Source organism: Musa acuminata, chromosome BXJ2-8 (genome assembly GCF_036884655.1).
Source record: "Musa acuminata AAA Group cultivar baxijiao chromosome BXJ2-8, Cavendish_Baxijiao_AAA, whole genome shotgun sequence".
NCBI lineage: Eukaryota > Viridiplantae > Streptophyta > Magnoliopsida > Zingiberales > Musaceae > Musa > Musa acuminata.
In genome coordinates, this window is record NC_088345.1 from 9,297,202 (window position 1) to 9,437,729 (window position 140,528).

Sequence of the window (140,528 nt, forward strand, 5' to 3'; positions counted from 1 at the left end):
AGATCATCTCTCGGATAGGCCAAGCCTGCCAATCCTACGGCTTCTTCCAGGTCTACTAATTCCAATAACCTGCCTGTAACTGTTCCCTTGCTGCTCAACTGCGTCCCTCAAGCATCGTTTCTGGTTTTCTGTGCACAAATAGGTTGTGAACCATGGAATTGACACTGAACTGATGGTGAAGATGATGACTACTGGTCTGGAGTTCTTCCGTCTTCCTTCCGAGGAGAAGGCGAAGCTATATTCCGATGACCCGTCGAAGAAAATTAGACTTTCGACGAGCTTTAATGTAAAAAAGGAGTTGGTTCACAATTGGAGGGATTACCTCCGGCTTCACTGCTATCCTCTCGAGGAGTATGTTCCCGGTTGGCCTTCTAATCCCTCCTCATTTAAGTAAGTCTTTCGTGCTTCTCCTCCTCTTCATCCTCTTTAGTGGGAGAGGAGTCATGTGGTAGAATAACATCTAGTCAACGCCGTTCTCTAGGAAGTTCAAGAAAGCTCCAATAGATTTTAAAAGATTGGTTTGCAGCTAATCGATATATTCTATTCATGCATTATGTCGTGGCGTTTACATCCCTTGCACTTGCAGCATGCACGCATGAGAGAAGAACATCGGTTCTTTCAGTTGACCCTTCATAGGAATTGAGCAATCATGCATGCACGAGAGAAGAACATCGGTTCTTTGAGTCGACTCTTCACAGGAATCGAACCATCATGCATGCATGAGAGAAGACCATGGGTTCTGTTCTCTGAGTTGACCCTTCAACAGGAATCGAGCCATCATGCATGCATTAGAGAAGAACATCGGTTCTTTGAGTTGACCATTCACGGGAATTGAGCCAGTGAAGTCTGCTCGGGTAGGCCGGATAGAGTCTACCTCCGGCTTTTGAGCTTCCATATTGTTGAAACGCCGAAGGTAACATGGAAATCAACTTGGGGATGTCATCTGACACAGACTTGACCATGAAATTTCTTGACGTAAAAGAAACCCAAAATCTGAGTCAGTACGAGACTCTGATCAAAAGAATAGGAACGTAATTGTACTCAAAAAGACCTTCACATCCCGGGGAGAGAAGAGAAGCTTCTTTACTAACTATGGACTCATAGGCAATTAAACGTGAGGACAAAAACAACTCGAACCGAGCGTCAGAGCATGTGCTCGCACATGCTAAGGAACCAATCAGAGTTAGAGATAGGACAACGGAGCGACATTGGTAACATCTGAAACTATGCATTCAATAGTGGGATCTGCACTAAAACATTGCCTTAATTGAATAGTCTAATTTCTTGATGATCAAATTTGAAGAGCTTGTGCTTCTTCTTCTTCCTCGTCACAGGGAAGTGGTTAGCACTTACTGTCAGCAAGTTCGTGGACTGGGATTCCGACTCCTTGGAGCAATATCATTGAGCTTAGGTTTGGAGGAGGACTTCATCGAGAGGGCGCTGGGCGAGCAAGAGCAACATATGGCCATCAACTACTACCCGAAGTGCCCGGAACCTGAGCTCACATATGGCCTGCCGGCCCACACTGATCCAAATGCCCTCACTGTTCTTCTCCAGGATTCTGATGTGGCTGGCTTGCAGGTTCTTAGGGACGGCAAATGGATGGCAGTGGATCCCAAGCCAAGCGCGTTGGTCATCAACATCGGTGACCAGCTACAGGTGACAATGGATCACACACTCTTTTGTTGCACCGAAGTACCCCTGTTTCTCTTTTCATTGCTCTTTAGTCGAACTGTGTAGCATACTGTTTTGGAGGTGGCCGAAGTCGGCCATTGACAGTATGGCCTTAGGCGATCCTGCACTCAAGAAGCTAAAACACTAGCCTAAACTTTGGATTATGTACTCACAAAATGGGTTGGTCTTCGTTAATAATGAATACGTACTTGTAGTGCCATCCCATCTCATATCTGAGATCAGCAGTCGGCGTTGGAACTTTGACAAGTAGTAGCTGACAATTAAATCTGTTCATGCAGGCATTAAGCAACGGTAGGTACAACAGCGTTTGGCATCGAGCTGTCGTCAACTCGAACAAGGAAAGGATGTCTGTGGCATCCTTCCTCTGTCCTTGCAACAACGTGATCATTAGCCCTCCGGAGGAGCTCGTCAGCGAGGGATCTCCAGCCACTTATAGGCGCTACACATACGACGAGTACTACAAGAAGTTTTGGAGCAGAAACTTGGACGGCGAACACTGCCTGGAGCTTTTCAAAAGGGAGAAAGCATTTTAGGTGGACTGTGCCGCCTGCAACATCTCAACGTGACGTAGTCACCACTCATCAGGTGGCGCTGACGACGGTGTTCGTTGGCGACACAGTCTACCCAAATACCTGAGCGCTTTCGTTGTATCCATCATGTAGTCCACGAACGCGCTGTTTTAGTGGTGGGGGGTTTACTTTTGACTATGTTATCTGTTACACTGAACTGCTCACATCCCTTGTACCATTGTTTTCTCTTGAACTAGTCTTATCTATTTCACCGAATTTTCCTGTTCCAATCTGGTAGTGGCGTGGAGTAAGAGGATCTGAAATGATTTTGTTGTGATCGTTTGTGTGGGATGCACTTGATCGGCTTAGAATCCACCGAAGAGCAGAGGACTCTAGAATCCAGTCGAAGAGCACAAATAATTCTTAAGTCGATGGAAATTTTCCAAAGCGTAGCGTGTGGATATGGAAGGTGTGCTTCAATCATTATCTTCATCTGGACATAGTTCTCAAAGCTTCTGAAACATTACCAGCTTGGTCAATGGACCTTGGCATGGTAACAGCGAAACATACCATGTGGAATGCAGGCAACGAAAGAAGTGGAGACCGGGCGATTCTTTTGACGCAGAATTCGGCCATGGTGGTTCAACCTCGCTGGACGCTGCTGGAGATTGCTTGTGTGTCCTTTCGAGTTGAGGGGTGAGAAAAATCCTTTACCTTCAGTAGCAGAAAACACTGCTCTTCATCCACAGCTGCCGACTATGGACTTCCTACAAAATCACACCCAATTATGAGCCTCAACTTGGCGCATCATATTCCCCAATTATCCGACCACATCCTCTTGAGCCCATAAATGCTGACATGATATAAATCATGTACATATTCATGACATATTGAGATCAAAAAGAGGGCTCGAGAGGCATAGTACAATGGGCAGCTTCAGCGAAGCAGATACGATAACTGATACAAAACTCAATTGGCCGAGACGATGAAGGCATGGTTAAGATACTGCCATTGGAAAAGAGACATGGGTGAAGGTGAAAGTGAAGGAATTGAGAGTGAAAATGCGTGTGCAAATGCCGCATATGACATATATGAGCCAACGAAAAGTTGTACAATTCCCAGCCCAAGTGTAGGACAGGCTAAGCCAGGCTGCAGAGTTTCATAGGCCTCAGCCACCCATCTCTCTCTCTCTCTCTCTCTCACACACACACACGCAAATTTATCATGCATTCATACTCTAGAAGCATAAACTTTTAAATTGAATAAAAAAAACATATATATGTTAGGTTTATCATTGTCAAATTTGTGACTAAGAGAGAGTTCAACTCACTCCACCCCATTAAAGAAATAGAAAATTGGATAATATATATACATAGGTCACGATGTCGTAATATATATGCATAATGACTAATTAATACGCCTCCATGCTGTCATTATGCTGTAGGAATTGTATTACTTAATTTTGGTGCTCAAAATAGATAAAAAGTAGTCATCAAGTGTCATCCAACTGTAGCCAGAGAACGAGGATCTCGAGACAAAAAGTTGTTCTGACCCGCAGTCGACGTCTTTTCCTCATCAACCTTTCCAAACACGGTTTACGAGCCTTCTTCCTTTCCGCACGTAGCCTCAGCCTCTAAAGTTCCCCCAAATCCATTAAAATCGATGATAAGTCAATAACACTAGGCTCCGAGTCAATAGAGTCTGCCGAGACGCTCATTTCCTCGTCCGTAGTAGAATCCTCTTCGTCTTCGACAATTTGGGCTCGACCACCGCGGCAATTTGGGTTTGGCTTGCTCAACTCGAACAGTCGATTGATGGCGCGAGAGAACCGGCAAAAGCGGTCGAAAGAAACAGGCACGCGTTGGGTAAAAAGTGGAGTGCTCCGGAAATGGACGGTGTTACGTCTGCGGAAGACAGGGAGGGCCTATTGCAGCAGCACGAGAAGAGAAGATGGTGGCACCAATACTCGGAGAGAGAACAGAACGAGGGCTAACTATCTTAAAGTAGGTCCTTTCCACAATTAGATCAAGATAAATGTCTGGAATTTGAGATGCATGGCATATGCTGCTATACATGTCGAAGTAGAGGTGGCTTATTCAGCTCAAATGCATACGTGTGTGTGTGGTTCCTGAGACAAGAAGACTGCTCTCATGAGGAGGGTTGTCATCTTAATCTAAAACGCGGGCGGAATAGAATGCTACAGACATAAGAACAGCGACTAAGATACCAGGAAATGAATTGGGCTACAATCATGATTAGGAAAACTCGAAACGCTTTGCGAGCCCAAATATCAGCATCTCTTCCCGAAGACAAAAAAATAATTGAAAACGAACAGCGAAAAAGCTGGCAAAACCGCAACCCAAAGAGTACAAGCTCCCATCACTGCATATATTAGAAGAAAGGAAAGCTGCTCCTACTGCTACTGCTGCTGCTGCTGCTGCGCTCTTCCTCATAGTTCAAGAATTGTAGACGTGGTCCAGTCAAGCATCTCTTCGACCCTTTCCTGTCCCTTTCTCTTGCGTCTCGTACGTCCTGACAACTTCAGCGTCGTGTCAACAGCAGGCGTTGATGTAGCAGAAGATCTGGTGCACCGCCGTCGCAACCTCATCCGCTGACCCCAACTTGCACGCTTCCTCCATCTGCACTCCGAAGAAACAGTGAAGTCATCAGCTCGCGTTCGCGACGTCTAACATGGCAGACGAAACGGGGAGCAGATGGTGAACCGACCTTCAGGCTGAGGGAGTACAGGATGGAGGAGGGTTCGAGGGAGGCGACGTTGAGATGAAGCACAGAGAGACGGAGCTCCTCCATGGCCGCGATGGCCCGCGCCAGCTGCCCCCTCCGCCGCCGCGTGGCCACCTTCAAATTCACATGCCCCTGCACCACCGTCGCTTCCACATCCACCCCTGTTCCATCCTCCTGTTGTGCTTCTTCTCCGTTAGCGTATCGCCGTCGCTGCTGCGACCGCGAATAGCTTGTGTACTGCGGCGAGATGAAGAACCCGTCGTGCAGCACGGACGTGTGTCGCGGTTCGTCGTCGTTGGGCCTCAATCGGACGGCGGCCGACTCCAGCAGCCGCTTCTGGGTTCGAAGGGAGAGGAGGCGCTGTTCGAGCTCCTTGACGAAGTCGATGGCACCACCGATGATGGACGCCTGGTCTCCCTGTGTGCAGCAACGCAGACACATCAGGTCGAAGCTTGTCTGGGAAGGGTGGGATTGCGAATTATGAACTATAAGCGTACGCGGTGGACATAGGAAGACGGCATGAGGGAGCGGAGGGTAGCGAGGTGGTCGTTCATGAGGCGCCGGCGGTTGCGCTCCACGGCAATATGGGTCATCCTTTGGCTCTCCACCTCCTGCACACTCTTCGACGTCGAAGCCTGCCGCGGCCTCTTCCTCTTCCGCCGCTCGTTCGGCCCGACTCCCGCCGCGGATCTCGTTGGTCCGGTTGCGGCAACGGTCGCCGGCGTTTTATGGTGGACCACGCCTCTCGTCTCCGACTCGGACGCGTGGGTAATGCAGCTTTCCAGCTGCTCCACCACGCGGGACGTGTCCATCTCGGCCGTCCGCAGTTGCTTGAAGCAGTTCTGGCCCTGTAGCCGCAGGAGGAGCTGGAAGTTGGATTCTTGCGTGCAAGAAGTGAAGAAACTTTCGTGCTGATACTGATACTGTTGCAAATGGAGCTCGACTTCCTCTTCCCCTGCTTGCATGGCTCCTTGGAGTAGTTGAAGGAAAGGCATTTGGTGAGAGAACAGGTTCCCATAGATCATTTCAGGATGCTCAGAGAAGGTGGCGCTCGCTGCTCCTGCTTCCAAGCACCCTGCGCTCGGCTCCTCCCTAACCAACTGCTTTGGAAACAAAGAAAGAGGAGAAATGAAGGGATAGGCAAGTATGTTTAAGCTGAAGCAACAACATAAGAAAACATAAGCTTAGCCATATATAGATTGCATGTTCAGCGATCATTACTTGCATCGCATTGAATGGAATGTCCAAAAGTGGGATCCCATAACACAACGATGTTCTTCTACCCGCAAATAGGTCTTCTTCATGCAGATGTGACCAGGAGCGAAAGTGACAAGGAAAACAATAAACGAAAGCAAAGGTTGGGGATACTCGAGGGAGGGCTTACAAGGGCATCATTAATGGGTTCTCCTCGTAGCTGCTCCATCGGAGCAGCAGGCAATGCAGCAGCAACAGATGTGAATTTGACCACTTCCGCTGCTCTGCTCCTCCAGGCAGCAGATCGAACGACCTCTGACCGCTCCTCCTCTGCCTCTCCTCTTCACGATCGAAGCATAGTTCAGGCTTCTCTCTTAAATTCTGCTACTCACCACCCCCCCGGAGCAATAAATACATTCAGAACAAGCATCATCACCGGTTAGAAACCCAGCTGCTCCTCCGCCTTCCTTCCTGATCTCCCTACAGACGCAGGGATGCAACAACATAAATGCTGAGTTGAAAGAAGAAGCAGAGAGGTCAGGAGGGGTGATATGGAACGCAGAAGGCTAAGAGATAGCGAGGGGAAGCTGAAATGTGGACAAAGTGATACAGCGCACAACATAAGATGGCTACTAAAGCAAGCAACCAAACCACCATGGGGTGGTTAAAAGGGAAGCAAGCGGCGATTGCATCTTTACTAGCTAGCTACAGAAGAGCTGTGGGGGGATTGAGGACCTCTTCCTGTCGACTCCATCACAAGCCCCTCCCATGCATTATTGTTTGGTGGCAGCTTTGTCCAGCAACGAAGACAACACAGCCGTGGGCTCCTCTCTCTCTCTCTCTCTCTCTCTCTCGTTCCCTTGACTTTCTTCTATATTCAGCTATTTGAAGAAAGATATGTGCGTGTCTCAAAATACATAGAGCTGCCTATGGAGGAGTTAAATGAACTTTGTCGCGTAGCCTGCAACACGTGCTGTCGTTATCATGACCCAATCCGAACACACGTCATGGGAGTCAAATCCTTAAGATATATCACTTAAAATATTTCTCTTCCAACACAAATTACATCAATTCAAACAGCCACATTATCCACTAAAATTCAGAACCAATATATAATTCTTGGATCAAAGATACAATTCATGTTATAGGTAAATAGGAGGGTGACACGATGAAAGGTCAGTAAGTCCTCGGAGAGGGGTTTTTGGACTGTGGTTGGTCGTCGCCATGGGCACCATCTGCTTGTGCATGGAGTCACACAGCACGGATAAAGGACTGCTGACCTCCGCATCCGGTTTGATGAGCCCTTGCTGTCACGGCACCAACAATTCGAGTTTGTCGGTATGTGAAGAGACTTGGCCACTGGTAGGGAGGGAGAGAATAATTTTAAATCTAAAAAAGTAAAGATAAATAATAAAAAATATATTTATAAAAAAATAATATCATATTAACGTGATTTGATAAATTTTATCTATATTCATGTAAAATAAATAAATTATTTATTAGATCAATTATAAGAAATTATCAATTTTTTTACGCATGACGTAAATCTAAAAAAAAAATTATATTTTTATTATCTTTAAAAATCTTAGAGAGTATCTTATTTAAATATCATAAATATTATTCTATTTATATATCCTAGAGAAAAACTAAAGAATACCAAAAATATTTCTCACATCTTGTTTTTTTATCACAGAAATCTTAAAATATATAAAATATTTATAGAAGAATCAAGTCATAATTAACAGAATATAATTCATTCTCCAATTTTTTTTTATATTAGGATACCTTATCTTCAGGAATTCAAAATACTTATTAATTCCAGTAATATCTTTCTTGATAAGTATTTTATCTATTTTTTGCCTTTAAAAAAAAAAGTTTTGCTTTACACTCCTTACAATATTCGTCACTTATTTTTGTTAAATCTATGATAATTTTTTAAGCCCTGGCACCATGAAAATGAAAGAAGACTTTTAAAATCAAAATAATACTCGGAGATTAATAAACTAAAAAAATACTAGAAAGTCGACATAAGATTTAATATGATTAGACAAATTATATATATATATATATATATATATATATATATATATATATATATATATATATATATAATTAAAAATTTTAATACATAAAAATCAATTACATTACATTGAGTTATTCTCGCTTAGGCATAATTTTCTTATAAACCATATCATATAAATTTTTAAAAAATTATACCATTTTCTCTCATTTTTTAGAAATTCTAGAAACTATCCTTTCTACACACCCTAAACCCAATAACACCAAAAATATTTTTTTTCATTCTATTCTATTTATCAAAATTTAAGAATATATGATATATTTATACAACAATCATATCTTAATTACTGAAATTTTTTTCTTTCATAAAAAAAATTTATATTAAAATATTTTATCCCACTCAACTTTAAAAATATTAAAATACTTATCAATTTCAACAGCAATCTCATTCCGTTCGACTAAACGGGGGTGGGGTTAATGGTCGCACCACCTACAAGGGACTTGAACGGTAAAAGTTTCACAGGACGTTGATGATGCCATTAAATTTTCAAAGCTATCGTATGATTTCTATCTATTGCACGAAGTGACAAAAACATCCTTTTGTATACTTTTGTGAGCGTATCCTAATCTTTCTTCTCCCTCTTACTTTGCGTCGAGGGATAAATGGGATCGATAAACACGATTGCGATTCATGAAAACTCGCTTTAATAACTATTCTATCCTTGCCCATCTTTTAGATAGTAAACAATTTATATACTCCATCGATGGAGAGCTTCACTTCTATCCCATCCCTTCGAGTCTTGGTTATGGTGACTTACATCCTCACAAGGGATCTAAGATTCAAGTCCCTCAAGGTTTGAAGGGAATTAGATGGTATTAGGGAAAATATTGATGAAAATAATAGAATATAAGAATAATTATTAAAGAAGCTTTATTGAAGAAGTTTTAATGAAGAAGTGAAAATGCTTAAATATATTAACATGTCCCTCTCATATTTATATAGATTAGAAGGAACGATTTCTCTCGATGGAATATTTTCCTCAATAAAATAGAGAAATTTTCTTGGAAAAATATTATCTTCTCTCAAACACCTTTAAAAATAATTAAACAAAATTAAACTCTTTATTTCTTTTACTATCTTCTAACATTTTCTTTATATCTTTAACTTAAGTATTGATATGATACGAGAGCATCTAGTTATTGATATGACATCGATCTTATAATACAATTAAACTTATATCAGAATCAAATTAATTTCTTAAATCACATCAATATATCAGATAAAAAACTATCTAAGCGATTATGAAGGCCTATATTCTTTGTTACCATCCTTCATAAGTAACTTTTCATGAGTAAATTTTTTTAATATTTGAACCAATAAATATTCATGTAAGTATGGAGGTTCGACTGTTTAAAAATGAAAAAAACAATTACGAAAATATAAAACCTCAAATTATTTTACTTGGCCAATAATTATCAAGGCATGAGTTGGAAATACAGTAATTACAATCACAATATCAAAGTTATGGATGCCGTTCACTACACATAAGATATTCTAGGGGTATTAACAAGGTTTAGTTTTTGTTATCTAAATTTAAAAAGTATTAAAAATAATTATTAACATTTGATAAGAAAAAAGATACCATCTAATTCCTATAGAAAAGCGAGGTACACTAACTCGAAGCACAACTTGGTGTACTCTGTTGTCTAATCATTTTTTTCAGAATTAATTATAAATTATCTTTTATACTTTGATCTTATTAATATTATGGTCTATATACCTTAAAAATTTATATTGATATCTCTATAATTTTAAAAATAAAATAAATAATTTTATTTATTATAATACTATCAACATTGATAGAAAACATAACACATAATACAATGTACAGGATCGATGTAAAAATAATGGATAAAAAAAAATATTATTTTTTATTTTTTTTATAATTTATCAATAAATTCTAACATCATGCTAAAAACGATAGAGATATTAAAATTATTTTTTTCTCTATTACTTTTATATCGATCCAATATATTTTGTTTTTATATATAGCTGACGATGTTATGATAAATAAAATTATTATTTTTTAATTATAAAAAATTAATATAATTTTTATATAAAAAAATTATGATTAAATATAAAAAATATGTAAGTCCCACAGTGTTGGGGTGGGTGGTGGGGGGCGGTGGGGTGTGGGTGGCGGGGCCGGGGGCGTGGGGTGGAGGTTTGACCTGTAAGGAAATGTGGCAGATCCAATCAGGCACTTGACGGTGCTCGGCGTGATGACACCCGCCACAGTCGATACGCCCCCAAACTTTGTCTCATTAAGATGAAAGCATGCTTGTGGGAACTCCAATTATTTGCCCTTGCTGTCGAAACTCGCTCTTTAGAGTAAGCTCCCATGTGCTGAGATGAACCACAGACAGAGAAAGCTACAGCTACCACTGGTCATCATGACGAAGAAGCAGTTTGACCTCTGTTCCTCCGACGACCTCTCTGCAATCTGCCAACAATAATAATTCACGGCGCGGACGCGAAAAAGCCTTGCACCTCTGGCGCCGCACATGTTCTTCGCTGAGCCTCCATGCCTCCTCGTCGTCCATGAGCGGTACTTTCGAAGGACTGCGGCCTTCAGCGAGCAGTTGAAGCAGCAAGATCTCGTCGAAAAGACGCGGGCGTAAGCGCATCCGCTATGGGCGATACGCCGTGCAGTGCAGCAATAATGCACAGTGACGACCCTCCTGTCGATGATCCACATCACCTTGACCGGCTCAGCTAGTTAAAGTGAGGAATCGACCTCAGGACACGTATGACAACGTAAAGCCTCTCTTTGAGATCTCGGAATGATCGTTTCTGCTGCTTCATGCCATGTCTCTTCTAGCAAATAGGACAACAAGAAGATGAGATGGAATAGCAGATGAGTTCGTCTTAATTTTTAGGATGCATCGGCAATCATTCGATCGCATGTATCTTTTAGGAATGCAACGTTTTTACATCCACCAATCACTTCAAAAGATTTAACCTGTTCTTCCAAAAGGTTTACAGGCGGCTGTAAAATCTATCATGGAATTAACACCGAAAAGACAAGAACCTTTGTTGGGCAAAAAATAATAATTAAACCACCAAATGATACGTTCTCTCTCCTGCCTGCAATCTGCGCTCCGAGTTGTCTATCCTGTATCATTTTTTGTTGCTGCCATTCGATCCATACATTACTGCTGGTTGATACTTTGACACAACTACTGGGTACTGATAGTTCCACGAGCCCTTCTGGTCCACCACAAACACTACAGCGGTATAACAAGTGATTCACCGGTACTGGAGCTATAAATGCTAGTAATTTCCAAGACGCAGGCAATCTCGTTCCATCCTTTGGCTGTTCCAGTGACGGATGCCACAGAACACCTATCCTCCTTCCCATATATATTCTGTGCCATCCAATCGGCCCCCTCGGAACGAGTGGTGGACGTTCTGTCATCAACGATATCTGCTGCTCCCGAGTACCGTTTTAAGTGCAGCAAAGCCTGGTAACGAGGGAGGGAAGCCATCTCTGCGAGACGAGTACTGGTAGCTGAGCCATGGCTTCCACCACCAGCGTCACATGCGGCCTCACCTCCCCGGCTCTGGTCGACGCAAAGGTGACCCCACGTCAGTCCGCCCCGCACTCCATCTGCCTCCCGTCCCTGCCTCCTCCGCCCCACATCGCGTCGCCCAGCCGCCCGCAGGCCAGAGAGACATGGACCACTGCTGCTTACTGTAAGTCCTTCGGTTCCTCGATACCCTGCTGCTTTAAATAAGCCATTATACAGGCAATTCATCGTCCATGCGAAGCCTTCTATGGCGTTTGCTGGATTGCGTTATATAAAGCAATCGGATGGTCTCTATTTTCTGCTCAATCTTTGCTCTTAAGCTCATTCCGAGTCTCATATAAATATAGCCAAACAGAAAAATGGCATAGAGACGAACAGACTTAAAGAAGAGCAATTAAATGCTTTCCTCTGGATTTTTGGTGGTTCAGGTCGTAAAGTAGCAGGAAAATTTATCGTCAGGGCCGCAGGAGAATCATCAGCTGAAGTTGCAACCGAACTTCCAGAAATCGTGAGGAAGATACAAGATGCGGTCAGCTTTTCCTGTTCATACTCCCTATGTGCATTATTCTCGCCCTTGGAGATTTCAACTGACCTCTTTTAGGTAGGCAGTGGGACAAACTTGAAGACAAGTATGCAATCAGCGGCCTTGCACTTGTTGGAGCTATTGCTCTGTGGAGCACAGGCGGCATGATCTCGGTACACCTAATACTGAAACTAATCTCAGCATTCCATCTTTTGCCTTTGTAAATGTCAAATGTTGTCAGGTAATTCTCGTAGATTCTGATGTCCTCATGTTACCTAAATCTGTTCTCATTTCTGCAGGCTATCGATAGGCTTCCTGTAGTTCCTGGTGTTCTTGAAATTGTGGGAATTGGCTACACAGGGGTGAGTCTCATCCATTAAGTGTAGTCAATTACTGTATGCATCTACTTAGCAGGCATCCTCTTTGCATCAGACAGATTACGTTTCACATGACCTGAATAAGCTTATATATTATGCATATGCTGTTGCTAAGATCATTGGTAAACATTGATTTGCATTTCTTGATCTACAAGGGAAGGAAAGCAATTAATTGTAATTGAAACGCCAATACTAAACCCTGTTTAGTCTCTAACACTAATTGTTTCCGTAGACTAACTAATTCCTTTTCTCTTTTGCTCTCAAATCTTTGCAGTGGTTTGCATACCACAACCTGGTTTTCAAGCCTGACAGGTATCTTGTTTCCACTTTGTAGGATATTATGTTGTTCATCGTATCAATGCTATTACATAAATGAGCATTTTTCTTCGCCGCATATCATTTTTCTTCTTCCTCTTGTGAAATTTACTGCAATGTTGGAGATTTTTGATGTATTTCATAAACTGCTGTATGGCTTTAATCTGTCGAATCCTTATACCCATCTGCATCTCAGGGACGCACTGATAGCAAAAATCAAGGGCATATATGGTGAAATTATTGGGAGCAGCAGCTAAACTAAGCTACATGAGACAGAGACGGTATCAAAGAGATTTGAAGTGTTTCCACTGAGGCCATTTCTCATGCATCTAAAGATCTATCCATGAGAGTAAAGAAAGAATATATCCTTGCATGGTTTTGCTTTTGATTGAATTTTGACCTTAGTGAACGTGTCCATCAATCAAATTCTCTTGATAGTAAATATATATATATATTTTTCTCTTGATAGTAAATAGCTAAAATTGTGCACAGCAGTGAATGTTGATTGATGATATATGTGGCTTTAACAATATTAGATGAGAAGGTTTCCATTAGCTTATGTAGTAATGACTTAGACGTAAAGCATAGATGCTCTTATAGTAGGACAATGTGATACAAATCCATGTATAAACATGCACTGTGAGCCTTGCCAAACTAGCATAGAAAGCCCAGAATGGATATGGATTGGGTCATTACGTGAGAAGGTTTTATCTGATCCATTGATAGGCCGACCGGTGACGATGAGAAGCTTTTTCTGATAGATGATGCCTCTGAAAGTCCAAATCTCTCTGAACTAAATCACAAGTAAATACAAATCACTTGACCGTTATTGGCCAAAAAATTTCTCTATTAACACAGAATCATAATACCAACCATCATCAGGGATTCAAAATTTGAAGCATAGAAGAATCTGCTTCTATGGAAATTGTTCTCCTTGTGGCGTGTTCATGGGTAATCACTGCCTCTATACTTTTAGCCATTTTATTTTCACCTGTAAATCATTATGACCTCAGTCCACAGAAACCGCAGCATCATTATTTTGTACCATCACTCGTGAACAGGAGAAAGAATCTGCAATCTCCATTAAATGTAGGAATTTGATTGTGGAAGAACAGAATTATTTTACCTGTATTTGGATGATTGAAAAATGCAGGAGTCCATGTACCGCAAGAATCATCACCATCTTATCTTACCTGAGAGTCTTATCCATCTTGATCTATGATCAGGGGTCATGGACTTTGGAAAATGATGTTATCCTGTGGAGGGAATAGTGTTGAAGCATGCTTTGGGTCCCTCGCACATCGCTAGAAAACTGGGTCTGTGGACCCTTGTACAAGTCCTAGTGTTAAAAAAGGTATCGATCTAGTCAACCAGTACTCGTCCACTCTACTGCGGAAGCGCGAGGTTTCATAGTGGGGCGCTACTCGTTATAGTTTATTTCTCTGCCTGCCAACAGCGCCTCACAATCATGTATGATTCCATGGTGGTCTCTGATGCATCGCTTTGGCCTGTCAAGGCCTCCATGGTAAAGCAGTCAGTCGCCCGATGCCCGGGAAAACCCTAAACGCGGAGCAGTCGTCGGCCAACACTTTTGACCCGTCGCCGATTCTGGCCCTTCCATTACTCCTCACCAGCAAAAGAATGGCCGGGCCTCCTCCTCATCAACACTAGAGTCGTCGCGGCCACTGTAAGAGCACCCGTCGTTTCCGACAGACATCCTTAAATTTTCAACCACGGCCGCCTGCCGCAGGGGACACGCTCCCCGCAAAACCAAGTGACGCGGGGCCCACCCGGCCAGCCTCTCTTAGCTCGGGCGGGGCCTGCGCTTTTGCTGGTGACCCACGTTCTCTGCGCCCAGAAGCACACCCGGCCATGGTAGCTGCACATCCAGGGTAGCGGACACACGCAAGAAACAAGACATCCAGCGTCCGCGTCCCGACTCACAGCAGGCGTAGGGAAAAAGAAGCAATAAATGCCCTCGCCATTTAATGGCCATCAAATCACGGTACGTCGGAAACGCGACGTAGCCCGTAGCCTAGCCTGGTGAATCCCCGCACACCCTCCTCCCCCTTCTGATCTCTGCATTATTTTACGAAACGCTTCAAGGTGAAGGCAACGAGCAGAGCACAGCAGTGCAGTGTTGGGTGACGGTTCATGGAAAAGAAACCACGGGAGAAAAGGCTGCAACCCCTTCTTGTTGGCTTCTCGACGCGAGCATTTACACTGTCAGCTCCCAGCTGGCACCGCAGTGGACAGCTTGTAAGAAGTGCAAACTGCTGTTGGGCATCACTAATCTTTGATGGAGACCTCGCACAGCAATCTGCTTAACCGAGAGAGGGAGAGACAGAAACAGCTCTCGGATTTTGTACCAGACGCTGGATTTATGCCAGGGAGAGAAAGAAACGTGGGGTTATGAATCCAGATCGACTGTCGTGGAGAGATCAGCACCGTTGTGAACGACCGCCAAAAGTCGTCCGTGATCGACCCGTCCAAATCACTCTGCTGAGATACCTGCAATTGCATTGGTGAGTTTTATTGGGTCCATTGCGGGCCCCATCAGTCGGTGGGCGACAGGTGAAACGGGTAACGCGAGGGAAGTTTAGGTTGGCCAAACAGTTCCCACGATCCGAAGCAGTTGAACCGAACCCCACTACCCTCGCACGTGCCGGCCAAACCGCCTTAACTTTAAACCCGGTAATACCAGTAATATTAGTATTGTTGGTAATTCTCATAATATAGACAGACCTAAATCGGATCGAGGTTTCTCTCCCTCACTGGCGCATCTCTTCCCCGTCGTCCCCACTGTGCCACTCGCACCGCCAAATCATCGAAGCATATCTGCGCTCCGTCTCTCTCGCTCGCTGGTCTGAGGAGCCGGAGACGACCACGTACGTGTTAAGGTCTTTAAGAGTCAAAGAAAAAGGCAGGTCTTCACAAAAAGCCATATCGCTGAAAAGAAGAGGAGAATAGAGAGAAAGAAAGAGAGTCGCGTTGATACACCGCCGAATCCTTCCCAGAGAACAAAATCTCGTCGCCCGATTCCTTCCGCCCCCTTTGCGTGATTCGTACGGTTTATCACCGCCTTTCTCCTTCTCTCTCTCAGTCCATCTAGTTAATAGGGATTCTCTCCTCGCCCTACCCCTCCAGTGTTTGCTTCGAGGAGAAGTCTTCGGCGTTGAGGGGAGCTGGAGATGGGGGGCGAGCCCACATTGCCCGGGCCGGCGGGCGCAGCGGCCGCCCTCGCCAACGGCGGCGGCGATCCGGCCTCCTATTGGTTCGACGCCTGCGAGGACGACGGCCTCTGCGGCATCGACTTCGCCGACTTCGATCCCTCTGCCCTCCCCTCCTTGGACCACGTGGACGAGGATGGCTTCCTCGGCGAGATCGATCGCATCCTCGACAGCATCAACGGCGACCACAACGCCGCCCCGCTGCCGCCGCCGGTGGAGGTCATCATGGAAAGCACCATCACCGCGGGAGCCGCAGAGATCGTCGCCAAACCGGCGGCGGAGAACGGTTTTGGCGGCGATGAGGCTAAGGAGCGCCGGGAAACCGTGGATGAGAAGGTCGCTGAGAGGGACGGAAGCGTTGCGAATGGTGGGTGGAGGTACAATAGCAGAAAGGATAGGGTCTGTGAGCCGGGGGATGAGAGGGCTTATCGGCGTGACCGGTATAGGGAATCTCCGGGGCGGCGGCGTTCCCGCCACTGGGACGAGGTTGATCGGAGGAGGAGGGACGGGGAGTGGGGTAGAAAGAGGGAGCGGGATGCCGGTGGAGAGTGGAGGGAGAGCAGGGATAGAGAGTGGAGGGAGAGGGAGAGTAGAGGGTATTGGGAACGGGATAAGTCAGGGAAGGTTGTGTTCCGGGTTGGGTCATGGGAGGCGGAGACCAACAGGGAGGCAAAGAAGGCCAAGCTGGATATTACCGAGCAGGTTAGGAGCCCCGAAAAGAGACCTCAAGAGAAGAAGGAGAAGTCGACTGAAGAACAAGCACGCCAATACCAGCTTGATGTTCTTGAGCAAGCCAAGAAGAAAAACACGATAGCCTTTTTGGAGACGGGTGCAGGCAAGACGCTGATTGCGGTAATGCTCATCCAAAGTGTCTGCACCGAGATGCTCAAACATAATAAGAAAATGTTAGCTGTATTTCTGGTGCCAAAAGTTCCTCTCGTATATCAGGTACTGGGTTGAAGAGAAGTAACTTGCTTTGTATTTCGTTGATGTTCTATTGATATGCTATCATTTGGGATTTTCTTGTAGCAAGCTGAAGTTATTCGCGAAAGGACTGGGTATAAAGTTGGACATTACTGTGGAGAGACTGGTCAAGATTTCTGGGATGCAAGAAGGTGGCAGCGTGAATTTGAGTCTAAGCAGGCAAGGCACTTGTACTCTATGATGTTCTATCAAAAATTGTTTTCTGACTAACTTGTTTCATCATAATCCTGTTGCTGCCTCTATAAAAAAGGCTTGTTTTTCCATTTTCACTCTATAACTTTGAAACTAGATGACGCTTTGATTGTCTGATGTTCTGTGTTCCATCCTGAATTATGTGATATTCAAGCAAACTAATTTGTGGGTTTCACTTTCCACTTAATGCTTTGGTTTAATTTACCTAAGCCAAAAAAAAGGATTGTGGAGGTAAAATAGGTTTTTCGTGTATGTATTCTCTGTTTTCAGTGATTCCAACTTGTTGTTTACTGGGCGAAGCAATGCTGTTGAAGTCCTGAAAGTGATTTTATCTGGCAGTAGGGCCTTAGATGTGGCAAGGTGGAATAGACTAAAGGGGAATTGCTGATCAGTTTAAGTGAATCTGTATTGCTATCTGCATTTGAATGCTATATATGCTTGTGGAGGTGAATTTGATGCTATCGTAGGTTGGTTGTCATCAAAATGTTGATGCACATGCTTGTGTAGGCTATTAATGATCGATAAACTAACTGAAATCTTCATGGTATTGGTAATTATTTGATGTGAGTGAATCTTTCATTCAAGCATTTTCATTCCAGTTCCTTCATCTGAGGTCAAAATGAGATTATTCATTGTGTAATGAGTAATCAATACAATAAAAAAGTTGGTAAAACTCCTATTCATGGAATAAAAGGAAGAGTTGCCCCTTTATACATGCTCTGGGGAGTGGCAAATTTTTTTCTTTCCTGTTTTTGGTGGGTTTAGAAGGATAAGTTTTAGGTGATTCTTCATTGCAACAAATAGAGGTGTAATGCCATGCTGTTTTAGGCATTCCTGGGACTTATGTTGAATTAATGAGGAATGATAGGAAGAGTCTCCTTACCAGAAAATGAACACCAAAGTGGTGAGTCCATCACAACCATAAGTTGATAAGTTATGGGCCAACACCTGAGTTCATCTAACCCAACTGTTAATTTCTTAGCAATGTGAGACTATCATTTTTGCTATGCGATGCTCAATTAGGCCATGACTATTAGGCTAACCCGATGTTGGGTGATACAAGCTTTACCATCTTTTGCTAGTTGATATGTTATTCATATGCTTATTGCTCATGATATTGAAATTTTTATTTTTTTTAAATTAAAAAATCTTGTTGGTGCCATCATATGTTCCATTCTTTTTAAAAGTTGAGTAGAAAAGATGCACTAATCACTCACCACACTTCTTGCTGAAATATTAGGCCACTTCAATGTTCTATTAATCAGTAATTTATCTGGGAGCAATGTTCTAAAAGATGCCTCAGATATATGATATATGGTTGGGCTTGGGATATTTCATGTACCTTATTTTTCGATGACTATATGGTTTTATGTTTTACTTTGTATCTTGAAAAAAATTATATATGATAATATATAAAACATAAAAGCTTTACCATCTTTTGCTAGTTGATATGTTATTCATATGCTTATTGCTCATGATATTGAAATTTTTATTTTTTTTAAATTAAAAAATCTTGTTGGTGCCATCATATGTTCCATTCTTTTTAAAAGTTGAGTAGAAAAGATGCACTAATCACTCACCACACTTCTTGCTGAAATATTAGGCCACTTCAATGTTCTATTAATCAGTAATTTATCTGGGAGCAATGTTCTAAAAGATGCCTCAGATATATGATATATGGTTTGGCTTGGGATATTTCATGTACCTTATTTTTCGATGACTATATGGTTTTATGTTTTACTTTGTATCTTGAAAAAAATTATATATGATAATATATAAAACATGGTACCTTCATCTCTAGAGAAAAATTTGGTTAAGCAAATTTTTGCTATCGTTATTATATATATTGATTTCGTGAAATACACGTTAAAGATGGACCATTTTGTTGTCTTATAAATATCAATATGGTTGTCTACAACTACTACAATAAATTTTGTCCAACACACACTTTTTGTTGGACACTGATTGTTTGTTTTAGGATCCTGTTCTTCGATTATTCTTCATTGGAATGTATGCTATTGAGGTGTAATGCCAACTTTGGAACCCCTTCTGGTGATGCTTTTTTTATTTCAATAGATCAACTATGTAGATTTGATTGTACATTATAGCATCTCAATTCTCACGAACATTTTAAGTCAAGAGTAAGTAAAACCAACCTTCCTGTTACCTCAACAGTGTACTTTAGTTGTATTGAAAGCAAGTGGTTCCATTGCAGGTACTAGTTATGACAGCTCAAATTTTGTTGAACATTCTCAGGCACAGTATAATTAAAATGGAATCAATTCATCTTTTAATTTTGGATGAGTGCCATCATGCTGTGAAAAAACACCCGTATTCTTTGGTAATGTCTGAGTTCTATCATACAACTCTGAAGGATAAAAGACCAGCTGTTTTTGGTATGACGGCTTCTCCTGTCAACTTAAAGGGTATGGTGTACATTTGATTTTTTTTTTTTTTTCATTTTTCGATTATGGATACTTGGTTTCACTGTTTTTTAGCACTCTATTATTTTGTCATGAGTTTCATTTGTTGCAGTATTTCTTAAGCTTTTGCCATCTACTGTCCAGGAGTTTCTAGTCAGGAGGACTGTGCCATCAAGATTCGGAATCTTGAAAGCAAATTAGATTCCATTGTGTGTACAGTGAAGGACCGAAGAGAGTTGGAGAAACATGTTCCAATGCCCTTGGAAATCGTTGTGCAGTATGATAAAGCAGCTGTTTTATGGTCTCTTCATGAGCAAATAAAGCAAATGGAAGTTGAAGTTGAACAAGCTGCTCATTCTAGCTCTAGAAAAAGCAAATGGCAGTTTATGGGAGCCAGAGATGCTGGGTCCAAAGATGAACTGCGCTTGGTTTATGGTGTTTCTGAGAGAACAGAAAGTGATGGTGCTGCTAATTTGATTCAGAAGTTGCGGGCTATAAATTATGCTTTAGGTGAACTTGGACAGTGGTGTGCTTACAAGGTATCTGTTGTTGATTGTTGCTGTTTTCTCTATTTTTGGTCATTGATGTTGTGAAATTTGACAGCATACTTTTTCAGGTTGCACATTCCTTTTTGACAGCGTTGCAGAATGATGAAAGGGCAAATTATCAGCTTGATGTCAAATTTCAAGAATCATACCTGAAGAAAGTTGTCGCTCTACTGCAATGCCAGTTGTCTGAAGGGGCTGTCAATGATGGTGGTAAAAATGGTGCTGATGTGCACAGCTTTGATGCTCAAAGTGTAGAGGAAATTGAGGAGGGGGAGTTGCCTAACAGTCATGGTTGGTGGCATTAAACTTTAATATGAAGATGGGCATTATTATTAACTGAGTTGTTTAAAGTTTTAATCGCGTCTTCTATTTAGTAAGAAATTAGTGCTGTAATGGTTGATCATATGAATTGCTGCAGTGAATCTGATTTTTATAATTATATAAACCTTATTCTCGTTGATAGTCCTATATGTAGTTTTAATCTGTGGATATACATTCTTGAATGTAAATCTATATACTAGATTCAAATTGTCTATCAGTCTTTACTGCAGCAAATTCGGCATGTTAATTCTTCTTCTGATAAAGGAAATGCATCATTTCTTGTATTTTGAACAAGGTTGTTGATGCCAGCTGCTCTTGGAAATGATCCTGGGTGATTCACAAGATGGCATTTTTTAGCAAAAGCTATGGTTAGCTAGCCAAATTGTATTGTTTTGTGCTTCACCTTGATTTGGTCACTCATTTACCTTTTATGGGGTTTTGAAGGAGTCTGGCTCATTTTGTTTGAGACAGTCAAACCAATCTTTAGGCACTGAAATATTATTTAAGTAGCTTCTGTCTGAAACCAGTCTTTAGGCACTGAAATATTACTTAAGTAGCTTATTTTGATCCCTACTTTTTTCTTTTTTTTTTAATTAATGAATAGTTGTGATATGTGATTATATTTTAGTAAAGTTCATTTCAGCATTTGAATCTAAGCTTTTGAAAAGTTGCACATTGTTTGTTTTCGTTTGCCTCGGTCAGTTTATTGGGTTACCCATTCGGCTTCTTAGACTGTCACTACACTTCTTCAAGTTGAGCTAACTTTATTGCCTAATTTAATTTGTTTTTGTGGAATTTTTTGGCACAATATAATTTAGCATATGGTTTTAGTATTTAATTAATTGGTTGTTTGTTTCTCTTTATGGTGATGCACTTGAATTCAGTTTTGGCATGAAGTTTTTTTTCTTCTTCTTTTTGCACTCTGTTACGTTACAGAGTTTTGTATTTGAGTAACCAATGCTTTTCTTCTCTAATCATGATTTATATATGTCATAAGGATTTCTTGTAATAATTTTTCATTCATTTGATGCTTCACACTGGCATCTGTTAGCTGTCCATTTCATCGCCACTTCATGCAGCAATGGCCTTATCCTTACCTTTGCCCAGAGTGGGTTGCATCTGTTAATTATAGCTAAATATGATAAGAGAGAGCAAGCTTTGCTGGTAGCATAGTTAAGATTCACTGGTTCAACATTACAAAGGTGTAGTTGGTAAAAATTTTGATATTTCTTTTACAATTCGTCAAATGGCTATATTGCTATTTTCTGGCCATTGATCTTGTTTGTTTAGGTTACTTCATTGTCATTGTCCAACTAAAAGATTTTTTGCCCATAACACGTTTTATCACTGGTTGATTGTTGATATTCATTGTTCTCATGAAATTGTCAGCGTTTATCTGGTCATCGGTCATGTTTCATCTGTTATATGATGTTAAAAGTCTTTTCTCAGTTATGAAAGTTCATCTGTTTCATGCAACTGCCAGCATCTTTCAAGTTCATCTTGTTGAATTTGGAAAATCGCTATGTAATGCAATGTGCCAATTTAATTGACCTTAGGCTTGCATATTTACGTTTTGTTGGTTTGTTATAATTTTTGTAGATGGTCCATGCTGCAGCTTCCAATTTTTAGTCTGACGAGGTTGTTGTTCAACCAGTTTGAATCATTAGATTGGTTTGTTTAATTTTATTTTAACTGCTAAATTGTAAACATTCCCTTGACAGCTGCTGGTGCAACAGAGTTGTCCTCTTTCTTGTATACGTATCATTTCATATTTTTTTGCAGATGATATTTTGAAACATAAAATGAAAAAGGAACCTGCTAGTTCATTTTTATTCTCTAAACTGTCCTTTTATGGCGCTACATCTAATGAATTGTATGTCGTGGATTTTCTTTTCGGTTCCATGTCCTCACTCTTATTTTTTGTATTTCTTGATCAGCATTTTTCCTTAAATTTTAGTAATCTGGTTACGGTAATCTTTCATCTGCTAAAGTTAGGAGATTTTGGTGACATCTGACTTTACACGATTGTACTTGCATCTCAATGTCATCTGATTCTGTGTATCATTTTGTACTGTACATTGTCCAGCTGTCTCCGGTGGTGAGCACGTAGATGTCATAATAGGTGCTGCTGTGGCAGATGGAAAGGTTACTCCTAAGGTTCAGGCATTGATTAAGATACTTCTCAAGTATCAGCATACTGAGGACTTCCATGCGATCATTTTTGTTGAGCGTGTTGTTGCTGCCTTAGTTCTTCCGAAGGTCATTTGCTCATTGTGGCTTACTTTTTATTTCTGAGAACAGGATTATTTTTCTCTGTTTCTGAAAAAATGCTGATGTAAAATTGTGGCACATATGCAGGTCTTCTCAGAGCTCCCATCGCTAAGCTTCATTAAGTGTGCAAGTCTCATAGGACACAACAATAACCAGGAAATGCGTACAAGCCAAATGCAAGACACCATTGCTCAATTCCGTGATGGCCGGGTATGATCCTTTTTAGCATTGCACTGTTTTTAAGCTGATTTCAAGGAATATGGTTAAATTCTAAAAGCTGGAACAAGAAGGGTCAAAACAGCACTTTTGTCTGATTTTGAATTGAACTTGCAATACTTGCTGCAATTTCATGAGGATTTATGTTTTTATGTATTTGAGTAGGAATCTTCCAGGGGCTGCCAACTAAATGTAGCAGCAGCACAATCAAAGTGAAGCTGTTGTAGATTATTCTTCACCTAGCTACATTCCATTTTATGCTGTTGTGCTTTTTCTTTGCAGATTACTTTGTTAGTTGCCACAAGTGTTGCTGAGGAAGGACTTGATATCAGGCAGTGTAATGTTGTCATTCGTTTTGACCTTGCAAAAACAGTTTTAGCCTATATCCAATCTCGAGGTCGTGCCAGAAAGCCTGGATCTGACTACATTTTGATGCTTGAAAGGTATGTATTGTTTATGATGTTGATGTTAAGCCTACCAATTGCTTATGTGTAATTTTAAGTTGGTTGCTAACTTTTCTGAAGCCTTATTTATTTATTATAGAGGGAATCTGTCACACGAAACTTTCTTAAGAAATGCTCGGAATAGTGAGGAGACACTGAGAAAAGAAGCTATAGAGCGAACGGATCTTAGTCATCTCAAGGATATTCAACGATTATCTACCACAGATACTTTACCTGGCTCTGTGTACCAGGTGCAATCAACTGGTGCAATTGTCAGCTTGAATTCTGCAGTTGGACTTATTCACTTCTACTGTTCACAATTACCGAGTGACAGGTGCTTATTTCATCAATTTTCAAGCCACATATATCTAAACTTTTTTATTCTTAGTAAACATCTGTTACAATTCTTTTTGATATTTTAAATTAGATATTCAATACTTCGGCCTGAATTTATTATGCAAAGACATGAAAGGCCAGGAGGGTCAACTGAGTATTCATGCAAGCTTCAACTGCCTTGCAATGCACCGTTTCAACAGCTTGAGGGTCCTTTATGCTGTTCAATGCGCATAGCGCAGCAGGTATTTCTTGGAAGTAGTTGTGTCCATCAATATACCTAGGGTTCACTTACACATGCCTAACAAATATTTTTATCATGCAGGCTGTTTGTTTAGCAGCATGCAAGAAGTTACATGAGATGGGAGCATTCACAGACATGCTTTTGCCAGACAAGGGAAGTGGAGAGGAAGGGGAAAAGGTTGAGCAGAATGATGAAGGAGATCCTCTTCCGGGAACAGCACGGCATAGAGAGTTCTATCCTGAAGGCGTGGCATCTATTCTCCGGGTGAGTACCTTTGGAGTAAACTTCTCTATGAATAACTTCCTGTAAATTAAAATTTTCTTTCTTATGTCATATACAGAGTGGTCCTTACATCAAATCTGTGTAAGTTCTTACATGATAAATTTGGCTATCTCACTATGTGAGGCAAAGGTTGCTGAAGGTTAATGTTTGAGCAGATGTATTTTTCATATGATCTAGATAGTCATAGGTTTGTTGCAGATTGAGCTTGTTCATTATCATGTGAACAATATAGTTCATAAGGTTGTGTATTGATTTGTGTTAAACATCATTGAGGACTGCAAATGATTTTTCTCTTAGTCCCTTTTTTTTTTCATGAGAACTATGACCAAACATGATTTAGTTATAAACGATCAAATATGAGTTGGTAAGTTCAGGAAATTCTTGTTCTAAACTCTGTAGCTGCCTTAAAAGTTTGAATTGGAGGATGTTGTGAAACATATTTGGCAGCAATGAGAGTGTTGAAGGTGATACAATTCTCTTTCGCTTTGTGTATGTAGATTTATTTGTCATTGAATTCATTTTTTAAAAACTGTTTATCATGCTTCTGTCTGAAATACATCTTTTTAGACTGTCAGTTTGTTATCCTCATTTACTTTTACATCTTTAAGTTCATTGATGATGCCAAGCTAATGTATTAAAGACGAAGTTGAGTTCGAAACTCAATTCTAAAAGAGAGGACTAGTGCAAGTCTGTAATTTGAATTTTTAAGTTCTAAAGTAAAATGAACAAATGGAATTTTTTAGAATACATAGCTACATTTGGTGTACTAGTTGATATACTTTGATTTGTTGATATAGGTTTTCACTTATTACAAGGTTTTTATGGTTTGATTTGTTGATATAGATGAAGTAGGATTCAGATGGTCACATAGCCATGATGTGGAAATCTGTTTACAAATTGATTTTGTTTTACTTTGTCACTTACACTAAATGCAAGGTCCTCTCTTGAGTGGAAAATGAGATACACTGCTTTAAACTTCTGTGGTCAAGAAAACCTGTACTTCTTTCTGCTGTGGGTTCTCTCTCCTTTCTTTACCATAATGTTGCACCTTATTAATCCTAACTTTGCTCATTTATTTCCTGCATGTTGAGATTTTTGACTTTTATTTCTGTTATGTACTTACGCGAACAATTAAATTGAGAACCAATTTGGTTGGGTTTCTTACAAGTGATCGTCAAATGTCTTACCAAAATTGTGCATCACAACCTGCAGGATGGTCCATATTTATTGACAACCATATACAATTGTGTTTATTTTGTGTCTAAGAATGTATTTGTGATTTCAAACGATACCAACTTATTTGGTGCCTACTTTCAGTTTAGGCTGAACACCTTCTGGCTTGAAGATTACTAACCAGATTCGTTTCAATGATATGGCCTTAGTGATTTATTAAATAGTATTTAATCCAATGAACCGCTTACTCCAATGATCCCAGATTACTTTGTTTTTCGCACTGCAGCCTAAGTAGCAAGTTCAAGTTTTTTCTTGCATGTAATCTATGGAGAAATTTTGATCTTGCCTGCTGGTCTGATGGGTCAGCGTTGAAAATATTAGATTTACTATCATCTTTCATTGCATGAAGCATATAGTAAATGATATTTAGAAAAATATAATAGAAATGAAGTGATGATATATGTTTACGGAAGGCTAGGATAACATCAATGATTTTTAAGATTGTTGGTGCTTGATGCCCCAGAGCATACTTTCCCGGAGGTTAATGCTTTATCTAGGTATTCTTGGAGTTAAGTTGTATTGCACATCCTAGGGCCAATCCACTTATATCCTACTTCAGAAACTAAGAGCAAATATGATGTGCAGAAACATTGAGCCTGAAGGATTTTAGTTTGTTGTAACATGTTTTTGTGTCTCCCTGTACACAGTTATGAGGCACCACCATTGTCTCTCCTTTGCAAATTCTGCACATTATTTATGATATATATATTATTAATATGATGATCATGCATTCCAGTGTATACATTTTTTTGGTGTGAATCACATGAATGTAATATTTTTCTGTACAGAATTTCGGAAATGTTAGAACTTTCAATGGCCGTACCATGTGATTCAAATGTGACAATCCTTTCCATTCTTCGAAATACAAACTTTCATTCCTATCCTTTTTCTCTTTGATTATCTTTTTAAATTTTCAATTGTATGATTTTTTTCTATACTCATTCAAAATTTGAAATACAGGGTGAATGGATATTATCTGGTAGTGAAGGTTGCAACAGTTCGGAATTTCACGAGTTGCATATGTATGCAGTAAATTGTGTCAATGTTGGAACTTCCAAGGATCCATTCCTTACACAAGTTTCATGTTTTGCTATACTTTTTGGAAATGAGCTGGATGCAGAGGTATATCTAAGCAACAATCTGGTATATGTACGTAATGTGAGGAATTGCTTACTCATGGTTTGTTGGTCTTGTAGGTTTTATCGATGACGATGGATCTCTTTGTTGCTAGAACAATGATAACAAAGGCATCTCTCGTCTTCCGGGGAACCATAATGATCACAGAAACTCAAGTAAGTTGCTTTCTTTGTCTTTTACCTTTTCATTTCTGTTTTTGATAGCGTAGCTATTCCTGATTAAATGGTAATCTGATGTGTTCATCCAGCTGGTTTCACTAAAGAGCTTTCACGTCAGACTTATGAGCATTGTTCTTGATATTGATGTTGATCCTTTGACTACTCCTTGGGATCCTGCAAAGGCGTATCTCTTTATCCCTGTGGTGGCTGAGAAATGTCATGATCCTTTGAAAGAGATCGACTGGTGTTTAGTTGAGAAGATAGTGGAGACTGATGCATGGAATAATCCTCTTCAGAGGGCACGTCCAGATGTTTATCTTGGTACTAATGAGAGAACCCTAGGTGGTGATAGGAGGGAATATGGATTTGGGAAATTACGACATGGCATGGCATTTGGTCACAAAGCTCACCCTACATATGGAATAAGAGGGGCTATTGCTCAGTTTGATGTTGTGAAGGCTTCTGGATTGCTTCCCAGTCGAGAATCAATTGAACCCATAGATTTTATTTACCACTGTGAAGGAAAACTGTTTTTGGCAGATTCTTGGATTGATGTGAAGGATCTTGTAGGGAGGATCGTAACTGCTGCGCATTCAGGGAAAAGATTCTATGTGGATTCTGTCCGCTATGACATGAATGCTGAGAATTCCTTTCCAAGAAAGGAGGGCTACCTTGGGCCATTGGAGTACAGTTCCTATGCTGACTACTACAGACAGAAGTAAGAGTTTCTTACGAATAACTTCTGCAAGGGGTTTTCTATATAATACTTGACCACTGTTGTGATCTTACATATAAAATAGGAATTTAAAATGGTAAATATAAAGTGATTCTTACTATAAGTGATATTTTTTTTTTTCTGTACATCAATGTAAGGACTTCAATTTCCATAACTTCGATATTTCTGATCGATTGACTGGTTATTTTGTCGGATGGCATAAAATACTCTGTTTAAGCAGGTACATATGCTGTATCTGACTAGAGGTTACTTTTATTGTTATATTGGCAGGTATGGGGTGGACTTGATGTACAAGAGACAACCTCTTATAAGAGGACGTGGAGTTTCGTACTGCAAAAATCTTCTCTCCCCTAGATTCGAGCATTCTGAGGGTATTGTTATGCATCTCAGTTGTGTTTGCCTGCTTTTGTCATTCTAGCTTTTGCTATTCTATAATTCTCATGGTGAAATTTTTGGTCTTATCACCAGAAGTTGAAAATGAAGAGAATTTAGACAAAACATACTATGTATATCTACCTCCTGAACTATGCCTTATTCATCCACTTCCGGGTGCTCTTGTTCGTGGCGCACAGAGGTTACCCTCAATAATGAGAAGAGTAGAAAGTATGCTTCTGGCTGTTCAGCTGAAAGATATGATCAGATATCCTGTTCCTGCAACTAAGGTATTGTATATAGTTTTGCTTTCCTTTTGTCAACTTGTATACCATCATGTCTGAGGTGTTATTTTTGTGCAGATATTAGAAGCTTTAACAGCTGCTTCATGTCAGGAGACCTTCTGCTACGAAAGAGCAGAACTTCTTGGTGATGCATACCTAAAGTGGGTTGTCAGTATCTTTCTTTTCCTCAAATACCCCCAAAAACATGAAGGTCAGCTAACAAGGATGAGGCAACAAATGGTTAGCAACATGGTTCTGTACCAGTATGCACTTAATAAGGGACTTCAGTCCTATATCCAGGCTGACCGATTTGCTCCATCTAGATGGGCCGCGCCTGGTGTGCTTCCTGTTTTTGATGAGGACAGCAAGGAAGCAGAACACTCTATTTTTGATGAGGAATGTCCTGCTGATGAGACTGAGCCACTAAAGGACTTCTATGCTGATGATTGTATAGAAAATATGAGGGAAGATGGGGAAGTTGAGAGTGATTCCAGCTGCTACAGGGTTCTATCCAGTAAAACTCTTGCAGATGTTGTTGAAGCACTGATTGGGGTGTATTATGTTGAAGGCGGGGAAGTTGCTGCAAATCACCTTATGAAATGGATTGGGATTCAGGTGGACATTGACCCTCATGACATTCCATGTCCAAAACCATACAATATACCTGAAAGCATTATGAGGAGTGTTGACTTTGATGCACTAGAAGGTGCACTTAATGTGAAGTTCAGAGATAGGGGCTTGCTCGTCGAAGCCATTACACATGCTTCGCGGCCCTCGTCTGGGGTTTCTTGTTATCAACGACTGGAATTTGTTGGTGATGCTGTATTGGACCATCTGATTACAAAACACCTGTTTTTCACATACACTGACCTACCTCCTGGACACCTGACAGACTTGCGTGCTGCTGCTGTTAATAATGAGAACTTTGCCCGTGTTGCTGTCAAGCACAAGCTGCATGTGCATCTTCGTCATGGTTCGAGTGCCCTGGAAGCACAGGTGTTTGCCTGCTTTCCTATTAGTCTTTTTATATCACTGTTATAGTTCAAGCGATGGTAGTATCATCATTTTTGATGAAATTGCTTTTGAAATTTTGTAGATACGGGACTTCGTGAAGGATGTCCAAGATGAATTATCAAGAACAGGTTTTAACTATTTTGGTCTTGGAGATTGCAAGGCTCCCAAAGTCCTTGGGGACATTGTTGAGTCTATTGCTGGTGCCATTTTTCTGGACAACGAGCATGATGCATCAATCGTCTGGAAGGTGATTCTCAATTCAAAAGCATAATTTTTATTTGTGCAATCGTAGAATGTAATGATATAGTTGTGTTGCATGTTATCAGATTCTCTCGTTTTGTTTATTGAATTTTGTCATTGATTTTCTCTTGCTGGAACTTTGACAAGGTCTTCCAACCCTTATTGCATCCGATGGTCACTCCTGAAACCCTTCCAATGCATCCAGTGAGGGAACTTCAAGAACGATGCCAGCAACAGGCAGAAGGTTTAGAATACAAAGCCACACGGACAGGTAACATAGCAACCGTTGAAGTTTTCATTGATGGGGTTCAGATTGGCATAGCCCAAAACCCACAGAAGAAGATGGCACAAAAGTTGGCTGCAAGGAATGCGTTAGTAGTCTTGAAGGAGAAGGAAAAAGAGAATGCAATAGCCAAGGATATGGACAAAAATGGAGAGAGGAAGAATGGTATTCAAATCTTCACTAGGCAAACTCTTAATGACATATGTTTAAGAAGGCAGTGGCCCATGCCTCAGTACCGTTGTGTTAATGAAGGTGGTCCTGCTCATGCAAAACGATTTGTCTATGCAGTCCGTGTTAATACATCCGATCGTGGTTGGACCGATGAGTGCATTGGAGAACCTATGCCCAGTGTTAAAAAGGCCAAGGACTCGGCTGCTACTCTTCTTCTTGAGCTTCTTAGCAGATGCTATCCTGATAACAAATAGATGCTGCTGTGTAAAGCTAATTGTTGATGAGCAAGAAAAACATGGGTCTTGAAATTTCTGGGATGTTGTATGTTTGTAACATTTTGTTGTTGCCATTAGTGTAGACAAAAGTTGTTGCGGTCTTTTTACATAGTGCCGAAAAAAGAACCACTCTATAACCAAGTCACTTTGAGCAGCCTGGATTTTGTGCTTCAGCATTTTCTCTGTACCATTCGGTGGATATTTATTTATATGCAACACCACTAAATCATGTTTAGTTTTGCGTTCCTGTGCAATGTATTTTGTGATGGGAATCCCTATTGTCAGGACTATTAATTATTCTCTTAATGCTGAGAATGGTGAGAGCATATCCGTCGCAAATTTTGGTTGCCCTGGTAAACCTCTCTTCCCCGTCTCATTGACTGTACATTGAACACGGATTTCAAGGCTACGATCTTGTCTTGGAGACCTTGGTTGCAGAGAAGGGTTAATGATCGTAAAGATCATTCTAAATTAATGAGACAGTGAGCTCATAATAGCAAGATCGATATCTGGGGGTTCTTCTCGGCTCTAGTAATCGTCGGCCGGAGCACCAGCATACACCTGTCCACCTTGGCCGTCGTGCTGCCGGGGATGGTGGGGAGGAAGGGAGAGGTATGTGTCAAACATGTCTGGTATGGTTGCCAGACATGAGGTATGTGTCAGACATTGGGCTTTCGATTCTGGAATCCCGAATTGCCAAACATGAGGTATGCTTCAGACATTGGGTTTTGAGATCATACACAAGATCTGAATAAATTTAGTTTGGACATCGGAATGCTATATTTCGGAATCGTCAAATAAAACTAGATAATGATTGTGTAGGTGATGTCGATTAGCATTATTCGATTCAAGGTTTATGTGTATAATATGTCTGGTATGGTTGGAAGAGAGGTTCAGATATCCATTTGAGGGCTGAGATGGATTCGAGCCCATTCTTCACGATCGACTTGTCGGATGAGTTATTCAACATATTTCCTTCAATATTTAATTTAGTAATCGATAAAAATAAATATAATATAATTTATATCGATTCTCGTGTCCAAGATAAGATAATCTTTTAAAAGAGGTTTATCAAGAAGAATATTTTACGAGTAAAATATTTTATATTATCTCATTCTCAAAATATTTCTTTAACTATTATTTTATATTGATGTCCTCCACGTAGCTTAGATATTGAATGAGTCGTATCATTTCATTATCGGAATGCAGGCAGAATGACCTGTCTTGTCAGCATGCGGTGACTGAAAAATATTGTTCGAGCAATATTTCTCTTAGTACTTGAGAGCTCTGTTAGCTCTTTCGTTTGAGCCACATATCCATTGAGCGTAGGAGTGGTTTCGTCGACATGTCTTCGACGTTACTGTTTTGCAAGTGACGTCTGACTTGAGAGGCTAACTAAGGGTAAGATCTTGCAGGAGCATCCAACCGCTTAGATGATCCAATTTGAATGACGTGACCTCGGAACAAAAAAAGAAAAAAGACAAAGTCGAATCGACTCTATGGCATCAACCGTTAGTACAAAAATTATTCTTATATATAAATTTTAATGTCAAATTTTGAAATCGATATTATTCAAAAGGTTTTTTTTTTTTTTTCCTGATGCGTGAGTACATCGTTATCAGATCCGAAATCTATAACGACGGTACTGATCTACAAGAAGAACTAGATTAGGAACAAAAGAAAGATGAGAAAAAAATATATAATCTCTTATTGAGAGATTTACGTGACTTGACTCGGGAGAGATAAGAAAAGATATATAATTTTTCAATAAATAATATATTCATGTATCCTTTTATCTGCATATCATTTATGTATTATTCTTTTAGTCTCTAGAAAATTTTAACTATTTATAGACGTGCGTAGAGTATATTCCATCAAGGTCATCTCTTAAAAAATCCAATCATAATTGGGTTTACTTTTAATTGATTAATAATCATAATAAAAATCTAATCATATTTATAATATGTTTTACCTAATTAGATAGGATCATGTAATCCGACGTAAACAACTAGTTTAAACTATAGATAGGGTTTATCATAGTGGAACATTTCTCAAATTTCATATATTAGTGTGGGAATTCACTTGTTCCAAAAGATAAATATTATCATTAAGTTGACAAATATTATCATTAAGTTGGTAATATATTTCACATTTGCTCCCTACTCAGCTAGGGGGGTAGATGGAAGGATAGAAAGTTATTTATTATTTTAATAAATAAAATAAATTTTGTTGGTTCAAATATGAATCCTACTTAAATATGGATAATTAATCGATATTGACGAGTGCAACATCATCCTTTCACTAGTCGACGTATGGACACTAACGTGAGAAGAAATGATAAAATTCTTTACATCAAATCTATCACATCAGTAAATGTCTTAATATAATGTATTCCTCTAATCATTCTTGATGTTTTGCTAGACATAAGTCGTCAAGTAGCATAGCAAGTTTACGTAGAGAATGGAGTTAGGAAAACCCAACATACGTCTTAAGTGCACACTTTGGCTTCGATTCGACATCTAAGACGTGATTGACTTTATTTCGCTTAGGATCGAACTACGTCGAGTCATTTTCGACATCTCACTAAGATCATTGATCTTGGAGATAACAAGTATCAAATCGAAATCTGAATGCAATAAAACAAACAATACGACCCTTATTTGAACTTCTAATTCTACTCGACCAATGTGTTTAACTGCCCCGACGGCATGCAGAGCACAAAGGAGGCATCTCTTTCCTTTCTTCGATACCAAGCTCATGCACGATGAAATAGATCAAAATTAATGACTATAGTGATTGAATGTAATCTATTTAACTTCTGACTATAAGACATTATCAACAGCAAGAGTTTTGAGACGATAATTTTCCATCCCAACTCGAGTAATATAACATGAAACAAATAATCAATAATGTAAATTTGCATTAATTAATTAATTAATTAATTAATTAATTATGATAGGGCTCAAAATTATACTATAGTAAACTATGATGTTTGGGTGATCGCAATTCTCGAAATATTAAGTTTTTAGGAAGGGATCTAATATATAATTTGTGTCCACGAAACATATTAATATTTACGAGTAAACAAAATTAGCACATGCGTAATATATAATTTAGCATTTTCTCACAAGTAAGCCTACCACATGCATAAATATTTATTTTTAAATATATACTAGAAATAGAAACAAGAGATAGATAAAATATATGATTGGATGATTATAATTTATAAAAACTTAAGTTTTTGGAAAAAAAAAGGGAAAATGATGATTTTCTTGAAAAGACTTTCTTTTTTTTTTCCTTTTTCCGTAGAAAAGGTTTCTAAGTTTTTTCCAAATGGTATCTCTGTTTTGATTAATGTCCAAAATATCTCTCACCAACTCCAATGATATTTGTTCTGTACGTTGCAATGTTTTGATCTATTACAGTATTTTTTGAGTTATTATAATATTTTAATCATAATAATAAAAATATTATAAAGCCTACTTGAAAATATGTTAAATGATATAAATGAACTCATAACCTCAACCAAACTAATTTTAAACTTCAAATTTTAGGAAGATACAATATATGATATCACTTACAATGTTTTTCGATAGTTTTATAGTATTTTCGATACCTCAACAAAAACACTGAGTGAATCAAATGAAACAAAAACACACTAAAAATCATTTTTGATATTTCATACTAAGATTTAAATGGATATGTATAATAGTTTAAAAACAATATGGTCCAAATAGGGATAAAAAAATTGACATGCTATAAATTTGGTATTCGTAATAAAATACTACAAAATATATTTAAAAATATTATAAATGATTCAGATGGATTTCTAACCTCAACCAAATTAACTATAAGTTTAAAAACATGACATCGTGCAATAATAGCAAAAGAGATATAATATGATGTCACTTATAATATTTTTTTTAATAATTTTGTAGTATTTTTAGCATCTCAATAAATACATTAGAAGTGAATCAAATGAAAATACTAAAACAATTTAAAACTAGTAAACTATTCTAACAGAACAAAATATATATATCATTCGAGTTGGTGAGAGGGATATTTTGGGTATTATACGAATTGAGGCACAAAATACGGAACAATTTTTTGGTGGAAAAACAAAATGAAAAAAGAGGATTTTTATTTATTTTTAATTTTTTTTATTATGAGGGAAATCACCCTTTAAAGAAAGCATTCGATATATAATCTAACACATGAAATCGAAATCCAATGCTGGTCCTTTTTTATGTGTGCATCCATTCTGATCGCGAGAGGCGTTCGGTGGCTGGTCATTTCCACGCACGGCACAAATCTTCTCCCAAAGCCATTTACTATTCCACTCGGGGTGGAGTAGCTGAGACTGATAGCTCATCTGCACCCTCTCCGATCAAAAGCAATCAGGCCACCTCTCCGTCGTCACATTACAGCTCGGCCGACAGACTCTTTTACATGAGGTGAACTGCAGGTGTTTTTTGGATGCTCTTCCTGTGCTTCTCTTCTCGATCACTCATGAAAAAGACGGCTTCGTCGATCAAAGTAAGCCCATCCATCGCTGCCACCCCACAAGCCTCCGACGGCCAATTTGGTTTCGGTTGGTAGAGAGCAGTTTGCTCCCATTGGTTTCCCGTCCTTCTTGTGGTCGTTGGAAAGTCGACTTCAACTGATGGGACTTGGACGGAACATGACGCCGTCCCTTTCCGCCAACCCATGGGTTCCATCGCCGACTCACTCTCATCTTTTGGCACGTTGAAAAGACAAGAGGAGCTTTCTATTTTTTTTATTATTTTAATTTATTATATCAAATAACGTACTTAAACATTCACATACAATTCGAACATAGATGTACAATAATATACTAGTCTGAATTTATCATTCTAAATTTGCATGTAAATCATATATAAATTTTACTGTTAGATTATTTGATCCTATTTAATTAGATAAGATATAATATAAATCTTATAGATTATGATGATAATTATCAAGCAATATAAAAAATTAATTATGATAGTTTTTATTAGGAGATGATCTTGATTTGAGGGACTCTACTAATTACTTGTTTTAGATCATCTGGTCTCGTCTATAAATAAAAAGAATTTTTTGGAGACTTAGTGTGAAGACGTAGATATGTGACATTATTGAGAGATTACAATTATTCTCTCATATAGTCACGTGAGCCGGTCATTGAGAGATTACATATCTTCACTCATATCCCTTTGTAGATCAACATCACTATAATTTTTGGATTCGAGGATAGTGCCCCTGTAGATTAGATAAAGATTTTTCTAGATGATTCTTAAAGTTACACTTCATAAATCTGATTATTATTATTTGATTCTAATGATTCTAGCATTAAAGTTTTTCATATAACAGTAGCATGTTATAATTTTTTATGCTTACAATTAGAATCAGAACCAAGTTTTTTAAAATCAAATATACCTTAGATCTATTGGTTTTGATTTACAATGCTTGAATGATCCATGCATATTATTGATCTGCCTTTCTATTTAATCTGTCTTATTGCCTCCTTACGGGCGATGCGACATTCATTGTATTTGATTAATGGACCACGGTTGATAGCTTACTATCGACGATATTATTGTTGAGGGCCGTAGTCTTCGATGATCACCTGTCTAGCCATGGGTAGTAGTTGCGTACGTAACGAAAGTACCTAGGGTAGCTATAGCAGCACCGTTGCTTATAGCAGATGTGGTGGCTACACATCATCACTCCGATGGCAACTACGACAACTACAACAACGTTGCTATGTGTGCCCGTTATGACGATTGCAGTAATGTCGCTATGACGACATTTGCTGGCCGTCGATAATGTCATTGGATGCTTCACCCCAACGATTATGTCGAGCGATGTGTGTACATAGTGGCACAACATTGCATAGGCGATAAGTACTATCGCCACTATAGGTGACAGTAAGAGATGCATAGGGGAAAGTTACGCATCACGTTGGGAGCAAATTTATTATATTGATCTTATATATTAATGATATTTTATTTGCTAATAGTAATATTATTTATTATATAAAACCAAGATATTTCCCACTAAGAATTTTAAGATGATTGATATGAATGAGACAATCTATATTATTAGTATTGAGATATTTAGGTATAGATCTCAAATATTATTAGAAATGTTTCAAAAAAAATTATTAATAGAGTCTTAGAGAGATTTAATATGCAGCTTTGTTCAGATAATGATACACCTATTACTAGAGGTAAAAAATTTAATCAAAGCCGGTGTCCAAAAAATGATTTAGAAAGAAATCAAATAAAAGATATTCCTTATGCTTACGTAGTTGAAAGTCTATTATATGCTTAAATCTGTATAAGACCAAATATCAGTTTTGCAGTTACAATATTAGGTAGATACCCAAGAATGAAACATTGAAAAACTACAAATAATATAATTGTATATCTATAGGGGAAGAAATATTACATGCTCATATATAGAAGATCAGATCAACTTGAGGTGATAGAATACTCAAATGTTGATTTTACAAATTACCTCGAGAAGTTCATTTTAGGATTTATATTCATGTTAATTGGGGTAATTTCTTAAAAAAATATAAAGCAATCACTTGTTGTTTCATCAACAATTGAAGCGAAATTTGAGATATGCTTTGAGGCCACAAATCAAGCTTTATGACTATGGAATTTCATCTTCGGACTTGATGTGGTCGACTCAAATGTCAAGCCTAAAAATATTTTGTAATATCATTATATTAGTTTTCTTCTCTAAGAATGATAAGTATTCTAATGGTTTTAAGTACATTAAGATAAAGTATTTGGTGGTTAGAGAAAGAATCCAAAAACAACAAGTGTTAATTGAGAACCTAAGCACCATCTTAATAATTGCTGATTTATTTATTAAAATTTTATAGTCTAAAATATTAAAAAAATATGTTCTTAGGTGGATACTGTTATTAATATTTTTCTTACTTAATTAAAGTTATTTATTTTTCTATTTTGTTTACATTTATGTTTATGAATATTATAGTTAGATGTAATAATAAGATTGTCTTGATAAAATAAATTATAGATATCATTATATACTACATTAGGAAAAGCTAATAGTATTGTGTTATAAAGAATGGAGTATGATATTACTAATATACAACTATGACTCACATTAGTAGTTGAATTTAATATGGTATTATTATGCTTATTGGATTTATTAACTTATTTTAAAATTAATGACAATATATAAAATATTTTAAAAAAAATCCAATTAGGTAAAATTATTTTTAAATAAATTTTATTATATTTATTTTAATCTTAAATTTATTTTATATCTAATCAATTAATGGGTGAAGTAGGAAAATATTGGATTATGTGGTACTATCTAATTAGATAAGATATATTGTAGATCTGATTATATTCTGATGATAGCTATCAGCCAATAAAAAGTAAGTCCAATAATAACTAGATTCTTTAGGAGATAAGATGAATTCTCTTAATTATTTATCCTAGACCTTCTACTCTTGGTTAACTTAATATGAAGATGTGGATAGAGATTATAGATATTTTTTATTTATTCTTATTACTAATCCATCGATCATAATGATACTATAAAGGATTGAAAGAGAAAAGAAGACAAGTCTAGTTCTTCTTTGAGATCGATATGATTTTTGGATCCAAGGGTGGTCTCGTTGCATATCATATAAAGATTTTTCTAAATGACATCAAGAGATATTCATCATAAATATAATCAATTGTTATTTGATCTTAATAATTTTGATATTAAAGTTTTTTACATAATAATAATATAATATATATTTTTAATGTTTACACTCGCTTGATTGCATCACATATTAAAGACTGTCTCAACAAACTAAGAACCAATCATTCCACCGCTTCGGAGACATGTGCGGTATGTTATCTGCCAATATCTAATCGATCCACGACCGTCGCATGGTGAGCACCAAGTCAACTTTTGCTTGGCCTCTTAATGAAAGATCATCATGGTGTGGCCACCACGCGATGCAGTCCGCGCCTGATTTGGTGGATCTTCTCCCACGGTGTTGCTCAAGAGCGAAGGAAGGAGGAGCAAAGAAAAAGTTGACGAAAGGCCACAATTAGTGCGTTCGTAGTGACATTTTCCAAACACGAAACCATCCTACTTGATGACTGATCTCGAGAAGCTTGTGGCTTGGGAGAACGAATCGAGATCCGGAGACGTCAACACCAAATGCTTTCGTGACGATGATTCATCAATAGAACGATTACAGTCAACAACATAACAGTACGGTGGACGGAGTGATCTTTTTGTCTGTAATCCTGATCGAGCCGAGGAGTAGTGTCCCACACACCTCGAAAGAGAAACAAATATGAAGCCATCGAGATTTAAAACGCGTTTCCAGAAATCATTCCTCGAGTCGATATTACACCATCACCACCTTTCGTCTTCCTCACACAGTGGGAGGAAATGGCTATAAAGTTGAAGAAGAGTCTGACGTCTTCTAAAGTAGGGAACAAGACGACTGAACATGTCACATGGGCATGAAGGGGAACGATGAGCTTTCCTACCAACATGCTTCTTCACGAGACTTACCTGTCCTACGTTTTCTCTCTCTAACGCGCTCATCCGTCGTTGTCTTGGAAATTTGACCCGTTCAACTTTGGGACACAGCACACTAATCACGAATTCTCCGTTGCTTCACTCAAACCGATCATTTAAAGCATTCGGGTAGGAGGAGAGTTAACTTAGTCTATAAGAACTTAATGTGTGTCATGATAAATGATATCAGTATTGCTCATCTCGTTGATGGGACTCCAACCACATCATTCATGTCTCGATGTGACTTCTCGATTGGGATATAATCATTGAATCTACGCACAATTGCCTAAAAGATTCCAAAAGAAAATTCCCAGCTTTCACGTAGTTCCGAGAAAGAAAGAGAGAGAGACACACACACAGCATATCAAAATTCTCTTCAAACTCATACTACCAATAAGAGTGAGTGACAAACGACTAATCTGCAAACGATAAGAATTAACTCTAAATCCTACGAAATGTGCCTTATCAGGATCTAATGATAACGTATGTATAAAGAGAAAGAAAGATTCTTACTCCTTGTTGAGAACGCTATAGGGAGATCTTAAAAGACTAACTTTGTTTCTTAGATGGGACACAGGTGGACCGGATTGATATTAGTGAAGTTAGATAGGCATGCATGTTCTCTCTCCTGCTATGGTGGCGCAACCAACGCAACTATGTTTTGAAGTTTAGGTAAATTAAAGGTGCCGTCTAAGAATTGAATTGGTCCCAACTTATGCCTCTTCCTTCTTTGGATTGTTTGGTAGAAATCTATATGGCCTACAAAAGAATGCTTCCTACGTTCTAATGCAATGTCTTGTTATTGTAGTGCTAATAAAATACTATTCAACTTTATTGTCTCTATTTTCTTTATTAATTCATATTTTGTACCGGTAATAGTGATAATGATGATAAATGAAGGTGTTTGTTACGAAAAAGTCGAGAAAACCTAATCCGCTTCCTTAAGGATGTCATGAAATTAATATCGGGAGTGCGCTCGATGAGATCACTCCTCCGATGCTAAAATAAGTTTGAGGTCTTGTGTAAGAATAATAAAAACATATTCTTGAATCAAGAAATATTCCCCTCTCCAATGAATCTTGGCATGATCGATTTAGTTAACTAGGCTCCAATTTTGATTAGCTTGAAATACTACTGATGATACCTTGGATAGTGATGTTACAATGATATGGTGTCATGATAATATAATTACTGATTTGAATTGAAGCAATTAATGATGAAATTTGTTGTATTGATAGTAATAAAATGACGAGCGATAATGATAATGATGATGATGATAATATGATAGCCAGATGATACTACTAATCATAATGATGATGTGTTGGTGCTACAATACTAATGATGACTGTGGTATAATGAAACCAATGATGATTTACATTTATATTGATCATAATATTACAAAATTTAAGAGTCTGTCATGTGAATAAAATATAACTTTAATGATATTTATTTGACAAAGTAACACATTTTCAAATAGCAAAGGATTTTCATATATAATAAATAAAATTCCGGCAGCCTTTTCGCTTTGGGGATTTCTTATTCCTAATTGTTAATTAGTCCCGAGGGTTGCTTAATCTGCTTTGTGAAGAGATTAATCGTTCCTACTCATCATCCCATCGACAAAAAAAAAGAAACGAGTAATCATTCTTATCTTGACCTAAACATAGTAACCACCGGAGTTTGAGCCTTATCTTCTTTACTCACTTGGAGTGGTCTCACAAAAGCGAATTGCTTCCCAACAAAACAAACGAAAAAGTGAGATGTATTGGGGGAACTTTTATGGATCAAAGTAGGTGTGTGGAACACACTATGCATTGTTTTCTTGTGCCGAATGAACATCTTGCTGTCTTTTATCTAGGAATCTACTAAATAAGACACTCAATCATCTATCAGTGCATATTTTATCAATCACGACCTCAAACGTGGACTCTCCTTAAAAAGCCATTAAAATAGGGGACTCGTAAAAAGCAATGCTAAAATAATTTAAGATAACTCTAAAACTTGTTTTGGATGAATTATTTTCTAAAGTTTTATCCTCATTTATAGAATTAATTTTATTTATATTTTGCACATGTTATCAACTTTTGTAAAGCTGATTTAGTATGTGATAGGAAATCTATCGTTAGTTGACATGCAATTCCCACACAAGATCTAAATTATCCTGGTCGGCCTTAAACATAGAAATACAAACTTCGTTATCTATAACAAAGATGACAATTATAAACTTTCTTTTGTCTCGTCCTCCTAAATCCTTTTTTTCCTTTTTTATGATAAAAGAAAGTCATTATAAACTTACTTCTGCTCCTTCAAAAATATAAAAACATATCTATTGAGAAACTTAACATCATGGCAAAAGAATCGGTACGACTAGGTTTAGCCTCGAAGATGCAAGGTTACCTACACGAGGATCTAGTGATGTGGTGGGGGAACTAAGTCAGGTTGGGGAGCACCTCATCGGTCAGCTCGAGACGAGCCTTCGATTACTGTTCCTTCCTACTAAGAAAAAAAGTTAACGTTGGGAGGGGGATTCCCGACTTGATCCCTTTGAAGTTTAAGTCAGCTCAAGGTGGTATATAGGTATTTGAAGTGTGCTCCTTTATTATGGGGAGAGGATTAGCTTTTATACTTATTTGTTGGAGGGTTGACTGTATGAGGCTCGTTAATGATCTACGATACCTTGGGAGGCCGACCCATGCTTTTCGCGTGACACTGGTGGACCTACATAGCTCCGCACCATGCGGCATCGTCTTGCATCATCGTGGATGGCTTGAGGTAGGGTAGCGTTGCCTCACATAGATCCAAGGTACATGGGTACAACTTCTATTGCCCTCAATTCTGAGGTACTTTGTTAGCGCGCATACGCTACATTAGCATAAGAAGGCTACTGCCCATTGCCATGCAAGTTGTGCCAAAATATATCCTATCAACATTCTAAATAGAAAAATAAGGAAGGAACTCACTCCTTAATTACTTGAATCTGCATTTTAGGACCTTATATTATTAACTTGAGTGTCAGAGAAATCAGATCAAGAAACCCCTTCTAACCTAGGTCTTCATGCATGCAGGTAACATATCGGGAGCATAATATTTTTACCTTAGGAGCACAATAATTTCATTTTGGAAGAACGATGTTTTTACCTTAGAAATATCTCAGATATTCCTGCGCGAATCTGGATGACATAAACAATATTTTTCCATAACAATATGTAATAGTTTTGATCTTGTTTTTTTACTTGTAAATAATAAAGTTTGATTATTTTCAGATTGATGTGGAGCCCATTGGCGCTGGATTGAATTATATTGGTCACATTAAAAATAAAAAAACCCAAATGGACTGAAAAGATCCAAAAGACTTTAAAAACCGGTCATCGTGAATGTGCATTTCTCTTGATTGGCCAAGTCACCATCAGTTTCCGATAATATAATAGAAAGGTTGCATGAATCCTGTGTACTAATTAGGCAAGTGTTGCCACTCAAATCTAAATCCTCGATCTGTTTCCGATAATATAATACAAAGGCTTAACCATTCAATCACTGATTAGCACAGTCTATTCTGACGAGGTTGTCGTTTTTGGATTTTTTTCTAAACTAAATTGATAAAAGAAAATTCAATTATGTGACCATAAAATCGAAAAACATAGGCTGTGAGTAGGACACCTAATGTACTTATGAACTTATCTCACGTGCAAGAATATTACGTAATTATCAATTAACCATTGGATAAAACAAAGAGTAAACAGTGATACCAAAAAATTACTATTAAAAAAGAAGCCAATACATTTATGAATATTATTAACAAAATTTGATCTAAATTTTTTGCATATATATCATTAATTTATATAATTAATATTATACTATATATTATTTAATTTTTGTTTCATCAAATGGCTTATATAATATTCATAGATATACTCGAATATAAGATGTATCACTTATATAATATTGGACTGAATCCATACAAATGTAACAATCGACTGAACCTAATATAATCCAGAAACTTATTAGTTCAGATTTGGATCTTAAAAGGATCCAATCTGATACCATCACGACAGGGACATCATTTACAGGCTAGTAAGAATGCTTCTTATCATGTGATAGGACGTCTGCGGTGCCACTTTCCGTATCTGCGGTCACTGAAGCCCATGTGTATAAGATAGAATGTGGTTTAGCGTATGGCTCGCATCACCCCCAAACAAGATGAGCAAGTTTCGTGCAGTGGATTTAGGTAACCCGTCTCCATCTTGGAGGACGACAGCTCATTTATCTCGAGGAAATCGTGTCTTCCCAGTGTACCCATCTGCCTCTGTGGTCGAGTTCATTTCCTCTCTCTTCCATCTCGATGATCGCTGGCGGAGTACCTGTTGTACTTACACTATTAGGTTCGTCCCCTTGGCTTGCTATGGCGTAGGTTCCACTTCAGGTTCCTGTGCCTGTGTAACACATGCCTTGGTGGTGGACAATCACGCTATCTCATCTACTCTCTCACGGCCGAAGGACCACTGGTCATTGGGCCATCACTCTGCGATCCTACTGCCAGCAAACGGTGGTGGGGGTGGCATAAAAAAGAAGAAGAAAATTCATGCCCGCGTCAATGATATGATCAGTCGAATTTGTCAGGCAGTGATGTGTCCTTTTTCTGTGTGCTTGTGATCATTCAGTAATTCCTCTCTCCTTTCTCTCTCTTAAAAGAAAACAATGGCTTTTTATCTATGCAGAACGTACAATGATTCATTCACCTTTCACTTTGCAGTATAGTTTCGGGACCGTATCATACGTCGGGTACGACGTCGGGGGGGCATCGTTTCCAGCCTTGCAAGTTGCAAGGCATAGACGTTGCTACTGCAACGGGGTTAATAGGAAAAGCAGCTGCTGGGATAAATCATGACCTCTCTTATTGCTATTTATGAGATGACAATGGGAGGCATTGTTGCTGCATAGCACGGGGCGGAGCGAATTGGGGAGACATGGCGTGGGGAAGAGGAGCGATGCTGGTGGCCCTCGTCGTGGCCTTGTGCCTGAGCGCACTCGGGGCGGACGCCCAGCTCAAGGTTGGATACTACTCCTATGGCTGCCCAGCAGCTGAGCTCATTGTTAAGGAGGAGGTCGAGAAGGCTCTGATAGATGACCCTGGCGTCGGTGCTGACCTTCTCCGGATGCACTTCCACGACTGCTTCGTGAGGGTGAGTTCCTTCTCGACACCTTGATGTATTATTGCTTGCATACACGGATTCGTTTGTGTTGGGATTGGATGAATGGCCGTGCACACCACACCAGGGTTGCGATGGCTCGGTTCTTATCGATTCGACGGAGCACAACACCGCCGAGAAGGATGCAAAAATCAATCTAACCCTCGAAGGATTTGAGATTATCGACGCTATCAAGGAAAAGTTGGAGGCCGCCTGCAAAGGAGTCGTCTCGTGCGCAGACCTTCTGGCATTCGCCGCCAGAGACAGCGTCGTACATGTGAGCTTCATTGATGCTCTGTATTCCCCTGCTGCCGATTCATGCGATTGATATCGGCATTAGCTTCTCGATGTAGTCATTTAACTTGGGATTGAACTGGTGGTACTGGACAGTACGGAGGAATTCACTACAGAGTCCCTGCAGGCAGAAAAGATGGAACGGTATCCAAGGAAGGCGACACGAGCATTCTCCCTTCGCCGGCCCTTGACCTCACTGAGCTCACAAAGTTGTTCATCTCCAAGGGGTTGAGCCAAAATGACATGATCACTCTTTCAGGTAATAATTAAGAAGCTCCCGCGACTCACTACATAATCAAATGCGCACGCAGAGAGATCTGAGATAGCTTCCACGCGCGTGCAGGAGCGCACACGGTCGGCATCGCGCACTGTGACGCCTTCACCGACAGGCTGTACGACACAGACGAGACGCTGGATCAGAAGTACGCAAAGGCGCTGCGGAAGCAGTGCCCTCCGGGCAGCAACAACACGGTGTCGATGGACCCGAAAAGCCCTCAAAGGTTCGACAACCATTACTACAGGAGCCTCCTGAAGAACCGAGGGCTGTTCATCTCGGACCAGACCCTCCTTTCCACGCAGGGCACGACGACGCAGGTGAAGCGGCTCGCGAGCAACTACAAGCGCTTCCAGCGGAAGTTCGCGGCTGCCATAGTGAAGATGGGCGAGATCGGAATCCTCACCGGGAGCGAGGGCGAGGTTCGCGCCAATTGCAGGAAGATCAACTGATGATGACTGCCATTGACAAACGAGACAGATCCCTTTCGGTGGAGTACTTCATCATCTTATATATGTATATTTTATTTGTTGGAGATTGCCTGTATTGTTTCATGTGATTCTTCTTCTTCTTCTTCTTCTCCTCCCATCTTGAAATATGTCTATCTTTGATGAATAATGAGGGTGTCAAAGACATGTTTTGGGAATCATCTCATCTGTGCGTGTCGGTGAAATGAGCTGAGATTTCTTTCTCCTTTTTCTTTATGGTGTTGAACTTTTATTATATTTTAGTGCAAAGCAAAAGCCACACCACTGGCTATGGTCTTATATCTTCAATCATTGATGTAGAATTGGATCTCCTGCTACGGTCGATGATAATGCAATGCAATCATTGATGTAGAAGCCGCCGATGGAGAAGTTGAAACTACCGTGCAATTCGACAATTGCAATACGTGGTATCAGCCACAGACGAGCAAATGCAAGTTGGAAGTTGTCGGTCCTCATCGTGTGATGTGAAGCGGTCTCGTGTCCAACCCAAATCGGTCGCTTATTGCAACGCTAATTTGACTTTTTTTTATTACTGTTGTTACGGGAATCGATTAAATGTTACCATCCCCATCATTTTCTTGGAAGACAACAATTTTCAGCACAACTGTTATTTCTGTGACGTCCGATGCATTTGGTCACATGACCAATAATGCAGGGAGCCCCATCTGGAGCTGTTACTGCTTGATTATTATATTGGGTATGTGGATCCTAAACGAAGTCCATACCCGTTATTCGTTCGTAGTTGCTCCGTTAACAGTAACGGATATTGCGAATTGGATCCCACGAGTTGTGGGTACAAACCGCTATGATGGGTTCCAGCGATGACGTTGAATCAAACCCGTTGCAAGATGAAATTAGCAACCACTTCATGAGTCGATCGATGCAGTCTCCCACGGGTGGAGCCCTGTGTTTCTTTCAACCCACATGGTGAGGAGATTAAAATAATCCCAATAACAGATGGATAAGACTTGAGAGCAGGCATCGTGTCCTAATCCAAGATTCACAAGCACAGCGACCAACCAACAACCACATTAAATTGAAACATGAAAGAGGGACGAAGGTTTCATATATTATCAGACCTTTTTCTCAGAACAAATTATACCACCGACAATAGGATTGTCTTGACAATCCTGTCGCTGTAAAGCAGCATTGGCTCATCAATCGATCTCTATAGTGTGTAGATTTCTTAACAGGAAGGCCTCTACTAATCTCTAATAGACTACACCCAAGAACAGCTGCTCTAAAGTAAATGTAATGTCACAGTGGAAGGTGTCCAAATTATATATAATGTGTGGGCCCAAATTAGGTCAAGAATTCCGGTCCAAGCATGCTTATTGTACAGAGTCGCCGACAAAGTGTCTTTCCTTCTTTGACTGTTGCCACGCTGTGATATGGAACTTAACAGGAACGCCATAAAGCCGATGCGATCCTTATCAGATTGGTTATTTGCAGGATTCAACTTGGTGTAACCACTGAAACCTGGATCACATCGAACAGCAAATGCATGGAGGCAGAGACCATCAGAGTATCGGGTGATGGTTGGCCGGACAGCCCAAATCCATCTGTCTCCCGCATTAATGCACAAAATTTTCTTCATCTCCAACACAAAATGCGAATAAAGAACGACTCATCTCTCACTCTTAATTCATCGGTCGCGTAATTCGATGACCACTCACATGGAAGCAAGCAGCCAAATCAATTCCTTGTTCTTTCAACTGGATCATCCACCATTTTATCTCTAAAATATGCATTTTTGGCCACATGTTCTTGGTGAACCGTCCATGTCTCTAGCCACATCCACACTCTATAATGCTAGCTAAAATATGCATTAGTTAGCCGACCCCTGTGATTTTTGGAGATTCTTAATGCATATTGTTTCGCATCCTGACAGTGCACATGAATATGTTTCAATTTGTAACATTTACCACGACAGAAGCTCTGACTTATTTCAGTAGCAGCCGAAGCTGCATGACAAACTCGCACATGATTAGCTAATGGCGGGACAGCATTCGAGCTAAGCACTCATGTCACCGGTCGCCAGACGGGGCCCCACGTTGTGTTGAGGAGCTGTAAGGCAGTGATTCGTTCACGTATCTGCTCGGTGTAGTCTTAGTTTTTGGAGAGGGGTAATGGTTTGGTGACAGCTTCCAGCTTCACATGGGGCTACCACTGATAATGGGCATTATTTGGCGCGTCTTTGCTCTATAAAGAGGGAGAAGACTCTTATTGCACCACAACACCACATAGCCGAGCCCACTAAGATTTAGAGGAATATGGCTTTGGGAAGAGGAGAGATGTCGCTAGCCATCATTGCGGTCTTGTGCCTCAGCGCAATGGGGACAGAAGCCTATCTCAAAGTTGGCTTCTACTCCTACAGCTGTCCTAAAGCGGAGGAGATCGTGAAGGAGGAGCTTGATAAGGCTCTGCAGGAAGACAAGGGCATTGGCTCTGACCTTCTCAGGATGCACTTCCATGACTGTTTCGTGAGGGTTAGTTCCTCTTTGACACCTTATCTTACTTGTTTACCTGACCTTCTCAGGACGTGCTGAAGAGTAAATGAGATTGACGTTGTGTTCGGGATGGATCGTGTCAGGGTTGCGATGGCTCACTTCTCATTGACTCGACCAAGGACAATGCCGCTGAGAAGGATGGGAAACCCAACGAAACCGTTGAAGATGAAGGGTTTGAAGTCATCGACAAGGTCAAGGAGAGGTTGGAGGCTGAATGCAAAGGAACGGTCTCATGCGCAGACATTCTTGCATTCCTCGCCCGAGACAGTGTTGCACATGTAACGTTCTTTGACTCCACACTCGCATGATTACCAGAGCATAGTGGTCATTAGCTTAACTTGGTCTTCTACACCATGAGAAAAATCAGTAGCAGTGACTTGGAAGCGATCGATTTACAGTTTATGGACTCCAGTTTACGATGTAGAACTCTTTCTAACTCGGAATCGAACCGGCGTTGTGCAGTACGGAGGAGTTCACTACCCAGTCCCTGCCGGCAGAAGAGATGGAAGGATCTCCCGATCAAATGACACGCTCGATCTCCCTCCTCCAACATTTAAACTTGGTAATCTCACGAAGTTGTTCGTCTCGAAAGGGTTGAGCCGTGACGACATGGTCGCTCTCTCAGGTATGTGAAGATTGGAATGGTAATTAGGGTATCAACTCCTCGTGCATGGCACTGAGTAACGACGACTGCGGTGTCGTTTTGGTACACAGGAGCACACACCATCGGCATCGCGCACTGTTCTGCCTTCTCCGACAGGCTCTACAACTTCAGCCAGACGGTGAAGGCCGACCCGAGCTTGGACCCGAACTATGCTGCCCAACTGAGGGGCGAGTGCCCAACTGGGAGCGATAACGAGGTGGACATGGATCCGCCAAGCCCCCTCACGTTCGACAGCAGCTACTACAAGAACCTCCTAGCGCACCGCGGACTCTTCACATCGGACCAGACCCTCATGTCCAAGCACGGTACCGCGACGTTGGTGAAGCGGTTTGCCAAAAAGCCTGCGCTCTTCAAGAAGAAGTTTGCAGCTGCCATGGTGAAGATGGGGAGCATCGGCGTCCTCACCGGTGAACAAGGCGAGATACGTACCAACTGCAGAGTAGTCAACTGATGAGCGCGGATCACCGGAACATATGCCGTTCTATTGGATCTCATTTTTCTTAATCTCTTATATCCCTGAGGTTAGATCACCAATGGGGCATTAAGAGATTTCATTTATTGTTTGGTGTGTGTTTCATCGATGAATAAGAATTAGTGTGAATGACGTGTTTGAGAAATTAAGTTCATTTATGTTCTGTCAGTCTCGCAAATCGAGCAAATTAAATGGGACTCGTACTCTATTACAGTATTGGCTGCACTAAGTCTCTGGCTTTGACTGAGGTTCCACAAACTGGAACCTTATTTACCGCAGGTCTTCATCCGTAGATTTGATAGATTCTCTATTCCAATTCTATTAATCCTACACGAGTTGACCAATTGCATCCGATTCGCCGCCCCGATTGAGGTATCACCACTTGGAGTCTTGAGTAGAACCTATTGGGATAACTCAGTGGGAATGATTTACTTTTAATTAACTCGAATTAGAACAAATATGTCGAATAAGAATTCGACACATTAAGTTTACACCAAAATCAATCCTTTTGTGTGTTTACAGTAAATACTCACTGTAGCTCCAGAACGAGGCTAAATGAAAGGAAATGGCACTTCAGTCCATAGTATCCAACCACGAGCCGCCATATGATCTCGATTACTACTTGATTCAAGAAACTGTTATTTAGTCACTTGACACGGTCAAAGTTTCTGAGGATGACAGCTCTGCACTGATTAGAATACGCTGCGATCGCCAACCTCAAACCTTTAGTTAATGGAGACTATACATTTCAGCACCAAGTAAATTAATAGCGGATAAGGATCCATTCGTACATAAGATACTTCAGCAGGTTCCAGTCTCCTTGACATGTTACCAGGTCTTGGCATATCTCATGCACCGTACATGTTGCAATTTACAATTAGCACCACAAAAAGCACCGTTATAGGTCCCTCGACATCTTGCACGTAGGAAAGGCTCACGTAACAAAGTTGGGCATGGACTGCTTGACCGACATCAATATCCGCTTTACATGCACGTCGTGGTTGGCACCACGAATGGGAGGGGAAGAGAAATGATCGCGTCGTTATAAATAGGGCATGCAGTGGAAGGCCTCATTGCATCACATCGATATATCTCCGAGAGAGATGGCTTTGAGAAGAGGAGCGACGCCACTTGCCATCGTCGTGGCCTTGTGCCTGATCGCAGCAACAAGAACAGAAGCCCAGCTCAGAGTGGGGTTCTACTCCCGTATCTGCCCTAAACCTGAGCTCATTGTCAAGCAGGAGGTTGAGAAGGCTGTAAAATATTACTCCATTACGTACCTTTCTTCATCTTGGTTGTTGTACAATCCTGTTATATGATCGTATCAGGGTTGTGATGGATCGGTCCTTATCGATTCAACATGGAGAACTACTGCAGAGAAGGATACACCCCCCGACAAAATCCTTCGAGGATTCGCAGTCATTGACAGAGCGAAGAGAAGGTTGGAGGCTGTCTGCAGAGGGAAAGTCTCGTGCGCAGACATTCTCGCGTTCGCAGCCAGAGATAGTGTTGTACATGTAACTTTCCCCTGCTTCTTCTTCTTCTTCCTCTTCATCCAGTTTCAAACTGAAAGCACGCAGTACAATATAATTAGAGTCTTGTAATACTTGTCAACTTGCAAATCGTTGGTAATGCAGAACAGAAAGGTTTCTACCAAGTCCATGCAGGACGAAGGGATGGAAGGATTTCCAGGGCTGCCGATGTGATCGATCTCCCTCCTCCAGCCTTTAACCTCAGCCTCCTCACTCCATTCTTTACCAAGAAAGGTTTGAGCCAAGATGACATGATCACACTCTCAGATAATCAGAAGCGTTAATGTCCCACCAAATAGATGTCATGTGGGCTGGCGATTGCGTATATATATATATATATATATATATTGATCTCTGTTGGGCGGACAGCCCATTGATTCAGTCGATAGTGGACTTTAATAGTCTACAACACACTTTAGCCTTAACTCTATTTTCTCATTTAATCTAAATCCTAATCTTTTTAACCATCAAGAAGTGTGGCAACTAGAGAAGAAAAAGCGGATAGTAGTGGTAGTTAGGGAAAAAAAATAAGAGAAAAAAAGAAAGGGAAGAAGACAAAAACAACGCAGAGACTATTTTCAATCATCACCTTAGGTTAAATCAGATTTATAGTAAACTCTTGCTGTAATTCCTTGGAGAGATTTGGAATATTATGCACAGTCCTAGTTATTCTCTTGTGATTGTTGCTTGGGTTTTGAGCAAGAGATTATGATATTTATATATTCATTATTCTTATAATGTATTTTCTCTAGTTTGTCCAATGATTTTTATCCTTCATATTGGATGGATTTTTACATAAATTTTACTATCTTATTTGATTGTGATTTCTGTATAATTTCATTATGTGTTATGCCCTACTTGTATTTGTTCATATACAAGTTGCTTTTTATCCCATCAACTAGTATCAAAGTAAGATTTTGATGATTTAATTTTTGTATTCAAACATGAAAATCGATAGTACTTCTCGCATGGTTAGCTTGAATGGAAACAATTAGATAACATGGAAATCATGAATGAATGATCCCTTGTATTGCAAGGATTTGTATGGACTTTGCAAAGGGATAGTGCAAAACCCACAACTATGACAGATGATGAGTGGAAGAGGTTATACCGAAAAACAGTTGGGTTTATTCGATAATAATTTGATGACAATGTCTTTTATCATGTTTCTACCGAAAGTTCTGCATACTCTCCTTAGAAAAAGCTGAAGATCTCTATAAAAGAAAAACAACTGACAATAAAGCTTTCTTGATCAGAAAACTTGTAAACCTGAAATATAAAGAGGGTGCTTCTATCGCCTATTAAACATATTTATGTTGGATTATAACTTAGATTGAATTGCCGGTCATATTATTGGATCAGAGCTAATTCTTATCCAGTTCAAACTGTCTTTGGAAAAATCCAATCCGTTGAAAGTTCTACCTTCTCAGTGGATGTGCGTCCACTGACCTGAATATACATTATGCAAGAGGTGCACTTGCTCACTCTCCATGTTTCCTTTTTCTATGTGTGCATGTGCACTTGCAAACATTCACAAGCTTATCTTTGTGTGTTTGTTTATGTTTCATATTTATGTGCCTCATATTAGCAAGAATTATCTACATATATTTGCTGGTCTACATCATGGCAGGCTCCTAGGTCATGGCAATGACAAGGAATATGTTCCTAGCCAGTCAAAGATAGTTTGTGTTCAAGTAACTAGTGGTATCATTGCAGGTGCTGTGGCATCTTGTGTCACAACTCCTCTAGACACAATAAAGACATGATTGCAGGTACTAATTTCCGACTGTACTAAGTTTTTCTTGGTTCTAAATTCTAATTTCAACCCAAAGCTTCGTTGAATAAAATGTAGAGTATCACTAACCAGTTATCCTCTATGAACATGTCTCTTGATGATGAGTTGCAAGCAATATTACTTCTCAGTTCATTGCTAGAAAGTTAAGAGACACTAGTAGTTTCCCTTAGTAATTCTAGACCAGATGATGTTGTCACCATGAGTCAAGTAATAAATAGTTTGTTGAATGAGAAGTTGAGAAAGTATTCAACAACATCTCAGATTAATTTACAAACACTTATTTCATATAACAAAGGAAGGTCAAAATCCAAGGATAGAAGCGGCTTATGCATGGGTAGAAGCAAGTCAACATCAAGAAAAGATATTGTTTGCTATAACTATGGTGAGAAAGGACATTATAAGAATCAATGCAAGTAACCTAAGAAGAACAAGAAAAATGAGAAAGAAGTAGAGTCTATAGAATCAAAAGATAATACCACAATTATAGTACTAGGTGGTGATTATATGATTTTGTCTTCTTTTGATAATATTTTTTTTTGTATGTCAGGATCTTGAGTGGGTGATTGACACATGTACTTCTTATCATGCTACATCATGGAGGGAGTTGTTTGCTACTTACAAGTCTAAAAATTTTGGTGTTGTCAAGATGAGCAACTATGGTAGGGCAAGCATCATTAGCATGGTTGATATCTATATAAAGACCAATCTTGGTTGTAAGTTGGTGCTTAAGAACATGAGGCATGTGATTGACTTAAGGCTGAATTTAATTTCAGTTGAAAGGCTAGATGATGAAGACTATGATGGCCGATTTCATAGAGGGCAATGGAAGCCCAGCAAAAGTTCTTTTGTTATAGCTAGTGAAAAGAAATATCATACCTTATACAGGTTGCAGGCTAAAGCTTGTGGTGAACAGTTAAACGCTACATAAAAAGATTTCAGAATGGAGTTGTGGCATAGACGATTGAGACACATAAGCGAGAAGGGACTACAAGTTCTTTTCAAGAGATAGGTATTGTCAAACCTCAAATATACATGTCTAAATCATTGTATTGATTGTTTTGTTAGTAAACAATATAGAGATTCATTTGTTAGTTCTACTTTATCTAGAAAGTTGCATGCCTCAAACCGTATTTATATAGATATATTTGGTCTTTTGATGACAAAAATTTCTAGTGGATCGATTAATGTTTCTGGTATTAGTAGTGTACTTTATTTTGTCACTTTTATAGATAACTTTTCCAGAAAAGTTTGAGCCTGTACTATAAAGATCAAAGATCAAGTTATTAATGTCTTCAAAACTTTCATTGAAAGGGAGATAGAAAGATAATTGAAATACATAAGATCGGATAATGGTGGTAAGCACATAAGATTGTTTATTAATTATTGCAGGTCACATGATATCCAACATGAGGTGATAGTTCCTAATACACCTTAGCATAATACAATTACAGAGAGAATGAACCACACAATCATGGAAAAGATTATATGTATGCTTTCATAGGCCAAGATACCTAGAAGGTTTTGAGATGAGACTTTGACGACTACAGTTGATGTGATTAACTTGTCACATTGTACAACCCTAGATGGTGATATTACAGAGCATGTATAGTTAGGAAAAAATATCTTCTACAAGCATTTGAGAGTGTTTAGTTATCATGTATTTGCATATATTCTAAACAATGAGAGATCCAAGCTGAATGGTAAGACTAAAGAATGTATTTTTCTTGGTTACTCACATGATCAGTTTGGTTATAGGCTTTGAGATATAGAAAAGCAGAATGTGCTTAAAAGCAGAGATATGATTTTCTTTTAGGATTAAACCATTAAGGATTTAAAGGAGACATATCAAGACTTATGCAAAAGGATTAGCAAATTGTGACTCAATTACTCCCAATATATAGGGTGATAGGAGAGACATGTAGAACGATGGTGTAGAGCCCGATTTTGATCTACCTGTAGGGCATGTTGAGTAAGAAGAAGTTGGGGAGCAACTTCTCACAAAACCTAAGTTGATAAGATCTTAACCTTCCAAAAAATACTCTACATATGAGTATGTAATGCTTACTGAGGTAGGTGAATCAGAAAATTACTAAGAAGTAATTGAAAGTGAATAGAAAAAGAAGTGGTTAGTTGCTATGCAAGAAGAGATGGATGCTCTACAGAAAAACCACGTATATGATTTGATACAACTACTAAAATGAATGAAGGTCTTAAAGAACAAGTGGGTTATCAGGTTAAGAATCAAGAATATTATTCTTATAAAGCTAGAATAGTTGTGAAAGGCTTCGGTTAAAGGAAATGTATTGACTTTGAAGAGATTTTTTCTCATATTATTAAAGTGTCTTCTATTCATGTTACTCTTAGCATTGCTACTAGTTGGATATAAAGATAGCTATCATCTATGGTGATTTGGAGGAAAAAAATTATATGGAGCAACCAGAAGGCTTCAAAATCAAAGGTAAAGAAAATTTTATCTATAATTTGAGGAAGAGCTTGTATGGGTTGAAGTAAGCTCCAAGATAGTGGTACAGAAAATTTGATTCATTTAGATATAAAAGAATGGTTTCAGATCATTGTGTGTATATTAAACGGTTTAGTAAGAATTTTATTATTATCTTACTTTATATTGATGATATGCTTATTCTTGGGAAAGATATATCTACAATTGACAGGTTAAAGAAGAAACCGAGTGAGTCCTTTACAATTAAGGACATAGGACCAACAAAGGACCAACAAAGCAAATATTGGGCATGCAGATTTTCTGTGATAGAAAAAACAAGAAGATTTGGTTGTCATATGAGAAATATATTGAGAAGGTATTGAAAAAGTTCGATATGAGCAATGCAAAGCTAGTTGGTTCTCCTCTTTCAGGTCACTTCAAGTTGTGCTCAAAGTAGAGTCTGTCAAATGATGAGAAGGAAAAAATGTAAAAGGTTCCTTATGCTTTAATAATTAGAAGTTTAATGTACGTGATGGTATGTACGAGACCAGACATTGCATATGTAATAGGTGTTACTAGCATATTTCTTGCAAATCCAAGCAAAGAGCACTGGACATCAGTGTAGTGGACCTTTAAATATCTCAAATGGAGCTCTAAGGTTTGTTTAAGCTTTCGAGGTAGACCACCTTGTCACGGACAAACTTCTAAACATGATGTTGGATGTAATGCTTATGTATGTCCGTATCTTTTGGTTTGTTCATGCTTTGCCCAACATGTAGAGGGATAGTCGAAGGCATAACAACCGATTTTTAGTTGGGTTTGGTGGCCTTCTTAGGCTTGTAAATAAATGTTGTATCATGTGAACACTTGTGAGAGATATTCGACATATAGTGGACCATTTTGACCCTTTGTTATGCAATCGTTCAGAGCTTATAAAGTATGTTTGTAATTTGTATTGTATATAAAGTATTTCATGAAATGTTTACTTATGGATCCCGATTGAGGCGCTTTCCCTAATCCATTTTCTCTTTTGTAAGTCCTAAGGGACCATAGGAGGTTTCGGGGAGGTTGACCTTTGCGGACGAACACGCAAGGGTACCGCACGACTTATGCAAAACCAGCTAAGTCCGTGATAGATGGTATCAGAGTGGGACAAGCACTCATAGAAACACTTGGCATGTAAATATACTTAGCGGGGCTACGTTAAGGGTAGTTAGCACACGCGCAATCATTTGGGGGAAAACGGGCATGGAGATGTAGAGAAAAGGAGTCGCTTGGAGGAGCGGGCATTTGAGATTAACATTCAGAGGAATGACCAACCCTTCACGCAAGAGGCATTACGAGAACAAGCAAGCTTAGAAGAATACATAGCGCACAAAGGTTGGAATGACTGAGTTCAAGCTACGACTCAACGTTGACAACTATACTTGATGGTGCTCAAGGCAAGCGAGGCGCTTGGTAAAGGATGAGACCATGCAAGGTGGAATGAGTTGCTCAGCGACCAAAAGAGTTGTGCAAAACTCACAAAGTTGAGAGGAATTGCTAACTCGAAGAATTAGGTACTCATGCAAGGGCTTATATGCGGACGATGGAATGTTCGTGGCTATCCCAAGGCGACCGAAACTTAGTGCCATGAAGTATTGAAACTTTCTCTTCGATATAAGAAGGATACGTCCATAGAATGTTGAAGTGTGCAGCGGGGGTTGTATTGATGTGGAGTCGCAATCTAGCAAGTGCGTTTGCAGGAGGCAGAATAATACACAGTTTGTTTAGCAAATCGGTGTAGTCCAAGGGGATGGTGGTCTCTGAAACTTTCAGAGTGAAGGAAATGAAGAGAGATATTGCTCCAATGGGATAGATATCCAGGAGGGATAAGTCCCGGCTTTCTAGAAGAAGAATTATGTGCAATAGACTGTACATGTTGAGGATGAGTACCTCAAAAATAACAACTCCACGAAGCTTAATGGACCGAGTGAGCGACGAGGAGTCATCACATGATCTCACTTGAGAGAATGCATTGGTGGATGCATTACGAGATCAAGTGAGAGAGCGACTCAAAGCAATATAAATGAAGGCACACTTGGAGTCGATATGGAGATCAGACTCAAGGGTGGGCTAACCCGTGGAATGGTGGGCGTGAGGGCCACCATCAATTCAATGCAAAATGAGGAGCGAAGCAACTTGGGTGTAACTTGGCGAAGTACCCAAGTCGCATGAAGTGAGCTGACATAGAAGATGTAACATGGAGCGGAGGCACAGAGCTTTCTTTGGACAGAGGTCAAGGACATGAACTCTTGCAGAGGCAAGAGTAAGATTATGTTGTTCCATGGGTCATTCATTCTGATGGAGTGGAGTCATCTTGCATGGTGCCAAAGATGAAGGGGGATTTTGGGCACATGCACCTTATCTCGGAGAAGCATTTGATCGAGGAACTAAGGCGACTCAACTTACGGAGGCGAAGTTGGGTTCAGAAGGCATTGGCACGGGGCAAGAAGATGCAGAGGCAGGTACTCTTGAAGAATATGCCATAGTGTTGTCATTTAAGTTGCCATGAAGGAAGCAGTGCATAACGAAGATTGTGTTGGTAGGGGCAAGGGCCTAAGATCCAGACAATGGTGCACCATTTTCAACGAAGTTAGTGGACTTCGGGATCTACTAGGCGGCGGACTATCCTAGAGTGGTGCTTCATCTAAGTGTAACCTAAGAGCGGGTGGATGAAGGTCGATTGCCGAAGGAGCGAACAAAATCAAAGGTGGAAGAGACCTTGCGATGTATTAACCGAGGCCACACATAGAGGGATCACAATTTGAGTTAATCCCATAAGGATTAGAATGCAATGGAGATGTCACCAAGAGGCGACATAGTATAGTAGATCATGGTGGAATAGTTCGTGGCAATGAGATACACAGGACATAGTCCCTTAAAGGGACTATATCATACGGAGGTATGATTAGGAGCTATTGGGAGCTCCACTTCGGTGAACAACACAATGGCAAGAAGGCTATGGATTCAAGGATTGAAGGCCATGGTACCGCAGATGCGGGTCTTCCGTGCGTGAATCGAGTTTTGCATCGGATAAAAATCTTGGTTATCAGTATATGGGGGCTTTGTTCCATCGAGGGAAAAGTTCGAATGCAAGTACCAGTAAGTCCCATGGGAGGGACTTGCGCATGCAGAGGTATGATCGAAGTAGCTAGAGAGTTAGACTATTCCAGAGCCTATATTCGCTTAAGGGAGCTTAACAAGTTAGAGGATAAGGTCGAGTAAGCGAACGTTGCTACCAAGGAAGCTAAGGAGAGCAGAATCGATGCAAACCCTATAACATGATGGCAGAGGCCATGTATGAGATTTGCAGTCTGTCTTTCCATCGACCAAAGGGAGCTGCTTGGAGAATACATAGGTGTTGAAGCAGGTGGTCGAAATGGGCGAGGAAGTGACGATGAGTCCAGAAGGACTTAGCTACCCAAAATCAAGCATCAGTTAGAATGGAAATGGACTCGGAGGAGAACCATAGAGACATATCTACTGATCATGAAGGAAAGAGATTAAGATACAAGGTGACGAATAGTAGGGCCACGGGCATAGCAGCGCCAGAGTACTATAGAGGCAAGACTTCCGTGAAAGTCATTGATCCCTTGCTCTCGTGGAGGGAGAGTGCTTGGTCATGAAAGGGGCCGAGAAGGTGGAACAAGCAAAGGCAAACTCCAAGTACCAAGACAAGGCTAAAGGGCAGAGGCCAATGAACTTGGTAAGACTAGTGTCAATGAGCTTCTCATCAAGATAGCCGAAAGTGAAGGACTTCGGGTCATGCAAGAATGCATGACCAAGGAACAAAGCAGGCAATACGCGGTGTTGTACCTTTGCTACTCAGTAGAGTAGGCGGCAGGGTTGATGGAGAAGATGGTACAATCCCAAAGGCGACCAAAACTATTAGAGACTTACTCCAAGTTGGGGTGAAAACTTCCTACATTCCAAAAGTTCGATGGCATTGAGAAAGTGAATCACAGTAGCTAACTCAATGCAAGGAGTGCAAACACTTCGAGTGCTTTAGAAGTGTGAGCAAAGAGTAGACGAAGGTCAGTAACCAACTCGATGTATGAAGTACAACCTTTGAGGAGGTGGGCAAAGTCAAGTAACCATTACCTTCTCAACTCTTAAGAGAATGAGTGAAACCGAGTACTCAAATTCTCATATCTATCCAAAAGAGGAGCTATGCACAGGTTCAAAGAACCTCACCAATGGTGATTAGTGCTACTGAGAGTAGATTATCCACTTCGTTTCCCAACAGAATGCCAATCGAAAGCGAAAGTGATACAAATCTACTTGGAAGTGACAACTAAGTGAAAGAAGAGTCGATGGGCAAATTTTGTGAAGGAATGACCCAAAACATCAAAAGTTTATGAGGTGATGCTCGTTAAAACTCCAACAAGCATCCACCCAGTTCAAGCAGCAAGAGACATTTGAGAGACTGGCGCATAGTAAGGATGGTCTTTTCCTTCATCTGGAGGATCCGCAGGAACCAACATGGATCAACATAACTCAGCCTACCCCATACTAGAGTCAAGAGTCATTGGCGAGTTGAAGCAGCATAGCGGATCAAAGGTTTGACTACTCAAAAATAACAGCGAAGAGCAGTTGGGAGCCAAGAGGCGCATTACAGTTGGAGTAGAAGATTGAAGACTCAGCAAAGGCGAGGAGTTGTAGTGTCGGCAAAGGCTTCGACGAGAACGTCGAAGGAATAAATTGGGAGAATGTCACAGACAAACTTCTAAATAGGATATTGGATGTAATGTTTATGTATGTTTGTGTCTTTTGATTTGTTCATGCTTTGCACAACATGTAGAGGGACGATCGAAGGCATAACAACCCCATTTTAGTTAGGTTTGGTGGCCTTCTTAGGCTTGTAAATAAAGGTTGTGTCATATGGACGCTTATGAGAGATATTCGGTCTATAGTGGACCATTTTGACCCTTTATTGTGCAACTGTTCAGAGCTTGTAAAGTCTATTTGTAACTTGCATTGTCTATAAAGTATTTTCTGAAATGTTACTGGATCTCGATTGAGGTGCTTTCCTTAACCCATTTTCTCTTTTGTAGGTCCTAAGGGACCATGGGAGATTCCGGGGAGGCTGACCTTTGCGGACGGATATGCAAGGGTGCCGCACGACTTAGGCAAAACTAGCTAAGTCTGTGACAACCTGTGTTGATAGATTATACAGATACAGATATGATAAAAGATATTGATATGAGAAAGTCTACATTAGGTTTTGTACTCACTTTTGCAGGGGGAGTTGTGTTATGATAATTTAGATTACAAAGGTGTGTTGCTTTCTTCATCACATAGGTAGAATATATTATTGCTATAGAAGTTTACAAAGAAATATTATTGATAAAAAAAATTATTACAAGAATTGGGGTTGAAACATAAAAATTATGTCGTGTATTATGATAATAGAGCGTCATCCATTTGTTTAAGAACTCAATTTTTTATTCCAAGCCAAAGCACATATATATCATATACCATTGGATTCGAAATGTACTTGAAGAGAAACAGTTGTAACTTCAGAGAATTCACATTGATAACAACGGAGCAAACATGTTGACAAAGATCTTACTGAAAATAAGACAGGAGACATACCGACAGCTAGTCGATATGGCTTCACATTGAGGAGTCATAAGATAGCCTCCCTTATAGGTTGAATCGGAAGGTTGTTGGGCAGACAACCTATTTGTTCAGCCCATAGTGGGCTTTAATAGCTCACAACCCACTTTAGCCTAAACTCTCTTTTCTCATTTAACCTAAATCCTAACCCTTTTAACCAAGATGTGTGGTGATAGGGAAGAAAAAAAGGGACATGATTGTGAAAAAGAAAAGGGAAGAAGAAAAGGATGATACAGAGACTATTCTCAATTAGCCAAGCAGTGTTATCATCTAAGGTTAGATCAAATTAGATTTTGGATATTGTGTACAATGACATAATCCTTGTGATTATTGTTTGAATTTTCGACAAGAAATTCTGAGATTTGTATATTCATTATTTTTATAGTAAATTTTCTCCGCTTATCTTATAATTTTTATCATTCATGTGATTTTCTACGTAAATCTTAATATTTTATTTAATTATAGTTTTTGTTTAATTTTATTATTTATTATGACCTATTTATATTTGTTCTTATACAAAATTTCGTTTTATCCTATCAATCTCGCGTAGGAGCACATACCGATGGCTTTACGGACTGCCCTTCCTTCGCCAACCGGCTTTACAACTACAGCAAGAAAGCGAGCTGCCCAGTTGAAGAGGCGGTGCCCTCCACGGAGCAACAGCGTGGTTCCCATGGATTCACCGAGCCCCTTCACGTTCGACACCAGCTACTACAGGAACCTGTTGGTGAACCGAGGTCTGTTCACTTCCGACCAGACCCTCACGTCGACATGGGCCACGGCCGCGAAGGTGAGGCAGCTCGCGGGCAATCCCATGCTCTTCCAGAGGAAGTTTGCAGCTGCAATGGTGAAGATGGGTAAGATCGGAGTCCTCACCGGGAGAAAGGGTGAGATATGCCGCTACTGCAGGAGGACTAAGTGATGTGTTGTCCGCCTTGACGCTACTTCCTGCTGCAGGACTTGGTTTGCTCCGCCCCTTTGATATGTGGCGAATGCTTAAATAAGAAGAGACGAGAGTGCGTTGATTTGTTTGGATTGTCATGTTGTTGAATGAGAATGTCAGAAATAACCATGCAATTTCATACGAGCACAAGGACACATAAAGAAACATTCAACTATGCATATGCACTTATCATCGCTTTTTGTTTTTAGTTTCTTTCAGGACTACAGCTCTGCTGAGAGTAGGAAAGAAAGCAAGTTGATGATCCAGGTGATACGACATGTTTTTGGAGCCCTGGACACGTCACCGCTGACATCACATGCTAAGTCAGAATCATACCGAGAAGTTGTTCCACCTGTCCCGTCCCGTCCCTCGAGGGTCAGCGACCACGCACTACTGACCCTCGTGCAATAGTATAAAGCCCCTGGCCGACCTCCGACCAAGGAGGGAGACACAAAAAAAATACAATCCATCCCACACTAATTTGCTCGTCGGAGGGACCACAACCGGGGATCACCCTGACGAGGGCTATTTTTGCAGGTGGACAACCACCCGTGAGTGGCGAATGTCTCAACCCGGAAATCACCATTCAGTATACAAGGACGAGCTACCAACCATCCCGGAGACGGAAAGATACGACTCATCATAAACGACGCCGGGATCTCAACCGACGCCAACCAGCACCCTGTCGTGAGGGCCTAATCGATCGCAACGTCCAACTTAGCCAACAGAAGGCTCACAACATCGACCCATGAACCTAGCCGTGCTAACTCATCAGCCACAGCGTATCTGTTTGTTAACACAAGGAATCGGTCATCTTGATTGAGAAAATAGACATCTCCCAAGAAAGCAACCGACGAGTCTTATCACCCAAACTCCACAGTAAATATTGCTGGGCTGTTGAACACCAAGATATCCGTTTAGAACAGCCCAGGTTGTCTAGATGACTCCACGTCGCCCATGGATTGGTCTATTTGATGCAAATACTGATGGGCAATTTACCTTGAAAAAAAGTCCTCCATGATAGAGTTTTACTGGATGGCACCCTCATGTTTCTTTTTATTAGAGAGCGTCCCTTTTTATTTAAAATATAAAAAAATATATTTGAGATCGGATAAATCCTTTAATTCAAACTCGACCAATCCAAGAGCTGGTTCGATTCACCTGTGATCACGATCCGGATCAAATAGATTTGGGTTAGGTCCTACAATGCAGATCGGGTCGGGTTGGGTTTGAATCATGAGGGAAAAAGTTTACTTGAGGGTTATACCAAACCAAGGTAGCATCGTCTCCTCTCCCTCCTCTGCTCCTCTATGGTAGAAAATGGTGGTAGCATCGTCTCCTCTTTGACGACCAATTCCTCTACTCTTCTTCGCAAGTCGTGAACTCTTATGTTCCTCTTCCATATTTGTAAATAGCAATAGCATGCTACCCTCATCGGTGACAAGAAACTCCTATATGCCTCTTTAGTATTTATATTAGTAGCAACCTCATCTCTTCTATGGTTGTGAACGATTACAGAGGTATAGTACATTAACCAGTATAGTTATGCGGGCGTGTTGATATATTTATGTTATCCCATTATCTTGATCATCCACAGTTGTGGAGATAGGGTCGAGTGAGCATCAGCAACTCGAATGTTATCGACTTGAGGTTGCAATTGATAATTGAGAACAAGATAATTATTGACTTATGAGTTCATTTGGAGATAGGGACATGTTCCATATAACTGTTATATATGCACGCTATATAGGAAGCTAGAGCTCACTCTATCCTTGCTTCTTATTAGCGATGGTGACGACGACGATAGCCACCGCTGACAAGAAGGTTGGCAATGACAACCGTCTTACCCGTTGTTGTTGCATCGATCGAATTAGTAGAGAGGTGAGTTGGAAAAAAATGAAGGACGATCTAGATCCTAAACATAATAAATCAAATAATTAAGATTTTATTGAATCCATATGGTCCAATTTAAGTCTAACAAACTAATTGAACCCAAATAAATCAACGTCAATAGGGTCAATGGATATTGAGTATCTTTTTAAAAAATTTATTAAGGATATTTTGGTCTTAATATAAAAAAACAGCTTCTAGTAAAAAATAAATATGAGAGCATATAAAACCTCATTATTAAATTTTTTTTTTTTTTATAAATGACCTAATATCGATACACTTCAATTTTGTCCGAGAGAGGAAGGGAGGGGTGTCATGCAAGATCAGCTGAAGGAAGAACGCCCGGCCTCCTGCCTCGTAGCCTACGCTTAACACGTAACCATCAAACAGGACTGCAAAGCCAGCGCAGGGGTCGAAGCTGACACCGGAACGGCAGGAAAGCAAGCAGGCATGTAACGCATGCAGCAGAGCTTCCTTGGTGGGAGTGCCTGCGAGCCCACCTCAGTCCACGAGAGGGCGAGGAAGGAAGGGAGAAATCTTGTGGTAGCATGTATGCACGGGGTACAAGCTTCTGCAAGAAGCGCCTCGCGCTCTTCCTCCTCCATCCTTTACCATACCCTTCTCAGTCTGTACCTCTAATTCATATACTCCATTTTTGCTGCAGGTCTGGGAGAAGACATTAGAGGAGAGAGAGAGAGAGAAGACAAGGTGGCAATACATGTTCCATTAATGCGGCCTCTTAAAGCTTGTCTCCTTCTGTAAACATAAGGTCCAGTATGCCGAGACAAGTCCTAAAAGGACGACCATAAGCCCACAGATTCCTGTACACGCATGTGCATGCATGAGGGGCGACGTCGGCTTGCCTCTGCTCCAAACGAGATCCCTCTCGTCCTTATGCGGCACACAGATCGAGTCATATGACGTCTGCGATATCGAAGCCACCATCGGCGCTCTGCGTGCACAATCTCATCCTTCATGGAATATATGACCTATATATACTACCACCAAAGCAGATGCAAAGCAAGTATGCGTTCGAAATAATGCATGGCCTGTAGAAACCACCACGCACAGTATGCTGCTAATCCTCCTGCACACGTACCACTATCTTTTCAACCTTGGGATAGATCAATAAGGTCACACAGTAAGGGAGAAGTGTTGCTGCTGATGCACAGGAAAAAGGCAACGGGGTCCCCATGCAAACCTTGGTTTATTGACTGTGTGATGGCCGCATCTGATTCCCCCAACCACATCAAGAATCGTTAAGCGTGAATTCTCCAAACACATAATGATCCAAACTTCAAATCATTTAGTATAGATTAGCATCTAAAAGAAAATTCAAGGGAAAAATAAAGAATGAAAGAAAGAAAAATCTAAGATAGATTTTCGAGATGCAAGGCTGACTAATGACAAAAACCACAGGAGTTTATAGAATTTTGCCAAAATTAATTTGGCAGTGCTGATAATTTACAGCTTATAGAATTTATCATCAACAAAGAAATACCATTGATGAATTTTCTCTAATATATCCTGAAAGTACATCAATCATTTTTCTTACCTTTTCAATTAAGGGAGTTTTTACCAAATGATAATAAATTTTAGATGGGGAATTAATAATTTGTTATCCTTCATGTCAGACACACAGATAATCTGAACTTACATATACACAGAGAGAGAGAGAGAGAAAGAAACATACCTTTCAAGGACAAGATCTTAATTGCATAGATGTATGCATAATGGAGTCATCATTCACATGTAGATCTGTTCAGAAACATGAAATAAATTTGAAAGATCTAAAATACACATTGCGGAACTCATATCTTCAATCCCTCTTGAATACCATATATGCATGCATTCAAGAATTTATTTTTAGATTTTCGAATTGTTTCTATTCCACATTTTACAGATTCATTGTATTTGGCACGAACAAACTTGCATGAGCCATGTTTTCAAGCTTCATCAAGTCAAAATCATGCTCAAAATGTAAGGCATATGTACTAAATGTATGAGTTTAATGAGTGGAATGTAAAATTTAATATCCAAATATGCATTATATAGTATCGTATTTGTTATTCAAAGAAGACTCATATTACGCAAAAAAAAAGAAGAAGAAGAAGAAGAAGAAAATGGTTAGTTAAAAAACTAATACATATAATAGTACATTGTCATTGGAGCAGTGACCTATCTATCATGGAGGCCAAAACAAAGAACAATTGGCAAAGTATATATAAGGTATAATACTTCAGTTAAGGCACATTATTCGAACCTATCTGAAAATTGAGTACTAATGCCAAGCTTCAAATCCTAATGGAATATGCATCCTTGTCATCTTTTTCATGAACAGCACACAATGTACTAATCAATATTGGTATCATGAGCTCAAAGACACCATACCTGGATGACAAATTTCGAGATTATAATTAGCATTTTCCAGAAACCATGAAATGAGATGGCTCCTTTACTATGTGATCTTCCCCTGTAGAAACCTTGTTTCATTCTGCATCAAAAAGCATAAACTCTATATCACTGCATGGAGTCAGGTAGATATGTGTAAAACAATATAAAAATAAAAATGTATCTTTCATATCCTTATTTATTAGCCATGCTTTTCTTTCAATTAAAAACCAGGCTCATTTGAAGAGTTTCATGGGACTAGTGTAGCTGAAAATTAAAGATATATCTTGATTGGCTAATACGAGTGATAAGGGTCAACTATAGTCGATCTCAAATAATCGGGACCTTACGGTTTTGTTGTTGTTGTTGTTACAGTAGAAAGTTATTAATCTTCGCTAGATCATCTCGTGAACGTACATGCAATCCATTAACTTATTAGGCTTTCGGAACTAAGATGTATTGATTGTTGAGTGGCACTCCAAGACATATGAAGAAGCAAAAACTATAACAAAATGTCTTTCTAGTCACAACTATATATATGTGCTAAAACTATCATAATAGGTGCAAGCGGAATAATTACTAAGGTTGACATTAATACACTGTCAAGATCATTAAGAAGCAATAGTGTATACAAGCAAAGAATATAGCTGTAACTCCCTTGAGATATCAGCAATGAACAAAAGGAAGTCACTGAGGGATAGAACAATGCCAGATTTTACTTGGGGACTAATTGACATTCATAAGATTGCTACCCAATGAGAAAAGTGGTTTCCTGAAAAATTGTTGAATTGATGGAAAGCGATGCCTAAATATGAAGATGAGTTTATCAAAAGATCCTGGAATCAATCATCTTCAAGCAGAAAATACATCAGGAGAGGAGTTGTGGGAACCAGTTGTATGCCAGGAATAGACTCCATGTTCTAAAATTTGAAGTACGACTACAAGTGCTGGAAACATTGAGCTATGTCTAAGGAGAAACTTCATGTAGGTTAATTTTTACATATATAAATCATACAAAGAGAAGCTTAATCTCACCATTTGTACCTTCTGCATTCCTTTTGTGTCTGTGGTTTTGATTTATTGTACAAAATCAACTATTCTTTGTAGGAGGAACACAGGCATACTTTTGGTATGTTCATCTCAGTACTGCTAGAACTAAATAAAACTGCAGCCAAAGCAAAGCTATTCCAACTTTGACAGCCTTTAAATGAGGTGCAGGAAGACAGGGATGCACAGTTCCATGATTCTGTCACCTCCGTTATAGCTCAAGCATGATCATAAAGGCATTAAGCTAATATAGGAAAGAAGAAAATGTATGCAGCTACAGATTGTCCCACCATACATTACTCATAATGCATAGTCAAACATACAATTGCTAACATAGCGGGCTATAAAAGGGAACCTGATGTATACAAGACAAGAAAAATGGAAAGACAAGGGTTTAGATCTTACCTCTGTTGCTCCAAAGCTGTCCGTCCTCGATTTAAGGAATGTCAAATCGACTTCTTTGGAACTTTCTGAAAGAGATGAAGCATTTATTCCAAGGGAAGACCAGCAAAAAGACATCATAAAAGCATTGAGCAAAAGAATGAGCGATTTCCCGGTGATAACATGGGCTCTTTCGGATTAGAATCCTATGAAGAGGCTTACGAGCCTTTATATCTTCCAGCATATGTACAGTTTGAAGAGGTAGATTATGAAGAACAACTTCAATTTGGATGCACCATTCCATCATATAAAAGCAGCACAAAACTATAGAAAGAACCTTCCAACTTTCGTCGAACACGGTTCGGTGTTCATCCCAATTGATCTGCAAGCGAATGATGATATCCTCTCTTATAGGTCAAGATCCAAGGACGAATGCTGCTCCTTGCTCGTCGACGACCATGAAGGCGACGAGGACTCGACGCTGCTATGCTGCAACTGGAGGAGAGGGACAGCAGACGTTTCTTGTGACCGACTGCCATCGGCGTGGACTTGTGATTCGGGGCTGACGAGGTTCACCCCGAACAGCCTGACACGCTTGGCGATGGCCTGGCTGTGGGCCGCCGGCACCGATTCAAGAACCATCGACAGACCGCCACTCCCACCGGGTTGCACCTCCGTCGGTGGCGGCCCGGTCATCGGAGAAGGAAAGAGAAGAAGTTGCCCCTTGACAGCAGTCGTGCTCGGCACGCTGCAACCATACCCCGCCAGGCGGTGGTCGTACGCCGTTGCCATCGCCGCCCCAGACGGCATGAGGAGGTGACCGGCCCACGGTCCTACCGACCGCGCAAAGGAGACTCCCGGGAGAGGAATTCGCGGCATCCGGGCTGGGTCGTGGTTCTCGGGCCGCCGCTTCCAGTCGATGTAAAGACTGTGGCGACCAGAGTCGCCGACGCCGCGACTGAAGGAGACGGTGTCCCCAGCGTCGAGCCGCTTCTCCTTGACGAACCTGCTCCACCCCTTGGTCATCACGTAGCTCTGGCTGCTGTTCCAGTAGGAGTACCTGAAGCGCCACGATTTGCCGGTGCGGTCCTCGAAGCTGAGCAGCAGCCCTTTCTCGTTGGCCGACGCGTCCAGTGGGAAGTACCTCTCGGCGTGCTGCTTCGGGATCACCAGCCGGTTTAGCTTGCCGACGTCGCTTGGCGTTACCACCTTGTCGAACATATGCTCCTTCTCAAAAAGATTATCGCCGATGACCGACGAGCCCTCGTTCCGCCTGAAGTGAGAGGATGAAGCCGACGGAGACGAGGAGGAAGAAGCGTAAGGCACCAAAGGAGCATGTTTGCAGGCTTGCCCTTGCTCTTCTTGCTCGTTGATGTGAAGCCTATTTCTTCCATGCGTGAACTCCATCCTCTTATCCCTTCGAATCCCAGAAGAAATCCACAATACAACACTAATGGCGATCTAGAGAAAGAACCAAAGCGGTGGGAGAAGAGAAAGAGATGTAGAATAGCCAGGTTCCCATTGACCCCTTGGCAGGATAGATAAGATTTTAGGTGCAGGTGTTTGTACTATATTGGTATGGTAGGGTGGATTATGCCTTTGTCCTACCAACCGATCGACTGCAGCAGAGTGGGGGTGGTCTTAACTTGTAATAATCCATGCTGCTGCTGAAAGCTAAGAGAACACCACATGACTCTCTCTCTCTCTCTCTCTCTCTCTGCCCCCGGTAAGTAAGTACATAATAAACAAAAGCTGCAGTTTTGCTTTTCATAGCTCCTCCTAATGCTGAAGCTTCACATAAAGGTAGGCGAAGACTCATGGATGACAAATTGGCAGCATCGAATAGGACAGACAGGATGAACTTGATTTGTGCTAATACGTTTATTAGTGGAACGGGAAGCCATAATTGATCGAAGCAAACATCTTGTTTCCTTCCACAGTATCGATGGCTCCCTGAGCCTCTACGGCTGTAGCTCATGGTGCTTTCCCCACGAAAGAGCTAATGGCTTGTGCTCCATGGCCATGGCGATATAAGGTTCAGAGGCTGCAACAGTTACCGGAGCACATGCGTCATTTCAGGCCTTAACGAAACTTGCAGTTCAGAATGAGCCACATCAGTCGCACTGACCTCCATTGTTGTGTCTCCTCTCTCCCTATGGCATCACATTATCTTCTCCCTCTCCTTCTCCCGTTAGATAGATGAATCCACGTCGAACTCACCTCCTCCTCCTCCACAGGAACCAATAAGAAGAAGAAGAAGAAGAAGAAGAAGAAGAAGAAGAAGAAGCGAGCGTCAGCTGCCGGACAGAGCCTTACGTCGTCGATGTATGGAGCAAATCAAAACGATTACGTGTGGAGTTTAGTACATAAAGGGAAGCCGGCCGTGGCTTTCTCATGCCGATGCCCTCTAAAAGAGCTGCAGCATTACTCATGCTAAGCCCACTCCCTGTCCTCCAACATTATCTTATTAGTTATATGTTGCGTGCTGATTAAGAACAGGAAAGATGAGCTACCATAGGAATTCCTCACAGGATCATTATGTATTGGGTATGGTGAGAGATATAAAAGCCGAGAGACTCTTTCTTTTCTGCCTCCACTCTTGCTGATTCCAATGCTAGTCGTCCTCTAACATGTTCTTTTGCTGTCATTAAAAGATGAGATAACAAGACAGCAAGCGAGCGAGCACAATTGCATGTTTTAGAGTGCTGGAAGCAGTGAACTGGCCGAGCTAGTTAGGAGTCAGTAGTAAGTACCTCATGCGAGCTATTAAATGACAATCTTCAGTTCCTTAAGCTCAATAATTGGGTGTTGGCCTGCCACATAGAGTAATGTGCGTCCTTATCTTGGTTTTCGATCTATTGTGGCTGCTATCTGCGACCACAACATCATGTAGGACCAGTGAACACGTTGGAATTCATTGTGTGACAGCGATCGACCATTGACAATCTAATCGACAGACATTGGCAGGTGGAAGGTCAACTTTGTTGCACAAGAAAATGAATACTTGTGTGCACGTATTCTACTCTTCGTTCAAGAGATCGATATCAATCCTTGAGAAAACAAGGAGACTGAGTCTCAGTAGATATCTAATGAAGTCATATATCATAGATATATCATCATCATCATCATCATCAAAGTGAGTTATAATCTTTGTCTAACCAATTATCGCCGCTTCTTGATGTCAATCAAATTAGTCTATTTGTACTAATTAGCTCACACGATGAGAATTGTCTGCTGCTTTATGTCGCTCACAACAATTATACTGTGATCTGTAGCCCAAAAGGTTGTTTTGAGACACTTGCCGATATGAATCCAACAGGCTGCTAAGTTCCTTTAGACACCACAAAGTTATTCGAGGAGAAAGGGACTTTAGGTGTTTTTGTATACTGATCTTCTCTCATTTAAAAGAACATTATAAGTTTTTCTAACTGATATTACATGAGGATTTTTTTTATGTTAAAGATAATCAATATGAATATGATATTGAAAGAGGACAAGAGGATAGACTCATACTGCTAAAAACTAAAAGAGTCAAATTTATATAATGGGTTTAGCCCACAAACTAGAAATTTAAATTTTTAGATTGAATTAGTATCGACTCTGATGCATATAATGGGTTTAGCCCACAAACTAGAAATTTAACCCTGATCAAATTGACTCGGATTCTAACAAGCGAATTTATGACATACTTATTATATAGATATAGTCACCAATGCACCGTTCAAATTCACTTAACATGAGAATAATATTAATGGATTTTAATTCCTAGAATACATATTAAACTTTGATGGAGAGAAGTAATATTAGAAGTCTCAAGTTGATTTATTATTATTATTATTATATTTTTTGACTGAAAAAATCAAATAACATTTGCAACTATTTTGTCAAACACAAAACAAAAAAAACATATTTTTTATGTTATTTGTTTTGTGCAGTAGTATTTCATTCCATCGGTGTAGTCAAAACATCCATTTCATTGTCAACAACAAAACTTAATGATCTTATCCCTCCATCAATAACAATAACAATAACAATGCAAATTTTATTTGCATGGCAACTCCAAGAGTAAAATATCTTCTCCTATTTATTATCTTGAATCAACCTCCATCGTAATGTTTTCTCCTTTTTATTATGTTGAAACAATAAGACTAAGCTTGACATATGAATCTAATTCATAAATCATAGTACAAGTCAAACATTGTCGCCATCAATTAATACTATTACACCAACGGTGTCACTCTACTTACTACTGTTGTCATGAATAAAGAACCATCACAATCAAGAATTTTGCTGCGATTAGACAATCATGATTTCCACATTTTTTTACAAGTAATTAATGAAGAAAACAATGGTAAATAAAAAAAATGAACACCATGAATGGGTTGATGTAAATTCAACTTATCTCACAATAAATTATGACAGTAAGAATAATGGTGCAAATAAATATATATTATTCCACAGTGCCTTGAGACTACAAATTGAGGAAAAAGGTGGACGTGTATCAGATATTTCCCAAGGCCATGGTGATGCGTCCGATATGGTGGAAGGAAATGGAGGGGACCCTCGGTGAGTGCGACAAATGGGGTAGAGCTTGCAAATGGCACAGTGCACATCTCCTTCTCTCATCACTGGATACTGTTGTATGCTGCTGATGCTTAGTACGCGTCCTATGCGAGTCACGAATACACCAAACTGTGGTTGTATGATATCGATACAGGGTGTAGAGGTTGGACCACCAGCTATAGCTATAGCTATAGCTAGTAGACATGGAGGTCTGTACCTTCCATATCAAACAAGTTGGGAAAGCCACTTCCCAAGTGGGACGGACATCTTTCCTACATAAGATGTGGACTCGCAAGCAACATTTTCCACTCCTGTACAGGGGTGGGTGGTGGTCATCAAGCTATCTATCTTCTTTCATACATGGAATTTGATTAATCTGGATGGAGGAGGATCTCCACTCCATGTAAATCTGACTGAAGCCACCACAACCTATTCCACAGGGGGGGAGGCCATCGAGCTCAGTTTGTGATCTTTTAAGCCACTTTTGAGTGGTGGGGGAATGGTCTCAGGGACAAAAGGCTGGCTTGGCTGGCTGGCTGGCTGATAGGGGGACCTCAAGCTAATTCCTCCACCCATCCCTCCTCCCCTGCTAACTTTTTATTCCAGATGAGAAAGGCCTTGTCTTCTTGTATAGAAAATATCAGAATGCTGTTATGTCAAATGGACACACACATAAGACAGTAGAAAGTAGCCATAGGACCATGCTGTTTGAAGGAAATCCCAACTCCTATACCTCCTCCTCTTGCCTTTTTTTTTTTTTTTTTTTTCTTCTTCTTTTTCTTTTTCTTTTTCATTTTCCATCCACGACCTCCACTGAGCTGCCCACTTGTCTCTCTCCCCCTCCCCATCCTCTTTCTTATTTCCCCATCGGTCTCTTTATATTCTTCCCATGTTTATGTGGCATCAAACCAACAGAGGTCTATGCAGTTTTGCTACGGAGAACCCTTCCTTCCCTCTCCCTACGATAGCACACAAGCGTGCATGATTCCTTTCCCATAGGCACAGCCATGTATGGGAACGAACAAAATCATGCAGAAAGAAAAAGGCATCGGGGGAGAGCAAAGCTGGCAGGTGGGAAACCCCAGAAAAGTCCTGCCCTCCAGGCAAGCTAGCTGGGCATCCAGTTGCCCACACTCCCACCCCCCCTCCCCCTCTGCAGGCACCGAGAGATACCGTTGAGGCTTCACTGTTGGGTCGCTTTCTCACCTCATCAGATGCCTTCGGTAAAATGGTTTTTACAGGACTCCAACAGAAAAGGCTCTACTCTCTGCAGGCGTAGCTTCATCTCATGTGTTTTGTTAGGTAGTGGACGTCAAGCACCGATCGGTGCAGCAGCTGGTCCTCTTGCTGCTGCTGCTGCTGCTGCTGCGTGCAAAAAGAACACTGAGAACACCAGCTCTCTCGATGCCGCCACCAACCTTCACCGGTCGAATAATTTAGATGCGCATCTCACGCGCCCCTTAGGTGTAACAGGTTAATTTAGATGCGCGTCTCACCAATGATGATGAGATTAGGGCAGTGGAGATCCCGTGTCCCGATGTGCGGCGGATCCGATCGAACAATATGTCCATCTGACCGCACATCTGCGTGGTATGGTGACCACGCATCACCGGCCTCCGCCGGGTCCCACTGGGCCTGCTTCTAGGGTCGCCTCGCACGTTTATTTTGGATGCCTGCGTGGTTTGGTCCGAACGAGAGCACATAGGCTTGAAGCCGAAGCAACCCACAAAGGGTTGCACAATCCTCACCATAAGCGAATATTTTTAGTATTAAGTATACTATATTTCCAAGCTGGTATTTCACGTAATACCCATCAGGATATTCTCTTCACTAGTAGTAGTTAGGGTCCTAATACAGGTTCACATATCCGTTACTTGCCAGACTTCAAGCAAGCAAGTTGACACTCCAATTCACTAGAATTCAATGGTCTAGGATACTACAGAGAGTGCACATTGATACTGGGTTAGCCAACTCATATGCATTGATATGACAATATGGACACTGACCAACGATTGAGAAAAAGTATCAAATCAATATATCTCATATGTTACAGCTATTATGATTCATTATTATTTCAGAAACAATCATGTCTGGTCAGTACTGATAAACATAGCTTCCAAGAGTTTCGAATAAACGTTACTTCAATCCAAAGTCAATTTTGTTTTCTCAGGGAGAGAATTTTGAAACCAGATTTGCTATTATTCTGTCTACTACCATGATAGATAACTGAGAAATCTGGATGAAAACATTGTATTTTTCATTACTGTTAATCTACACTTAAAAGAGTAGTCCGATAGGCATTGTTTTTTGCATACAAGAAATTCAACGAAAAACAATAAATTTGAAATGACTACAAGAAAAAAGTGTTTAAGTTGAACATACAAAGTTCGCATGGTGTTGTTAGTAGCAGTCACAACACACCTAAAGCACGAGGGCGAAGAGACACATTATGTAGAGTGCCTGAGACGGAAAACAAACATAATGAATATTTCAAATGACCATCAAACACAACTACAACTTATCAGCAGAAAGTACCTGAAATAACTTTTGTCACGGCAGACAACTGCTAAAAAGCATGGGTGGTCACGATCATAATTTCCTTTTTCTAATAGATCATTGTATTACCAATATAGACTGCAAAATGCATTTTAACCATTTGATAGATTTTCAACTGCAGTGTAGTTAATTAGATTTCTGCATTGCAGTCTAGACATGTACAAGCAAAATAATCTTGTCAAGAAGCATGGGAAAGGTGGAAGAAACTTGAGTTCAACTGCCATACCACGCCAGTGCCTTCCATCATAAGCTCCCCCTCCGATGGTTGGCTATCAGAACCATATGCAGAGGCTTTGCAACCTGCATGCTGTATGAACAGTAAAGAAACTCACCAGCTATACACAAATCAGATTCTTCAGCAAACCATATAATCAGGAGCTATGCTCATCAATGTAGCTCTTATGAGTCAATTCATTACTGATCATTTCTAAAATTCTACAGCCATATTTACTGATTAAGGTTGTTCATTTTCATTCAGAAAATGGACGTGTATTTTGCCATAAAAAAATTTTGAGCCAGAACCATTTCCAACATATAAAAGAGGGCCATATATAACTCAACAGATCCCAAGCAAACCAACTTCAAAAGCTTCAGCCATCCTTCCTGCAACCAGGGGACAAGTTATCAAGAACCTTAAACCTAGCCATATCAGAAGCACGCACCTCATTAGCTTTGATACTATTTACTTCACTAAGTTCATGTTCATAACATTACCTGGACCAGTCCACAGATATAAAGAAAAAGCAACGACTCTGGGACTCACAACTCAGTTCATCATTCATCTCATGCGAATCAACAGAATCATGTTAGCTTTCCATAGCAAGAACCTTCTCCGAATATCAGATGACTTGTCAGATTTAGATGAAATGGCAGCAATATTTAAAGCATGGAATTAACTAATTGAAAAGCCGGCAACAAAAACATCATTCCAAGGTGAAAATGATTTGCAAAGTTCTTGTCATCCATAGAGCAACATTCCAGAAAATTTTAGTAACATAGTATGACTCCATGATCATATTGCATTTTCTTCCTTTGATGAGAAGGGCCCCCCTACACAACAGTGATTGTGGCCCTCTTCCTGTTTGTAGGGAGCCTTCTTAGATACCTTATTTCATAATAATGCAAATGAAAGAATCATGAAGCTGATGGGAAAAAAAAAAAAAAATGCAGCCTGCGTCAACTTTCTCTCTTGAGGGTTCCACATTATCTGGGCCATGAGTCTCCTGTAATTCATATCAACTACTTGGGCACAAAATTTATAAAAACGTAGCATTATGCCAAGCTCTAAACCATGTTAACTTCCACCTGTGCTCATATTGTTACCTTTAAAACTGGAACATACTCCAGTAATAGGCCCATTGGATTGCCACTTGGTGCTAGTTGATCAGGGAAGGGTAAACAAGATTTCTTGGTCCGTAATGCTTAGAGCTTTGTTAGCTCAGGAGCTTTTCTAAATGACTTTACTAAGTGGTGGATTTCTATATAAAAATAATCGCCCTTGACCATGAATACATGAAAAATTATTTTGGAATTTGAAAATAACTTGAAACTATAAAAAATTAGCTATAAAAGAGACGAGTGGTACCTACATTACTACTTACAAGGCAGAAACCTTACATGTTGCTCAAATAAGCATTAGAAACTGGAAATTTGAAAAAGAACTAAAAGCATAAAATTCATTAAAATTAGAAAAAAATGGTCGTAAACAGAAGTGCATAGGATAACAGCATAAATAACATAAGACAGCAAGGGCACCATTCATTAGCTTCCAGACCAAATTCACTGAGTGCACAAATTACAAGTTCCATTTGATAGAATCAAGAAAACAATAATTCTGTTAGCTTTATAAAATTAAACATGTCAGAAGATATTTGTATGGGTAATATGAAACGATGGCAATAACTTAAATGCACAATCATATTTCATTTCCCAGAACACTATAGCAATTTTGATTCAACATTATTTTATAATCAGTTAATGTTGAAGAGAGAAAAAAAAGCATTACAAAATATGTTTGAAATGGCAAAACATATATGATATCTTTCTCAACGAACCACTGTCAATTTAGCTACAACAACACTCTTCCACTCCTTTACCGTTATTACCACCGTGATAAATTTATAAAAACGTAACATTATGCCAAGATCTTCAGCGTTGCTAATAATTAGGGTGGTCGAAACGTATCCAGGTTTAAAAATTGGCTAATTCCCGTGAAGTTACCAGGCGCTCTGCCGAGGTGAGGCGAGGCGAGGCAAGGCTTGAGCACCTCAAGGTGTGTCAGCCTAAATCAGGGCGTCCGGCAGCCCAGGTGAGCGCCTGGGCTCATCAATTTGTCAGGACTGGATCAGATCCTGGCTCGAGTCAGGTTCGAGCCATTTTAATTTGATCAAGTCCAAATAAACCCCAAACCTAAATCAAGTTTGTTTTGCTAACTTTCCTCACCTAATACCATACAAAGATTGAAAATGGCAGCTTTCGTGGAAAGCAACATAAAGCAAAACCCTAGTAATGACAAATATCACAACGATCTAACAAAATGCACTATGTTCGGATCAAATATAAATTGACTGATTGCGGTACCTTTATCAACAGTAGAATCAATTTCCGGTAGAGGAACACGTCCAAGAAATCCCATCGACAAGCTTGGATCGTCCCCAGGTTTCAGGTCACTTTCATCCGGTCTCAGCAATTAGGGTTTCAAGCCACCGCCACATGATCCCAGTCATCCGGCAGCCGCTCTGCGGCGACGATGCGCAGCGAGCGGAAGTGGCGTGGGATCGCAAGAAGAACAATGGATCGAAGGAGATGAATCGATCGAAGCATATGGATCTGTCGAGAACCCAAGGAAGAACATGAACAGGGCTCGACGTTTTTACAAGGGGGAAAAAAGAATAAAAGGGGTGATCCGTTCCGCATATTCTCAGAAAACGTCTTTTATGATGCCACGCTTACTACACACCGGTTCGAGCCCGGGACGGCGCATGAGCTGGACCTGTGTGCGGTCCGGTGCGCCACGTCCCAAACTCATGTTCTAAATGCGACGTGTCGTATCCTCGTCGTTTCCTGCTGGCTCTACATCATCACCGTTAGATTCCAGATTTCACGAATCTCAAAAGGATGACAAGCGTTTCGATCTTCCACAAACCCTAATATATCGACAGCTGGACGTGCCTGCCTATATATCTCGCGTCACCCTAAGTCAAACCCAATAGAGAAGCGTCGGCGAACCACTATTGACGAGGATCATCACGTACGCCGACCAGCGACCAAGGCCGAGAGAGAAGGAGCACCGTCGCGATGGGCCGCGTCCGGACGAAGACCGTGAAGAAGTCCTCCCGGCAGGTGATCGAGCGGTACTACTCGCAGATGACGCTCGACTTCCACACCAACAAGAAGATGCTGCAGGAGGTGGCGATCATCCCCACGAAGCGCCTCCGCAACAAGATCGCCGGGTTTTCCACCCACCTTATGCGCCGGATCCAGCGGGGCCCCGTCCGAGGCATCTCTCTCAAGCTTCAGGAGGAGGAGCGCGAGCGCCGCATGGACTTCGTCCCCGACGAGTCTGCCATCAAGGTTGATCAGATCGTGGTCGACAAGGAGACGATTGACATGCTTGCCACCCTCGGCATGGCTGACCTCCCGGGCGTCGAGAAGCAGCCCGATGCGCCTGCGGGTAACGTCACTTACCCGTCCCGCCCTGGTGGGTACGGCGGCCGCAGGATCTGAGATGGTAGCACTTTTTAGCTAGTCTGGTTTAATGGTACCTTTAGGTGTTCGTTCTTATCAACGTTTGGGATTTGAAAAGGTGTTACTGGCATCAACATTTTTGTTATATTGGATGTTTTATACTGTAGTCATCTTCAATATCATCGATTACTTGATGCCCTTTCAATTTGGTAGTAATGTTCCCTACTTTATGCTCATTTTTTAATGCCCTTTGTTGCATTCGGCGAGGCTCCTAAAAGAGAATATGTTGATATTTGAAGGAAATATAAGAGGCCGTTATGCTAACTTGAGGTTCTAATTTTAATAGAAGAAGCTGGTTCATTGGCACAGCCCGTGGTTCTTTGATACTTAATTCTTGCAAAGTATAGACATCAGATATTGAGTGTTAATCATCAGATTGCTTTAGCTTTTCTTACTATTATGTTTGCAGTTATGCTTCTTAATCTTACATGATGTCCTTGTGGAAAGATTTACCTTCATTTGCAGGATTGTGGCCGACTATGTTGAGTTCAAATGTGCCTTAATAAGATGGTTAAGGTGGCTAAAATAAGTGAGAAGATGCATATTCTTTGTGGATGCTATTGTTCCACATTATATTTTTAGGTCTAATTTCCCACTAGCTTGCATTATTTAGTTGTCAATTAATAACTTTATGGTTTGACTAAAGTACATTTTGGAATGTCATAGTTGGTGTACTTGACTCTTGGCATGTGCAAATCCAATCATTTAATCACTGTGGAAGGCTTACAAACTTACTAGCTGCACACTTGCTTCATATCATTCCATAATTTTTGTCCGTGAGTTTTGTTTATGTTTCTGGGTTTATCCTCCTATTACCTGAAAATTTTATATTTGTACCTTTTGTCTAACAGCAAGGAATAACTTGTTTCCATGTCTTGCAGATGAGAATTCCTCTTGGACATGGTCTTATTTTGTTGCTACAATTCTCAGTTATATTGACAATTCATAAATCAATGGGTTTCCAACATTGCATGTCAAGTGTAAATTCATGCAAAATTTGTCTCATCATTGGCTAACTGTTCACAGCCTTCACTAAATTGAGACTAAAAATGTACTTTTGCCAAAAAGATTAATTATTCTCTATGCTGACTAGGATTCATTGTGAATCTTGTCAGAGAGCAAGCACCCTGAAAGCTGATTCTCATGGGTCACTAATTGATTTTTGTATTATTCATGTGGCCTTCTTTTGTAGAAGTTTGATTCTTCCGTTCGAGATGGCTTATAGATGTATCACCTTTTTTTGCTTTATCCAATTGGCTAAGCCTGTTAAGTTGATTTCTTTCACTTTTTACTCCAGTGTAGATGAAATTAAAATATATTTTATGAAGTACAGGCATTCATGAGTAATGAAGAATAGACAATTTCTTTGTGTTTTAAGTTACCCTTGCCTTTTCCTTTTTTGTTCTTAATTTAAATTCTTTTAAATCAAGATGTCTTGAACATGTATGAGAAAGGTCCATTCCCTTTATTTTAATGACTAAGCTGGTTAAGTTGATTCTTTACCACTTCATTTTAATGATGTGATTGATTTTTTTTCTCTATTGTTATAAATTTTTAAATGTGACCTCAGAGTATTTTATCTACATTTTTTTAAGCGTCGTAGATGGTTTTACTCCATTAACCACCATGTCTTAATTGTTATCCTATCCCCAATTGCTGCCTGGACACTGCCTCATCAGTTTTTTTTCCTTTAGTTCCGAAGTTTCTAGGTACATTCCCTTTATTTTGATCGCTAAGCTGGTTAAGATGATTCTTTACCACTTCATTCTAATAATGTGTTTGATTTTATTCTATGTGTATATATCTTTTCCATTGTTAGAAAAATGTGACACCAGAATATTTTATCTACATTTTGTTTAAGCCTCGTAGATGGTTTTACTCCTTGAACTATGTCTTAATTGTTATCCTATCGGTCAATCGCTGCCTTGACACTGGCTATTCAGTTTTTCTTCTTTAGTTTTAAATTTTGTAAGATACTTTTTCATCCGTCTCTGTTTTATTTTAATCGAGTTCTTTTAACTTGGTATTTTCTGATACCCTGGGCCTTGGTATGTTATTCTTTTTAAATGAATAGGTCGCTATCATATCCTAATAGTGGAACAAACTTGCTGTTTTCTTGCATATATAAATTTCTCTTTATACTCCGTTGTCTTTGCTCTTACATAGTTTGGAAATAATATTCTTGTCATCGATCAGAAACTTTGATAAGCAAGCTAAAAGCCATAATTTGCTATTTAACTGTGAACGTCAACCTTTGTAAATTGTGATCAGAACTGATCTATATGTTGTTTGTGTAGTAGAAGATTAAATCATACTTCATTTAGTATACTTTTAATTAATACATTTTGGCTATTTCATGAGTTTCAAAAAAATATTTGGTGACTTGTTTACTGCTAAATGGAATTATCTTAGCATCTCTCTTCTTGGAGAACTTCAGTTGTCCTGTTTTTTAAGATGTCTTTTGAGTTCATGTAATTGGATAATTTTGTAACCTATATTGTTGGCCTTTTCTTCTTGGTAATTGGATAATCTTCCTTGCATAAAAGTTGTCCTTAAAAATCCCTATGTAGGTCCCATTGGGGCTGATGAGATAGAAGACACCATGAATGCAACAAAATTTTTGGACAGTTGCATTCAAGTTATCACCAGTATGTTTCCTGATCTCATCATCACTAACTACTCCCAGCATTCAAATTTTAGTTTCATTTTAAAAGTTCTGGATCCATCTATTGCACAAATATAACATCAATATTGATGGCAAGTTGGATAAGATGATCGACAACAAAATATTATATCTGGATAATCAACAGATTTGCTTGCCAAGAGGGCAAATGATTTCTCTGCTTGAATGCTACATCAAATGCAGTTATTTTCCTGCTTCCAAGGAAATAAATGTATGATGCTCTGCATCTTGTTCTATTTTCTGTGTGAAAACAACTTCTTTCAGGAAGAAGAAAGCAGCATTTGATCTAGTTTATCAACTGTGTATTCTTGCCAAATCATTGTTCCTTGGTGGATGCAATTTTTCATGCTTGTTTTTTTCTTGTTTCTTGCTACAAGCCATAGAATCTTGTTTCAGAATTGCATGCTTGGGTTCGAACAATCCTGGCTGTGCCTATGGCTTTTGGTTGGTGATCTGCTGTGGTTGGTTTGTTTCTGGATTTAGCTATATCTACATTTAGATTAGATTGTTTACTTCACGGCATGGACATATCACATAGATGTCACAAGTCGGTAATTAGCAATAGATAGAGTAACCATCGCAATCAAACAGTGGATCATACCATCAATGTGGTTGCAACTAATCAACTGTTTCCTGCGTGCAAGCAAGAGAAAAGTCTTGTTGTTAAAGTGGCTGTTCCTTAGCCTATCCTGTCGCCATCTATAGAAGTGGAAAGGCCACCGACCAATGGAGGGAGCTCTATCCCAGATTCTGAAATGAGTTTGTGACTGACGTCGCAGTAGTCTCATATTCTGATGTAGAAGGATAAGTTTTTAGTGATAGAGTTGATCTATTATTTAGCTGATCAAATCATGTGTTTTGTGGAATATAATATTCTTTGTACTGTGCTTAATTTGACATTAACTACTATTTGTCAGGATCTTCAATAAAGAGTCAACTCAAGATGTTGATGACTGTCAATCCGAAGACAAAAAGATGCACTATTTCCAGCGCATATCTTCTCCAGGTTTGTGTGTTTATTGAGTTCTACAGCTTTACACAAGCTACAGCATGCAATTACAAGTTCCTGTTTGAGTTCCTGAGAGCCACATTCGACTGTTGTTTTATGGTGCCTACTTATCTTGGGAATAATCCTCTTTGAAACAAGAAAAGCTTATTAGTTTAACTTCATGACAGGCTCTGCAATCGTCAAGTCGCTTGTATCAGAAAGAAAGTTCACATGAGGATGAAGATATGAAGAGATATCATTCTTCTAAGGCATGCATAAGACGTACCACCAAGGAAACCCTTCGCTTCCGGAGTCATATAACTTGTGCTTGAGCTGCTGCCACCAAGGACACACAGCATCACCTCCAAGTCTTCAGTCATGTATATATTCTTTCACAAGCTTGATGATGAATCTTGACAATTATAATTAGGTGGGCTAGTGCAACTATCTCCAGTGGTTTTGGCTTAAAGATAGAAACTAAGGTCAGCCAAAATTTGAGGATCATGGAGGCCAAATAGAGATAAAGATTGACCAGTTTGAGCTCCAACTTTGTCATGTATGACTAGTGACCTAATAGGCTAATGGGAAGACTTGAGACAACTTTCATCTACTGTTCATAGGAATTGCTTTTGTGTTTATAATCATGTATGGATTAAAGTATCCAATAAGTGAAAACATGCTGGGAAAGGTAACAACAGGTCCCCTATGGATTGTTTTATCCCATTTGATCCCAACTAATATGTTCACTAGTTCTATCTAAATTGTCGGAATGAACTTTTAAGGCAATGTTTATCTCCTCTTACCTTCCAATCAGAACTTGACCAATTAGATCCATGTCTTTTATTTTGGTTTTATGTGTTGATTTCCTTATTTCAATTTTATGATGATTCAATAATCATCATCACTATTATTTGAAGTATATTTTCTTTTCTTTCATTTTGTCACTCATGTAATTTTTTTCGCTTTCACTGATTTGATGATCACTAGATTTTGTTTTATTTCTTATCTATACTTTTTTATATTTTTAATTAAATTAAATTTATTAAATTTACTTTTTAAGTATAAAAATGATAAAAATAAAATATAAATTCAAAATATTGACCAATTAAATGAGTTAGTATATTCAAAAAATTCGCCATCCACTGCATTTGAGTTTATATTATTATCGGATCAATATTTTAGATATAATATGGAATCCGTGCACAGCACTCGAGTTTATATAAAGGGAAAAGAAACAAAGGTAGAAAGGAATGAGAGCGCCGATTCCTCCCTATCCGCGCCTCCGTTGTCTCAGGGCCGGACCAACCTGGTTTGTCTCTCGTACTCCGGCAGTCCCAAGAAAAGAAAGGTTCCTCTACCGCCGGATTTGGTTTCTAGGCTTTTCTGCAGCATCTCCCACAGGTAGATTCCTTTGCTTTGATGTGGAGGCTCTGGTTTTTTTTAATGCTTTGAAGTCGTTGCCGTCTCCGGTGCCTTCTGCTTCGTCTCTTGGTTTCGGTGATATAGGCTTAGTTTTGTCGAGCCTCTTTGCTTTCCCCTGAAGTTCTGAATTTAGCTACCTATTCTGGGACTCATGGCGTCGGTCTTTGGTTCTGTCTTGTGGTTTCTTGAAGCAACAAGTATAGCTAGTGGTGTTCTCTGGTTGTGAAGTCGTCGTCGTCTTATTGAAGTTTAGATTTTTGGTATCGTTTGAGACTGGAGACATGAGCTCGATGTTGGCGCCTACATCTTGGTATTGTGTTCTTGATCGGGTCTCTTATCGGTCTGATTTGCATCTCTCGGTGTCAAATTACGTTTGAGGTAATATCTAATGCCCTAACTCGATGATTCTACTTTGTTCCGGAGTTTTACGAGGAGTGAAGCTCTAATTGCTCTTCTTGAATCGTATGCCTGACTTTTGTTTACTAATTTTTAGGGTAATGAACTTTGGACTGGAGTCATTTAAATTGTATTCTGTCATTGTTCATTTAGGTATCATCTGGAGCAGTTTCAGCACCCATGTCAATCATTTAAATCGTTTCTCTTAAATTGATTTCGTATGGAATTTAGAGTAAGAAACTAATTGTCCTTTGGTTTTAACTAGCATTTCTTTTAGTAGGAGGCCATTCTGATAGCACATACATTTCTGAAGCAGTTGGAAGGAGGAGGAGACACTTCGTAGAAATTATAAGCTTTATAAGCTCAGGTAGAGGACTGGTAGTGTTGCAAAGGGTCAATGCCGAATGATGAGGGTGGTATAGCAGAGCAGAAAAGATGTGAGGGTGTTTCTGAACCCATTTTAGATTCAACCCCGACCCGTAATGGGGACGAGATAAGAGGGGCAGTTATAGTTTCACAGGAAGACCCTGTGGATGGGTCCATGCCTCCTCTGGCGCTTAGCATCACTATTTTCCAGCCCGAAGAAGTCTCCAAACCCAACATGAGTGCCTCAAAGAGCACAGCTTCTGAGGGAGGTGAGAAGATTTCTGGGATGGCTGCCTTGAAGAAGGGTTTTTTATCAAGGAGTGGGAGCTATCAGGAGCAGTGCAGGTAAAATATTTTAAATGTTTCCAAGTTTTTTTCGACATAGTTGCTATGCTATGTTTTTGAATGAATTGATGAGTAGCAGCAGTTTTTTAGGAATAGATGACTTGCTTCAAGGAGGCTTGTAAAACAACATTATTAACTTCTTGGTAGCAGACCTGTTATGGCTTTTTCTTCATGTCATTCTTCAATTCAAACATACATGAAACATTCATCATTGACTTCAGCTCAGGTTCCATCAATCCTTATAAACAGTGTATCCACACCATGTGTCAATTGGTTTTGCACTGTGTTGTTTTCTGCTTATAGTGCAGTTAAATGTTTCAGATTGTTCTTTCAACCTCTTTTTCCCTTTGTGTATCTAATTAGTGATGTTATGATGCTGTAAAACTGGAGCAGAGTTTGTCAGCAGGAAACTGAAGAACCTCTGATTGATCTTGGGTGCAGATGCCGAGGTGAGCTTGGTAAAGCTCACCGCTCTTGTATTGATACCTGGTTCCTTACTAAGGGTTCAAATAAATGCGAGATTTGCCAGTAAGTCTTATACTTAATAAGAGATTTTCCTGGTTCCATTTGTAGAGCTAGTTTCTTAGCCTGAAACCTTTTGTCCAGGCAGATAGCTGCAAATGTGCCATTACCTGAATCAAGACCAAGTGTAAGTATATCAAACCTGAAAGGATGTATAGGGTTGTTTTTTAGTAACATGGAGAGCAGTTTATTGATATTCAGCGTCACTGTTTACATGTTATGTCATGGATCAATGAGCATGGAAATCTTTTATCTTTCTACTTTTTAAGACTATGGTGTAAAACTTTGTAGCTACAAAGTTGGTTTTGATGTCATTCTCAACAAATTGGCAGGTATTAGTAAAATGGCTTTATAAATCTCAAACACTTTAATGATTACTTTCATCTATCTAGTTAGCACCCTATGCTTCACCTTTTAGATGATATATGGTTTCAGAGGTTTGTTAGACTCTATAGGTTGCTGAGCAATCCAGTAAGATTTATTTTATTTGTTTTATTTTTCCATTTTGTGAAATAGGTAAATAACTGTCTCTGGAGGATCAACTCACCCTACGTCATGGGACAAGAACACGAAAGGGTATTAATCTCTTAAGGTTGCTTTAGCTGCAACATGGCATTGCATGATCTGCATAGATAATATGCCCTCTCTGTGCAGAATAAACTTCTTCTTTTTTTCCCACCACCATTACCATCATTGTCATTGCCATTTTGCCATTTGCATTGTGTATTTTATTCCATTGCTTATATATTTAACTACACATATTCGGGTTCTTTGTATTAGCAGGGATGCTTTAACCCGCTTTGGGTTGCATTTGCCATTTTAATTGGAGGACTCTTGTTGGATGTGCTAGTCTCAGTTTCTCTTGGTGTTTCTGCACTGCCTGCGAACATCATAATCGGTAACATTTGTATCCTACTGCAATCATATATAGATTTTGCTCATCGATTTATTTGTTTATTTATTTTCAAAGTATATGTTTCACCAACTTAGAAGATAAAGTTGATTGGATGAATTTATGTTCCTTATCCACAAAGAAGAGCAACAATTTAGAGAAAGAGATGACAAAATTCTGATGGTGAATTGCCTGAATTACCATGTCATTCTTACTCTGCTGCATAAGTCAGCTTTATATTACTCTGCTGCACTAGTCAGCTTTATATTAACTCCTCATGAGATCCATCATTACACCATGTAGACAACTTCTAGATGTTCAGAAGTGTTATTGCTTTGATTCATGAGTACAGAAGTCTCCTTATTTGCTGATTCAAGGTTTCGTTGTATGCCCTTATTGTATAAAATCAACTCAAGATATTCACTGGGATAACAATGAGTTGCACATATCATCTTTACTATCCAATTCGTTCCCACCAAGATCAAGTCCAAACACGTCCAGATACAACAAGGAAGGTTATTTTGCAGCCTTTATTTGATGGAAAAACGTTGGATGATAAAGGATCACCTTGATTAGACATATGCAGTATCACGGGCTTTGTTTTGATGCGAAAAAGCTCAGTGATGATAACCTTTTCTCTTTTTATTCCCCATATTATTGCCAAACATCTTGTTAGATACTCTACATTGTGTATATGCTAACTTGTTCAGGTCACCACGTAGTTTATTCATTTTGGAATTAAATTAATTAAAACAAGGAAGCAAGGTGGTGCACAAGTGGGCAAGAATTCAAATTATTTTGTTTCAGTCAAGTGGATTTTCATTCTCAAAAGGAGTTTGCTTGAGTTACTTCTTATGGAAGCTATTGTTCAAATTTGCATATGCATATTTAAGCATTAACAATTTTTGTGATGAGAAGTGTTCAACTTTATATTTAACATGAATATGAAATTTAATTTTATACAATTATTAAATGATACATTTAATTCCATGTTCCTTTTTGTCACACCCATATCTGAGGAAAATTAACAATTCGAGTGCCTACCTACAAAATGTAGGATTGAACAAAACCCTACTCGATATCGTTGTTTTGTCCATTTGGAGATCTTAACATCTAGCTCCATTTTGCGTTAGAGTTCAGGAATTACATATAGAGATACATATCGGTCATGTAATGTAGATATCATATGTCGCAGGTGTTCTTATCGTACTTGGATTAGGCACTTCTTTTCGGCTTGCACTGGAATGCTGTCAAGGCCAGGGTGCAAGAAGAAATCTGCAGACGACGAATGTGACCTTCAATCCTGGGTACCATCCAACAGTGTAAGAGTTGTTACAGTGTAGAGTTGTTACATCCAAGAAGTATAGTTTGCTTGCCACTGGCTGTCTTTCCTTTTTAGTCATCTGTTCATATTGTGTCTCAAATTTCATTTTCTACAGGAAAACACCTTGTTAATCAACTTGTATATTTTGTGCAATAATTTGAACGAATCTTTCTGGTTGATGCTTATGCATGTATGGTGTATGTTTAATAGTTATCTGCTTCATTGTTCCTGTCGATGTTGGGCTTCTGGTTTCTAGGATCCTCATGTTACCTTTGTCATTAAACTGAAACACATGGATTTCTGGATATAGTCATATAGCTAAATCATGAAGTTATATTAGCATGAAAAACTTTTCAATACCAAGTTCAGGCCAAATGTTGTTGATTTTTTTTTTCCGAGCTTATATCGATCTCATTTTCATGGATGTGATCCGAACTAAAGGATTCATTTTGCTGGATCAAGTGGAAAATATAACTTGGTTGAGCCAGTCTGATGGGTTTTAGATGTGCATATTCCATATGTTCTTGTTTGGTACAATCTTATAGCAAGTTGATACAATCAAACATCAACTCATACAAAGGATCACCAGCACACCAGACAAGCTTTCTAAGAGTTGTTCATAATATTTGTTTAGAAAAGAGTGAGATGCCACCCACATGATTGTCAAAAAATCACTGATGGGCATTTTATTATCAATTCAGTTATATTATGTTATGAACCCAATAGCTTGCAATTGAAGCAAATGCTATTTATCTAAGAACCAATAATACTAATTAATTATGTTTTATTTTTCTTAGAGCTAATCTGAGACTTTCAGTCGGAGGTACATTGTTCTACTTCGTCGGATCCAATTAATTTCATTTGGGTGAATCGGCTCTAAAGTCATCTGTGTCATCCAAATTGACACAATTTACAAGCTCAAGGTATATATATATATATATATATATATATATATATATATAACATTTTGTACAAACTGAAATCTCAGATGATAAGGTGCGACAGTATGCCAACGTCATCCTCATCTCACTCCAGATCGAGCTATCGACCGAGGAATCCACGTAGCGAGACAAGGAAGCGGCGGCGGTGGAGCCTTGCGAAGCTGGCATCACTTGCATGATGTGGAATATAAATCTCTGTAGAAAGGTCGCGGTTACATCACCCTTTGGTGTGACATGGAGCGTAAGCATGACGGCGGCGGCGGCGACGGCGACGCTGCGAGTTGGTCTAACATGCAGCAATGCCCCTTCTCCTGCCCCAAAAGAGAGTCCACGTCCCCCCATGTGCAATTCATTCTGGCAGGTACCATGTGTTCCCCTACGCCACCCACCATGTGAGAGCCAATGCTGTAACTAAGATTCTTACACCAAGTCATCCATATTGAATGAATGACGGATGACTCCATTTGCATGTCGTACCAGTCTGGCGTGCGTAGCAGACTGCAGCGAAGCATCGCCGACGGACCCGATCAAAATCTACAGGCCGTGCTTTCCCACGGTGATCCGCCAACGGTTTCACCGAACCGTCACCAATCTTAACGCACTCCATCATGGATCTCCCACGCCTGATCCCACCGTCATTTGATCCGCGGGTAAGCAACTTAAGTCAAGGCTCGAGGCACGAAATCCGGAGATGGGCATGCGAAGAGCTCCGCCCGGACCGCACGGCCCTCGGTGTCCTCCGCTTAACGTGTCCCACCGCTGCCATCCGTGTCGGCAGCCACCGGTTAAACCACGTCAGGAAACAGATCCGTTACCAACGTGTTCCGCGTATACGTTACGGTCGTCGATCGACGCCTTGTGTACGGCTCCGACGTCCCCGTTACGTAATACGAAGCCGGGATCTTCGAATTCGTCCGCGGGGGCCACACCGTACCCCAGTAGCCAAGCGGGTACGTGACTCGAAAGTGTTTTCCGCCACGCCGAAATAGCGACGGTTAAATGGAAACCGACGGTTGGAAGTTCTACGCAGTCAAGAAACTGTTGCCCACGAGGAAAAGACATACAAGAAGGATCCAACCGATGGAGCAATCAGAGCCTTTGGATCTCGAACGGTCGGCCCGACGCTTCCTTCGGGGCGCTCGAGAAGGCGTCGGGGCCGTACGGCGCCACCGGCTAAGCCGGTCTCCGCCTCGTTTGACTTCCTATTCTTACCCCTTTTCGAAGGCGTGCTATATAAAAGTGCCCCTTTTGTTTCCGCCGTTCCATGGATTGATATCACGGCCAATTCCGTCACACTGCTCGCTTCCTTTTTTATTCCGCCTCTTGTTCACCGTAGCCTTCCTGTTCGTTTCTTCCTTGGTTTCCTGCCTTCCCTTCCGATCGCAACATGGTACCGAGGCTTGGATTTGTCCCCCATCTCTTTCTTTCTGTGGAACTTGTTCCTGTTGAATAGATTGGTTTAATCGTTCTTGCCATTGCTTGTTGTTGTTGTGCTTGGAATCGGGAGTAGACGAAAGAACGAAACGGTGAGCCAGTCGGCGACAGGCGTAAACAGCAGCAGAAGAGGAACATGAAGAAGAGGATGCGGATGGGGTGCGGCTCGATGGTGGGTTCGGAGCGCTGCGTCTCCTGCACCACCTTCAACATTCTGGCGCCGATCTACAAACGGCTCAGCGAGGGGGTGAGCAGCCCATTCTTCGGCTTCGGATCGTGGTTTGCCCTAGTTCCTTGTTTCTTCGAATCTTGATCCTGTGTGCGGTGCGCTTTGGGTCGTAACAGGACCAGAGCTGCAGGGAGAGTCAGTGCAGGGTGTATTGGTTGAGCCGGAACGAGAGGATCATCGACAGGCTCTTGGGCGATCGTTCCTCCATAATCTGTCTCCAGGTAATGATCAATGTTTTCATCAAAAAACAGAACGAAAAGATCGGGTTTTGGATGAGGGGTATTGTGAATCTGATCGGTTTGGCATGGATTGATTTAGGAGGTCTGGCTAGGGAATGATGAGCTCGTTGATATGTATGAGAAGAGGCTAGGCGATGCGGGTTATGTCTCTTTCAAGCTCGCTCGGACGAACAACCGTGGCGATGGTATGTATGTCAGGTATTGATGTATTGTGAGACAGTATAGCTTTTTTTTGCATCAGTAGACGAGCAACATTGTTTGCTAGAAGGAGAATTTGATTGAAGGAAATCACATATTATAGATTCTGGTTCGTTTGTGGTTATGGAAGAGCCATATCGATTGCTTTTTCTTAAGAAAAGAGACTAACCTTTTTTGTTCCTTATTATTGCTAACCGTGATGACATTGAAGACCTATACTTATTCTTGTGGTTTATATAAAATACTACTTATGTTATTTTCTTCCGCTAGACTTTAAATTCTGATAGCATTAGCTGACTGCTGTAAATTTTTTGCCTTGCTCTGCAAGAGAGACAATCCTTCAGCCTATTAATCTCTTGGCTACTTTTTCTTACAAATTGCCTTTAATTTTGTGGCTAGATATATACACTTTGGAACTGTGTGGAACTAAACTAAGCTTATGATGAATTTGGTTCAAAAAAATATCAGTCTTAGAGAAGTCTTCCTTCAACCTCTCTTAGACTAGTCTCGATCATCTGTTCTTTTTTCTTTTTTTCCCAAAACTTTGCCACTGTTAATCCAACAAAGAATAGAAACATATGCCAATTGTTCATGTTTTGAGATATTAAACTCCCAAGTCTGTTTGATGGCACAAATGGATATTCTTGAGTTATAAACTGTCTTTAGAATAGGTGTAATAGCTGAATATAATAGTCTTACATGTACCCGAGTTATAACCTGCGAGTTATAAACTTACATGTACCTGTTTTTTCTTAGAATGGTGGATAACTGGCTTTATTAGTTACTTCTTCCTGGCTGCATCTGTTTGCTGCTTAGAAGACGCGTGTTTATTTGTGAGCAGGTCTCCTCACCGCTGTTCATGGGGACTACTTCAAGATTCTAAACCATCAGAAATTGCTCTTTAATGACTTTGGAGATCGTGTTGCCCAGCTCTTACATGTTGAATCGGTTGTTCCTTTTTGGCATGGGCAAAAAAGCAGTGTCCAGCAACAAGTCCTCATTGTGAATACCCATTTATTGTTTCCTCATGATTCTAGCTTGTGTATAGTTCGTTTGCAACAGGTAGATTTCCTCTTTCTTAGCATTTATCCTTTGGCCATTTTTACCTGTGGTTGGACAATTTTCTTATTGGATTGTCATTGCCAGGTATATAAGATACTTCAACATATAGAAACATATCAGAAAGAGCACAATCTTGATTCTGTGCCTATCATACTCTGTGGGTGAGCATCACATTCATGCATTCATTTTCAGTTACTAAATCAAATGAGTTTCTTCTTATTCTTCTTCTATATTTTCCAGTGATTGGAATGGAAGTAAGCGTGGGCATGTTTACAAGTTTCTTAGATCCCAAGGGTTTGTATCATCATATGATACCGCTCATCAGTACAGTGATGTCGATGCCCACAAGGTCATAATCCATGTTATTATCTTGCAATGGTAAAGATGATGCCTTTTTTTTTAATCATTAATTGATATCCTTCTCTTTTTCGTTTCTTGCTCTTTTTTTGCATGCAGTGGGTAAGCCACCGAAATCACCGTGGGAACATATGCGGAGTTGATTTTATATGGCTTCTAAATCCAAATAAATACAGGAAACCCTTGAGAACTAGCTGGAATGAAGCTGTTTTTGGCATTATCAAGGTGAATAATATATTTCTGTTAACTATACCAAGGATACTTTGATGTTAAAACTCTTTTACCCACTGATAGTGTCTCTGCAATCTGTACCATGGAATCTATACTAAATGTCAGTACATTATAGAATCATTATATATTATTCTGCAATTCTTTTCTCACTGGTTTTGAAATTTTTCTGATGTTTGTCAAATTTATGGATTCATCTTTTGCACTTTTTTGTCTTGAAAATTTTCATTAATTGTATGCTTATCTAAATTGTTTGCGGTTCAGTATCTTCTGCGAGCAGCTTCTCTTGCAGAGGATAATGCATTTGCATTCCTTAAGGTGGACAGTCCTGGTGATTACATTACCTACTCTGGTTTCTGTCAAGCACTCCATCAGGTACCGGAAAACTCTCATAAAGTAGTGAGATAATTCTGAAATCATCAGTCGAAATAGATTTAATACTTCAAATCAACGCAGCTAGGTGTAGCTGGCCATCCTCATGGTCTTAGCCCTGACGATACCAAGGATTTATGGATTCAGGCTGACACTGACAGGAATGGTGCTGTGGACTATGAGGAATTCCAGGTATACTTCCAAGATGTGGCTAATTTCATGCTTGTCACCAATAGTAGTAGTCCCTTAAATGGCATCAAACTAGCTAGATCACCTGCTTTTTCTTGTATTTAAATCATTGATCACCTGCTTTTCTAGTACCTTGGTCCGATACATGTTGCTTGTAAGCATGCTGACTCGGTGAAATCAAAACGCTGGTCACATGCTGCCGTCTCTTTAAGATATTAGCCCGACAACATTATCATCACATCTTTGTTCATGGACAACTGCTCTTGCAGCAGCGAATTTGGAGTCCCAAGTGTCGGGAACCTTTAGAGGAGCAAATAGCTGTGGAAACAAGAGGAACACAAGCAAGAGAAGGGGGACAGCTGGCCTTTGGTTTTAACGTGAAGGATGCGGTCCTCTTCCCGCCGGAGGTCGAGCAGGGGACATGGCCAGAGAATTACTCTCTTTCCGACCATGCACCATTGACTGTTGTATTTTCACCTGTAAGGATTCCTTGTGGTCAACCAGTTTGCTAAGTAAGCACTGATCTAAGGTGCAATGTAGGTCCAAATGCACTGCCTGTTCAATGTAAAGCTTGCAGAGATGAGAGTAGGATACTTGATCTTATGTACTTGTAGCTAAAATGAGTATGCGAAACAGTAGAGCTTTTGGATAGTCTTCTGAGAGAGATGTTTTTGTTCTCTGTCAAAAAGAAACCATTTTTAATGTCATAATATGGAATAATACTCTATGATTCTTTGCCTTCCCTACCGGCTAGGCTCTGAATGATGGATGCTCGTAGTCTATGCTCATCAAAATTTAGGGTTTCCATTTGGCATCCTGACCTTCTCTTTCATTAGAAAAGCTGGGGTCATTTTCTGGCTCTCTAAAGAATGTCCCTTCCCACATCAGCAATACTGTATGCATGCTTAGCATTTGACTTTCTAGTTTATTAATAGCATAAAATAAGAATAATTAGGAAATCAACGAACAGCAAGACATGATGTTACAGTATCGTTTCTGCGGAATTCAGAGCTGACAGAATGCTCGCTGGTCCATCCATCTCCACCCACGCAGCCTGTTGTTGTTACTGTTGTCAGGTCTTGTGGCAGCAGTAAACGAAGTTGGCAAAATCTAAGATTCCAAGACAGCGATTTGGTTCCATCAGATCAAACAGCAAGTGAAGAGATAAAAAGACAACTCTGATGTGTTCCCCATGACATGTAGCAATTTCTTGATTTCAAGGTCAACAACCTCCACCACCATTGTTTCACCTCGGAAGGTCATACTTGCTAACTAGATTTCTGATCCTAAATCCAAACCCCCTAATGTTTGCTTCCCAAATCAAACAAGTAAAATGATTTCAGCAGCATGAGGGTCATATGGAATTGACATCTCAGCGGAGGACAGTTCACAGAACAGATTCGGTACTTTTTCTTTTGGCCAGGCAGTGTTCGCAGACGAAATGACAAACGCTACAGAGACTGCTGGGACGACGGTTCATTGAATGCTCTTCGAACGCACATGCTTGCAATTGTCCCATATGTGCACATTATTGCAGGTAATGTCGGACGTCGGCACAGTGAGAGGACACGGGACTCGACTACATTTCCTAGGACATAACTTTATGATGTCGATGCAAATAACGCACACTGCAATCCACATTACATTTGTGTAGATCTTACCGCTCTTACCTCGAAGCACTTGGTTTTCTGCAACCTGCAATGTGTTGTTGTTCTATTTAATGCCACAAGAGATCACGGTGTTCGCCGAGCGGCTGGTGTGCAGGCGATGGGGAACCAAGGCATCGCGAGCGAGAAGAAGAAGAGGAGAGCGAGGAGAGGCCCCTTCACGAGCCTCAGCTTCTCGGCGAGCCTCCCGGGCGACGTCCGCGGCGCCCTCGCGGAGAGCATTTGCGCGGTGAAGTACTCGTCCGACCCTCTTGCTGACTTCAGGGAGTCGATTCTGGAGATGATCAGAGACGGCGGCGTCAAAGACTGGGAGGAGATGGAAGAGTTGGTCTACTGCTACGTCGTTCTCAATTCATCGGGCGTCCGCTGCTTCATCGCGGATGCATTCCTCAGTGTGTGTTCTCCTTGTCTTCAGCTCCCATCAGGGAATGATCATTAGGTGTTTTCTACGCATTTTAGATGACTGACAACACCACAAAGGAAGTGATCGTTCCATCTATCCAAACCATGAATGATGTGAAGGAATCTTCAACGAAGACGGCAGAGCTAATAATAAGCGATGCTTCAAACTTCTGATTGACTATCTACATGGAAAATTTCTCTACAGCATCTTCGGACTTGTATATTCTTTTTTATGCTTTCTTGAATGGCTTCACGACGACCTCTCAGATACAATCTGAATCGGTTCTTTACCAACTCCTGCCGGATTAATACAGCATCAGCAGATAACTTCATTCAGCATTTTGCCGTCGAGTTTGTGCCGTTTGCTGCACGGGGAGAAATGACCACTTTGACAGCCAAATCGTTGTCGTCTTCTCCTGTCTTGACATGAGCAGAGTGCCAAATCTGACGCAGAAGCTAAGCAGTGAGTTCTTGGCAGCGGCAAGGACAGCAGAGAAGTGAATGATCAGATCAAGCTTTGTGAACGTCATGATTAGGCAAACAGTGTCAAACCTTAGACATCAATTTTAAAGGCATTCCACCCACCGATCCCTTATGCAAACAGAAGAAGGATTGCAGCAAGGTTGACTAATGGCTAAAATTCTGTGACTGGTGGCGCACAAACTCTGTATCAATTATACTAAATTGCCTCCTAGACAAATGCAAACAACAGCTATGGTTGCTAGATGACATGATTGAAGCGTCAGGAAATTGGAGTCATCATGGATCCCCACGATACCTTGCAACCAACATTGACAAGCTTTTCGAATGCATTATCTCTTCAGAACCAAGTCAAACAATCTTCTCATCTCCCTCACCCACCCACCCTGACAACAACCCTTCACCTCTGAGTGCTTGCATGACCCATTCACCCTCCCCCTTCTTTGTGTGTGGCTCAACATGAATACACAGTGTGGCTCAGATGTCCACTCCAAGCAAGCAGATGGACCTCCTCGTCCCTATGGTTTCCTGAGGCCGTAAGCTAAAAGGCCACCCCAACCAACCGGGAGAGTAATAAAGAAAGTGCAGCAACTGCTTCAACAGCTGCGGAGGGAGGAAGAAGAGCAGAAGAGATTGCGACGACGCGATCCATGTCTCGTTTGTTCTGAGAGCAGATGAATCATTTCAACATCGGCAACGAAGCATGAAGAACATCGAGAAGTTGTTCTTCACGTGCACCAGATGGCAGGTCGAGGAAACCATCGATCTCATCAACTGCCCTTACCATTACTTCTGCGACAGCGCCTACCGAGGCGACTACTCTCCCACCGTCGACTTGCTGGTGCTCCTCTTCGCCGTCTCATCTTTCTTCTCCGCCACGGCCTTCACCCTCCGGGAATTCAGCCTCAGACGAAGCCGAACGGAGCCCAGCATCGGAAGCTTCAAAAGAAGGCATCTGTTGCCTTCAGGTCCGATTGCACTTACTCTGGTAGTCCTAATCTTTGCGAATGGGCAGAGGATCAACACCATATTCCCCCTCTCGCGCTTCGGCCCAGCTCTGCTCCAGCTTGTTTACTTCTCAGCTCTGGCTTTTAGGAATCGAGCGGAGACCGATATCAAGTATGGGGTACTCGAAGCCTCGACTGTGTCGGGGATTCTGCATGCGAGTCTGCGCCTCGACTCCATCATCTTGCCTTACTACACAGGCTTGGAAGCTCTGACCGACTCCTACTTCTCTGGCGTTTGTACAACGTGTGTGTGCCGAAGAAATGCTTTGGCGGCAGGAGGGAGCAGCGTTGCGTACAGAGGATGGTCCAAAACGACAGTGTTGATAGCCACTGCTCTTTGTTCGAGGATGGCATGCAGAATTGTCGGAGAACAGAAGCTGGCATTGTCGATCAGACTGACACTCGAAGGTGTCAGCTGGCTGTTGATGGCGAAGGACTCCTTCGACCTGATGCTGGGTGTTGTTCCACAGGGGAGTCTGCTAACGACGGTGGTTTATGCCGGGCTCTGCGTTCTGATCTTTCTCAATTTCCTCAGAATGGTATTCAATCTCTCGGTCTCCGTAGCAGAAAAGCATCACAAGAAAGAAATAATTGTTTTGTGCCGTAACGATGTTGAAATGGCACGGTGAGCAGAAAATTCATACGAATTACTTGCTTGTAAAATGATTCTTTCATTTTATCGAAAACAGATGTTATGAACTTGTACAGCTTTTGTACATTGAGTTATTGAGAACAGCAAGTTTCTCGATTCAGTTTTTCTCTGTTTCTTCAACTTCATGCTGTTATTATTTCTCCATAGGCCACAAGATCAACAATCTATAGATTGATTACACATACTATAAAAGACCACCATAAATACATGAAAGTATCGATATAACAAGCACTTTCATTGAATGGAAATTTTTTTTGAAGTATGAACACTTTTTTTTATGGGCTAATTACATATTACCCCTTATAGTTAGACCTTATTAGCATCCTGATCCCTAGGCTTAAAAAATTTACATTGAAATCCCTAGACTTAAAAAATTTACATTAAAACACTGACTCCATTTACCCTAACGTCATAGGTTTTACTAATGAAAGTATAAAAATATGGGTAAAAAGATAATTTTAACATTCTATATATATTTTTTATGGTGGCGGACAACGACGTCATTGGGCATCGCGGGTGGCTATTGTGGATAAGAAAGAAGAGCAACGACGAGAGTTGAGGTAAAGGGAGAGAAGAAAGAGGACGACACAAATGCCAACGCATCTACGTCGTGCTGATGTAGATGTCGAGCAACCATTTCGCCGCTCTACATTTACGTCAGAATCGACGCAGTTGCCGAGCAATGCCAACGCATATGCAGATGCATAGCAACGAAAGGATCGCTTGGCAGTTGTATTGACGTCGACACAAATGTAGAGCGACCGTTTTGTTGCTCTGCATCTGCGTTGGCGTCGGTTAGCAACCCCATCCTCCAACTCTAGCCTAGCAAGACAAACTCCACCCTCTCCTCGACCACCTCACATCACTGCTTCATAGTCATCCACCGAGGATCTATGACTTCTTCACCCGAGGCACCATCGTGGACTTAGAGGAGGATAGGCAAGAGAGAGGACAAGAAGGCCTCATAGTGCGAAGGGGAGGCATCAGGATCGGGATCATAGGAAACGCAAAGAGAGCAAATCAGTTACAGATCTACGCCAGAGACGCGACATCCAACGTCGAGGGAGTGGCAAGCGACACAAGTAACCTGACGAATATGACAAGCCATGAGGAAGTTAGCACCATGGACGGACACATGCCAAGCCTAACTAAGGAAGGTCGCATATAGCTCGTAGTAGACTACCGCCCTTTCACTACTCTACATATATACAATGTCGATGCAGATGTTGAGCGGCCCTTTCACTGCTCTGCATCTGCATCGACGTTGCTTGACAATTGTGTCGACGCCGTAGATGTAAAGAGGCAAAAGAGCCGCTCAGCATTTGTATCGATGCAGTTATCGAGCAACGTCGATGCATAGTAACATCTACATCATCCTTTTTCTCTCTCTTTACCTCATCGCTCTCCCTCCTCATTCACAACAATCACCCACAATCCCCAACAACATTATCATCCGTCATCATCAAAAATATAAATAGGATATTAAAATTATCTTTTTGTCCATCATTTTTATGTTTCCGTCAACAAAACTTATAACATTAGGATAAATGAAACTAGACGTTTTATTTTCATAACCATAAAGATTTCAATATAAACTTTTTAATTCTAAAAATTAAAATGCTAAAAAAAAATAATTTTAGTCATCACCGTCAAAACTTACTGCTGTTGTCAGTTCGTGTGAGAGAGGGCAAGAAGAATCACTGAAATATATATACACTGCAAGCATTGAAAATATGGAGACCCTACCAAAAGATGCAGCATCTCATTTTCGACTACTTGTTCTACTCTAGTGCAGCAGATACATTTCGTCTTCTAGCAGCACCAATAAGCACAATCCATAAGAAGTTCATTTTGTCACATTATCTTGACTCGAAAAGTTGTTTGTCTATGTCACGAGGACTCTCATTTTGTCAACTCAAAAGAGTGTAGTTAAATCAGACAAAACTAGAAACATTCAGTCATTAATATAAAATGAAAAGCTTGCTTCAATTCTCTTCTTTTATCAAGAGATTGAAGCTCAAAATCATTCATCAGATGAAAATTGATGAGATGTATTACATCCCATGTGAATGGATTCAAAGAATGAAAATATGAGTCCTGGTTTGCCAGAATTAGAATTACTTGAATAAAAGAATACAGTCACCGATATTTCTCCGGATCCTATTCTTCGTCCGAGGAACTCTCTGATGAGACTTGCTTGTGATCAACTACGGCAGCAGCTTCCTGTTTGAGAGGAAGAAGTTCAATAAGCATTGGAGGACTTGTCGATGGAAAATTATTTATGATTTCAGGGAAAAAAGGTAAAACCAGAAAGAAAAGAAAAAAGTCATGAATTCTATTTCTTACTGGCATTTTGTCCCAGTCCTTCAATTTTGAACTTGTAAGCATGTAATTGTTACGTAATGGGGCCCATCCAAGCTCATTGTTCTTGTCCATGCTTTTTGAATCACAGAACTGCATAAAACATACCACTGTTAATCTAGACTAGCTCATCAAACATGCTACAAGTGCATATTTTGGTAATGTGGAGATACCATTTAAATCACATAAAACCTTGATATCTACGACAAGAAATGAAGAGCATTACAAAGACTTGAACAAAAACTAATTATAAGCACATCTTTTTGTGTTATTGATGTGTACACTGACAATTTCAGAAATTAAACCCAAAAAAGTTCAAAATAGGAATATACCGTAAGCTCTCAGAATCTTCATATGAACAATTTTTTTAAATATTTGCAAAGTGGACACCAATTTCCCACAAGCACATGCAAGTAATAAGATATCAAAGCTATTTGGAAAACTGTTTTATAGTAAAGATTTTAAGAAAATGCACCCACACACATCATATCCTATGCCCAAACATGACATACTTCTGATTAATATGCTAAAAAAACAGAATGCTTTGCGATTGCATTATTCTTGCAACCGAATTACAAATTCTACCTATTCTAGTTCAATCAATAAGGAAATAGATGTATCATTAAAAGAAAAACTGAGCATCTATTTCAAACTTTCAGATTCAGGATCAACTTATGTTAAACTGTATTCAGAACAGAGTGTAACACCACAAAATATGCACATTGAACTAGTTACAAAAAAGCATGTACAATTAGTCAACTCGTTATGATAGCAGATCAATAACAGACAATGGACAAGCGATAAATTTGTGTTCATGGACCAAAACTAACAAAAAGTCAGAAACAAAGTTATTATAGAAAATTTTACAGATCAACTAGCACAAATGTTGCAGACTGAACTAGTCTTGCACTAAAAGATAGCACAATGCTCAAGCTCTCAAGCATGAGACCTAAGAAAACATTCTATTTTTAAATTCTAAAACAATTGAAAAATCCTTAACAGCACTGACACTATCATTTTAGATACCCTGATGAAAACGGAAGCCAATCATTAGAACCTATTCAGCTGAAGTTGCATGACGATAGCAGAAAAATTGACAGTGTGAATGAACCGAAAATTAGGCATGATTACAGTGACTATATAAATAACAAATAGTTTGCATATACAAATGCCTCAAAGTATACTGGCCCAGATTAAAAAAAGAGAAACAGCATGCACATGGTGTTGCGTGTATAAGAAACTATATTCTGCAATTATAAAAGTTTCAAGGACAATAATTAATCACATGCCTGTGTTGTTGGCTTCTGTAGCTCCGAAAAGAAGGCTTGTTTTCTTTGTTTTGCCAACACTGTTGAAAACACAAGATGTTGATCACTGTAGTTTACAAAGAATTATATGAGAAATATCATATCAGAGGTACCACATGACAAACTTTGTTGACACACTGAACACTACTAAAAGAAACTTTCAAAATTTAACTACTCTGAGAATTACCGTCTTACTGAGTACCAGTTCAACTATAAACACCAATATAAAGTAGAAACCTTCTTAGCATCAAAATTTTTTTGCTTCTTAATGAAGCATATTATGTGTACCCAAACAGAAAACTCGATCATATTCAGCTATTTCAATCCATTTCATTTCTCGACCAAGGAAACAAAATCATCTGTCTAACAGAATCTCTAGTGTTTTTTTAGTATGGATGTGGATTTCCTCTAGTAAGATGCACGTCATTCAGCTAATGCAAGAAAGCTTAAGCTCTAAGCTGACAACATTCAAAGGTAAAAGATGTAATTTAAACCTGAGTACAAGAATGGACTGCACAACCTTGTTTGAACACTTATAAGTTAAATAAACAAGCAAATACACTAATGCACATGTCATACCTTTTGCATTTTTAGAACCTGAAGGATTTAACCCACTTTGAGAACTTTGTGCCTTACTGACCTGCATCAATAATCTAAATGCTACTGTAAAAACTAGTGATTTCTTTTCATCAAGCACAACATGCTCTGCACAACAACAAAAAAGGATTCAACAAACTCATCATTCTTTTTCACTTACCGCATTGAAAAGCTTGACAACTGGTATTTAACCCATAGTTGTTGTACATGCAAGATGAAGAACTTTCAGTTAGAGAGTAACTAAATGAGCAATAGAACGCACAATCCAAGCATAAAAGATTTTAATCAGCTATAAAGAACATATTGCCTGTTCTTTAGAAGCCATAACAAATACCTCCTTTTGTTGCAACGCTGACAAGAAGCTTCTCCCTTGCATCCAGGAAATTAGCAGGCTTTACGTGTCCCTTTTCTGCTTCCTATATTACGAATTCAAGTGAAACTTCGAATAATACAGACACCAGAATTACCCATCCCTAGTGAAGGCAAAACTAAAGGGCGGGCAACAGAGTAAAAAGGCGATCTAATAGCACCAACCATCTGTTTCTCCTTTTTCATTTCGGCTGTTGTCTTATGCTCCGATACCTCTTCTGCAAGCTTCTCAGCGACGAGCTTCTTGTGCGCAGACAATATAGGTCCCTGAGAACAAGAAGCATAATAAACACCAATAAATTCACAAAAAAGAAATCAGTTTTTGGGTTAGAACCCATTTATATGCCTCAAAAACGGTACACCTACGAGGGGATCATCTGGGAGATGCTTCTTCATGATCTTCATAAAGGCTACCCTAAACGCCCTGCAACCCTCAACGAACCTTGTGATCCCATGCTGAGCCCCGTCCCCGTCGTCCTCGTCATCGCCTCCGCTGCCGTCGTCATCCACAACATCCAAATCCCTGTCACTTTCCTCCTCCTCGCTAGACGGCTCTTCGTCACTTTCTTCCTCCTCATCGGAGTGGTATTCCCTGGCCCTCTTCCGGAAGAGCTTCCTCATCTTGCGGCTAGGTTTCCTAGGCTTGGCCGCGGCCATGGATGACGCCTTCTGCTGGACCCTATTGCTCGGCTTCTTTCCTGTCTTGTGATCCGGCTTCCGCTTTCTGGATACCGAAGCCGCAGCGAGGGTTTGGAGCTCTGCCGCCATGGCCGACGAGGTCCGGAGAAAGGAGCGGCGACTAAGGTCTTCAAACGAGCATGGTGTGGGGTTTAAGTCGAGAATTTAGGAGTAAAGTGGGCCGAACCCAACCCGGCCCACATCAGTCAGGGCGATTTGTTAGTATTAAGGCCATGTAAGGATAATATATAATTAACCGAACGGGGTTAATTATATATTATCCTTGTAATTAGATCTTTTTAATATTTTTATTTTTAAATTAAAAAAATATATATTAAAATATTTATAATTATGAAAGTGAAACATTCTTTCTCGTTTATCATAACATCATCAGTTTTACCGACGGAAGATATAGCACGTGACAGTACATATATAAATGATACGAAAACGATAGATAAAAAGATAATTTTGATAGCGTCGTGTGTGGTTATTATGGTAGTGGTCGACAACAACAACACGGTGATCGATCTTGCCAAATGTTGATCTGAACATTGACAACAAGGAACAAGATGAGATAAAACGATGAGACATCTACGTTGGTGTTATCTATGTCACTGGCGATGAGAGAGGAGGAAAATAGGGCAGGTGAGGCAAAGCGGATATAGTTGATCAATCTCGGAAGCTTAACCAAAATGGCGATTCCTAATCCGATGGCTAATCATAATGTAGTGATTTCTTCGTCGTTTTGGAGATTTCTTCTCAAAATGAAAACGAATTATTCTGATAATACAAATACAAATTCTTAATTAATATTTTGTAGCATGAAGCGGACACGCGTTCTCATTTCCACCACAAGTTGATCGGCCACTTGGGGATGGATTTACCAAACATAAGCTATTCCAAGTCACACGCCATTGATTTAGACGTGTTTCGGAATCATGATTTCGATTATGAGGCGAAGCTAAATCGACAGAGAGACGAGTAGAGCCAATGGCTATCCTTCTCGATCAACCCGCGTCGTCTAAGGCAGGTGATATCTGGACCGCAGGAGCCAATCCTCCGCTTCAATATTAGGTGACATCTGGACCGGGAATTCGAATCACGACGTCCCAACACACTATTGTTGGCTGCGGAATCACCCAATTGCATATCATCATTAACTAGCTGTACACGTCACAGACATTTCATAATAAATGACGGTCCGATCGACGACTCTGAAAATAATTCCATTTCGATCAGCTGATTAAGACAATAGCAGTTCACATGGTGACAGATTCAGTAGGGCAAGCAGGAGGGGCAACAAAGACAAAGCTTCCCCTCCACTAGCGGTGGCTGTTGATGGAAGAGAGAGGCCTGCAGCAGCTGATGGGCCACTGTCATGGCCGCCACCGTCTTCTCTCTTTCTCTTTCGCTCCATTCCTTTCTCTGACTCCATGAAATAGTTCACTGTGCAGATAGAGTAACAGTAGAAAGTGTTACCCTCTCAGCTTCACTCATTTTGTTATGGTGGACTAGGAATGGCCATCACTCGTATCATGTTATTTTAAGTTAAATAAAATTATATATATATATATATATATATATATATATATTATAATTTTTGACTCCGACACTAATCTCAAATGAATATGGGCATCGAAATTATCTCACCAGACGCGCTCTTGGCATGAGTTAATTTTATAGATGACAATTAAACATATCCGACCGACAATAACAAATAAGGTCAATTCAATTTCATGACATGATATGGATCGATGATTAAGAAGAAGATATCACTTTGTTGACTAACCGGAAGGCTCCCAAGCAGGATAGGACGCATTTACCTTTTGTTCCATTTGTGAAGTACCAATTCGAAGCAAAAGTAGGAGGATATTTATGTGCACGGTGTACAATGAAGACAGAGGTCATATCAGCAGAATGTGGTAAGTTTCCATCTCCATCTTAATTGTAATCATCGACTGCGTCGTCACAATCAGCATCAACATCCTCGCACAAGTGGACAGCTCCAATTGGTGCTTCATCAATTTGCATGCACATCACATGAACCAAAGCAATATGAATCTGATGGGAGCTACGGTGAAGCCATCCATCCCATCTTCCCCTTTCATGTTTTATATTACAGACATAAAAATCCACCCGAAACAATCAAATAAAAATGCTTTCTTGCTAGGAATAAGTTGCATTAAGTTTTGTAGATAAAGAACACGCACAGCCAAACAAATAAAAAGTATATAGAGTCAAAACTTATAACAGTATTATCCCACACCATCACTATCATATCACATCACACTTTGTACATCCCTACATTTCTTCGAATACATATAGTACAAGTGCGAACCGGATTCAGGTTTTCGGATCGATTCGGTTCACGAGGGCCAAGGCAACGCTGGTGACCTGCGCCACCTCCACCACACGCTTGCGGATGGCGGCCCGGATGACCGGGCCAGCGTTCTGGGAGAGGCTGTCGAGGCAGGTGTCGGCGTCGGTGAGCGCGGCGCTGACCCAGGTCTGCACGTTGCTGAGGTGCCAGGCGAAGCGGGGGCTCCGGGCGCGCCCCAACCGCCCCATCTCCGCCACAGACTGGCGGAGCTGGTCGACGCTGTCCTGCATAGTCTCCACGCAGTCTTTTACGGCCCCGGCCTCACGGGACCGCGTACCGGCCGACGTCCGCCTCGCGAAGGCCGAGGCCGCCCGTGCCTTGTCCACGCTCACGGAGAGGGCGGCCAACGCCACCCCGCGCGGGCTCCGGCGGATGGGCAGATTGTAGGTCGAGAGGCAGCGCTCGCAGAGGCGAGGGTACTGCGTGACCCGGCACGAGGAGCGGATGAAGTCGCTGGGGCCGCCCACCGGGGCCGCGGTGAGCGCACCGGCGGAGGCGAAGAACGCCGCGGCGATTAGAACGACGGATAGTGGCGCATAACGCTCCATATTAATCTCCTCCTCTCCCTCGCAACGTTTCCTCCTCCTCTGTTTTTTATTGGATTTATTTGTGCTCGGAGTCGAGCGGCCGGAGGAGTTTATATACAAAGAGGCGAGGTGTGGGTGTCACGTGATATCTTATGTTCTTTTATTATTATTATTATTATTATTATTATTGTTACAACTTAATTTTTTAGGACGAATTAATTCCTTTTTTTTTTCAGAAAGTATCTCTATTTTTATAATTTCTTAATAGTGTATTTTTTCAACGAATTATTAAAAAAAAAGAGTAAAATAGTTATTTTAAAAAATATTCTTTGTGAATTTCTTAAAGTTAGGGTATTATCTAGAAAATTCTCAAATTTAAGAGTTTTTTCCGAGAATTTACCCTTTTTATTAATACCTAAATAATTATTTTCTCTCTCTTCTCGAATGAGTCAACCCGTAAGATAAATCGGTTCAATTATATTATTTTTATATTGTGTTATATTTTTTTTCAACCATGCCACATAAAACACTATAACACATTATGAAACCTATGTTATAATGTTTTTGTATAAATTTATAAAAATGATATTATGTTATATTATTTTTATATTATGTTATAGTATTTTCAGTAATATATATTGTTAGTTAACAAAGGTACCGTGACTGACGAGTTAGTACGGTTAGACCCATATGTCGACGTTAGGAACTTTTGGTCGGAATGCGAGGGTTGAAACGATAGGGTTGGGCTAGTCCCCCCTAACGGATAAGGGTTTTCTCTCTAAGGTCCGTCGACCCCGAGCTCCGTTTGTGGGAAGATGCGTCTGCTCGTCTCTAGTATAGATGGCGACCTTCCTCACCACGCGGGCTCCTCTTTGGAACGGGAGACGAGACTGGCACCGGTCGAATCTGAGCCACTAGGTCGCCCTCCTCTGCGTATTGGGAGACGATTTCGGGGTGAAGGCGCCTGCGGCTTGATGACGACCATCTCCCTGCAAAAAGGCCTTTGTCGGGAGTGTCTCGACTTTGGCCCCTCCGACGAGCAAGTTAGTGGAGTGATCAATTGATTTTTCTCCTCACATTCCTGGATCAGGTTGGGGGTATTTATTCCTACGTGCGGGAATTGGTCAGGCCCTAGTCCGGCATTGCCGTTGACTTTGGGGGCAAAACAATCTCTCTGACGAGATGACATCTTCGAGGGTGCTTGAGTGGCGTCAGACTGCCCTAACCGCAAACGGCATCGCCCCCAGCTCTTGGGGTGGTCAGGCCACACAATCGCATCGTTGGAGCTTGACGTGGCATGCACCCCCGCAGTTCTAGAGGCGTACAGAGTCACGTCGATCTACAACGTTTGTCGGTGGTTCACATAAGGCCAAAATACGTCCTATCATTTATGAAACATTATAATACAAAAAATATTATAATTGGATCGATTCACCTTAACCTTATGATAATCCATCCATAAAAAAAAGAAAAGAATGAGAGGTACAATGGTAGTAGATGGTTGGGGGTATTACAAGTATTAGGTAAAAAAAGTGATGTTATTGAAAAATTTCGAAAATGAAAAGCACGTCTCAGAATAAAAATTTCGAAAAAAGAAGATTATTTTTAGAATTCATCCACTTTTTTTTTATAACAGTATGTCAATGTTGAATTTTTTTAAATGATAAATAATAAAAATGAATTCTTTCCGATCTAACAAAGGTGATGAACCTAACAAGATACTCGGGATCTTCAAAATTTTATCGAATAAAATTTAAATCCTCATCCTTAATTAGTGGTACTTATATATCATCGAATTATATTGATCAGAAGGTGTTAGTTAGCTTAGTAAAGATTTTGACAATTCATCACAATATCTTATGCTCGAACACATCTTACCCTTTGGAGAAAAAAACACATTGATCAAATTCATATCTAATAAAGAATTAAAGGATCATAATATTTCCATATTTAAATTGGGCATTGGATTTAAACACAACCTTATTTATTGATAGGAATGAAGATGTACATAATACTTTAGTACTATATGGCTAACACCTCAATGTCACCCAATCAATATATAACCTACTATCTTTGGGCTACCAGCCTGACATACATTAGACACCATAGAGTCATATAACTAACATGTGGTACCACAAAGATGAAATCACAATATCTTACAGCCAAATTGACCACGTTGTTATTATGTCCTGGATTTGATATACCACAATACTACAATCACAATGAAGCCTGAGATCAACAAATAGCTGCTCCTTATAATCGGTGTTCATCACGAGAGTAATGATCATATGAGCCCACAAAAAAAAGGCTTCTAGGTGCCTTGGATACTTCAAGATTAGCCTAAGAATTCATTCTAAATTTTTTAAATCATAAGTCACTTAAGCATTGGAGGAGTATTTGTTTGCAAAACCGTCGATATAGTTTTGTAGCATTCTACATCCTCAAAATTGGGCGAACCAAAATTCGATCGAAATTGAATTGAAATTATAGAAAAAAAAGCTTCTAGCTCGGACATTCAAGAACTGGTTTAACATTTATACGAGTACCTTCAAAGATCATAATATTTGTACTTATAAAAACCTAAGTTTTCCATGTACCATTATAATTATTTTTTACTAATTAAAATTCTAATTTATGTAAAAGTTAATAGTTAATTATAATTTATAAATATTAGATACATTTTAAATATTTTATATTTTGATTTATACATTTATAATTCAAACAAAATAATCTTAACCATAAACAAAAATAATCAATCTGAATTTTCCTAATGGACATTAACAATGGTCATGTATATATATGCTATATTTTAAGATATATATTTAAGTTATATCAAAATGTATAATTACATGTATACTATTAGGAGACAAATTGATAATGTCATAATCACAGCATGACATGGTTTGGGTTTATATACAAAGGAAGGATGAGGTGTTGCGAGGTATCTTTAGAGCTTCTCGAAATTAGATATAGATAAGTACATGAAGACTAAGGTTAGATGTTTATTTTTCGATTTGATCCTTTGAACACTCAAGTTAGTTCCAACGTGGATAAGTAAAAATAACAAACAAGTATACTAGTTAAAATAGCTTTTTATCTTATCATGCAAAAAATAACTTTATATACTGAGTAAAAATGAGAGAATATTCTCTAAAATATTCCACAATCGAACAACCCGTAACCACTCCTTTTTAGACTTGTGTCCACGAAGGTAGTCAGGGGAGGCAACCCATAACGAGCTCGTCTAGAGAGGTCCGAAAGTGCAACCATTAAGTAATTTGACATGTGGGCTATGTGAAAGTGGAGGGAGATTTTGAATGCCTGATTGTCCCTATAAGGTCATGAATTTACTAAGAAACTCAAGTTGGGATTGAGCACTCACCAAAAGGGTTAGGTTGGGGCTAACCAACCTATGCACCTCGGGCATTCTTTGTGAATATCGGGTTGGGTTTGGTGAACCTACACACTTAGAGCATTTTGCCCTAGGCGATTGTCCCCCGAGACGTGCCTTTGAGATGCTCACCCTCATATGGGCACATCGAGTGTCGTTCGGATACTCACTCCCAATGAGGGTGGAGCAGGTATTTTTGGGCACACACCCTCATAAGGGCACATCGAGTGTTATTGAGATGCTCATCTCGAGATGAAAGTATTAGGCATATTTGAACACTTAATCCTATAAGGGCGTATCAAGTGTCATTGAGATGATGCTCACCCCTAAAAAGGATACATTGGGCATATTTTGATACTCATCTCAATAATAGCACAGTAGGTACCATTTATATACTCATCTTTGAGAAGGGCACATCGAGCATTTTTGAATGCTCACGCTGATATGAGTGCATCGGGTGCTGTTGAGATGCTCACTCTCGAAGAGAGCGCTTTGGATATTTTTGGATACTCATTCAAGTAGGGGTGTGTCATGTGTTCTTTGAAGTTGACACACTATTAACATTTCATTAATGCTTCTTTAATGTCTTAGAGATCCAAAAAGACACTTGGGAATTAAACGTGCCTCTTCAATTTCAAGAGAGTTAATGCAACTGATATCCGACGGGGTATTTGAAAGTTAATGTGGGAACTAGGGTACCGGCCCATAGTATAAATCTCCTCTCAATGAATGTAGGGCTCATTTCTTACCTCCAGTTTCCTATAGCCATTATGTCTCCTCCTTTCGAAGCATCTCGGCCTCTCGAAACACCTCCTCATTTTCTTCAAATTAGGATGTCCTTTCTCTCTCATACAAGTTCTTCTCGGTCCCTCAATTGACAAATGACTAAGGAAATCGAAGACAAATGACAAATTGACAACTGTTGAGATGCTCACTCTCGAAGAGAGCTCAGGGTTAGGATGGATCCCAATCTACTCCTCCTCAGGAGGTGGACCTCGAGACTTAGAAGTCATGAAGAGTTCCTACTATTTTGATCTTAAGGTCTTTGGATCACTTGTGGACCAGTTATTCTATATTGATCGAGTTTAAGATATAAATATCTCATCCGGGCCACCGTCCATATAACCTAATATTTAGGTTTCTTTGCCTATCTTCGGATGTGCTAGAGGTTCGACTTCGATTTCCCCTCCACCCACTAATAGTGGCATGTTTCAAATGGTAGAGGATCTCACTCTCCTAAATGGCACTGAGCTCACAGTATTACCTCATGTTATTAATTAGGAAATGTTATGTTGGCATCTATACCCTCGAGATGGAGATCCCTAAAGAACCTCGGGCTCTTAAGGCTCCTCGAGGAGGAGAGGAGGCAAGGTAGAGGTCAGTGCACGAGCTCTATAAGAGCAAGGTGTTGCCTTTCATAGTGTTGAAGATGGTCGACCTAACAGATCTAGTTCTTGACGAGGATCTTCACTCAATGAAGGATAACTTGCAACCCAACTAGGCCATTTGGGATGAAAACAAGGCATCGAGCCAATATTATCAAGGCTCACTATGCCATGACATAGCTAAGTAGGTCTATGCATGGCCCTTAGAGGTCATGATTTATGTAGCTTTCCATAATAAAGTAGTGGTAAGTGCCTAAGTTGTAGATTAGACTTCTACTTTTGCAGCATTATCACTATGTCATGGGTTTGATTGACCACGTTCATGACATTAGGAGTGTCATCTCCACGATGAGTAGAGGAGCTGAGGAGGGAGAGGGACGACTTAACCCTTATCGTGCGGCTCGAGGCTCGAATGGTCGAGTTGGAGGTGAAAATAGATGAGGCCCAATAGCACCTCACCAACCAAGATGAACAATTGAACATAGTTTAGGCAAACAATCGTCAAACGGAGAACGAGTCGCTCTATTAGATTGACGAGCTCAACTCTATAAGAACTTACAATGCCAAGCTCCACAACTAGATCACTGCGATAAACAAGCAAATAATAGCTTGATCGAACAAGTGGCTATGATAAACGATCAATAGAATTCTTATGTGTTGGTGAACAAATGTGTCGTGGTTGATGAGTCAGCATAGCTTGGTCCATAGATCGATGTCGGGAGTTTTCTGTCGGCTGAGTTGGATGTCGAGGTAGGTCGGGCCCTCGTGATAGGATGTTGATTAGCATTTCTCGATCCGGGCATCGTCGACTGGTGTAACGTTCTCTGTAGACATTCCCTTGGTGAATAGGAGCTTTCAGAGATCTTTAAATGCAGGTGAAACAACCAAACAAAAAAATTCTCATTCTCTATCTATCTATCATATACGGTGTATCGATATACCATAATTTATCATAAATTATCGAAAGAAAAAGAGAAAGGAACGGACAAATAAGAGAAAGTAAAGGAAGAAGAGAGAGAAGGATGGCAAAGCAGGCGGGTAGTAGCTGATGACAACATTATGCATGGAGAGAGGGAGAAGTGGCGTGCCCTAATCACAACTTGTGACCTCTCTTTAAACAAGCTTTTAATGGTTGAGGTCAGACCACTCATAATTGGGATGATCTGCCTCTTGATTCGAGTTTGAACTGCAAAATTTACTTGGTATGAATCGAGTCGAATCGAACCGAATGAAATCATCATCACTGATAATAGTATATGTTGTCAGCATTATTACTCTTAGAGTTAATGAAATGTGAGGTAGAAATAGATGTCTTGATATCATAAGGCGAGTTATTTTTTATTATTACATCGGTTTAAGATTTAGGAATGTAATAAAGCTTTCAAATTGATACATGCTATATAAAAGAGGTGAAGGAATTCAAGGTGATAAACTTCTACCCAATGTTGAACCAACTAACTTTTTAGATATTATTAATATCATAATCTTGGTTAATAAAGATGTTTAGTCTCATCCATTAAGGAATAGGAAGACCAATATCACAAGGTTTGGGATTTATCTATATCCCTTGTACATTTAGAGGCATCTTTTGATATCTTGATATCTTATCGTGAAATGACAATTCCATATAGTTCTTTTTCAAGAAGAGTGTTTTGTCATAGATCCATGTACTCGTGCTAACGAAGATAAATTATGATTTATTAGATTATATTCATTATAGAGCCTGAGATATCTCGACTTCCATGTTGGGGGGAGGGATGATTAAGTAACAATGGTTCTAAGGCCTCGTATCTTGATAATGCCAGCACAAGAGGTCTTTAAATGTCGACTTAGATCATCGTCATCGTGGAACTTAAAAGACCTCGACTCTTAGAAGAGAAACAATTGAGCAATAAAGAAATCAAGACCTTTATGGATATATATATATATATATATATATATATATATATATATATATATATATATATATATCACGTTGAAAAAGTACAACTATACTAAAGCCATCTAAAAACAGATAAATTCACACTCATGTTGATGATGACTTAGGGATAATGAGATAGAATATTTCAATGAGATTTCATACCTAGTTATAAAGGGATATAATATTTCATGCGAGGAAGCAACCTCTAATCATCTCCAATAGTCTTCTTTTGACCTCTTATCTACGTGAGAAATAAAAGGGGATGGGTGTAACTTATAACCATTTGCTTTATATCTTTGCCCACGTGGTCAGACGAGTGGAGGATGATCTTCGTCTTCTTCTTTCATCTTGATTATCATGTGATGATTACATACCATATAAAGATTGGCTTCTTTATCATAAATCTCTTTATGCTTATATTGCTTATACTCCACGATTATTATGTTCTATATGAAATATAGAAAACATAGATTCTTTATCCTCCAAAGATAGTATCTTAACATTTAGTATTTCACATAGATGTCTTTTTATACTTATATTCCCTATACTCAAAGTAAAATAATCTTAATCTCCCGTATTTCATATAGAAATTTTCATCTATTTAGATTTATTGTCCTCCAAAATGGAAAATGAATGTTTCATCGAGGAATTCTTTCTTGCATCAATTACGAGAACACCCCTACTGTAGACTATTAATTACAAATTTGTCCTCTCCATCCGACGGCTAGCGTTCGCCTAAAACGATCCCGGCTTTAGAGGCCATGGACGTGAATAAGGGGGCACTTCAGGTTTCCCAAGTTGAGGTGTGATGGCAATTCTGTTATTATCTTCGCTTCCAAGTCTATTTAGTAGCGAACTCTCTTTCTATATAAGATGCGGCCTTGGAACCGCAACTTTCTCCTTTTTCCCGTCTCCTCTCTCTCTTGCTCCCCTTGCTGCCGTCTTCTCTCCCGCCCCTTGTCCTTCGATCGGGTCCTTCTCTTGAACTGGGTCTTCTCTCGATCTTGATCCATCTAAGCTTGCTTGGCGTGAGACGGAGTGCCGCCATGTCGAGATCCCCAGCGAAGCTTGACGTGCCGAAAAAGAGGAAGGAGCCCGAGCCGTCGTCCGACAGCCCCCCAACCGAATCGGCGGCAACCGACAAGCCGCGTCCGCCGCCGACGGCGCCTCGGCCTATGCCTCGCGATGCAACACTGTTGCTCGCTGGCTGCCTGGCGCACGAGTACCTCACACGGGGGACGCTCTTTGGTGAGTCGTTGAAGCCGGAAAGCGGCTCCGACCCGGGCCCGGCCAAGCCGGAGAGCCCAGCGCACGCGGAGGCCTCCATCCCAAAGGCAGACGCGGATACACCCCAGGCGTCGTCAACCCCACCCAGCTCGCCTGCTGGCTCCGGGTGCGAGTGAGTTTGGCGTAGGCCCGAAAGCATCGGTGGTTCCTCCTCCTCCTTGTCGCGTCCGGTGAGTGACCCAAAACAATCCCGACCATGAAAAGAAAAGATCAAACGGGAGATTCCATCTATATTACACCGTTTCTATGATCCATCTCTCTTCTAGATCAACTTGTTTGTTGTTTATCTTCTCATCGACGATGGTTTTGCTTGCCACTAAGGATTTCTTCGCTCTGCCTACCGTCTCATCTTTCATCCCTTTTGCCCTATTCTTGAATCATGATGATGAGTTAGAGAATATACCGTGTCTGTTTCTTTTCAAGCACCACCTGTTTGTTGCTGGCAGGGGATGGTTTTATCTATCTGCTTCATTTCCGTTGTAGTAACAGTCACCCCATGTGTTGATAGAGAATTCTATTTAGCGAGTCGATAAGGTATACCCATAGAGACTAACATCTTGGACCATTGAATAGTCTATTAGCTTTCATTTCAACACACTCTGGAGGCATTTCGTCGATCAAGAAAAAGGCATATCGAGACTATATGAAGCATAATGACAATGGTTTGATATTTACAATTTCATGCCCATTTCGTTCATAGACTATATGAAGCATATTATTGTAGCACGCCTAATCACATTACTAATTCTGTAGTAGATGTTTGCTACTTGCTCCATATACACAACCATAAGCGGTCGTAGGTACATTACTATTGTTCATTAAACGTCCTAAGGCTTGCCAACGATAGCTCGCCAAGCCTGCTTTAAGGGATCAAAGTGTCCAACAACATCTGACATCTTTTGTTAGCATTCCTTAATACTAGAATTACATTTAAAATAAAAAATATTTTGATCTTTATTATTCTCATCAATTAAACTACTATTATTTTTCTTTATTCTTTCTCTTCATCTGATGTTTTGATTTTAGTAGAAAATAATTTTCAAAAATTTATTTTGGAAAATAGTGAAAGCCATAAAATTGATAGGGACTACACATTAATTATATTTATATACGTGTAATTTTGCTGAAAATTATTTTTCTGATTTGGTCACTTCTCAATTAATAGTTCCGTTGGGCTCGACCGCACCTAATTACGAATTGGACCGCGACTTGGTTCGGTGGACCGGACTAACCGTCCTGGTTGTGCTTCTTTATTCCCATGCGTGTCGATGGTCCAATGGCTCTAATCCACCCTTAAGCGTTGAAGAGGATCCCAACTCCCCAGCTTTGCCCTCCTCCGGCTAATCCCGTCCGGATCAAGTTTTGGCCCGTCGTTTCTATTCCTTTCTTCCTCCGCTTCGCAAAGATGTCCGACGCCGAAGAGGCGAAAGCCACCGGTTCCTCGCCTTCGGCGGCGTATCCGATGGCAGTCGATAGCCTCGATGATGAAGTCAGTTCGCCTTTTCAGTGCTGCGTATGCTTGTGAGCAATCTGTCCTCGACCGCCAATCTTTGATCGAATCTTTAGTCTTTGCGTTCCCTGTGGGATTCCGAATTAAGTTATGAGATTAGAACCTTTTGTCGCCATTCGAATCATAAATTCTGGGTTTCCGGTTTTGAGGTTTTCTTCTGAGTGAAGGAAATTAGGGCTTTTTTAAATAAATTTCGCGATAAGTCGATGCGACAATCACAGATCTACAAGGTGCGATTGATTGTTACGTGATGAATGGATCTAATTTGTATGAAGAGATACCCAAACCTGTTCTTTGCTTTCCAAAGTAGCATTCATGGTCTTGCATTATATCTGATCGACTAATTGCCTAGGACGAAAATTTTTACGGTCCTTAACCATTTTCCTTTATGCTATATTAGACCTTGACGTTTGGTAGAGCTCCTTCAAGGTAGAAGTTCTGGATGAAGGTCTATTAATTAGCTTATTCATGAAATTTCATTATCCTTGAAAGAATTAAATGTTTGGTACCGAATTGTGTTGTTCTTGTAGGAAATAAATGGTGGTTCTTTAAAACTGCTAATTATCTAATTTGGGGTGTCATTATCCATGAAAGATGTGATTTTTTTTTTTCTATATTAACGTTGTGGTTGTTGGCTTGTTGCACTAGTCGGGTATCATCCAATTGCTCGATTTTGTCATAGGATAAGCTGAAGGAACTTAAATATATCTTGTGCTATTTAGTTCTTGGCGAATGAGTGAGGTTTGTAGCACATCTGTACTTTGAGAGCTCGGGGGAAAAAAGTGGAATCAGGGTCTTAAGTTCTCTGAAGATAATTTGACTCAAAATTTGGTTTAACAAAGTCATTATGTGCTTCCTATTATCTCAAGAACGAAAAAAATTTATGTAGCCAACATTTGACTTATTGCTGTATTATGTACTTCTTTTACATTATGTTGTCACTGAACATTCAAGTGAGTTATTGTTGGGGATAAACCAAAGGAAATCTATGGTGAGTTTGACAGTTTGTCTTGTATCTCTCAATCATGGTCCTATCCTGATAAACACCTTCCTAACAGTCTATCTACGTAATGACCAACCTTTTTATATTTTTTCATGATCAGTGAAGTGTTTTGTGTTGCCTTTCAACATTCCAAGCAACACATATACCTCAGATGATAAACCTGCTTGGTTTTTCCTTCTCTTTTTTGTACATAAAAGGAAAAGTGGATGAAACAGGGGATATGTGTGGGTGTGACTGAGTGGTATGTGTTGTCACCCTTTTCAAATATCCTAATTCCATGTCTTAGGAAGTGGCTGTGACAATTTATTCAGATTTTTATTGATATGCTTGATGTATTAGCCAAGGGTAATAATTGTCTCTTGAGAAGATTTTCCTGAAACTAGTAAGCTCTATCTTGCTCTCTCTTAATCAAATACCAAGTTTGGTGACCAGAAAGGCATAATCTTGGAATGCCTCACAGAGTTACAGAAACATCTGGTATTTCCACCAAAGGCCACAAAATTAGCTCTTTTCTTCATGTTTCAAAGGAGTTGCTCAGACATTCCACGTGGGCATTCTGAGGCTCCCTGTAGGACATATTATGTGTTTAATTTGGAATTTAGCACAGGGAATTGTAGGTCTCATTAAGATCATGTTGGTGGAGCACAATTAAGAGGGTGGAGAAGTCCATAAAATTGAAAAAAATGAAGACAAAACAGACATGATGATCATATTTTATCCATTCAGGAACTATACACGAGCTTATATTGTTTTCAAAAATGTTAATTTTAAGTAGTTGTTACTGATGGATTTATTTTAATCTAGAAGTGTCGTAATTGTATCTATGGGCTTCTCTGAATAAAGTCCTTGCTGTCCTTTCAACCCTAATGAATACTTGTTTCTGTTCTCATTCTATTTCTTTGGCTGTTGATGAGGATTATTTATGTGTTCTTTTTGCATTTTCTCTTGTGAAGCCTGATTAGGGATATTGGATAAAGTACACAGTTACATCACATCTTGAGTAGCTTGGACACCATATGACATGATATACCATAATGAAAAATAATATGTACTTACATATCATTACAAATAATATCAAGTAATTAATTAGTGCCTAATTATTCATAACAGAAGCGACTATTTTAGTTAAATGGAAATAGTGCCCAAAAAAATAACAAAAAAAATAACAAGAACTTAAACAATGAGTTGGCGTCCCCCCTCATTTCAATATGTCAATACAACATACTGCATTGTATTACTGAAAACTATTAAACAATGAGTTAAAATTTTAGTACACTTGTATTTTATTGCATGTTCATAAGCAATTGCACCGGCATGGCATGGTAAATGAATGATACTCTGATTCCATATCTTTAAATTCTTCTTTGTTATTAAAAAAGTTCTGTAATGAGTTCATATATTGCAATACTTGATCTATGAAAACATGTATGGTTCATCAAAGCTTGAGTTGTAAATTGTTACTTAATAAGCTTATAGTTAGGAATGGAGAAGATTAGCATTCTCTCTGATGTTATTGTTGACAAATTTGTCCAACCTACTATAATTATATAATCTGTTATTCTTCTTGTTATTCTCTAGAAATTTATAGTCAAGTTTTAGTATCTTATTCCATGGCTTTATGGGAGTTTATTTGTCGACCAGTTTTTACCGAATGCTGCGGTCAATGTTATTACTAACTTTCTTCCACTTGATGAATTTTTTGGATAATATCAATATTGTATCTTTGTACGGCTTATTCAAAAGTTTATTTGAAAATCCTCTTCGTTAGTTTGATCTTCTTAATTTGAAATATTTGATATTGTAGGGATATCCTCTACAAACCTGTCGTTCTTGGTAAGGATTTATAATTAGCATTTTCTGTTACATTTATCATGTTACTGTCATCTTGTTCTCTTTTACTGCAGCATGTGGACATATATCTTGCTTTTGGTGTGTGCACAAAGCTATGCATGGGTTGCGAGCATCACATTGTGCTATTTGTAGGCAGCCTTATGTTCATTTTCCTAGTATTTGCCAATTACTCCATTTCTTGCTATTAAAACTTGAACCTGTGGCTTATAAGAGGAGGGAAATGGAAATTCTAGGTGAGCTCTTGAAATTCAAATGTCAACTTGAATTCTTATGTTGATCTCTCCATGTTTATGGAGTAAATATGCTTTTCTTTATGTTTTCCTAGTGGAAGAAAAGGCTGCTGATGTGTACTCACCTCAGTTTGCAGATCAGTTAGAGTTGGAGAAACTTCATTTTGGTAAGAGTCAAATCTATGCGTACTGGAGTATTCCTTTTTTTTTTTCAACATAATTTCTGATACAGTTCAGATGCATTTAAAGGTAATGGGAGTTCTAGCAAAAAATTTAATGATTGCAGAAGTGGAGATTTTGAACGCTCAGATCTGTCAGAAAATTGCCTTGATCATACCATAAAAAGGAATATATCTGTGGATGATGTATCTTGTTCTTTGTGCAAGGAAATGTTGTATCAGCCTGCAGTTCTTAATTGTGGACATGGTGAGCTCGGTTTATGATTGGAGTTAAAAAGTTTTGGCCTTTTGGGTAGTGCCCATATTGATAATTTTTTGTACTTGTAGTATATTGTGTGTCTTGCCTATCTGACTTGAGTGGAGAACATCTTCGATGTCAAGTTTGTCAAAGTTTTCATCCTGGTGAATTTCCAAATATTTGCTTGGATCTGGATCATTTTCTCGAAGAAAGATTCCTGAGAGAGTATGCAGCGAGAAGAGAACAAGTGCAGCATAAGAAAGCCCAATGCCAACATGTGAATCCCTCACCAAGTAAACTTCTCTATCTACGTTTATATTAACATATGAAAGCTCCATGTTATCTGTCTGCAAACCTAAATTGGCATAAGGCTATATGGTAATTGTGGTTTTGTCAAAATTATACATTCAGTTCTGTGCACTATCTTCTGGCATATGGTTGTTTGGGCTAAAACCAGTATGATGTATAGATTTGACTGGTACTCTAGTTGAATCCGCTAAGAGTGTTTTTAGTTCCCTCGACAATCTGTTGGATAACTGTTTTCTGAGGAGAAAGATACTGATGTCATTTATGAGATATCTGTTTCTAGGTCCCAGAGGCAACCACCTTTTCCCCCACCCCAAAAGTAAAACTTCTGCAAGCGCAAAGATCATTTTCATACCCTTCTAAGAAGATTGTACATTGCATGGGTCAACAGTTAGTTTAGCCATAAATCACTATTGGAATAATTCACTAGTGTTACATTGGATGATCTCCTTGAACTCTTGATTAATTTGGTTTCAAGAAATTATTAGGAGAATTATTTGACAAGACAAATGTTCATAAATTAACCTAAGGGTCCATTCAATAATTTAGATAAACCTCACGACATTCTTGAGTACCTGTCACCTGAAAGAACTCCTTGATCTGATGTGAAAATCAATTGAGAAAATTTTGGTTCTTGTGGACTTTCTCATTAAAAATTCCTGTGATACAGCTTCCTATCACAGGTTTGGTAAAGTTAGTCACTTGTTTCAAATAATGGAGTTCCTTTTTTTGTGCCACCAGCTTGCTGGTTTTATATTGTCTTTTTAATTTTATGAGAATTTGCCAGGTCTGGTTTCTCTAGAGAACTTCAGGGAAACTACATAATGTCATTGGAGTTAAATTGTGTGGTTGGGGATTTCTTGGATTTTTCCCTGCCCATTTGAATATCTTGTCTTAGTTGCATTTTGCCATGTTATCTTCTTTCTGTATATTTCTGGCATTTTGGCAATAAGCGGGTGTTGGTTTGTAGTTCAACTATTGACAATTAACAGTGGCTTACATGGCATGATAGATGCTGTACGAAAACAAAAACCGATGGCACAGGTACCATCCGGAGGCATGGATTTATGGCTTAAGGAAGATGTGTCCGATGTTCATGTAGGAGTTGGGTGTGATTCATGTGGGGTACGTTCATCATGTCATTTCCCTTTTAACACTTTTTTCATAAACTGCTTTTAGAAGTTCATGCCAAAGCAGATCTCTTGAGTACATTCTAAATTTAATAAAGCAAAAAAACAACTGCATTTGGAATTTAGGGCGGATAAGGAAACGACTCCTCGTTTCACCGTATTTTACTTACATTTCTTTAGAATCACCACTAATGAACAATTATATTCTTCAAAACTGACTGGAGGTCATTCTCTCTCCATTGTTTATGGTTTTAGAAAGGCCAACTTTTCTCTTTTTTGTTTGAGTTGCTCAGAATGTTTAGAGTTTTTCCTTGGAATTTCCTTTTACCTCTCCCATAGTGGGGCAGTTATATGATTAGTTTCTTGGTAATTGATTACTTTAATCTCACTCGTAGATATATCCAATTATTGGAAAAAGATACAAGTGTAAAGATTGCAAGGAAGCAATCGGCTTTGACCTATGTGAAGCATGCTACAATTCCACATCAAAACTCCCCGGCAGGTTCAATCAGCAGCACACGCCTGACCATGCGTTTGAGCTTGATGAGTCACAGATGTTACGTAACATATTGATGCAGAGAGACAACCAGTTTGACATTCCTCAACAAGGTCTGGAAGTAATCTATGTCCCCAGTGATGATGATCTGCATGACCATGAGAATCATGGCGACGAAGGGAGCGGGGGTGAGGAAGAGTTGAGATAAAAGAGAAAAGTCTCTTGAAGTTCTTGTTGGTAGTTGGAAGGGAGCAGGGGTGAGGAGGAGTTGAGATAAAAGAGAAAAGTCTCTTGAAGTTCTTGTTGGTAGTTGTTTAGTGTCGACCAGATACCTGAAGTGAACTGTAGTACATAAATACACTCAGCTGTGCATTACTATCCATATTTCTTGCTGTAACGAATTGATGATTGTAAAGTCTCACGTCTAGTAGCAGTAATTCCAAAAAAGTGGAGGAATCCAATCATTGCCAGTGTCTTTTCTGTCTCATGATGATAAAATTCAAGATTATATATGCTTGAAATTTGGAGGCTGATTTCTGTGTATTTTTTCTTGTGGTTGAACCATAATCTACAAGTCTGGTTCCATTTGTTGCTTTAATAATCACTATCAGCAGTGTAAAGACAATAATCTCTTTTGTGGACATCCTTTACTGATGACAAGGTTCATACATCAAAGCCTCACACAGGGTACTGAGAGATTGATCGGATCAGTCCCGTTGAACCCAGTTTCACAGCATTCCTTTTGACCCAACAATAGGTACTTAAATTTCACTTGTTTCAGTTCGTAACTCAGTGGAGTACTGACACTTTCATTGGTAGCGGAAACCAAGAACTGTTCTTGTGACACAGCATTTCTCCGACAATTTGTCGAACACGTGGTCGCTGATGCATTAGTTTCAGTTGACGTTTTGACCTAACACTCGAATACAAGTGTGCAAAAACAATATCATTTCTCCTGACGACGATAACCTCAATCTTGTGGTGCGTGACGCCCTGTGCACACATTTTAACGTAAAAGCATGAAAGAAATGGTACAATCACATGCATGTGCAGGCAGGATAAGCCCGCATCCAAAACGTTAAATGCGAGGGCTGTTCTGCTCTCCATCCAAGCTCGGTCCGCTGCACGCGCCTTGGGTTTGGGAGCTTCCTGCAGTTGCTGGGTTGCATGCTATCCAACTCTCTCTCTCTCTCTCTCTCTCTCTCTCTCTCTCTCTCTCTCTCTCCTGTCTCTCTCCATGTATGTAAGTCCAAAGCCAAACGTCTGTAGACTGCAGTGAAACATAGCAATCAAAGACTCCTCTCCCTCGGTGGCCTCCTCAGAACTCATCAGAAGCCATGATTGCGGTGGACCGAGACGGGATCCAACTCATGAATGGCCTTTTGGTGCCACCCATGGACTCACTGTTCCCTCTCTGACTCCTGAAAGGGACTTGGCCTTCGTCCCCTTCCTCCCACCGGCAAGATGAGACCTCGTCCACCATTTCTGGTAGTCCAATCGGCAAGTGTTGCTCACGTGGGGATCCCTCCAGCTTCCTTTCAAGAATCCACTAGTAATTTTGGATGACAGGTTGGTAGAACCTTATCATGCATCAAACGATCTCTTTTGTGTTGTTCGGTGGAAGAATGGATCGAGTATATGGGCGATTTCCCAAAAGAAAACCTCATATTGTGGATTTTCTCCCAGCCAGCCATCACACTTTAATTCCTCTACTATCTCCTCTGTTCTGAACCAACCAATCAGAAACACCCATTCGGGGGGCCCCACTTCGGAGGTACGTATGCGGACGGCCCGAGTGACTTAATTCTCACAGAGGGAATCCGGTCGGGGCCCAAGTGGAGCCCACGCCGGCCGAGGAATTCGAGGGCGAAAGCGGCGACGGGACTCGTGCCTCCCGGCTCTTCTGGTTTTTGGAGGGAAAAGGGAGACCGTTGGTTCGGCACGTGTGTGGGAGCCCCGCGTGTGGCGCGCGCGATTCTGGCGGGAAGCCGGTTTAGGGTTTTGGATTTCTTGGCGGGAGTATCCATGACTTCCCTTGTACTGCTGCTACCACTACACCCACAACCCACTGAAGTCTTTCTTAGACTCGGAGAAATTACGCGGCATATGTATCATCGATTCAACTTGGAATGTCAAGTCAACACCAAGTTGTCAACTTGTTCTTCGATTGGGCGCACCAATTGGCCCAACAAGACATTCTTCTTGATGTGGATAACGGATGAGGCAGTCCGCGACTTGTTGCATGTCAAACTTGGTCCGCACGTAGACAATTGGCTGATTTGACTATCGTGAATGTCCATCGTAAACACCACAGAGGGTATCATGTCGGGTCGTTACGTAGAACCTTTAATGTGCAATGAAGTCTATTTTGGCCTCACATGAGTGCCGGTGATTGGAAACCGTGAAGCACTCATTTCCCCTGGAGAAATACTCGAGATGGAGAGAGAGAGAGAGAGAGAGAGAGAGAGAGAGAGAGAGAGAGGGATGGCTATCCGCCGGTGTGCAAGAAGAGAATCCAATGTGAGTTGTGGTGCGGTTACATCTCAACTTTTCTTCATCTCGTTATATCATGAGAGATTGAGCTGTTGTTCCTGTATTTTCTTTTTTTTTCTCCTTTGATAATTTGATTCATCCATTCCCACAAAAAATATATATTCAGAATTAATTATCTTTAACTAAATATTTTTATTTTTGAGAGATGCAATATGTTCATGCGATTGTAAACTTGAGTTACTATATTAATTTTAGTTTTATTATTAAAATATATAATTTGACGATCAAGAATGTATAATCATATCGTAGAGAGTTAATGTGTCTGATAAAAAATCTTTATTTAGACATTAAAATTGATTATGTATTTATTTTATAAGTTAAACATTTGATATATATGTGAATATCATGTATATATTTTTTCTTTTATAATTTTATAAAATAAATAAATAAATAAATATATATATATATATATATATATATATATATATAATATTTATGATAAAAAATTTAAACTCAATAGTAAAATATTAACATGGATACTTTAATCTTGGTCATTAATCCAACATGACATAGTTGACTTGACTTCATTCAAATTTTATGATATTTAAAATTGATAAAGAATCTATGAGATAATTAAAATTCTTCCTCCTCAACCTAGGTCAAGTCCCTCGAGGGTATATCATCAAATCAGACTCATCTTGTAACGAAGGTGTTGACTTAATCGAGCATCATGGTTGGTCGAGTCCCTCGAGACAATGGTGATTCGGAGGTCGAACAGGATGGGAATCACAATGAGTTGTGATCGACAAGAATTGCCTACCTTTTAGGCTTAGTGTGATTGGTCGAGTCCCTCGAGGTTACACTAAGACACTAATTGGATCTTGATCCCCACTAGAAGTCTGCCGAAGACTTCCGTTTCACGTGCTGAGGGTGTCGCGTGACTCGCTTGTAAAATAGTGGAAGCATATTAAGATAGAAGTCCATATCTTGATAGTTTATTTCTTGCAAAATCTGCATGTTATTCATTTCTGCTGCATCTTTATTTTTCAAAAAATACGCTTTCAAATCCCTTATGTAGCATACTTGATGTCAACCGCCTCACTGGTCCAAATTATACGGATTGGCTCCGTAACTTGAGAATTGTTCTCACGGCGGAGAAAATCATGTACGTTCTTGATACAGTGATGCCTACGCCCAAAGAAGGGGCAAGCGAGGATGAGATCGCTCGTTACGTGAAGTACATTGATGACTCCACTCTTGCTCAGTACTATATGTTGGGCTCTATGACTCCTGAGTTACAGAGACAACATGAAAAGATGGATGCCAGATCCATTCTCCTATATGTCCGTAAATTGTTTAAGGAACAAGAAAGGACTCAGCGATATGAGATATCCAAGAGCCTCTTCCGCGCTAAGATGACTGAGGGGACACCGGTTCAGAACCATGTCCTAAAGATGATTGAGTGGATAGAGAAACTCACAGGTCTAGGAATGGTTCTAGAGGATAACTTGTGTGTGGACATTGTGCTTCACTCCTTACCAGATTCCTTTTTATAGTTCATAATGAATTTTAATATGAACAAGCTTGAGGTGACTCTCCCAAAGCTCCTCAATATGTTGAGGGAGGTAGAGAGTACTATTAAGAAAGAGAAGCCAGTTCTCTACACTGGTGAGACCAGAAAGAAAAGGAAAGCAGAAAGGTCCCTTAAGAAGGGAAAGGGCAAGGGCAGACTAGGTAAAGCAAAGGTTGCTAAGAAAGACCCAGCAAAGGACAAAGGCCAGTGCTTCCACTGTGGTAAAGATGGGCACTGGAAGAGAAACTGCAAAGAGTACCTTGCAGAAAGGGCGAAACAAAAGCTTGGTGAAGCTTTAGGTACATTCATGATCAATCTCTAGTTGTCAGATTTTTATGATAGTGCATTGGTATTGGATACCGGTATTGCTTATCACATCTACAATTTGTTGTAGATTCTAGAAAAATCGAGGAGATTGGCGAGAGGAATATTGCATAATGGTTTATTTATGCTAGATACTATTCCACAAATCATGAATGTAAGTTTGTCCAAAATGAAACAAGATGAGATGAACAGTGCATACCTATGGCATTGTAGGCTAGGTCACATCTATGAAAGAAGGATTCAAAAGTTGCTAAATGATGAATATCTAGATCCATTCAACTATGTGTCATATGCAACTTGCGAGCCTTGCCTTCGTGGAAAACTGACCAACTCTCTATTTAGTGGAACTAGAGAGAGAGCCACTGAGCTGTTGGAACTCATACATAGTGAAGTATGTGGACCCATGTCAACTCATGCCATTGGTGGTTACTCCTACTTCATTACCTTTACTGATGATTTCTCAAGGTATGGATATGTGTACTTAATGAAGTACAAGTCTGAGGCCTTTAAGAAATTCAGAGAGTATAAGAATGAGGTGGAGAACCAGACCGGAAAGAGTATCAAAACTCTTCGATAAGATCGAGGAGGTGAGTACTAAAGTATAGAGTTTACTCAGTTCCTCAAGGACCATGGGATATTATCCCAATGGACACCTCCTTATACACCTCAGCTCAATGGTGTCTCTGAAAATCATACGCTATTAGACATGGTATGGTCTATAATGAGTTTCGCTGACCTACCCATCTCATTCTGGGGATATGCCTTAGAAACCGCAGCTTACCTTCTGAATAGAGTTCCAACTAAGTCGGTAATATCTACACCATATGAGATATGGAAAGGGAAGAAGCCTGATCTTAAGGTTGTTAAGATTTGGGGCTGCCCTGCCCAAGTTAAAAGGCACAACCCTGATAAGTTAGAATCAAGGACAGAGCGATGCAAATTTGTGGGATACCCCAAGGAAACTTGTGGGTATTATTTCTATCATCTCGAGGACCAAAAGGTCTTTGTAGCTAAGAGAGCAGTGTTCTTTGAGAAGGAACATATTCTTGGCGGAGATAGTGGGAGCATGATAGAGTTGAGCGAAGTTGGAGAACCAAGCTCAAGCACCACTCTACAGCCCGAGTCTGTTCAGGTACCTAATACACAAGTTTCAACTTTACGTAGGTCTGGCAGAGTATCCCATCATCCTGAGAGATATGTGGGACATATTAGAGGAGAGGATGTTGAGGATATTGATCCTCAGACCTACGAGGAGGCTATTATGAGTATAGACTCTGGGAAGTGGCAAGAAGCCATGAATTCTGAGATGGATTCTATGTACTCCAATAAGGTTTGGAACCTAGTAGATGCCTCCGAAGGTATTGTATCCATCGGTTGCAAGTGGATCTTTAAGAAAAAGATCGGAGTAGATGAAAAGGTAGAGACCTATAAAGCAAGGGTAGTGGCTAAGGGGTATCGTCAAAGGCAATGTGTTGACTATGATGAAACCTTCTCACCCGTAGCAATGCTAAAATCCATCAGAATTCTATTGACTATTGCAGCACACTATGATTATAAGATCTGGCATTTGGATGTGAAAACTGCATTCCTCAATGAGAACCTCGAGGAGGAGGTATATATGATGCAACCTGAGGGATTCGTGTCTAAGAACTGCCCAAATAAGGTGTGTAGGTTGCTTAGATCCATTTATGGACTAAAGCAAGCTTCCTGAAGTTGGAACATAAGATTTGATGAGGCAATCAGATCTTATGACTTCGTTAAGAACGAAGATGTGCCTTGTGTGTACAGGAAGGTAAGTGGGAGAGCTATCACCTTTTTGGTGTTATATGTGGATGACATTCTGATCATCGGGAATGACGTAGGAATGTTATCCATAGTAAATGCTTGGTTATCTAGACACTTCTCTATGAAGGACTTAGGGGAAGCATCCTATATCCTAGGGATTCGAATCTATAGAGATAGATCCAAGAGGATGCTTGGCTTGTCCCAGTCCAAGTACATAGAAATCATTGTCAAAAGGTTTTGCATGAAAAATTCCAAGAGAGATCTCATACCGATGAGACATGGGATATCGCTTTCTACAAGTATGTCCCCAAAGACTCCAAAAGAAAGGGCGAACATGGATATGATACCTTATGCCTCAGCAATAGGGTCTATCATGTATGCCATGCTATGTACTAGGCCTGATATAGCGCATGCTCTGAGTGTCACGAGCAGGTATCAGGCGGATCTAGACTGTAGCACTGAAAAGCAGTAAAGTGTATCATTAAGTTCTTGAGAAGGACTAAGGATCTTTTGCTAGTATATGAAAGTAGTAGCCTTAAGGTTGAAGGCTACATAGACTCAAGTTTTTAGTCTGATGTCGATGATAACAAGTCGAATTCGGGGTACGTGTACACCTTGAATGGAGGAGTAGTGTGCTGGAACAGTTCCAAGCAAGATACTACTGCTGACTCGACCACAGAGGTAGAGTACATTGCTGCATCAGATGCAGCAAAGGAGGGAGTCTGGGTGAAGAAGTTCATCACAGATTTGGGAGTCGTGCTGAGTAGTGAGGAGCCGATCTCCTTATATTGCGACAACAATGGGACGATTGCTCAAGCTAAGGAACCTAGGTCTCTTTCACGATGGACGCCTATAGTAAACCCGACCAGGTTGAGGAGGCAGAAGGTCTCTTTCATGAGCTGAAAGAAAAGGGACTAAAGCCAACTACAGCAACGTACAACATTCTAATGAATGCCTACAGCAGAAGAATGCAACCTGAAATAGTTGAATCTTTAATAACTGAGATGCAAGGTTTAGGCTTGAAACCAAATGTCAAATCATATACCTGCCTCATAAGTGCCTATGGAAGGCAGAGGAAAATGAGTGAGATGGCAGCAGATGCGTTTTTGCGGATGAAAAAGGCTGGAATTAAACCCACGTCACACTCATATACTGCTTTGATTCATGCATATTCAGTTGGTGGATGGCATGAAAAAGAATATGCCGCATATGAGAATATGAAAAGAGAGGGGATTTCACCCTCAATAGAAACATACACAGCTCTGCTTGAAGCATTCAGGCGAGCTGGTGAAACTGATAAATTAATGGAGATATGGAAATCCATGATCAGCAACAAAGTTGAAGGTACAAGAGTTACATTTAACATTATACTAGATGGTCTGGCTAAACATGGTCTCTATGTTCAAGCAAGAGATGTGATATATGAATTTGGAAAACTTGGCTTGCAGCCAACAGTCATGACCTACAATATACTGATGAATGCATATGCACGGGGAGGGCAACACTGCAAGTTACCGCAGTTGCTGAAAGATATGAGTGCCCTCAATTTGAAGCCTGACTCTGTAACTTATTCGACAATGATATATGCATATGTTCGTGTACGTGATTTTACTAGAGCATTCTATTATCACAAGCAAATGGTCAGAAACGGGCAGGTGCCTGAGTCCAGATCCTATCAGAAATTGCGGGCAATTTTGGATGTCAAAGCTGCAACAAAAAATCGGAGGGATACAAGTGCTATACTTGGAATACTGAATAGCAAATTTGGTTTGAAACCAAAAAAAGGCAAGAAGGATGAATTCTGGAAAAACAAAAAGAAGAGATCTATTATGTATGACCAGGGTTGTTGGTGATAAAAAATAATATAGTGAAACTCTTCTTAAAATTATAATCGAATGACTTGGTTCTTGTTTGGGCTGATAACTACATCTGCTTGGTTTCATTGGTTATATGTTCTTTCCACATCATGCGGGCATCCATTCCTGACTTGGTGTGTCATCTAGAAACAATTATATCAAATGAGATGGCACACCATTCCAACAACTAGATGACAGTGAGTTAGGGAATTTTCTTGTGAACCACTGCAAGTGATTATGGTTAAACATGGTCGTCTTATTTTTATGAAAATATGACATTGCCTTGTTGATCATTTTTATGGTGGTGCGATACCTTTCAGGTAATCTCTTTTTTTACATTAATTATTTTGATGTGCAAAATATAACATGTGTGACTATGCAGATTTCTGGATTAAATGCAACAATTATAATGCTCATTCATGTGCTTCATTTGATTCGTATATTGTTGTTTGACAGGGTTTAGACTATCACGAGGACGTGAAAATTTTGTTTGTTCCAGCTGTATGGTGACTTCATTCCGTTGCTCTGTGACCTTGAGAGAAGCTCACTATTGCCCTCGCTCCGTGATTCTATTCTGGAGTTGTTAGATATATATTATGAACTTGGTTGTCTTCAGTGTTATACTGTAAAGCTGATTAAATTAATCCCAATCAGCTGCAAAGAAGTTGATTACCCCGTGGCAGTTGCAGTGCATATGTGGTTGAGAATTAGTGTAATTTCAATCAATGTTAGTTAGTTGATACCATAGTCTGTAAGAATAATTTTTGGATTAAGAAGAGAAAGAAGCTGTGATGGTTCTGACAGTTGTGAGACCTTGCATCACTTGGGATTAGGGCAAACTTGTTATCATATATGTGTGTTATTGTCTTTGTAAGTGAGTTTGTATCATCTAACACTTGGTATCTTCTGTTCCGTGTGATCAGATTCTACATCTCAATGCTCATTGTTGTGTGTGCTTCGTACCATTGGTATTTATTTTGATCTTGTAAAAACCTAGGATGTTGCGCTTTCCGTGGCATAATCTGATGGTGTAGTTGTTTGGATTGAGCACCAAACAATATTGTAAGAACCATATTCTGATTTCTTATTGATTATCGATTGATATTATGGTTTCTTGTTGACTATGGTTCTAAATTTTGGCAAACTTCTTGGATGTATCTGTGATCACAATTCTTATGACTTACCTTTCTACTACATCCATGATCGTAATTCTTGTCATCTGTAATTATTACATATTTATGATCATACTTGCACATTTCTTTTTGTTTGTCACTCGATTATAGATTTACACTCGATTATAGATTTATATCAAAATATTTTTATTTTAAAAATTATTCATTCTAAATTCATATAAATATTAAAAAAGTGATGCTAAATATATCATCATCTCATCTTACTAGTTCATTACAAGTTTGAATTATACTCGATCATAGATTTATTCCAAAAAACTTTTATTTAAAAAATTAATCACTCTAAATTCATATAAAAATTAAAAAAATAATACTAAATATATTTTCATCTCATCATCTTAGTTTAAGAAGTTTGGATATATTTGATAAAATTTTAACGGGTTATATTTGATCACCAATTTAATCCAAAAATACTCTTTAAAAATTTATTTATCCTAAACTCATAAAAATAAAAAAAATAATACTAAATATCTCATAACGATATACTATTAGTCCTAAAAAAATTAGATTGATTTGGTGAAAATACTTTAATTATACTCGCTCATAGATTTGATAATGTTTGACCCGATCCGTTAAAATCGAACCCAACCCGATCATTGCTTACCAAAAAAAAAAACATCATGCATAATTCCAGTAATTCCAGAAAATAGAAACCGGAAATTATCATCAGAAAAAAAAATATCATTCATTAAACAAGAGCTACAATCATTCATCAATTACGCTGTACTCTCAACATCCATCTCATATAAACATCCACAGACAGATTATATGATTGATAAACATTATATATATATATATATATATATATATATATATATATCCAATCTGTCAACATTATTCTGTCCTCTGTCCAATTGATCGATGTTCTTCCTAGACTTATCACAACAAATTACCAAATCCATAGATAATTTATTAATTATTAATAACATAATCATTAAAGGAAGATGGACAAATTAGTCGACAATTAACATCAGAAGATCTCAGATTTCTTGGTCTATTTTAGGCGATTGCATCTTGAGCATTTTCAAATATGCTCTCACTACCAATTGCAAAGCGATACTTCGCAATCACCTAAGAGCTAATGTGGAATGACCCAACGATCTGTCACGAACGGTCACCCGTAATAACTTCGTTCAACGAACCATTAGTCACTCTCTTCTACATGTATAGCTGCTTGGCAACATGTTTTGTCTTGGTTTTAAGTCATTTTGCTTGTAAAAATATAAGTTCGAACAAGTTGTAGAGCTACAAAGCGACCACTCACTGAACCGAGCAAAACAGCTTAGTTTTCATGTGCCACAGGCGGTTTTCTGCAGTCTGCTTCTGCTCACCAAAATGTCAGCTATCTCAGCCCCTTTAAACCCCCCAGGTGGCACAAAACTAGATGGCGCTTCGGTATAGTGTCGGGCGTTGAACAACCTTTCGCAAGTTCGCACGTTACCTTGACGGGAACTTGTTGTTGCGCCCGGCACCCGATGAGTAGCTGTTTGTGGACTTGCAGCTATTCATTCAACCATCTAAAGTTCTTGTTTTCCCCCTCTCTCTCTTTTCTCTTGTGCACGCAAGGTGCTCGCTGAATTGCTTGTAAAGCTTCCCCTTTCACGAGACGTCGGGACTTGTTCGTCGCTCTCTCTTCGAACTAATCAACTTTCTCTTTTTAAAGGTCCTTCGGGACCTGCGAGAGGTTACAAGTAGGCTGATCTTTGCGGAGCAATATCACAAGGGTGAAGCGCGACTTAGGAAATGCAAGCTAAGTTCACGTCTTTGCTGCAAGGATGCCTCACGCCTTAGGCAATTCCAGCTAAGGCCGTGACATTATGGTATCAGAGCCGGCAAGCACTTCGAGCGAGCAGCGAAGGGACTTCGCAACTTCGCCATGGCAAAGCATCTTAGCGAATCAAGCAAGGTGGGGCAAGCCGGACCCTTGCCCCAAGCAACCGCAGGTGGGCTGCATGTGCACACTCACTCTCATGCTGTTGGAGCCGCTCAAGAGGAGCGCGACAGCGAACATGATGAGCGAGAAATTGGCTACTCTCCATGAGCGGAAGAGGCACAATCTGGAGTGCCAACTAGGAAAAAGAGTCACAAGGAGAGACTCACAACGGTGGAAACCCGCTTGGATGTTCTTGATGCAAGCTTGGAGGATCCCTACCATGGTCAACAAAGGCTTGTTGGGGTAGAGAGCTCGCAAGAGGAAGCAGAGTCCAGGATCGACAAGGTCGAGGCCCTAGTCGACTGACTGTCAGATGACACCAAAAACTCCATGCAACACCTATAGGAAGTTGTGGTGGAACTCACTTCAAGGGTGACCATGCTCACAAGAACACTAAATGCGGGAGGAACCAACACCCACGTTGCACCATCACAAAACTTGAGGGCACCCGAGCCTCATGGTTATGGAGGGGCCAGAGATGCCAAAGAGCTCAAGAATTTTTTGTTCGACATGGAACAATACTTTCGAGCTACGAGGCCCGATTCTGAAGATACTAAAGTTTCTATAGCAACAATGTATCTGAACGGAGATGCAAAACTTTGGTGGAGAATCCGTTGGGAGGAGATCCAACAAGGTCAGTGTTGAGTTGACACATGGGAGGACTTGAAGCGGGAGTTGAGAACTTAGTTCCTACCGGAGAACACTGAGTTTGTCGCAAGAAGAAAGTTGAGACAACTCCGCCAAAATACTTCCATCCGAGACTACGTGAAAAAATTTTCTGCACTAATGCTGGACATACATGACATGTCCGAGAAGGACAAGCTGTTCAGCTCCCTCGATAGTTTAAAGCCATGGGCTCAACAAGAACTAAATCGAAGGAATGTCACCGATATGGTCGGGGCAATTGCTGATGCAGAAAGGCTCACCGACTTTGTTTCCTCTGAAGACCCAGGAAGAAGGAAACAATCTTCAGGCAATCGCCCTCTAAAGTATTCTCGAGGGAAGGAGCTCGGGGGCGAACAAAAGAAGAAGAATTCCCACAAAGGAGTATAAGCTTGGAAAGTCAAATGTCGTGGCCGATGCATTGAGCGGGAAAGTGGAGCACGTGAATGCCGTACAATTGGAGGGCGGAAGCCAAGCAAGTCAGTTGCACTCCAACTTCCTTTCCAGGATCAAGGATGGATCGTATAGTGATCCCCAAGCAGTTACCCTGATGTAGCTCATCAAAGAAGGCAAGGCACGATGATTTTGGGTCTAGGAGGGACTCGTGTACACAAAAGGGAATAAGGTTTATGTTCCTCGAGTGGACAATTTGAGGCACGAACTCTTAAGAGAGTGTCACGATTCTCTTTGGGCTGGACACCCAGGTATTCACCGAATGTTGGCTCTCATGGAGAGGGCCTTCTATTGGCTGAAGATGGGGACTGATGTGGAGGAATATATTCGAACATGCCTCACTTGCCAACAAGACAAGGCGGAAGCCGGTGGGACTTTTGGAGCCGTTGCCCGTACCAGAAAGGCCATGGGAGAGCATTTCCTTGGATTTCATATCAAGCTTGCCACTTGTAGGGAGACTCGGATTGATACTCGTGGTGGTCGATCGATTTTCAAAGTATGCAACTTTCATTGCTGCTCCCCTACACTGTTCAGCAGAGGAGGCGGCCAAGCTGATGATGAAGGATGTGGTGAAGTATTGGGGAGTCCCGCACAATATCATTAGTAATCGAAACGCTCAGTTCCTGGGACGATTCTGGACCAAACTATTCAAATTGTTGGGGTCAAAGTTATATTTCTCCACAAGTCTCCACCCCCAAACGGATGGCCAGACTAAAAGGATAAACTCTCTCATAGAGCAATATCTTCGGCACTACATGAGTGCTAACCAACGAGATTGGGTGAAGATGTTGGACATTGCCCAATTCTCCTACAACTTGCAGCGAAGCTCTGCGTCCAACAAGAGCCTCTTCGAGATCATTACAGGATAACAACCGTCAACTCCTCACACCATGGCAATCGAGTATACTAGATGTAGTCCGTTAGCCTACCACTTCGCAAAGGAGTGGCACCGAAATGCAGATATTGCGCGGGCTTACTTGGAGAAGGCAGTAAAAAGGATGAAGAAGTGGGCAGACTTGGGAAGGCGACCGCAAGAGTTCAAGGTTGGTGATTTGATGTTGGTAAAGCTCCAACCAGCATCACTCCAATTCTTTAGGAACAAAGTCAACAAAGGATTGGTGCGCAAGTATGAAGGGGCATTCCCAATTATCAGTAGGGAAGTTGCAGCTGCCGGCGTGGTTCAAAATTCACAACGTTCTTCACGCCAGCAACCTAAAAGCCTACCACACGGATCCGCAAGATGCTTCCCGAAGTGTTCCAACTCGGCTGCCTCCCACCACAGCCTCTTACGAGAAGCGAGTTGAAACCATTCTGGCGGACCGTAAAATAAAGCTACCCAATGGAGCTGAGCAGACATAGTACTAGGTGAAGTGGCGAAAGCTTCCCCGAACTGAAGCCAGTTGGGAGCCTGAAGATGCCCTACGACATGAAGAAACAATCATCAACAACTACCAACAAGCGTCGACAGTTTAAGTGGGGGAGAATGTCACGAACGGTCATCGCGCACCCGCAACAACTCCGTTCAACGAATCATTCGTCGCTCTCATCTACATGTACAGCTGCTTGGCAGCATGTTTTGTCTTGGTTTTGAGTTGTTTTGCTTGTAAAAATGTAAGTTTGAATAAGTTGCAGCGCTACAAAGCGACCGCTCACCGAACCGAGCAAAACAACCCCAAAATAGCTCCATTTTCGTGTGCCACAGGCTGTTTTCTACAGTCCGCTTTCACTTACCAAAATGTCAGCAATCTTAGCCCCTTTGATCCCCCCGAGCGGCACTAGGCTGGATGGGGCTTCGGTATAGTATTGGGCGTTGAACAACCTTTCACAAGTTCGAACGTTACCTTGACGGGAACTTGTTGTCGCTCCTGGCACCCGGTGAGCAGCTATTTGTGGACTTGCAGCTGTTCATTCAACCATCTAAAGTCCTTATTTTTCCCCTCTCCCTCTTTTCTCTTGTGCACACAAGGTGCTCGCTGAATTACTTGTAAAGCTTCCCCTTTCACGAGACGTCAGGACTTGTCCGTCGCTCACTCTTCGAACTAATCAACTTTATCTTTTTACAGGTCCTTTGGGACCCACGAGAGGTTACAAGTAGGCTGATCTTTGCGGAGTAATATTACAAGGGCGAAGCGCGACTTAGGCAACACAAGCTAAGTTCGCGTCTTTGCCGCAAGGGTGCCTCGTGACTTAGGCAACGCAAGCTAAGTTCGCATCGTGGCCGCAAGGGTGTCTCACGCCTTAGGCAATTCCAGCTAAGGCCATGACAGATCAGCCAAATGAGAGAATGGCTAACTTAGCACACGATGGACAATCGACTCCACATCGTCCGGGCCGTACAAGTCTGTATCGCATGACAGAAGTCTGCATAGGTCGACCCGCACCGTCAGGAATGTATGGGTTGGTCGCTCACGCGATTGCACAGAATAAAGACAACGACGGGCATTAATGACATGTGCACCTTTGGGTCGGCTCCATAGGTATAAAAGCTAACCCTCTAGTCTAGGAAAAGGGATCGAACCCTTTACAATACAGAAACCACTTGCTAACTTAAATATCGAAGGGGTTGAGTCGGGAATCCCTCCCCTCTCGATATCGACCAATCATGCATAAACGTGACGTAGGAGGGATGACTCAAGTCCCACCTCGAGTGGATCACAAAGACACAACGGAGGCTTAAGAGCCAACCTCCCAACCCAACCTCATTCCTCTTTCCTCCTTGCTTAAGAATCCACGTGCACGATCTTATGCTCTCGACACAAAATCAAATCGGTTATGAAGGACCTCAACCCTTTGTACATAATAATATTCACATGACCACGACACAAAACCACGACACAGAGGTACATAATAATATTCACCTGACCCATCGGTTACAAAGGACCTCAACCCGAGGAAAGAGTCGGGTTAAGTGAAAATACCTCATTGGGGATAGGATTGAAATGCCACCACCACAAGGAGATAATGAGTTCTCGTATATGGTACAAAGAAAACTCGAAACTGAACAAGCTTATACTTGAAATTGGGCCTTTCTGATTGGGCTTTTTGTGTAGAAGACATGGCCATTATAAAAGCAATTTTAATATGTACTTTATTATCAAACAAAAGAACAAGGTACCTTTTTTTGTTAAATATTGTGGGTTCTTTTATTTTGTAGTTGTTTCTGAGGTGAAGATGTGCTGTTCCAAGTCAAACCTTGCCTTGATGTTTGTAACTTTTCCAAACTTCGCTAGGGATTCTGTGAAGTGAACTTGCCAGTTGAGAAGTTCTAGCAATTAGTGTAATGTAAATTTCTTTTAGATAAACGGTGCCAAATTATTTCAGGTGTTATTTTGATCAATTTGTACATGGAATTTGTAATATATATGCAATTTTCTTATCAAATCTAAGAATGTGAAAAGATGAGCATCTTTTCCAACTTCCAGTTTGATCACGACTTCCAGAGAATCCTCGTCGAGGAAGATGCCAAAGCTCAATATAGTAATGAATTATGGAATGCTTCATCTGAAGCTGTAGAAAAGCTATTCTTAGAGACTTACCTATCGAGTTAATCTTTAGTCTTATTTATGCTACATTTTGATCAATATAATTCATCGAGCTATATGAGGCTTCATAATATCCATCTCTTTCCCTAATCAAACGCTAATTGCGATTTGGATATGCAACCTCACAGTTCCCATTTCTATAGGACTACACACTCTTCTCCCATGTTGGCTTGGAAGCTTCTGCCCGAACCCATGCACATCAAACTACCCGAAGAGGATACCTTTTCGACGTATGCATGCATGGATGCATCGCTTAAGAAGATGCCAATAACAGTTACGTAAAAGTGAGCCTCTCCCATGACCATGCCCTAATCTCCTAACCGCCCAGTCGTCATGCTTCACTCCCAACATCTCTATAGATACCTCCTCCGAACCATAAACCTACTTCCATCCTGTTTTTGGTTTCTCCTCGTTCACCACCATGGGGAGAGGATTCTTGTTCGCTGCCTTTCTCGTTGCGGTAGCATTCTCCTGCTTGCCCTTCGTTGGGGATGACATCGCGTCGGAGGAGAAGCTCTTGGACTTGTACGAGAGGTGGCAGAGCCACCATGGCGTGTCACGCAGCGTCGACGAGGAGCGCATCCGCTTTGATGTTTTTAAAGAGAACGGTAACTACGTGTTCGCGTCCAACAAGAAAGCCAAGCCTTACAAGCTTAGCCTCAACAAGTTCGGCGATACGGCGAGGGAGGAGTTCAAGAGGACGTACGCAGGGACGAGGATTCGTCGCCGCAGCACTCTGAGAGGAAGCGCGAACCTCAAAGGGTACTTCTTATACAAGAACGTCACCAATGTAACTCCCACCGTCGACTGGAGGCAGAAGGGTGCCGTCACTGCTATCAAAGACCAAGGCAAATGCGGTGAGCTCAAAATATTTTATTTTTGTTGATGTGCTCGATCGAAATAAATGAAAATTTAGTATGAATTATTGCAGGAAGTTGCTGGGCCTTCTCGACAGTAGTTTCGGTGGAGGGAATAAACCAGATCAGAACCAACGAGCTTATCTCCTTGTCAGAGCAACAACTGGTGGATTGCGACACCAACACCAACAAAGGGTGCGATGGAGGTATGATGGATGATGCATTCGACTTCATCGAAAGAAATGGAGGGATCACAACAGAGGAAAACTATCCTTATGTAGCTCGACAAGAACAATGCAAAGTAAAAAGAGTTACATGTTAATTTGCTTAGTTGTAGTCATTATCTTCTTCGTAAACTCTATACATATCATTGTTATTTATAGGAGAGATCTCCTGCGGTTGTGATCGATGGATATGAGGACGTTCCCGTCAACGACGAGGATGCGTTGCTGAGAGCAGTGGCGAACCAACCTGTATCAGTAGCAATCGAAGCAAGCGGTCAGGACTTCCAGTTCTACTCCGAGGTATGCACAACTCTCATCCATGCTTCTCTTTTGCCGTAAACAGGTTTCAAAGACAACACTTTTCTGCTGCTTTGGTTTAGGGTGTCTTCACAGTGAGCTGTGGAACAGAATTGGATCATGGAGTGGCCATCGTAGGCTATGGGACATCTAAGGATGGGATGAAGTACTGGATAGTGAAGAACTCGTGGGGACCAGAGTGGGGCGAAGAGGGCTACGTGAGGATGCAGCGTGGGATCTCGGTCAGCGAGGGGCTGTGTGGTATCGCCATGGAAGCTTCTTATCCTCTTAAGACATCTCCAAATCCAGTGCAGAAGAAGCTGCATCTTTGATGAGGGCTGAAAGCTGATTGCTGCTGCCAAAAGAAGATTAAGTAGCTACTTTGATCATTCACCTTTATGCAGAACTTTCGAAGGCTTTACACTGTATTCTTTAATGCTACAACCACTTATCATGTTGCAGGATACCACATTACTATATGAAATAAGATAAGAATACGAAATTAATGATGATTTGAATGTTCAATACTTGCTCGAGCTTTCTGAGCCACTTCTAACAGATTATTTTGGTCCAAGACGAACAGATACTTGTAGAGTAGATAACTGAGAGAGGCAGCTGAAATAAAAGGTGTAATCACAAGTAGAAGAATAATTGTAGAAACAGATTCTACACTTTGAAACACTTTGTGATCGATCAGGTTTGGGGGTTGGCTCTTGGGCTTCTGTTGCATCTTTGAGATCAACCCGATATGGGACTTGAGTCGTCCTGCTTACGTCGTGTTTCTGCATGACTGGTCGATGTGGAGAGGGTACCATGACCTTTGGTGTCCAATCAATGCCAGTCATAGCAACATTGCTGCAACCGTTGCATGCAACGATGCTGTTGCAATCACTGCACGTAACGATCATTGTCGTAGTCGCCACAAGCAATGGTGCTACTACAACCATCACACTCATCGATTCTATTGTAGTCATTGTTGCTACTGCAAGCATCGGCTCTGCTGTCATCACCTATAACTAAGGCATGTTAGCCATCGTCAATTGTCATAATCTATAGCGCAATTGTTGAAGGTTACTATTATTGATAATAATTTATCGACAGTGATCCATCGATCAAACACGAGGAACCTCACATCATCAACAAGCAGGTAATATGACGAACTAGATAGAAAATAGATCACAATATAAATGTATTATTCAAACATTATAAATCAAAATCGAATAATATGTTTTCACAAGTGAATAGTACTAATAAACAGATTTAAATACAAAACATATCTAAAATACTTTTACGATATAAAGTATTTGATTTCAAAACATAGCTCTGATATCAATTGTAAGCATAAAAACTATAATATACTACTATTATGCGAAAAACTTTAATACTAGAAAATAAAATCAAATAACGATAGATCAAATATACAATGCGTATCTTTTTAATGCTATTTAGAAAGTTTTTATATGATTTGTAGGCATATCATCATCAGAGCTAAAAGCTATAATGATAACGATTTATAAGGAGAACTAGACTTATCGTATCTTCTCTTCCTATCATTCACATGATCGCTATGAGTGATGGATTAAGTGTTGGGAAATCTAGGGGCGACATCACATGTGCAGCGGTAGAACATAAAACAAAAATATCAAATTTCTCAATACATGTTCGTCGTCATGCGTAGATTGGTGTGCAAAAACCCACGACACAGAAAACCACTTGTGAGACAGTTGTGTTACCTAAGGAAATCGTATATCTCTGAATCTATATAGATTTGTTGGAGAGGATGAAGGAGGTCAAGCGCCCTCATCTCTAGCGATGATCCACACAGTAGGGTTGCGACGATGCTCCTCAAATCTCCAAACTTACTATCTGAGGAGGAGAAGGGGAGAGGAGAATATGAGGTGACTACCTAAGAAGCCCTAGCCTATGGGCCTTTAGTTCCCTCATATTTATAGAGGCCCCCAATTAACCCTAATGGATCCTGCCCTATTGGGTACTAGATCTCCATTCATTTACCCAAGCCTCTTAAATTAGTGGTCTCTACTCAGTAATATTTTATTAGCTCTTATTGGATATCATCCATAGGATCCAATAATTCAAGGGCTTATTGGATGTCCAATAAGATAGGGGCTCCAACGAATATCTCATAACCGAACCTCTACTCATCGTAACACCTACCATATGTGTGTGACCCTCTAGGCCCAATATTGAGCTAGCCGTGAGTCATACTTGTCAGAACTCCTTCTGGCTCATTGAATTATTATCTCTATAATAATTCACTCGACTCATCGATTGTAGACGTACTAAGCTACTATACTACAGTCCCCAAACGATACAGGGGAATCCAATCCTTTGGACCTATCTATCCTCAATTACCGTGTACCTATAGTCCCTCATCCATTTAATATTCCAGAGACCATATATCAGGCATGGTGTTGTCAGACCCAAACAATTTCTCCTTGAGTCTCGTTCTAATTGGATTCTCCCGGAGAACTCTTTCTCTCTCAATCCGAATGACCTTGGCTAAGGATTTGTATGAGCAAGAATACACAGGATATTCCTCTCATGATACCGAGAGCAGATGATCCTCTAACGACACTTAATAGCCCTCGTAAGGTTGGCTGTCACTCCCAATAACCGATTGTATTAGATTTGAAACTTCTAAACATATAAGTATGATATCAAACAGTGGAGTACTCATACAGGACATCATTGGTATCTCAAGTCTAAGGACCAAATGCACTATCGGGACTACGAAATCGCTATTTGACAATAAGGCATCAACCATTCAGTATTCCATGAGTGAATCAATCAGTGAACTCATTCTCCAATGAGCACCTGCATTATATCTTTAATGTCCCCACATGAGCAGCTATGAGACCAGCTGCCTCCATCATATGGACGGGTATACAGTACACCAATCTATCCAGTTATCTCGATGTTCCACTCGAGTAACCTATGACTAGGATTATTTAAGAACTATGTTTAAAGGCGAATCGGTCTCATTATCATGATATCATCACGATCCGATTTTCATTACACAAATCTACGGACATCACAATATATATGCATATATGCAACAAGCAATATAAAGTGATAAAAATGCCAAAATATAATAAACAAAAAGAATACTTATCATGTCACATGTGCAATCACTCACATGATTCGCTTTCAGAGCACCTATGACTAGCAATCTCCCACTTGACCTAAAGTCAATTACCTATTGTCTGATCTCCATCAGACCCCTATGACGCTCAAGGACAATATGAGACAACGACTTTGTCAGTAGATCTATGATGTTATCCTCGGATGGAACTCTTTCCACTATTATATCTCCTCAGGCCACGATCTCTCTAATAAGCTGGAACCTTCTCATAACACTTCTGATGAGACCCAGGTTCCCTCATTTGAGCAATTGCCCCCATAGTTGTCATAATATAAGGGAATCAGCACCTTGCTATCCAGCATAACTCCTAAAATCTGTGATGAACTTATTCATCCATACTCCCTCCTTTGCTGCCTTTGTTACAACAATGTACTCTACCTTTATGGTCTAGTTAGTAGTAGTATCTTGCTTGAAACTCTTCCAACATACTGCTCCTATATTCAGGGTGAACATATACCCCGAATTAGACTTACCATCCTTCAACCCTGAGGCTACTACCTCCATATACCAGTAAAAGATTCTTAGTCCTTCTCAAGTACTTAAAGGATACACTTTATTGCTTTCTAATACTCTTAGCCTAGATCTACCTTATACCTGCTCGTGACACTCAGAGCATGCATTATATTAGGCCTGATACATAGCATGACATACATGATAGACTCTATCGTTGAGGCATATGGTGTCTTTGTTAGTCATAGGTGCCCAACAAACCAATCACGTGAGTGATAACACGTGTGACTTGACATAGAATCTTTTTGCTTATTATATTTTAGCATTTATCACTTTATATTTACTATTGCATATATGCATGTATATATTGTAATGTCCTTGGATCTATGCAATGAGAATCGGATCGTGATGAGATCACGAT

At 40.2% G+C, this 140,528-nt stretch overlaps 16 protein-coding genes, 1 long non-coding RNA gene and 1 pseudogene across 35 annotated transcripts in view; 13 read left to right on the top strand and 5 right to left on the bottom strand.

Annotated features, from left to right (window-relative positions):
- The window catches only part of LOC103993175 (flavanone 3-dioxygenase 2), a 2,727-nt gene extending 247 nt beyond the window's left edge, over window positions 1-2,480 (top strand). The window contains exons 1-4 of the mRNA XM_009413142.3: window positions 1-50; window positions 143-390; window positions 1,335-1,659; window positions 1,974-2,480. The exon at window positions 1-50 is cut by the window's left edge and continues 247 nt beyond it. Coding sequence (XP_009411417.1) covers window positions 1-50; window positions 143-390; window positions 1,335-1,659; window positions 1,974-2,228 — 878 coding nt within the window. The 3' untranslated portion in view covers window positions 2,229-2,480. The remainder of the gene's footprint in view (window positions 51-142; window positions 391-1,334; window positions 1,660-1,973) is intronic.
- A 1,991-nt stretch (window positions 2,481-4,471) lies between these two features.
- LOC135619102 (transcription factor bHLH57-like) lies at window positions 4,472-6,862 on the bottom strand. Of its 2 annotated transcripts, XM_065120749.1 has the most exons (4): window positions 6,334-6,862; window positions 5,447-6,049; window positions 4,932-5,366; window positions 4,472-4,843 (listed from the first exon to the last, which is right to left on the bottom strand). In XM_065120749.1, exons 1-4 carry the CDS (start codon window positions 6,370-6,372, stop codon window positions 4,757-4,759), a joined length of 1,164 nt encoding a protein of 387 aa, XP_064976821.1. In that variant the 5' UTR covers window positions 6,373-6,862; the 3' UTR covers window positions 4,472-4,756. The 2 variants fall into 2 exon arrangements, with proteins under 2 accessions (XP_064976821.1, XP_064976820.1); XM_065120748.1 differs by having other exon boundaries at window positions 4,472-5,366.
- A 4,676-nt stretch (window positions 6,863-11,538) lies between these two features.
- LOC103994232 (protein CURVATURE THYLAKOID 1B, chloroplastic-like) lies at window positions 11,539-13,459 on the top strand. Its single transcript, XM_018829940.2, has 6 exons — window positions 11,539-11,919; window positions 12,182-12,282; window positions 12,363-12,449; window positions 12,576-12,638; window positions 12,928-12,965; window positions 13,165-13,459. Exons 1-6 carry the CDS (start codon window positions 11,742-11,744, stop codon window positions 13,223-13,225), a joined length of 528 nt encoding a protein of 175 aa, XP_018685485.2. The 5' UTR covers window positions 11,539-11,741; the 3' UTR covers window positions 13,226-13,459.
- A 787-nt stretch (window positions 13,460-14,246) lies between these two features.
- LOC135619103 (endoribonuclease Dicer homolog 1-like) lies at window positions 14,247-30,603 on the top strand. Of its 3 annotated transcripts, XM_065120751.1 has the most exons (20): window positions 14,247-16,033; window positions 16,116-17,146; window positions 17,228-17,341; window positions 19,590-19,800; window positions 19,942-20,336; window positions 20,414-20,636; window positions 22,753-22,925; window positions 23,025-23,147; window positions 23,436-23,596; window positions 23,697-23,930; window positions 24,024-24,174; window positions 24,255-24,437; window positions 26,649-26,810; window positions 26,885-26,980; window positions 27,073-27,701; window positions 27,990-28,090; window positions 28,188-28,381; window positions 28,454-29,371; window positions 29,472-29,636; window positions 29,777-30,603. In XM_065120751.1, the coding sequence occupies exons 2-20, from the start codon at window positions 16,160-16,162 to the stop codon at window positions 30,335-30,337; spliced, it is 5,781 nt and encodes a 1,926-aa protein (XP_064976823.1). In that variant the 5' UTR covers window positions 14,247-16,033; window positions 16,116-16,159; the 3' UTR covers window positions 30,338-30,603. The 3 variants fall into 3 exon arrangements, with proteins under 3 accessions (XP_064976823.1, XP_064976822.1, XP_064976824.1); XM_065120750.1 differs by having other exon boundaries at window positions 14,247-17,146; XM_065120752.1 differs by lacking the exon at window positions 14,247-16,033 and having other exon boundaries at window positions 17,007-17,146; window positions 19,631-19,800.
- A 13,178-nt stretch (window positions 30,604-43,781) lies between these two features.
- On the top strand, window positions 43,782-45,332 carry LOC135619104 (peroxidase 5-like). Its single transcript, XM_065120753.1, has 4 exons — window positions 43,782-44,109; window positions 44,204-44,392; window positions 44,506-44,668; window positions 44,753-45,332. The coding sequence occupies exons 1-4, from the start codon at window positions 43,894-43,896 to the stop codon at window positions 45,133-45,135; spliced, it is 951 nt and encodes a 316-aa protein (XP_064976825.1). The 5' UTR covers window positions 43,782-43,893; the 3' UTR covers window positions 45,136-45,332.
- Window positions 45,333-47,395: 2,063 nt separating this feature from the next.
- LOC103993172 (peroxidase 5) lies at window positions 47,396-48,962 on the top strand. Its single transcript, XM_009413138.3, has 4 exons — window positions 47,396-47,660; window positions 47,765-47,959; window positions 48,144-48,306; window positions 48,396-48,962. Exons 1-4 carry the CDS (start codon window positions 47,445-47,447, stop codon window positions 48,794-48,796), a joined length of 975 nt encoding a protein of 324 aa, XP_009411413.2. The 5' UTR covers window positions 47,396-47,444; the 3' UTR covers window positions 48,797-48,962.
- A 958-nt stretch (window positions 48,963-49,920) lies between these two features.
- On the top strand, window positions 49,921-61,167 carry LOC135620064 (peroxidase 5-like; annotated as a pseudogene).
- Window positions 61,168-65,280: 4,113 nt separating this feature from the next.
- On the bottom strand, window positions 65,281-68,846 carry LOC135583230 (B3 domain-containing protein Os02g0683500-like). The gene is made up of 2 exons (XM_065120755.1): window positions 66,922-68,846; window positions 65,281-65,572 (listed from the first exon to the last, which is right to left on the bottom strand). Exon 1 carries the CDS (start codon window positions 68,302-68,304, stop codon window positions 67,306-67,308), a length of 999 nt encoding a protein of 332 aa, XP_064976827.1. The 5' UTR covers window positions 68,305-68,846; the 3' UTR covers window positions 65,281-65,572; window positions 66,922-67,305.
- Window positions 68,847-73,697: 4,851 nt separating this feature from the next.
- On the bottom strand, window positions 73,698-76,917 carry LOC108953538 (uncharacterized). Of its 2 annotated transcripts, none has more exons than XR_001979326.2 (3): window positions 76,597-76,917; window positions 73,996-74,619; window positions 73,698-73,920 (listed from the first exon to the last, which is right to left on the bottom strand). It is a non-coding gene; the product is annotated as an uncharacterized LOC108953538 (long non-coding RNA). The 2 variants fall into 2 exon arrangements; XR_010489312.1 differs by having other exon boundaries at window positions 73,703-73,920; window positions 73,996-74,323.
- Window positions 76,918-77,207: 290 nt separating this feature from the next.
- On the top strand, window positions 77,208-77,908 carry LOC103993170 (small ribosomal subunit protein eS17). The gene has a single exon (XM_009413136.3). It carries the CDS (start codon window positions 77,314-77,316, stop codon window positions 77,740-77,742), a length of 429 nt encoding a protein of 142 aa, XP_009411411.2. The 5' UTR covers window positions 77,208-77,313; the 3' UTR covers window positions 77,743-77,908.
- A 4,750-nt stretch (window positions 77,909-82,658) lies between these two features.
- On the top strand, window positions 82,659-86,880 carry LOC135583236 (uncharacterized). Of its 10 annotated transcripts, XM_065120761.1 has the most exons (9): window positions 82,660-82,835; window positions 83,048-83,234; window positions 83,406-83,484; window positions 83,569-83,963; window positions 84,357-84,491; window positions 84,570-84,612; window positions 85,002-85,061; window positions 85,269-85,383; window positions 86,573-86,880. In XM_065120761.1, the coding sequence occupies exons 4-9, from the start codon at window positions 83,650-83,652 to the stop codon at window positions 86,701-86,703; spliced, it is 798 nt and encodes a 265-aa protein (XP_064976833.1). In that variant the 5' UTR covers window positions 82,660-82,835; window positions 83,048-83,234; window positions 83,406-83,484; window positions 83,569-83,649; the 3' UTR covers window positions 86,704-86,880. The 10 variants fall into 10 exon arrangements, with proteins under 10 accessions (XP_064976836.1, XP_064976837.1, XP_064976833.1 ...); XM_065120759.1 differs by lacking the exon at window positions 83,406-83,484 and having other exon boundaries at window positions 83,530-83,963; XM_065120758.1 differs by lacking the exon at window positions 83,406-83,484 and having other exon boundaries at window positions 83,533-83,963.
- Window positions 86,881-88,898: 2,018 nt separating this feature from the next.
- LOC135619106 (uncharacterized calcium-binding protein At1g02270-like) lies at window positions 88,899-92,705 on the top strand. 3 transcript variants are annotated; one of them, XM_065120768.1, is made up of 11 exons: window positions 88,899-89,032; window positions 89,153-89,355; window positions 89,436-89,526; window positions 89,624-89,729; window positions 90,584-90,804; window positions 90,889-90,965; window positions 91,045-91,153; window positions 91,261-91,386; window positions 91,654-91,764; window positions 91,846-91,953; window positions 92,223-92,705. In XM_065120768.1, exons 1-11 carry the CDS (start codon window positions 89,030-89,032, stop codon window positions 92,460-92,462), a joined length of 1,395 nt encoding a protein of 464 aa, XP_064976840.1. In that variant the 5' UTR covers window positions 88,899-89,029; the 3' UTR covers window positions 92,463-92,705. The 3 variants fall into 3 exon arrangements, with proteins under 3 accessions (XP_064976840.1, XP_064976839.1, XP_064976841.1); XM_065120767.1 differs by having other exon boundaries at window positions 92,220-92,704; XM_065120769.1 differs by having other exon boundaries at window positions 89,153-89,323; window positions 89,422-89,526; window positions 92,220-92,703.
- An 872-nt stretch (window positions 92,706-93,577) lies between these two features.
- Window positions 93,578-96,240, top strand: LOC135619107 (uncharacterized). The gene has a single exon (XM_065120770.1). It carries the CDS (start codon window positions 95,203-95,205, stop codon window positions 96,133-96,135), a length of 933 nt encoding a protein of 310 aa, XP_064976842.1. The 5' UTR covers window positions 93,578-95,202; the 3' UTR covers window positions 96,136-96,240.
- A 1,756-nt stretch (window positions 96,241-97,996) lies between these two features.
- LOC135618154 (uncharacterized) lies at window positions 97,997-101,580 on the bottom strand. Of its 2 annotated transcripts, none has more exons than XM_065119009.1 (8): window positions 101,159-101,580; window positions 100,958-101,059; window positions 100,758-100,839; window positions 100,584-100,603; window positions 100,406-100,466; window positions 99,809-99,867; window positions 98,505-98,612; window positions 97,997-98,381 (listed from the first exon to the last, which is right to left on the bottom strand). In XM_065119009.1, exons 1-8 carry the CDS (start codon window positions 101,558-101,560, stop codon window positions 98,319-98,321), a joined length of 897 nt encoding a protein of 298 aa, XP_064975081.1. In that variant the 5' UTR covers window positions 101,561-101,580; the 3' UTR covers window positions 97,997-98,318. The 2 variants fall into 2 exon arrangements, with proteins under 2 accessions (XP_064975081.1, XP_064975082.1); XM_065119010.1 differs by having other exon boundaries at window positions 99,809-99,893.
- A 2,103-nt stretch (window positions 101,581-103,683) lies between these two features.
- Window positions 103,684-104,467, bottom strand: LOC135618155 (pectinesterase inhibitor 9-like). The gene has a single exon (XM_065119011.1). It carries the CDS (start codon window positions 104,396-104,398, stop codon window positions 103,814-103,816), a length of 585 nt encoding a protein of 194 aa, XP_064975083.1. The 5' UTR covers window positions 104,399-104,467; the 3' UTR covers window positions 103,684-103,813.
- A 9,175-nt stretch (window positions 104,468-113,642) lies between these two features.
- On the top strand, window positions 113,643-119,777 carry LOC135619108 (E3 ubiquitin-protein ligase PRT1-like). Of its 3 annotated transcripts, none has more exons than XM_065120771.1 (8): window positions 113,643-113,882; window positions 116,679-116,707; window positions 116,779-116,958; window positions 117,051-117,122; window positions 117,193-117,381; window positions 117,462-117,665; window positions 118,691-118,803; window positions 119,204-119,777. In XM_065120771.1, the coding sequence occupies exons 1-8, from the start codon at window positions 113,767-113,769 to the stop codon at window positions 119,510-119,512; spliced, it is 1,212 nt and encodes a 403-aa protein (XP_064976843.1). In that variant the 5' UTR covers window positions 113,643-113,766; the 3' UTR covers window positions 119,513-119,777. The 3 variants fall into 3 exon arrangements, with proteins under 3 accessions (XP_064976843.1, XP_064976844.1, XP_064976845.1); XM_065120772.1 differs by having other exon boundaries at window positions 113,646-113,882; window positions 117,205-117,381; XM_065120773.1 differs by lacking the exon at window positions 116,679-116,707 and having other exon boundaries at window positions 113,678-113,882.
- A 6,544-nt stretch (window positions 119,778-126,321) lies between these two features.
- LOC108953549 (pentatricopeptide repeat-containing protein At5g50280, chloroplastic-like) lies at window positions 126,322-127,445 on the top strand. The gene has a single exon (XM_018830004.2). It carries the CDS (start codon window positions 126,322-126,324, stop codon window positions 127,330-127,332), a length of 1,011 nt encoding a protein of 336 aa, XP_018685549.2. The 3' UTR covers window positions 127,333-127,445.
- Window positions 127,446-135,537: 8,092 nt separating this feature from the next.
- LOC135620083 (vignain-like) lies at window positions 135,538-136,826 on the top strand. The gene is made up of 4 exons (XM_065122706.1): window positions 135,538-135,973; window positions 136,048-136,283; window positions 136,357-136,497; window positions 136,578-136,826. The coding sequence occupies exons 1-4, from the start codon at window positions 135,538-135,540 to the stop codon at window positions 136,824-136,826; spliced, it is 1,062 nt and encodes a 353-aa protein (XP_064978778.1).
- Window positions 136,827-140,528: the final 3,702 nt, after the last annotated feature.

Coding starts and splice junctions, on each gene's coding strand:
- LOC135619102 (XM_065120748.1), bottom strand. CDS start 6,372: ATGGAGCAGCTACGAGGAGAACCCATTAATGATGCCCTT. Junction 6,050..6,333: donor AACCCATTAATGATGCCCTT/GTAAGCCCTCCC, acceptor TTTCCAAAGCAG/TTGGTTAGGGAGGAGCCGAG. Junction 5,367..5,446: donor CGTCTTCCTATGTCCACCGC/GTACGCTTATAG, acceptor TGCTGCACACAG/GGAGACCAGGCGTCCATCAT.
- LOC103994232 (XM_018829940.2), top strand. CDS start 11,742: ATGGCTTCCACCACCAGCGTCACATGCGGCCTCACCTCCCCGGCTCTG. Junction 11,920..12,181: donor ATGGACCACTGCTGCTTACT/GTAAGTCCTTCG, acceptor TTGGTGGTTCAG/GTCGTAAAGTAGCAGGAAAA. Junction 12,639..12,927: donor TGGGAATTGGCTACACAGGG/GTGAGTCTCATC, acceptor AAATCTTTGCAG/TGGTTTGCATACCACAACCT.
- LOC135619103 (XM_065120750.1), top strand. CDS start 16,160: ATGGGGGGCGAGCCCACATTGCCCGGGCCGGCGGGCGCAGCGGCCGCC. Junction 23,597..23,696: donor TACATTTTGATGCTTGAAAG/GTATGTATTGTT, acceptor TATTTATTATAG/AGGGAATCTGTCACACGAAA. Junction 28,091..28,187: donor TAGATTCGAGCATTCTGAGG/GTATTGTTATGC, acceptor TCTTATCACCAG/AAGTTGAAAATGAAGAGAAT.
- LOC135619104 (XM_065120753.1), top strand. CDS start 43,894: ATGGCGTGGGGAAGAGGAGCGATGCTGGTGGCCCTCGTCGTGGCCTTG. Junction 44,110..44,203: donor TCCACGACTGCTTCGTGAGG/GTGAGTTCCTTC, acceptor ACACCACACCAG/GGTTGCGATGGCTCGGTTCT. Junction 44,669..44,752: donor TGACATGATCACTCTTTCAG/GTAATAATTAAG, acceptor ACGCGCGTGCAG/GAGCGCACACGGTCGGCATC.
- LOC103993172 (XM_009413138.3), top strand. CDS start 47,445: ATGGCTTTGGGAAGAGGAGAGATGTCGCTAGCCATCATTGCGGTCTTG. Junction 47,960..48,143: donor CCCGAGACAGTGTTGCACAT/GTAACGTTCTTT, acceptor GGCGTTGTGCAG/TACGGAGGAGTTCACTACCC. Junction 48,307..48,395: donor CGACATGGTCGCTCTCTCAG/GTATGTGAAGAT, acceptor TTTGGTACACAG/GAGCACACACCATCGGCATC.
- LOC135583230 (XM_065120755.1), bottom strand. CDS start 68,304: ATGGAGTTCACGCATGGAAGAAATAGGCTTCACATCAACGAGCAAGAA.
- LOC103993170 (XM_009413136.3), top strand. CDS start 77,314: ATGGGCCGCGTCCGGACGAAGACCGTGAAGAAGTCCTCCCGGCAGGTG.
- LOC135583236 (XM_065120761.1), top strand. CDS start 83,650: ATGCCGAATGATGAGGGTGGTATAGCAGAGCAGAAAAGATGTGAGGGT. Junction 84,613..85,001: donor TACCTGAATCAAGACCAAGT/GTAAGTATATCA, acceptor TTTGTGAAATAG/GTAAATAACTGTCTCTGGAG. Junction 85,062..85,268: donor TGGGACAAGAACACGAAAGG/GTATTAATCTCT, acceptor TTGTATTAGCAG/GGATGCTTTAACCCGCTTTG.
- LOC135619106 (XM_065120767.1), top strand. Junction 90,805..90,888: donor GTATAGTTCGTTTGCAACAG/GTAGATTTCCTC, acceptor TGTCATTGCCAG/GTATATAAGATACTTCAACA. Junction 90,966..91,044: donor GTGCCTATCATACTCTGTGG/GTGAGCATCACA, acceptor TATATTTTCCAG/TGATTGGAATGGAAGTAAGC.
- LOC135619107 (XM_065120770.1), top strand. CDS start 95,203: ATGAAGAACATCGAGAAGTTGTTCTTCACGTGCACCAGATGGCAGGTC.
- LOC135618154 (XM_065119009.1), bottom strand. CDS start 101,560: ATGGCGGCAGAGCTCCAAACCCTCGCTGCGGCTTCGGTATCCAGAAAG. Junction 100,840..100,957: donor TGAAAAAGGAGAAACAGATG/GTTGGTGCTATT, acceptor TTCGTAATATAG/GAAGCAGAAAAGGGACACGT. Junction 98,613..99,808: donor TACAGAAGCCAACAACACAG/GCATGTGATTAA, acceptor TGTTTTATGCAG/TTCTGTGATTCAAAAAGCAT.
- LOC135618155 (XM_065119011.1), bottom strand. CDS start 104,398: ATGGAGCGTTATGCGCCACTATCCGTCGTTCTAATCGCCGCGGCGTTC.
- LOC135619108 (XM_065120771.1), top strand. CDS start 113,767: ATGTCCGACGCCGAAGAGGCGAAAGCCACCGGTTCCTCGCCTTCGGCG. Junction 116,959..117,050: donor GAGGGAAATGGAAATTCTAG/GTGAGCTCTTGA, acceptor ATGTTTTCCTAG/TGGAAGAAAAGGCTGCTGAT. Junction 117,123..117,192: donor GTTGGAGAAACTTCATTTTG/GTAAGAGTCAAA, acceptor GATACAGTTCAG/ATGCATTTAAAGGTAATGGG.
- LOC108953549 (XM_018830004.2), top strand. CDS start 126,322: ATGGACGCCTATAGTAAACCCGACCAGGTTGAGGAGGCAGAAGGTCTC.
- LOC135620083 (XM_065122706.1), top strand. CDS start 135,538: ATGGGGAGAGGATTCTTGTTCGCTGCCTTTCTCGTTGCGGTAGCATTC. Junction 135,974..136,047: donor CAAAGACCAAGGCAAATGCG/GTGAGCTCAAAA, acceptor GAATTATTGCAG/GAAGTTGCTGGGCCTTCTCG. Junction 136,498..136,577: donor ACTTCCAGTTCTACTCCGAG/GTATGCACAACT, acceptor GCTTTGGTTTAG/GGTGTCTTCACAGTGAGCTG.